The following is a 109,259-nucleotide window of genomic DNA, read 5'->3' as shown; positions in this document are numbered from 1 at the left end:
ATAACACTTAATAAATGTGTGCTGGCATGACCATCCAGCTGCATCACATATATCACCCATGGAAACTCCTGACATCAAAGCTTTTGATGCTGCCATACCCCTAGTCGAATGGGCGCAAACATTCAAAGGAGAAGGCTGTCCGGCCGCTTCATAGGCAAGTGAGATGGCCTCGACCACCCACTTGCTCATTCTCTGCTTCGATACTGAGCCCCCTTTTTTTAGGGGACCCATAACAGACAAACAATTGATCTGACTTACGCCACAGGGCAGCTCTGTGGACATAAGCATCCAAAGCCCTTACTGGGCACAGCAGATTCAATTTTTCCTGATCCGCAGATTAAAATGGAGGAGTATAGAAGGCCTGAAGCACAATGGGGCCTGGGACATTGGTAGGGACCTTTGGGACATAACCCGGTCTAGGATACAGGAAAGCTTTCACCATTCCTGGAGCAAATTCAAGAAAAGAAGGAGCAACAGAAAGTGCTTGTAAGTCTCCTATCCGCTTCAGAGAAGTGATAGCCAATAAAAGAATCGTTTTAAGAGTGAGGAACCTCTCAGGAACCTCTTCTAGTGGTTCAAAGGGAGCCTCAGCTAACCCCTGTAAGACCACGGCCAAGTCCCAGGCCGGAACCCTTGTGCGCACTGGAGGCCTCAACCTCAGTGTGCCACGGAGGAAGCATGTGACGAGGGGGTCTCGACCTACCGAGATATTCCCCTCAAGAGGAGCATGATATGCTGAAATTGCTGCAACGTAAACCTTCAAGGTTGAGTGAGATAGGCCCTCCGAGAGTTTTTCCTGGAGGAATTTTAGCACACAGCTAATAGAAGAAAGGACAGGGTCCGTATTATTGTGTCTACACCAGGTAGAAAACAAATTCCATTTGTAGGCATACAACTTCCTCGTGGTGGCAGCATGGGTCCCTGGGACAGGAACCAAGGCTTTTTCCACATGACCCGAGCACGAAGGCATCGCCGCGTGACTTCGATCATGCGAAAAGGATTTCCCCTCAGGGAAAACCCCTTGGTCCTGTGCCACCACTGTAAGGGTCTCATGTGCAGAAGGCCAATAGTAATCACGTTGGACGCAGCTGCCATCAGACCCAACAGTCTCTGAAACTGTTTTACAGTGAGAGTGGTTCGAAGGGAGCCTCAGCTAACCCTTGTAATACCACAGCCAGTTCCCAGGCCGGCCTCAACCTCAGTGTGCCACGGAGGAAGCAAGTAACGAGGGTGTCTTGACCCACCGAGAAGCCACCCTCAAGAGAAGCATGAAAGGCTGAGATAGCCGCGACATAAACCTTCAAGGTTGAAGGCGATAGGCCCTCCGAGAATTTTTCTTTGGAGAAATCTTAGCACAAAGCTGATAGGAGGGTGGGCAGGGTCCATATTATTCTGTCTGCACCAAGCAGAAAATAAATTCCATTTATAGGAATAAAGCTTCCTCATGGCGGGAGCTCTGGAGTTAAGGATGGTCTCCACAACCTCAGTTGGAAGACCAGCATCTATGAGCCTGGCCCCCTCAGAGGCCAGGCCCATAGCTTCCACAGTTCTGGGCGAGGATGTATTATCGAGCCGCCCGCTTGCGACAGGAGGTCCTGTCTTAGGGGAAGCTCCATTGGGGAGCCGTCTAGTAAGGACACTAGGTCCGAGAACCATATTCTGGTTGGCCAGAAGGGGGCTACCAGTATTAGGCTGACCCCTTCCCGGCGTACTTTCTCCAGAACTCCCGGGAGCAAGGCGATCGGGGGAAATGCGTACAGACGTAGCCTCGGCCACGTCTGTACCATGGCATCCAGTCCCAGAGGTGCTGGATGTGTTAGGGAGTACCAGAGTGGTCACTGGGTTGACTCTCCCGAAGCAAATAGGTCGACTTCCGCTCGACCGAAATTTTCCATAGGAGATCCACCACTTCTGGGTGGAGTCTCCACTCCCCGGGCCTCGGCCCCTGCCTCGACAGGGCGTCTGCTCCCTTTATACCCCAGGATATAAGCTGCCTTCAGAGAGAGCAGCTTCCCTAGGGACCATAGGAGGATCCGACGGGCCAAGTAGTAAACCCCCCTGATGGTTTATATATGAGACCACCGCCATGTTGTCTGTGCGGACCAACACGTGATGGCCTCTCAGGTCTGGGAGAAAGTGTTTTAATGCTAGAAACACCACCATCATCTCCAGCCGATTTATGTGCCAGGAGAGTTGATGGACCTCCCATAGACCCTGAGCTGAGCGACCACTCATGATCGCCCCCCAGCCCATGAGGGAGGTATCTGTCGTAAGCATTACACGACGACCAGAAGTCCCCAGCACGGGTCCCTGGGACAGGAACCAGGGATCTTTCCATATGGCCAGAGCACGAAGGCATTGCCGCGTGACTTTGATCATGCGAAAAGGATTTCCCCTCGGAGAAAATCCCCTGGTCCTGAGCCACCACTGTAAGGGTCTCATGTGCAGAAGGCCAAAAGGTATGACGTTGGACGCAGCTGCCATCAGACCCAACAGTTTCTGGAACTGTTTTACAGTGAGTGACTGGCCTAACTTCACCCCTTTCACGGCTGCGAGAATGGAACTCACACGAGCAGGAGACAAATGTGCCTGCATCGTGGTGGAGTCCCAAACTACACCTAGATAAGTGGTAGTCTGAGCCGGAACTAGCACACTCTTTTTGGCATTGAGCCTCAGCCAAAGCCTTTTCATGTGGGACAGAACAGCATATCGATGCTGAACTGCTAGTTGCTCTGATTGAGCTAGAATCACTTTCTATGTAATTCAGTACGCGGATGCCCTGGAGTCTCAGTGGAGCCAGCACTGCATCCACGCACTTCGTGAATGTGTGGGGTGATAATAACAGGCCGAAAGGAAGAACCCTGTATTGGTAAGCTTTGCCCCCGAAAGCAAACCTGAGGAACTTCCTATGGGAAGGATGGATGGACACCTGAAAGTACGCCTCTCTCAGCCTCTCAAACCAGTCCTCGGACCTGATCTGTGGGATAATCTGTTTAAGTGTAAGCATCTTGAATTTGAGCTTTCATATTGAGCGATGTAAATCTATGATAGGACACATCCTTCTTTGGAACAATGAAGTAGCGGCTGTAGAAGCCTGACAGCTTGCTGGGAGGAGGAACCCTTTCTATAGCTCCTTTTCGCAAGAGTGTCATAACCTCTTGTTCCATAACCAGAGACTGCTCGGGGGTCACCACTATGGAAAGACCCCATTGAATCTGGGCGGGCGAGACCCTGTAACCCTTTTCTATGATGAGCAGCACCCATTTTGATATATTCGGTAGAAGTTTCCATTCTGCCATAAAAATCTACTAAGGGAACCAGTCTCTCGAGACTGGCCTCTGGTGTTTCTGAGCACTTGATTTGACGTTCTGGAGCGGCGCACCGGCAGAAAACAGACAAATCAAGTCATGACCAGCTCTCCTCGGAGGGTCGGTGGAGGCCGCTGCGCCCTGATGCACACTGGGTGGCAGGGTTAGCATAACGGCCCCTGAGGGCGCCAAAGGGGGACGGGTGTCAGATATTCTAACACAGGACCCCCTCCGGAGGGGCTGCCCTCATGGATCCTGGCCCACAGATGTCAGGACCTCTTGGAAGCCTTCTTGGTAATAATAACAGTCCGCAGATCTGTCTTACTTCACAAAGACTTCAGCTGTGTCACCTGTCCCGGTCCCCAAGCTTTCTGCGGGGGAGCAAGGGTGGTGACACCCTTTTCCTTTAAATTCCTCAGAATTTAATGTATTCAATATTTCATTTAATCCTTAAATTAAATGCAGCCCAAAACAGTCAAAAATGACAGACTGAATATATTAGAATACAAAGAGAATTATAGCTCGTAATAGTTTGCAAGGTATTATAGGGAAAGAGAGAAAGGGAAACTCCCGTCTGCTCAGTTCCCTCCAGATATATATAAACACATTATATACAATATATACTACGTGCACGCAATCTATGCGCAGCCTCGGCAAACGCAAGATCCGAGCGAGCCGTATATTTTTTGTTGCACACTTAATCTACGTGCTGCCTCGGCAAACACGAGATTCGAGCTATATATTCCTTATTGCAGGCTTAATCCACGCGCTGCCTCGGCAAACGCGAGATCTTAGTATTCCCTCGAGAATAAAGCCAACAGGAGTGGAGATAAAAACTCCCGCTAGTGCATTTATTTCTTTACACTCCGGGACATTTTTATGAATGAACCGTCAGCTGCTTTGTTTTTGAACTGACATGCATGCTCCACTCCCTAACACGATGTGTGTGAGGTGGCGAGTCCTCAGATTGATATCACAATATCCACCTCCTCAGAGCTGGACATCAAATCAAGTGCTCAGAAACACCAGAGGCCAGTCTCGAGAGACTGGTTCCCTTAGTAGATTTGGATTGGTGTGGATTGGTGTGAAATACCGGTGCCTCAACCCGGGGAAGAGCTGCAGAGCGTGCTTCCACCTGGGAGACGGCACTGAACCTGGCAGGTAAGGGCAGAGAAAGGGCAGCGCCCGTCTCTAACCCCTCTGTCAGATCCATTTGTGAACCCCACGAATGGCTTCTTTTTCGCGATCCGTGGGGAACACTGGAACACAGTATTCTGAGAGCGAGTTTCTTTTTTTCTTCTCCCTCGAGAGCTGCCCAGGCTGACTCAACTCCCATTCAACTGCTGTTTCTCGCCATAATACGTGTCTTATATATATATATATATATATATATATATATATATATATATATATATATATATATATGGATTGGTGTGAGATACTCTTGTCCTCAGACAAAGATATCGTGACTTGTTTATATGAAATAAGACAAACAACACCAAATAAAACACACGATAACATAGAGTGCTTGCTGAAGACACAGAAGCTAGCATGCTCTGCATCCGGGTGTGCTTTATAGTTTCCTGGTCCATGACGTCACCCGTCTCTGACGTCTCGCTACGCGATTGGTTAGATACATGAGTGCTTCAGTGACGACATCACGCAGAAGGTTCCCAATGCGTTACCACGCAGCGTCGATAGTTCCCATGAAAGGGAAACATGGTTGCGCAATTGAATTATCATCATTCAATCACACTTTTAACTAACCTGATTAAAATAACACATAATCTCCTTATTTTTTGCATTATCATTATTATTCTGTAACTCTGACTGCATGTGTTGAAAAAAAATAATATATATATATAAATAAATAGAAATAATATTTCATAAAAATGTTTAAAAATGCCAGAGAAGTAAGGTAACACCAGTGACAAAAAATTGGTACATGCAGTCTTTAAATAAATGCAAATAATAATAATAATAATAATTAAGCTGTCATTTATGTGTATTCATAAAGTCAAAGTGTAATATAATAATGTGGTCTAAGTTTAAATGTTAGAAAAAAATACATTTTAAGACATTTTGTCATACCAAAAGTGGACGTTTCTGTAGAATGACCCATTTACAGTCGTGCTTATGAGAAAACATGTTTAGTTATTTTATCAACACAGTTATGAACAAAAAATTTTATAGGCTATGTTATTTGCCTATGTAACATGTAAAGTAAAAAGCAGTCTTACCAGTTTCTGACGCGCCTCAAATGAAAGTGAAAGTAACACAAAAGCCTTTGTAGTTAGAGCTGCAAATAACACGTGACACCACCGTGTCAACAGTCAAACATAAGTGTTTATTCCAAACATAGATCAATAGACACATTTTAATATGCACTTTCAAAGTCTGCAATCATATTTTACAGAAGAATTGTCTTGCCTGCAGAAACGACATGCGCAAAAATAAAGCCATAAGACATGGAAAAAAAAAAAAACACTTCAGTCAACAAAGCAGTATAAATAACACACTAAAAGAGTAGCTGGCAAGATCAGCAGATTTCACTATAATATATTATTTGCAACATTTTGCTTATTTGTGCAGTGATTGTTACTGTGCAGACAGTTGTGAATATCAGGTTGTAAAACGGGCAAATATTGTTTCATAAAAGCAAAGAAAAGTAAGCAACATGTTATATAATAAAAACAATAAAATTAGCAAATGAATATAGTGAAATGACACTACTGAATTTTGTCACAGCATTGCACACAATTAATAATAATAATAATAATAATAATAAAAAGATGAACTCTGATCGGTTGAGATATGATTGATGATATGCTGGCTAAACTTATCAATTTTCTAGCAATAAATTCATTACTGCAAAGAGCATTTTGATTACATGGTAACCTTTTTCATTAAGTTACTTGTGCAAAGAGCATGACAATTTTTTGCAAACATTTGTACCCAAGTTTTTGAATACATGAGTAACCTTTTCGTTACTTCTTTGTTCTATAAACAAGTAATGGAATGTAAAAGCTTATTAAATGAAGGAAACTTATATTAGAATCAGGATTAAATTAATTCACCATCCAGTGTCAATCTGCAACCAAAACAACAACAACAAAAATAGACATTGTTAGGCTGCACATGTATCTTAATCTGATTGAAGTTCTCAATCAAACTCAGGAATAGAACCAAGAGACTCAACTCCAGAGCTCCTTTTTGAACATGTAATGCCTATCTTCAGATCCTTCTTGTGATCTCTGGGACACACATGCTGAACTGATCCCTGAGGAAGGACTGCATCCTTCAGCAACTGCAAGGAAAGTAAGTAATACATCAGAAAAATGTTTTTATATTGCATAATATGCAAAAAATAAAGAACAACTTACGATTTAGTGGATCATCCATGCTCTGTGCTCTTTTAATGGGAATGGCCACTATTCTTTGAACCCTCTTTAAAGTTTCTTCATCTAGTTTATAAAGACATCCTCTGTTTCCTGCCACCATCTCCTCGATCTTCTCCAACAGTTCTGTGACCTGAGATCCATCACCCCAGTTCTTATTGTTGAGAACATGATATCTGCCTGCACATTTCTCAATGAGCCACTGCAGAGCATCTCCTTCACTTGCTATGAATAACTCTATGGGAATGTCTCCTAGTTCATCTCCAACAGCGAACACAACCAGTGTATGATTCCAGACATTTTCACCGAGAGGCTCCATGATTTTCTCTAGTCCACTCTTCTCTTCCTCCACAAAGGAAGACTCAACACTCCGGACTAAAATGAAAGCATGTGTTCCATAGGTCCATTCTGTTACACTTCTTAAGATGTTGAGTTTAGCATCCTCAAGTCTTTTTCCAAATAGGTAATCTTTCTCAAAACCTGGAGTATAAACCACGGTGAGATTCCTTCCTGCCACTTCCCCATTTTCTTTTAAATTTTCTTCTGATTCTCTTCTTGTATCAAATGCTTTTCTGCCCAAAATTGTGTTCCCTGTTGAACTATTGCCAGAACAATGTGGCCCAAGCAACACCAACCTCATTTCAGAAAGTTCAGCATCTCCTTAAAAAAATAAATAAAAATAAAGAATAAACATTACTTGACTACTTTTTTAATGTGCAACCTCTACAGTGAATTTGTTTCACTTATTACTCATTTAATCAATGCTTACTTCCTCTTAAAAATGGCTGAAATTAAAAGCAAATTGACTCATGTTTACCTGCATACCTATGGTATGTCACAGTAAAGCAAATAACGTGAAAAGAGATAAATTATTGCTTATTCTACAAAGATAATCTAAAATGGCTTTGGCTGCATTTCTCAAAAGCTTCGTCAGGCTAAGATCAAAGAGTCATTGAAATTAATGGTCTTTATACGATAGACTTGGCTCACAATGCTTTTGAGGAATGCAGTCCTGGACAGATTTGTTGGTACCACTAGAAAAGATGATAAATACCTGGATCATAGTGGTATTTCAAGTATTTCAAATAAACTGCTTTCTTTAATTAATTTCACACGACTTCAATCTTGTAATCAGTTATTCAGCCTATTTAAATGGAGAAAAGTATTGTGTGCATCGCTGAACTTGGACCAGAGAAAGGAAAGGGGAGCATTGTCTGAGATCAGAAACAAAAATACAGAAAAGTATTGAAGGTAATGACTATATGACGATCTCCAACAGTTTGTCTCAGTAAAAGAAAACCAGGAGGATGCCACTGTTGAAAGAAAAACATAAAAAAGCCAGGAAGAGTGGGCCGAACCACCTGTTTACAGGTGCAGAAGTTTCACTGAAAGCTACAGAAATTGCATGTTTGCAGTGATTTTGATTACATATAGAATAAACAATGATGAATGTTTATTATTTTTGTTAGTTTCAAGTTATTTTAGAGAAAATTGTGGGTTATTTTTCCGTATAAGCGTACCAACTAATTTGTCCATGTCAGTACGCCTTTACTAACAGTTACAGAGTTAAAGGGTTAGTTCACCCAAAAATTAAAATTCTGTCATTAATTACTCACCCTCATGTTGTTTCACATACACATATAATTATGTAGAGTAAAGTAATGTGTATTTGGCGTGCTGTCCAGGGAGGGCTCCGTGCTCGGAAATTTGGCCCGAACCCAGAGTACTCCTTCCGGATGTGGTAATAATAGATAGAACTAGAAGTGAGGAGATGAAGGGATGGGATGAAAGGATGCTAATAAACTGTCAACGAACAGAAGTAAGTCTGCAGTATATACAGGTGCTGGTCATATAATTAGAATATTGTGAAAAAGTTCATTTTTTTATTGTAAATTGTTTTTAAAAATGAAACTTTCATATATTCTAGATTCCCGACATGTAAAGTAAAACATTTCAAACGTTTTTTTTTTTTTTAATTTTGATGATTAGAGCGTACAGCTCATGAAAGTCCAAAATCCAGTATCTCCAAATATTAGAATATTTCCTAAGATCAATCAAAAAATGGATTTTCAAAACAGAAAAGTTCAAGTTCTTTAAAGTATGTTCATTTGTGCACTCAATACTTGGTCGGCAGCACATATTACAGCAAATGACTTACTCTAGCACAAATTACAGCATCAGTGAAGTGTGGCATGGAAGTGATCAGCCTGTGGCACTGCTGAGGCACTATTGAGCCTTCAGATCATCTGTATATTGTTGGATCGACTGTTTCTCATCTTTCTCTTGAAAATATCCATAGATTCAGGGGTCAGGTATGTTGGCTGGCCAATAAAGCACAGTAATATCATGGTCAGCAAACCACTTGGAAGTGGTTTTTGCACTGTGGGCAGGTGCTAAAGTCCTGCTGGAAAAGGAAATCAGCATCTCCATAAAGCTTGTCAGCAGATGGAAGCATAAAGTGCTCCAAAATCTCCTGGAAGATGGCTGCATTGACTTTGCACTTGATAAAACACAATGGACCAACACCAGCAGACGTCACGGCCCCACAAATCATTACTAACTTCAGAAACTTCCCACTAGACTTCAAGCAGCTTGGATTCTGTGCCTCTCCAGTCTTCCTTCAGACTCTGGGACCATGATTTCAACATGAAATGCAAAATTTACTTTTATCTGAAAAGAAGACTTTCGACCACTGTTCACTGTCCAGTTCTTTTTCTCCTTAGCCCAGGTAAGATGCTTCTGACATTGTTTCTGTTTCAGAAGTGGCTTGGTAGTCCTTTTCCTGAAGATGTCCGAGTGTGGTGACTCTTGATGCGCTGACTCCGGCTTCATTTGACTCATTGTGAATCTCTCCCAAGTGTTTGAATCAGCTTTACTTGACAGTATTCTCAAGCTTGTGGTCATCCCTGTTGCTTGTGCACCTTTGCCTACCCAATTTCTTCCTTCTAGTCAACTTTGCATTTAATATGCTTTGATACATCACTCTGTAAACAGCCACCACATTCAGTAATGACCATCTGTGACTTACTCTCTTTGTGGAGGGTGTCAATGATTGTCTCCTGGACCATTGCCAAGTCAGCAGTCTTCCCCATTAGTGTGGTTTCAAAGAACAAGAGATACCCGGAATTTATACTGTAGGGATGGTCATTTAATGAAACTCAAATGTAAATATTCTAATATTTTGAGATACTGGACTTTTGGACTTTCATTAGCTGTACGCTCTAATCAACCAATTTAAAAAAAAAAAAAAAAACTTTTGAAATGTTTTACTTTACATGTAGGGAATCTAGTATAAATGAAAGTTTCATTTTTTAAAAATAATTTACAATAAAAAAGAAACTTTTTCACGATATTCTAATTATATGACCAGCACCTGTATACACCTCTTGTTGTTGGCTGATTAGCTGAATGCTTTCCACTGAATGCTAATTAGGTTAATAATCTGCACCTGCTCCTCCTGAATTTTGTTCATAAAACATTTCACACCTGTAAGACCTTTGTTCATCTTCGAAACAGAAATTAAGATATTTTTCATAAAATCTGATGGCTCAAGTGAGGCCTGCATTGCCAGCAAGACAATTAACACTTTCAAGAGGAAAACAAGAATACTTTTTGTGCGCCAAAAAAACTAAATATGACAATATCTAGTAATGGGCGATTTCAAAACACTGCTTCATGAATCTTCGAAACTTTATGAATCTTTTGTTTCGAATCAGTGGTTCGGAGCGCATATCAAACTGCCAAAGTCACGCCCCCTAGTGGTGAACCATTGAAATTTCAAAACACTTATCACTTAATGAATCCTCGTTTACTGAAATCACTTGACTTTGGCGCTCCAATTTTTGGGTGAACTAACCCTTTAACTTGTTCGGTAGCTCACCTGGTACAGCATTGTACTTGCAATGCAGAGCACTCAGGTACGAGTCATATGAAGTACAATTTACAGTAAAAGAGCTCAAAGACTTCTAGAAACAAGCTACAATTAAAATTAAAATAACATAATTTTGAACATGCTTTTGACGTCACTCACTTAACATTTCACTTTGAAAGCACTGAGAAACGTGCAAGAATCTACGTAATCATTTAGCAAAAAACATATTTCCAGTGAACCAGGGTTGTTTACTGTATGTATGTAAGCAACATTAAACCATGTTTTTACTGTTTACTCACCTGATGTTGAATGTCTCAATTCATTTCTTTCTTGCACTTCATCTCGCATCTGTTTTGCTCTTTCCTCTACTTTCATCCTTCTGTTTTTCACCTCTTGTAAATTCTGATTGTTTCTCTCAAAGCAGCTTCCTTTGTTTCCTGCGACCATCTCTTCTATCTTTTCCAACAGCTCAGTCACTTGATTATTATCATCTTTGTTCTTGTTATTGAAGACATGATATCTGTTCCCACATTTGTCTATTATCGACTGAAGAGCTTCTCCTTCACTCTCAATGAACAGCTCAATGCTTGTGTCTCTCAACCAGTCACCAAAGGTAAAGAGAACAATGATATGATCCCAGACATCTGCACCAATAAAGGCAACATGTTCCTCCACTGCCCTTCTGTACACTTCAGTGAAAGAAACATCCGTTCGTATGACCAGGAGAAAGACGTGAGGTCCTGGAGGACAGTGAGATGGACTCAACACAACCTCATCTTTATAGAGTCTAGGGGTGTATTTTGTGTGGTAATTTCTTCTTCGGCCTGGAGTGTCAACCACAGTGATGTGTCTTCCTGAAACATCTCCTTCTCGAATCAGAGATGTAAGTGAGCTTTTGCAATCAAAAGCAGATTTGCCCAGGATGGTGTTTCCTGCTGAACTCTTCCCAGATCCATTATAACCCAGCAGCACCATCCTCAGCTCTGAGAGTGGATGTTCATCTCCTGCTGGTCACATGCAGACAGAAACGTTTAGAATTCTAAGTCAGCATTCTGTTACTGTTTGTGCTCAGTTTTAAAAACAATACAATACTTTTTTTTTTTTTTTTTAGCACAAATTCATGCTAAAAACTACTTTTGAATCAAAAGCATTCTAGAGTAAAGGGTGGGACTGACATTGTCAAAGCCACCATTTTGAATGTTATACAATTTCTCTCATTATTTTAATATAAGGGGTCTCCCTCCTTACAGAATAACAACAAATAAAGCTCACCAGTTGTTCTTGTCTTTTCTTTCAGTTGCTGATTTTTCATTCTTCTTTCCTCTGCTCTCTTTTCATGTTCTCTTCTCTTCTCCTTCACACACTGTAAAGTCTCTCTGTTCATTTCATAATAACCACCTCTGTTTCCTTCCAGCACCTCCTGTATTTTCTTAAGCAGATCTGTGACCTGAGATCCATCACCCCAGTTTTTAGTATTGAGAACATGATACCTGTTCCCACATTTCTCAATGAGCCACTGGAGGGTTTCATTCCCAAACAGTTGAGTTGTTATTCCTCCGGGCTGATCTTCACTGGTGAACAATACTATTGTGTGCTTCCTCACCCAAGCATCTAATATTATCACACAGAATGTCTTTTTCATTTCGTTTAAACGGTGTGTCCACATTTAAAATCAGAAGCAGGACATGAGGTCCTGGAGGACATTTAGTCACACTCAGGACAATTTCCTGTTTGTACAGTTCAGGATTTTCCTCAAAGGGTAAATTTCCCCACCAGCCTGGAGTATCAACCACAGTGATCTTCATGCCAGATATTTCACTGTGTATCTTCTTACAGCGCAAAGTCTTCAAATCAAACTCCTTTTTTCCCAGGATAGTGTTTCCTGCTGAACTTTTCTCTGCATTTTTTGGACCCAAAAGTAGAATCCGCAGCTCTGTTAGAAAGAATTGTGAATATGTACTAGATGCAACAGATAAACAAATCTGAATATTTTCCCTTTAATAATATGTTTATGTTAATAGAAAATAAAAAAATAAAAAATAATAAAAATAAATTATATATATATATATATATAAATAATAATTAGCTCTGATTAGCACTAAATGACTGACTGTCCACACTATGTTTAACACCTATTCAGATTCAATTTATGTGCCCTGTGGCACACTTTCCTTCTCCAGAATATTTGCATTGGTTTCTATGGCACTGATGTTGCGTTGCATTTGTACTAGTCTCGCGTAGCCAGACAAAGTCTGAGGGAGAACACAGGATATATATGCATGAGACAAACAAAGGACCTTTACAAGATAATTAACAAAACACAGGTGAGGAAAATGATTACTAATTACACAGGCTACTGGGGAAAACTAGGTCACAGGGAAACTAACCAAAAACACAATGAAACATAGGAAAATAAAAACAAACGCAAACCGTGACATAATAAAGAAATAATAAACAGCCAATTAATCACGAGCAGCTAGGCTACCAACATTTTGTTCACCATAAACTTTCAGTTGTGAGAGGTTTGATTTCATAAAGCCAGAGCAGCACAACCGTTATCTGTGACCCCACAATCATTCAACCCGTTTATATAACACATTTTAATAGTAGGCTACTTGCCAAGTGTCAAGGAAATAGCATATGTCAACAAAACCTACTAATGACTTTTAAAACTCTAAAGGGGGTAAATCAGATACTCAGTAAAAACAGAAGATGAAAAAAAACAAACATTTTGTGACATACACTGCCTTTCACTATGAGGTGTAGGCTATGTCAAATGACAGGGGTATTTCATACTCTTAATTTTAAGAGAACAACCAAATAGATCATACTTAAGATTTTCTAGCTTACAATGATAACTCTGTAGTGCATTACAAACCATATTGGTATATTGGTTTGTGAATCTCGTTGATCAGCGTGAATATTGAACTAGGGCGTGCAGAAGCACGTTGAGACATAGCACGTCCATGACGTGACGTACTTAATATTCATGAGCCCAACATCTCGCCCGCAGGCCGCAACTTCACCTCAGAACCCCTGCTTTGATTCAGTTTCTCAGTTTCAGTTTTATTTCAGCCAGATCATCCGATTCTTCCTGAAGTAAGAAAGTCATTTTCATCTTATTTACTGAGTCGATCGCTGAGGATTTATAAAAACAGTAAGACGTGTTTCCTGTTCACTTTCACTTTCTAAGGAAGCAAAGGAGTTAGTGGAAATGATTTCATCGCTTTCAGTGTGACGTTCTGAAACGCTTAATGTAGCTGACGTTACTAAGACAGTGATTTTAAAAGACCAAATTCAGTAAACATTATAATAAAGCATACTAAGTGCAGATGAGCGCAGAAGAATATGAACACGTTTATTTACAGGTTAAGCATTTTCTTTGTAACGGTTTTATTTGGGAAACGCTTGTAATTAAATTGCGTTAATATTCTGCGCTCATCTGCTTATCTGCACATACTATTCCTTATTAATAAGTTGTGTATTAGTTTTTCTCAGTGGAATTAGAACATTTCTAAGATCACAATTCTCAAAACTACTTGTTGAACCTCCACATCACCATCATCTAGTCACTTTTGCACATCATAAAAGAAATGTATCATTCTTTTGAACAATTTGTAAATGCTTTGGTACATACATGCTATTGATTATGTACTTGCTCAAAATGTATTATACTGGTTCCCTGTTAGTTGTACCCTTCAAAAAATGTAAGCATTAGTTAATCACATAAGCTGTTAAATGCAAAATGGTTGAACTAGTTATTGTAAACTGTCAAGTACATTACAGTTTTTTTTTTAATGCTAACAAGCATTGGTCAATAGACCCCTTAAAAGTTTGTAAACATTGCAACGTTTCCTGGTGGGCGGGGCTTAGCTGGAGGCAAAAAGAGACGCTGGACTCAATGTTGACAAGCGTAAGCTAGCATGTTTTAGGAGGGATTTATTAAACATAGATGCAGAAGAAGGTTCAGAACTGTCCGAATACGTACAGTCACTGGTTCTGCGGGACCGTGACAGCTATTTTTGTAAATTAACTTAAGTTTTGGATATTTCCTAGACAACATATGAATTACTTTCGGGTGGTTCGGGGAATTTTGTCAAAGCTTATTGTCTAATGTAACCTAACGCTGGGCTAACTATGATTATGGCTAGCAATGTGGATTATTTTAAGAGACCATTCAAAGGATGGCACACACATCTATCGCTGTATGTTTGTTTAACATTTAAGCTATCTAGTGCGATGAGTTGGCGACTTTTCACCTATAAAACAGAAACCTGCTGATTTATACTAGATAAAACCAACACACCATTACATATGCATCGATTATTTTACCTGATATGAAGTGTGCACTGCAAACACGAGTATTATTTATGATCGTCTCCGTCCAGTCTGTACGCTGTATTGCATTCAACCACAGTTGTCTTCTTGATTTCTGTGAAGGAATGTCTGCCGGGATCTGGTAAAACTTTAGTTTTGATCCAAAAGTACTGTTCCTTCTATTCTGGCAGCCAAAAACACAAGAAGACGACATTTTAAAGTCAAAACCTCAAACTTTTAGCGCGCCTGCTATGAGTTCTTATTTATGTTTTGCCTCCAGCTAGAGCGGTGACGTCACAGTGACGTAGGCGATTAAGGGGTCTATACTGAAGCCACATTTTCAAAACTCTTCACACATTCAGTAAAACTAATATCTAAACTGCATAATTTTTCATTGCTTTTGTAACAACCCCAGCAATAATAGTAGGATTGCACAGGTTTTCTACAAAGACTTTAGTGATGGAAGTTACTGAAGAGGCCACCCAATGTTTTCGAAACACAGTTCCTTACAGGTACAACTGTATTACGATGATTTCGAGACCTGCAATCCCCTGGGGTCAAAACATGGGATTCACAAGATTGGCTGTCTTAATTTTATTCTGAGAAATCTTCCACCGAAGTTCATCTCTGCTGTACTGAACATCCACTTAGTTTCTCTCTGAAGATGTTAAAAAGTATGGATTTGATGCCATTTTAGCTCCTTTGATAAATAATGTTAAAATTCTTGAGAATGAGGGGATTTATTTGCCCATTTCTTCTGAAAAGGTTTATGGTTCAATTTGTCAGTTTGTAGGAGATAACTTGGCAATGCATGCTCTTCTTGGTTTTACTGAGTCTTTTAACAGTAATCAATTTTGTCACTTGTGTCTAACTGAAAAATCTGATGCCCAGAATGTTTATAGTGAGGATGACCTAAGGGTAGTTGTCCGTGAAAAAGCCAGCTTTGAGATGCACTGCAGGGACATTCAGTCAGATACACAGTTGAACTCTGTATATGGGGTTAAAGGAGGCTCTTCGTTGAACACTTTACTGTATGTTTCATGTTTGTTCCAATTATTCCTTTGATATAATGCATGATATACTAGAGGGTGTCACTCAGTATGAGCTGAAACTTTTATTTGGATACATGACTGAAAATTTCATATAAAAAATTGATCTCCTTTTAAGGATTTATTCTTTTGACTTTGGTTACACAGAGTGCAGAAACCTCCCGGCAAATATCAACTTGGAACATTGTGGAAATTCCATTGGATTGAATTCTATACAGACACTCTGTTTGGTGCAAAACACACCCTTACTTTTTGGTGACATTGTGTCTCCAGGAAATCCAAACTGGAACTTGTTGCTCATGTTACTGCACATTACTAATATTGTCTTTTCGCCTGTTGTTACTTATAGCATGACTGTTTTTTTGAAACACTTGATCAGTGAGCACCATCAGCTTTTCAAATTGGTGTACCCTCAGAAAAGGTTAATACCGAAGTATCATTTTATGGATCCATTATCCTTTGTGCATAAGGAAAATAGGACCTCTTTTGCACTTTTGGAGCATGCAATATGAGGCCAAAAACAAATTTTTCAAAAACATGCTAAAAAGTTTTAAGAACATCACAAAGTCGCTTGTGAAAAAACATCAAATGGCAATAGGAAGTCACTGGGAAGCGCTCAGTTTACAGCGGAAAGAATTTGGACCAATGAACTATTTCTCTCTAAGTGACTATGAAAATGGTGAAGACTTGGCAAATGCTTTGCGAACACAGTACAGACATACATTTACTCAGTTGGACTAAACTTGATGGCACTGAATATAGACCTGGTCTTGCTATATGCACAGAGATAAAAGATGAGCTGCCAGTATTCTGTAAAATCACCAACATTCTTGTTTTGGGTGAAAATGTTTATTTTGTGGTTGAAAAACTTGTTACAAAGCTCTTCATTGAGCATTGTTATGCATTCAGAGGTGTTGATGGAAATGAGTTTGATGCTGTTGTGAAAGCTTATGATCTTAAGCATTATAAACCCTATAACATTCAAAATGCAAAATGCACACAGTACTATCCATCCATCCATCCATCCATCCATAAGTGCTCGTTCTGTAGGGTCATAGGGAGGCTGGAGCCTTTCTTGGATCATATAGGCAGGAAAACACCCTGACAGATGGCTGGTCCATCACAGGGACTACACACACACATGCACATATTCACACTCACACCTACAGGCAAACTTACAATCCCCAATTCACCTGTCCTAAATGTCTTTGGACTGTGGGGGAAACCCAGAGGAACACGATGACAACATATAAACTCCACACAGAAAGGCCTCCTGACTTAGCTGCGACTCCAGTAATGCTAGACATGGTTTTGATGTCTTTTTTTTATTTATTTATTTTTTGGTTGGTTGGTTGTTGTTGTTTTTTGTAATCATTATTGCTTCCGGATTGTTTTGTTGTTTCAACTTTTTATTTTTTTGAATGTAAAAAAAAAATTGCTGCATTTTTCATTTGTTATTTATACTGTACAGGCAGTAAAATTTAAAAAATGTTATTCTTATCCTATAATGAAATGGTGAAAAAGCATTCAGACTTTAAAGATCAAAGTTGATTATTTATGTAATGATCTCTGCTGTTAGTATTTTTTAGGTCATTGTGTCATGAATGACATGTATGCTTACTGAATGAGAATTGTTGCCAGAGTTGTGGTAGAACATGCTTATTTTGAGATATCTGAGTGAGTTTTAGAGTTGAGATTAACTGTTTGGCCAAGATTAGTGTTGGTAATGCAGATTGTATGAATAGTTTTGAAAATGTGGCTTCAATGTTGAACAATGCTTGTTAGCAACCAAAAAACAAAAACAAACAAACAAACAAAAACATAACTATACATTCTGAGTAAGTTATAGGCTTCTACAGGTAATCCAATGTTTGTTTCAAGAAATGCACTTACTGGTTTGCAAATGTTCAGGATGATTCAAGACCAAAGCGACTGAGAAAAACTGTAAGCTACACTAAACGTTTTTAAAATGTTACCTTTGAATTATTTTTTATTTCCCATTAGCACCTTTAAAATTGCAATGCCTTACTATTATTCTTCTAAGCATGTATGTTTACTGTATTTACGATCAGTGTTAGGGAAAGTTACTTTTAAAAGTAATGCATTACAATATTGTGTTACTCCCTAAAAAAGTAACTAATTGCGTTACTTAATTACTTTTTATGGAAAGTAATGCATTACATTACTTTTGCATTACTTTTTCTCACCTGGGCTGGGCTTGCTTGTTTGTTTTTTAATAACAAAAAAAAAAAAAAGTGAAACTAAAAGTGAAAAGAATAAGTCACAGGCTGAAGGAAATGCATATTTATGCCTGTACAGTAGAGGGCGCAGCTCATACAAACCTTTCAGCTGTGCTGCCATTCTGGATTAAAGAAGAAGAGGATACAGGAAAAGGAAGTTCAACACTCTTATTTCCTAAATCTAATCTAATAAAGCAATAAGCCCCAATAAGCTGTGGTTTACAGTGAATTTATAACAGCTAAGGGGCGTTGTTAGGCATGACCCATAGTTGTTATAAATTCAAGGTAAACCATGGCTTCTTGGGGCTTATTGCTTTTATAATAACGGTTACCACACAACACAAATATTAAAGCCAAAAAATATGTATCAATGCAACTTTCATGAAGTAAAATCATTAAAAGCCTTCCTTCCACTGGAAAAAAATAGTCCCTGACCGGGAACAGCAACAGAAGTTACATTTATTACGCCATTAGATGGCGGCAAAGATTGTCTTTATGAGCGAGTCACTCAGTCGCAAAGACTTTTATATTGAAACTTGTTGTGAACATGAAATAAGACGAGAATGTCTTTGACTAGCGCTGTCAGCAGGGCATGGGAAAACCCATTAAATGTTAAAAGGACAAAATCGCAGCAGATATTCAAACGGATTTTTTATTATGAACATAGGACTGAATTCAGGTAATACACTCGGTCTCTCTATCTCCCTCACAATACTCTTCTACATAATGCAGTAAGCTTCAATAAACAAAATCAGTTGAGTACAAACATATGTTTACGTTGCTAAGAGTGGTTACTAAGACAGACGCAGCAACATACACACTCAGTGGTGCATCGATACTCATGTCAGCTGTATGTTTTCGGGAATTTTACAACGGCTTTGAACGCGGCTCAACCAATCAGAAATCGGGTCGGAACTATCCGTTTTATATTTTATATCCGTTTTAAGTCATTTTTGCTTATTAGTATGGTTGAATTAGATCACTGAAGGTCAGCAGCAAAGACATTGGTTAATAAAGTGCGATTAAATACATGAAGTATATTTGTGTAATTTAATATAGTTAATTATTACAGGTTTGTGTAAAATTCTGAGATTGACATTTAGTCTAGAACTACAATAACCATTCATGTTTACACAGTGCACACAACACCTCTGCACTTTCTCTCAAAACATTTTGTTGTAAACTGAAAAAGTAATGCATTACTTTACTAGTTACTTGAAAAGTAATCTGGTTATGTAACTCAAGTTACTTGTAATGCGTTGCTGTTTATGATATTACTGTACTGATACACAATTTTATACAGCAGCTCTTTATCTCGCAGCAAATTATATGGAATGTAATTGAGGTTATGTGCAAACAGACACACGTTACATGAAATATAATGTGCAGTAAATGCTGATTTGTTCTCACAGAGCATCAGTATGAGGAGGTGCTGTGGTCTTGTGTCTCACATAAATGTGCCAGGTATAAGTTCTCTACTCCCTCCTGTTAATTACAGCTTTAATTGTTTATATTCGCTATGATGTTTAATTCTTAATTACAGCAGTAGGTGCAGATCTTCTAATGTATGTGTTTCTCTCAGTTCCTCTGAAGAGCATCTCAGTGCAGCTGCAGGTTCTGGATCATGTGGCCTCTGTCAGCTCCAGTCTGCAGTATGTCAATGAGGAGGAGCATCCGCTGGAGGCCGTGTTCATCTTCCCGCTGCCCAGGGATGCCGCCGTCTGCCACTTCAGTGCCAAGATCGGAGAGCAGGAGATTGTGGCGGAGGTGCAAGACAAACAGAGCGTGAGTCTAAACACCGGCGGTAATGTGTTTTATCTGTGAGAGGTGGTTGATTCCTGCTCACTCTGACCTTAATCAAACACACCTGTGTGCATCCGTAAACTGAGAAATGCTGCCTCCGCAGGCAGGATATATGATATCCCACAATCCTGTGCGTTTCATTCCATGACACAAAACACAGTAGTTGTGATTAATTAAAAATGTGGAATGTTCAGATCAGAAAGAAACGAGCAGGGATTTTCTTCCTTGTGCCCATATCTTTTTCTTATTATAAATTCTGTGTCAGCTGGAATAAAAGTGGCTATGGGTGTATTTGTCTCTTCCAGGCGCTGGATCAGTATGATGATGCTGTGAGTTCGGGCTCAGCAGGCGTTTCTGTTGGAAGGGAGCGATGAGAGTTCGGGTGTCTTCAAACTCAGTGTCGGCTGTTTGTCTCCGGGTCAGAATGCCTCCATCACCATCATCTATGTGATCGAGCTCAGCGTTCAGGCCAACCATGCGCTGCACTTCTGTCTGCCAGCTGTACTCAACCCCAGATACACACCCGCAGGTGCTGTTTACCTGATTTCACAAAAGACCTCAAGATCATCATCATATACAAACGTATTCCATTGTGTCTTTCTACATAATCAGTTACATCTGATTTAAAGCAGCTTGTAAGGTTTGAAAGGTTTGAAAACCAACCAAAACAAATGAACAAGAAATCTTTTTATGAAACTTTTCTTCTCAGATATAGTTAAACCTCTTACAGTCACTTACGGCACTAGCCAAAAGTTTGGAATAATCAAAATTTTTTAAAGGTTTTTGAGTATCTTCTGCTTAGCAAAGCTGCATTTACTACATTTTATATGTGAATATATAGTAAAATGTAATTTATTCCTGTGATCAAAGCTGAGTATTACGGAAGAGGATTAGGGCCAAGCAATAATAAAAAAATAAAACCATCTCGAGATTAAAGTTTTAAATTTCGAGAAAAAAGTCGAGATAAAATGTTGAGAATAAACTTGTTAAATTATGAGAAAAAAGTCGTTAAATTACGAGAACAAATTCGTTAAATTATGAGAAAAATGTCGTTAAATTTTGAGAAAAAAGGCGTGATAAAATGTTCAGAATAAAATCATTAAATTATGAGAAAAAAGTCGTTAAATTACGAGAACAAATTCGTTAAATTACGAATTTGTTCTCATAATTTAACAACTTTTTTCTCGTAATTTAATTACTTTATTCTCATAATTTAATGAGTTTATTCTCAACATTTTATCTAGACTTTTTTCTCTAAATTTAACGAGTTTTTTTCTCGTAATTTAACAAGTTTATTCTCAACATTTTATCTCGACTTTTTTCTAGAAATTTAACGAGTTTTTTCTCGTAATTTAATGACTTTATTCTCAACATTTTATCTCGACTTTTTTCTCGAAATTTAACGAGTTTTTTTCTCATAATTTAACGAGTTTATTCTCAACATTTTTTCAACTTTTTTCTCAAAATTTAACAAGTTTTTTTTCGTAATTTAACGAGTTTATTCTCAAATTTTTTAACTTTTTTCTTGAAATTTAACGAGTTTTTTCTCGTAATTTAACGAGTTTATTCTCAACGTTTTATCTCGTCTTTTTTCTCGAAATTTAACGAGTTTTTTCTCGTAATTTAATGAGTTTATTCTCAACGTTTTATCTCGTCTTTTTTCTCGAAATTTAACGAGTTTTTTCTCGTAATTAAACGAGTTTATTCTAAACATTTTATCTAGACTTTTTTCTCGAAATTTAACGACTTTTAATCTCGAGATGGTTTTATTTTTTTATTATTGCTTGGCCCTAATCCTCTTCCGTAGAGTATTCAGCATCATTACTCCAGTCTTCAGTGTCACATGATCCTTCAGAAATCATTCTAATATTGCTGCTTAAGAAACATTTCTGATTATTATCAATCTTGAAAATAGTTTATATTTTTGTGGAAACCATGATACACTACAATTTAAATCAAGGACAAATTAAATGAATCAAAAGTGACAGTCAAATCTTTCAATTCATCAAAAAATCCTGAAAAATAAAATGTATGACAGTTTCCACAGAAATCTGAAGCAGCACAACAGTTTTCAACATTGATAGTAATCAGAAATGGGTAGTACAGTGCTTTGTTGTTCAGAAGTCGAATCGGCTTTGTCCTAAACCAACCAGGGGAACAGGTCGGTTCTGGTTATGTGGTTTGGCTCTATATTGACTGGTGTTATACAGTATCTCTGTTTGTCCATGTGACTGTCTCAGCTTCAGCTGCTGGTGTTCCAGAAATTTCCTCAGCATGTGTTATTCCGTACACACTGTCTCTGACTGTCGATGTGAGATCGTCAGACCGCATCTCCAGACTGGAGTCCAGCTGCCCTCTGGATCCTCTGGTGTTCCTCAACTCTGACCACACTCACGCCACGGTACTGTGCATCTCTGTGTCAGTTTTTATGCACTTAACCCCACAGTTTCAAGAAGCCTGTAATGGTGTGTGTAGGTGAATCTGAGTGCTGGTCACCAGTTCGATAAAGATGTTGAGCTGCTTCTGTACTATGAGAATACCCATCAGCCCACTGCTGTCGTGGAGGCTGGAGCAGCCACAGCTCAGCCAGTTATATGGTTTTGCTTGTGCACAAATTCAGTACTTTAATATGTGAGTTATAGCCAGTACAGACTGTATGGATTTTACTGTCCTTTACAATTGTTGCTTATACAATGTGATACCAGTGAGATCATGGCACACTGCGACTATTTATTTCTCTGTCAGACTGCAGGATACACATCCAGTGGTGTGCGGTGGTGTTTTTATCCTCAAATTTTTTATATAATGTATATCAAATGCGAATGTATGTACGTTATTCTTAATTTTCCTGGTTAAATAAACATTACATAAAAAAGAGAGACCAAATACAGTTCTATTTTGTATTTTTTTGCAATAACTATGTAATGTTCTATTTATAAAACCAAGTATAAATTTCATCAAGTTAGTTTTTTACATTTATTCCAAAATAATAACTAAAGGCAGTAACAGTTTAAAGCTGCAGTCTGTAACGTTTGCCGCTCTAGCGTTAATAAATAATAAGTTAATAAACAGAACTGCATGCGTCTTGCGGAAGAACACAGTACAGGCACTGTGCTGCTCTGCAGTGAACCGGTTTAAAATAGTCCAAAATTACTTATTATAGCACCAGGATAAGACAAACCGGTTTGGAAAATGGGTTTAATTTTGTAATTTTTGTAGAACAAAAAAAACTTACGGACAGCAGCTTTAAACAATATATTATTTGTGAAAATGCTTTTCATTTTAAACACTTATTATGTCCTCAAGATTCTGGTCACAGACACAGATACGAACATTTACCTTTAATTTCCCCAAGCTGATTGCGCACTAAAAACCTCCACAGTCATCATGTTTTCAGGCCATTTTAAGTTTGGTTTTGACGTGATATAAAGCGGTGAAATGGCTGAGTTGTTTACTTACTTTTTAATTAGTCTTCCCATTAACGCCGTCTTTAGGCCAATGAGAATGCACACGAAAAGAGGTGGGATTTATCACATAAGCTAGTCATATCCAATCATAACCGTTCATATCCATTCAAAGCACGATGCAACTTTCCCCCTTTCATTTTCAATTACCCCCCACTAAACCCACTGTACACTTTAGGGTGTCTGTTTTAACTCAATGGGGACTGAGTAGGCAAGCCTCCCACTGTAACTTTACCTGATGTGTCGCTGTTGGACACTGTTACTTTATAAAAGTGATAATGTCACATTTTGTAATATTTGCATTTTATCTTTTGTAATATCGATTCTTTTCTCATCCAGTTTTTTGAGGAGATACTGTCTCCCTTGCCTCCTCTGAGGAAATGTCCCTGTACACATTATAGGCAAGATGGCTGTTCCACTGATGCTGAGGGGAGCTTCACACTCATGACTGCAATAGGGCTGGGTCAATAAACCAATGCGTCGCAATTCTCCAAATGATTGAGATTTTCAGTATGCATACTGTGGTTAAAAACTAGCCTAGAGCACCATTAAAAACTGAGCCCAGAATTGATTGGAGAGAGAAAGCATCAGAATTGATCCAGAATCAATTGGAGAATCGCGATGTATCAGTTTCACGAGATAGTAAAGTAGTATGCATATATCGCATACTGTCCGAGGGGAGGGCTCTGAGCTTGGTATTTTGGCCTAAAGCCAGAGTACTCCCCCCATATTTGTGGTTAGGAAAGTAACCAGGCGAGTGTGAGGAGACAGGGTGATGGAGGGATGCTGAAAACTGTCCAGAAACATAGGTGAGTCGACTGCATATGTAGACCTCCACTCATGCTGATTGGGTAGACATTTTGATTGCTGATTACCGACAGCTGGTTGGAATGACGTGATGATTGGATAAATCTTTGCTAATAAAACATAATTTATTGTCCCAGCCCTAGACTGCAATGTAAAATATCAGACATTGCCAGAATTTCCTCATGAAGACATTTATCTGACCATTGGTGTTCATGTCTCACTAAGCAATTAAAGTGATTTTGCCTTACAATCAGTGCTTGAAGTGGAAAAATAAAAGTGCCGGTACTCCCGATGCTCAGTTCATAACGCATTCCTGAAGAAGGGAGGGCTTGGCGGGCTTCCGTACATGCAACATTTCAGAAGGGCTGGTACACAACTGGCGGTACGCTAATGGTAAAAATAATGGCATACCGGCCCATTTCAAGCACTGCCTACAATGAAAAATCATTCATGATCTTTTGCATAGTTTTCCTTTAAAGGTCCCGTTTTTCCGTGGTTTTTTGAAGCTTTGATTGTGTTTATAGTGTGCAATATAACATGTGTTCATGTTTCGCGTGTAAAAAAAACACAGTATTTTTCACATAATTTACTTATCTGTATACCGCTGTTTCCACTGTCATAAAAACGGGCTGATGACTTCCTTGTTCTATGAAGTCCCTCCTTCAGAAATACGTAACGAGTTCTGATTGTGCCAGCGGTTCCTGTGTTGTGATTCGACAGCAGCTTAGCGAACCTTGCCCGGAAAGGTCACGCCTCTTACCATAACGTGGAGATGCATGCGCTCAGTGTTATTGTAAACATGTCTTTAATTTTACCCTATCAATTTGAGCCGGAATCAGACCCGGTGATTGGACTGCGGGATGAAAATAACAGCGTTTCGACGACATGGCGACAAACACACTCTACAAACGCAACTCTTGTGTATTCCTGTGGGCGGAGGTTAGTCAAAAAACTGTTTTAGTGATGTCATTAAAGAAGGAAGTAGAGGGATGTAGTCCAAACTGGCCGTTTGATGTAGGCGACTTCTGTTAAATAAAATATCTCGCTTGGCATTGAACTTTGAGCTTTAAAATTTTACAGATTTTATTTATACTCTAACAACAACATTACACACTAACTAAAGTTTGAAACATGGGATCACGAAGAACGGGACCTTTAAACCTAAATAAACATATCTGCCTGTGATTTGCAAGTAATCCTCAAAGCTTTACTATGTCCCAGTTTTCCTACTTGTGCCCTAAAAGTATATACTATGGAAAATGTGCATGCAAAGTAAGTGCATGAAAGTGTGTAGCAGACAAGAATGATAGTTTTGGGTCAAACTAGGCCATGATTAAAGCATATTCAAAGGCATTGTCTGGAGTCTGTCTGGTTACTGCTGTGCAGCAGGTTAGTGGAACACTAGAGACCTTATTACCAAGTGATAGTGTTCATAGATACAGATTGTTGTACAGCATAACACAGTGCTGAATTCAGACCATTTACACCGTATTACCCCGTTTACACTGTCTCTGTTTCAGGCTCTCTGATGGGCGACCCGGTGCTCATGATCAGTTTGTACCCAGAGTTCCCTGCAGACCTGATGGCATCATTGGAATCTCAAGGTGAGTTTGTTTTTGTAGTGGACAGATCACGCAGTATGCGCTGCAAAATGCATCGTTGGAAAGGCGCACGGATGCGCATCAAAAGTGCAAGAGTAAGATTTATGATTTATAATATGTCACATTTATTGAGATTTCACGAGTTCACACATGCATATGATTAAGTAGAGTAGAGGTTATGCGTATTTGGCATGCTGTCTGGGGGCAGGGCTCTGAGCTCGAATTGAGCTGGTTGTGATAAGAATAATTAGGACTAGAAGTGAGGAGTGAGGAGAACTCAATTGTTAATTAAGTTGATTAACTGCTTGCGTGTTAATTAGGTTAATTATCTGAACGTGCTCCTCCCGAACTTTGTTAACATCATTTATTCAGTCTCATCTGTGCATGTTTCTCTCTAGGACACGCTGCTGCTGCTGCTGAAGAGTCTGCCCATCGGATGCTACTTCAACATCTATGGATTCGGCTCTCACTTTGAGTCCTTCTTCCCGTTAGTAACCAGATGTTAGTTGTTCTTCAGGAATGACCTCATGTTGTTTAGCGGTGGTTTTGTGAGAGACTGTGGTGTGTGTCATTGCAGTCAGAGTGTTGTGTACAGTGAGGACACAATGGAGGAGGCTCTAAAGAGAGTGAAGAACATGAAGGCAGACATGGGCGGCACAGAGATCCTACAACCTCTGAAACACATCTATAGTCAGCCCTGTTACCCTGATCACCCCCGACAGGTACAGCCAAACGTATTAATCATTGAACACTCTTTCTGAATATTGGTGAGGTGTTTTTTCTCAGCCTGACACTGATTCTCTCTCAGCTGTTCATCTTCACTGATGGAAAGGTGCATAACACTAAAGAGGTACTGGATCTGGTGAAAAGTCACGCCTACTCTCACAGGTGGGCGCACTCGTCTCACTCCTCCTCTTTTACTGATATCGCAGCATTCAGCTCATGTCGGGTGATTAGTGTTTTTGTGTCTTCAGGTGTTTCTCCTTCGGGATTAGCAAGAGTGCGAGTGCAGCTCTCATCAAAGGAATGGCCAGAAAAAGTTCTGGTCATGCTCAGTTCATCAGAGGCACTAAACGCATGCAGCCCAAAGTAAGATATGCTGTAGAAACAGACTGGACAGTCAGTTCAAGTATTTACTGCTTTTTCTTCTGGTCTCCTCCTCAGGTGATGCAGTCACTCAGGTTTGCTCTTCAGCCGGCTGTGGATAGTATCTCTGTGGACTGGACCATTCCTGAAGGCGTTACGGTGGACATGCTGTCCCCACCCATCAGTTCCCTGTTTCAGGGTCAGAGGGCGCTCATCTATGCTCAGCTGAAAGGACAGGTCAAACACTCAATGGTTTAATTGTAAAGGATTTTTTAAGACTATTAGCCCGCTCTCAGAGGGCCTCACAGCCTGTCCTAACTTAGATGTGTTACAACACTGGCCCTGAAGAAAGTAGTCGAAGAGTGTAAAATCATCAAATGCTTATGTTACGTTCTGTTTCTCCCTTGTTATAGAGTTCAGGAAAGACAGAAGGGGCAGTAACTCTGAAATACAGGCTGAAAGATCAACCAGTGACTAACCAGCTCCAGTTTACTCTTAAACCAACAGAAGACACAGGGTAATACACACACACACACACACACTGTAGATGCGTTTCAGAGGCTGTATGATTTATAAGCCTGTATCCTCATGTATCCTCATGAGGACCTCAATTTAGGTCCTCACGGTGACATGAGTCCCCATGAGACTATGTGTATTCAGGTCCACACCGGAATAGAAAAACATGTAGACATGTACACACACACACACACACACACACACACACACACACACACACACACACACACACACACACACACTCAAGTGTCATTAAGTCAGTTTTCCACATGTTGAACCTGTTCACACCAGTGCAGGATGAAGTAAAGTACAGAAACCCTAATAAATGTTCACTCCAGTTTTCATTTTCAGTTTTACTTGTAAAAGTACAAACATTCTTGATTTTTTTATGTATTCAAGTATTAAAAGTAAAAAATACTGATTGATGAACAATGTTTATTATTATTATTATTTTATTATTATTATTATTATTATTGCCAGCACTAGTTAGACTTATCATTAGTCAGCATTAAAAGCTTCTATAAAAACAAGGTAATGACGTGTGAAAGCAGCAGAATCACTATCATTCCCCAGCTTGTTCTTCACTTTCCCCAAAACGTTTGCAATGAATCAGTAAAATGTGGCATTGGCCATCAGTGCAGTTCTCACAAACTGAAGCTGTGTGTGATGAGATCCGCTTCTTCTTAGACGCTGGAACACACTGTCCCACCAACACTGGAACTGGATCCCTCTAGATCCGTTTTACCACAATGATGATTGTAGAGGAGAGTGAGACAAACTTTCGCTTGGCTCCGAAGCGAAAGCTTAATGTCAGTATTCTGTAGGATCAAAATCAGCTCAAATTAAATAATTTATAGGGAATTATAAAGAGTCATTTAGTTTACAACCAAGCAACTGAATCTTCCAGCGTTCATCTGCTCGGACCGTAATAAGCTCTTGTAGCGGATATGAATATCCAACTATTGTGAAAACACTAATTAATAGCTCAGTAACAGGATCAACAGTTTAAGACATTCAATTTTACAAGCACATAATACAAGACACTTTCTTTTAAAATTTACAGGAGACTTTATTAATTATTCTAACACAAACTAATCTAACACAAACACGCACACACACACAAACATTCATACATGTTGCAGAAAGAAAGGAAATGATAGAGAAAGAGTTTTAACAGAGAATGAAATGATGAGCATGATTTCTAGCAAAATAACAATGGTTAACCTTTGCGGAAAAACTTAGAACATGAGACTCTTAATGGGAAGGAAAAATAAGTAAAAGAAACGAAAAGTGAGTAAAAGTTGGATTGCTTGAATGAGCTGCTTGTCTATCCTTTGTCAGCTTAGTCTTTTCTTTTTCTTCAATTTTTTTTTCTTCTGTCTTTGTTCTTTGTCCCACCTCTTTGAGGAGTTCTGGCCAATCAGGTATCGTCTTGTTTCAAAGGTGGCTTTACTCTGACCCAATCATAAAATAAGCGTTATCTCCAGTCTCTGGAATTGCCAGCTTTGGCAGAGAGTACCATTTAGACATGATTTCTATTTAAATGGAATATGATACATTTTACACAGATTTCATTCAAGCCATGATTTAAAGGAGAAGAAGAGATTAAAATGCATATCAAATAAGAAATACTTTCATTCAACCATTCAATAGTTACATGAGTTGCAGGTGTTCTAAAATATAACTGGTTACATGTAGCATGTGTGGACATGATATAAAATTTATGCAGTTGAAAGATGTTTGATAAGTCCGTTTCAAATTGTTTGGAACAATTTGATGCAGTTTTAGTTGTAGAAACAGTCTCTGTGGGTTTTTCTGTAAAACAGGCCTGCATTGTCTCTCTGTCTCTTTTGATCTGGAGATCAAAGACTTCTGGTGGCTTAAATTGTGTTGTCTTTTTGACCATTTGGTTGCTACAAATGGCTTAAAGGTTTGCCACATTTCCTTCAGTCAGGAAGCATGGGTGCCATAAAACTACCTAGCAGGTGTTCTGTAGATGGACTGGAGCTGAAAATTAGATTCTCTGAGCTTGGGTTTCTGGAATTATGTTTTGAAAGAATCATCTGAACGATTCATTTGTCTGGTTCGTCCACGGTTCTTACAATTCGCATGCTGCCCTTATATACCCTGAAGCAGGAGTGCAATTTGTGATGCAAATCTCACTAGCCAACATACATTGACTCGTTCTTTTACCACTTGAAGGTGATTGTTTGCACATGACGTCACAGCAGCAGCGCGAATGAATCTGGAGGGCAGGGAGGGAATTTTCTATAGGAATCCTAACAAAAGCTCAAAATTTGTATGTTTTGCGTTGTTTATGGTTGCTCAAATCGTTAAAATCGAGAACCCAAAAGGTGTTTATATCGTTTCCATAACTTATAGCCTACCGTTTTTTATAGCCTAACTTATTTAATTTTTTAAACTTTAAAAGTTGTCGCCTTTTATAGCGTTTTGCATCTGCTGATACTGAAATGAATATGGATACTGCTTACCTTTTGATTTTGACTTGGTTAAATATTCACATTCTTCATGCTATCGTTTGCAGGGAGGAGAAGATATTTTATCCTATTTAATTATAATTTGGTATTTTCACTTCAGTTTTGTAGTATTCAGTTCACAATGTTGATCTGGTTACCATGAGAACAGTGTCACGCGCTGCTGCTTCAGCCGTCTTATGGTAGAAAATGTCCAAATAAAATAAATGTGCTCAACAAGCTGACATAAGTCGATGCATTTCTTTGTTGGAAGCGTGTAAATGTAACTAGTTTTAATGTTGCCTTTGTAAATATTCACTTTCCCATATGACCACGAAGGAGAATCGGAGGGTCACATTCAGGGGACAGACACCGACATGCTGTATTTTTTGTATTTATTTCAACAAATGACAACCAAAATCAAACCCATAGAAGCTCGTGAACAGTTTTGAAGTGGCTGTGTGCAAGTTATAATCATTCACAGCAAGTGAGTCATACTCGCAAACAATGTTAATTAATTATTACACAAAAAACAAATACAAAATTCAGATAAGTTTGTGATTATTTTGAGTGAAAGGCAGTGGGTTTATTTAGTGACATTATTATTTGCTAGTCGTCCTCCCTCACCAAATCGAAAATTGTATTACACACCGTGTCCAGTCTTTTTCCCTGAATGATTGTGAGTTCCGATTACAATTCTCGATTCAGCATAAATGACCAACAATGGCGACATTTTTCACAATCATGACAGAAAATTAAAATACTGGCTTTATAACATCACTAGTAGAAAGGCAGCGCGATATAAACAAAAATGAACATGGCGAGACGGCAGCTTCACATCCTCTAAATCTACCTTCTCGATGGCAATCAAGTCTTTCAATTCAGTGGAAAAGTCGCTTCTCTTCATAACATAAGGATCACGTCCAACATATGTTGTGATTTTCTGTTTATACCTTTCTAAACCAGCACAGTACGGACTTTTCCCTATCTGTTCCATTCTAATTTTCACTGCTTGCCCTCCACCGGAATTTCGCGCGTCACCAGAACCACGTGATTGCAAACAACCTATTCATCACTGATCAAACTGCAAAGTATAACTTTGATTATATTACTTTTGAATGTTCTCTGAACAATCTGAAATAAGTAGTTTCATTAAACGACATCCAAATTAAACATTTAAGGTTTTTTTTGTTTTGTTTTGTTTTTGGGTTCTGTTTACTATTATTATAATGAATGATTATTATTATTATGTTTGTGAGTCAAACTAAACTTAGCTGGTTTTAATACAATTCACCAAAAATCATATTATGAAAATTGTAAATAGTAAACATAGCAAAGAGATCAAAACAGTATTATGGTATAATGTAATTATTATTATGTAACAATAAACGTAAGAACATATAACTGTATTAGAACATTAAACTGTATTTAACAAATATTTTAAATGATAATAATTTTCAAAAACTGTGATACAACTAGTGCATCCCAAAGTGCTGTACAAAACAATTACAATGGCCAAATATGACAAAAATGAATCAAAATTAAAATAAAAACCAGGATTTTGTCCTCTCCTGGGTCAGTCTCAAAAGCCAGGGTATAAATATGTTCATGCATTATTAATGTAAATACTCAAATGTGTGAAACAGCCTTAACTTGAACTGAATTACTAACACTCTGGTTAATCACATGATGCTTATGATGATAAAACATGCTCTACTCAAGTGTACTTGTAATATGTCAGCCAAGTGTTTGTGTTCTTGACCTTGCATAAAGTTTGTTTCAAATATTTTCATATTTTCTTTTCTTTCTTCTTTTTAGTCATAAGCAAAGAAAGACACATCATCCCCTCCTGTGAGCAGCAAAGCCGACGATCACAATCAAGAGATAAATGATTTTTAATTTAGTGAGAGTGTGTGTGTGTGTGAGTACTTGTTTATCTATCTAACGGGACCACGGTGCCATTACACATTTATACCAACAAAGCCAAGTTTTATGGGTTAAATCAAGCAGAAATATCTCTTTAAGGTAATGTCAAGAGAAATGGAGTGTTCTCTTCCAAACAATTTGATAAAGATTTACATGATAAGAAAAGGGAAAATGTGCTTCAAAAGTGAATATAAAAATTGGGCTCTTAGAGCTCTTGAGTGTGTGTAGAAGATCTGTTGAATATAGAAAGAGTTTACAAGCAAGCAGCAAGCAGAAGCCAGCTCCAGACCACAACCCTCAGAACATCAAAGAACACACATGATTTTTTACAGAAGAACATATATTGAGTAGAGAAGATGGTAAGCTTTAAAATATAATTGTTTATTCTGGCCCATGGAACTTCCAGCTTAGCTGCTATAGAGTGGTGTATCTAGCTTTTGCCTTTGCAAGAAATAATAAAATGAGAATGAGGACTGCCCTCAAACACTGATAGTATTGTCTACGTCTCTTTATTGTTGTAGAGTGAGAATCTTTTTGGAGTATAAGAAGTTGACTGTCTAAAAAAAGATAGATTTTGATAAAGATATCCCGACGGTCTTTACAAAGTCAAGGTTGCCAACCAGTCACAACAGAGTGGGCCGTGGGAGTGCAATAGCAGGCATAGCTGTCCTCTGAGGGCGAACTGTGGTGCACTGAATGGAAGGCTAACCCAGGTAGGCGTGGTTGATATCTGAACCGTAGGCCTAAGAGGTACGGTAGTGATCAGAGTAGATCAGAAACACCACTTTAAACAGTGAAGAGTGATTTTATTAAAATTACTTTGGTTCATTGTTAGATGGTAAAGTGCGAAACCTGTTTGGTTTCTTTGCCATTTCTTGCCATCACAAACATACTGTAAGGAATTTGTAGGTCAGATCTCAAAATTTATGTTGACAATTGAAATATGTGAAGTAGGGAGGTTCATTTTGCATTTTTTTTTTCCTGACTGACAGCCGATGCTTTTTACCCAATCATTATCTGTTAACTGACAAGATTAGAAGGTTAAATTAGAATTAAATTAAATTAATTTTTTCTCCTAACCAACTTTCAGCTTGGCACAGTTAATTTCACTTTCAAAATGTACTAAAACTACCAAAACACTTAATTCATGTCTCAAATCAACTCATTCTTCCAGAACACTAGCAGAGGTTTCACCCAACAAACACACTTTGTCACTCATAAAACAAAAACACAAACCACAGGCAGCATTATACAATATTTTCTGCTCTTTTCTACTGTTTAGAATTCACTGCAGAATTCAATCCGTTTACATTACTGTACAAACTTATTTTTGTATAAATTAAAGTGAAACTGAAAGACTAACCTGAAAAATTAAAACTGTATTAAATAATGTTATGAGATTCTCATAAATATTTTTGAATATACAAATAAGAAATGTTGGGAAAATTATACTTTTAAACATGAAACTGAACCACCAGGAGGTGGCGGCAAGTGACTGTAGTCAGTAGGCTTGTTCGAGATGCATCAGTGCTAAGCAGACTGATCAGCGTATGACATCAAAGTACCACGAGAGGAGGCATAAGGAGTCGTATGATCTCCAAACACACTTGCGGTACTTTGATGTCATACGCCGATCGGTCTGTGCAGCGCAGATGCATCTCGGACAAGCCTATTTGTTTAAATGGCTGATTCATTCAAAAATGAGGCAGGTGTTTTCGAATGGGCCATTGAATCATTGACTCAACCAATTTGTTCAAAAATGTGAGAGTTATGTGGATGAAGAAGTCTCGAACTCCAGTCTGTTATTCACTACAGAAACTGAAAGTAAAAACTGACTGAGCTTTTGGTATCTGACGCTGCAATTACGGCACATATTCTCTTTGAGACAATTTGCCCATTTTTTTGTAATGAAGGCAGGATATTTAACAATTTATCAATAAACTTTATTATCCATAATAAGCCTGGCATCAGTTCACTGAAAAGTAAACTTCACTTATTACAAATAACTTTACAACACAAATAGAACAATATATATAACTTGAATTAAGAAAATAAACAAGGTAACTGTGTAGGGCAAGCAAGCTATTGCCAATCCAACAGGGGCAGGTTTATGCAGTCAATGGCTTCTTTTCTGGTAATCAAATGAACATGCAGAATATGAGGATCATATTTAAATGGTATTTTTGCAGTTTAATATTCACAGACACTAGTCTACATCACGATTAGATAAGTGTTCTGACCTGTTTTTTATTTATTCATCAAAAATATTAGCCTGGGTGCCAGCCCGAACCCCGCCCACAACATTTTTTGGACGGGAAGTTCGGTCTGGACTCGATCCATTGTGGAGTAAAGCTGCGTTCACGTCACCTCGTATTTACCGGAATCTTGAAATGACAACACGTGACGTTATATTCGGAGCTGTTCACGTCCTTTTGGTCCTTGAACTGGGAATTATGCGTTTCCATGGCAGCACTGTCGACGCCTAAATGAATCTACAGCTGTCAGGTGGTACAGCGCGGCCACGTGGTATATCTGGGAGCTTTCAGAAAACTCCCAGCTTACAAGCTGTAATTACGAGCTCTACGAGGACGTGAACGCTTTTTACAAGCTAGAATCTCGTAACTACAGGAATTACGAGGCCACGTGAACGCACCTTAATTATGCTCGGCTCCCAGAAGGCCGAGCCAATCAAATTGCCAGGGCGGGCTTTAATCGATGATGGACAGGCTATCTGCGGTTACGTAACCACCCACGTCATCAAAGAGCGCTTGGGGAGTTTGATTGACAAGCGATCTAACCAATAAGAACGCCGCATCCGCCATTTTGTCCAACAAAGCAGTCAGGAGTTAGAAGATTAACATCGGTGGAGTTAAACTTGAAAAATTGTGCATATTGACGTCTTTCCGCGTTTGAAACAACATTCATTCTCATGTTCATTCATGTTTATTTGATGCTATAAATGGACTAGTAGGAAGAGATGATCGGTAGCCTCTTGAGCTGAGGCGCTACAGCAATCTGTCACGATCATGGTCACAACACATTAAAGAGCCACAAAAACGGTTTTTATTGTTTGAATTTTTTTAATAACTACACAGTTTGAAAGCTGGGACTTTGTTTAATATCATAAGTAACCTGCTCTGTCTCGTCTGTCGATGTGTTGTCAGTTTCCTTGCTCCGCGATGTATTTTCCACTCTGTGTGGCGTGACAGCGCCACGGCTTGTCGGACAAAGCAACAGTAACTAAGGGGGACGAGTCTTTGCGAAAGGTCAATTAGTTTGCAACAATGATGGCTGTTGAAGAACTGAGATGTGTAGATTCCGCCATCGCGTCCGTTATAGAAGATATCGACAGCGCATTAATTTTAAAAGATGAACAGAGGACCGCGATCAAGGCATTTGTCGATGGGAAAGATGTCTTTGCCGTCCTTCCTACAGGATTCGGCAAAAGTTTGATTTATCAGCTGGCCCCGATGGTCGCTAAGAAGAGTTCTGTTGACAACTATGCGTCGCTCAACATACGTCACTTACTCTGTAGCTCTGATTGGTTGTAGGTCTATCCAATTGAGGTCTTTCCTGGATCGGTTGAAATACGCCCCCATAATCAAAGCCCAATGGAGCAGTATCAGACTCATATTCTGACTAGAATTGAGTATGACCACGTCAGGCTACAAAAATATGGCAAATTCCGTGTTATACAGTAAAATCCATTTTATGACTGGATTCCGTGATTTCCTCCACGTTTTCTGCATCGCAGAAATCCTACTAATGTAGCAAATGAGTATAAGCTCGTTGTATGAGAAAAAGATGGGGACATGTTTATTTTCTTCGCTAAAGATAGGCGCCTCGCCTATTTTTGACGGATGCCGCGTCCAAGACGCGCAGTTCAAATACAAAATAAAGTCAAAATAATCACCCTGTGTAAACTCCTGCTCATATTTCACATCAGTAGGAGGCCAGAAACTGACGAACAAAGATTCGAAGTTGAAAAACTTGAAATTTCTTTGTTTTTGTTGTCCATAACTGGAATTTTATGTGTATTAACTTCATCTGTATGGCTACAGCAAAATAAAGTAGCCTATGGCATAGCAATAAACACAATAAAACCGGATAAAATATAACAATTTAGCCATTAAAAACATGAAAAAAATCAGACAGGCAAATCTCGTTGGTCTCGCGAATCCAGCCGCTTCGCTTCTGAAATGCTTCTGATGTGAGTTGACACCGCGCAGAGGACGGAACAAAACCTTGCCAGAGCCGTAACGCGCCGCACACGCGTGCAGTGTAAACAAGGCTTGAGCAGCAGTGAAGCGGGGTTTCGGCGCCGAGTCTATTTTTGCTGCGCTGCTGACGCTCAATTAAAGTGAAAGCACACTTTTGATGGACAAAATAAATATAATTTCACACACAAACTGTTCAAATTCACAGAATACGCACGTCTAATGTGTTTTAACAAGAATTTGAGTATGACAGAAAAGAAAATTAAGACCAAAAATAATTAGAAGACTTATGGTTCTAAAAATGTGAATTTTTGTTCATCACGATTCCAAAATAAAAGTTTAAACCCTTACACTGAGTTTGCATGTTTTGATGTCCACATATTCTTGTTCAAGAAATTACAGTGGCTGTAGCATTTCTACTATAAAGAAGTGGCCAAATATTAAAGATTAAAAAACATTTGATCTGCTGTAAAGTGTGACAAAAGGTATTTGTTATAATACTGTAACGAACGGAGGAAAAGATGAAACTCACTTAACAGCTTAGTCTTCTTTTATTCAGGTGAGCACCTGTTTGGCCGATGCTCTTGCCTCACAGACATCGAAACAACTTCCGAACATTTTCCCCCAGAACCCCGCCCACACAACACCACGCAGGCTCTACTTTCAAGAGAATCTCCCACCCCTTAAAGCCCCACACAAGCTGAACCATAACATAAGAAAAGAACATACATCACTTAGATTTATCTGAACAGAACATAAAACACTCTTTGGACTTGCTACAATACATTTAGATTGGTGATTATAGGTTGATGGATTGTTTGGTGTAAAATGTAAAAATTTGGTTGGTTTTTAAAATGAATGTATATTTGTTATCTTGCTATGAATATATAATATATATCAAAATATATCGAGCGCAGCGTTAGTTGTTTCGGATCTCTAAGGCTTTCAAGTCCCGGCTGGCATGGACCTCACTGCCGAGAGACACTCATCCTCATAACCAAGCTACAGTATAGACGTCCAACTGCCATATAGATATATGTAGATCTACATGATACCATGTTCGCTTTAAATACATTACTAAGTGTCTTAATTGTCTATGTATTTCCAAGCTGATGGTTCCGGGCCCGGGGGTTAATGTTAATGCTCTTGTATGTTCAATTAATTTTGGAGCAAGAACCCCCATAAGGAACCATACCGCCAAAGATAATTATGTTCAATAAACTCAAGTAACTTGCCAAAGTGGTCCTGTCTGAAATAGCTATAATATATACTGTAACTATTTAGAGTTGTGAAAGGGGTGGGAAAAAATAACAAGCTTTTGCTTCATCCCGCTCCTTTTTGGACAATTATTGATTATTACACTTAGATATTGTTTTTTCCTTCTGTATGTTGTAAGATGTAACACACTTATTATATTTTTATATTTTATTGTGTTTAGTTTTTTGTTCAAAATAAAATAAAGAAAGAAAGAATACATAATGTATATCCATATAACCATATGATTAAGGCTACTTGTTTCTTGATACTTTATTTGAACCAAATATTATTGCCTCATTTTAAAGGCTTTGGTCTTTACTTAGGTCTATTTTTATCCATAAAAAAAAAAAAAAAAATCTGTTTACACGATTAATCATCAAATTAACTTTATCCAATTACCAAAATAATCGTTAGTGATAGCCCTATTTTTGATAATGAGTTCACGGAAAAAAAAAAAAAATATTTATTGTAAAGTCTGAAGTTCTTATGCTTTGATGCTCAACTTGTTTTAGAGAAAGAAAAGTTACTGGAAATAGGCCCGTTTTTCACAAAGCATTTATTAATTCTTTGATTAGTCAGATATGTCCAAACATATGTGGAGAAATGACATGAAGAACACAATGAGAAGGTGATTCTTTAATTCAATTCAAATCAAAATTTATTTTTTGGTAAGTTGCTGTGTAATAAGCGGGATAATAGCCTATGTTATCCCTATTACAAAACTGTTGTACGACACAGTTCATCATAGTATGGTGATCAATTATTTTGATCTTCTCGCTGTCCTTGTGGTTATCCTCTTACATCTGAAAGAAAAAACAAACCCAGCTTAGCAGCACCTCCAACAAAGAAAGAAATAGTGTAATATGTGAAGCTGCTCTGCAGTTTGAGTGTTTTTGTTATGTTTTTTTTTTTGCGATCACATCACCTTATTCACAGCATTCCATTTGCACGTCATTGAGAGCGGTGTCATCTTTCCATCCCTGTGGCACTTCTACCCGTGTCACGATACTACAGATTCCTCTTCCCTCACACATGTAACTCCAGTCACCCCAACTGCCCCAGGATGTACCGTCACCCTCCAGATAAGAACCGTCACTACATTTGAATCTGGAGAAAATTCAGATAGGACAATATTATAATTAGGGCTGTCACTAACGATTATTTTGGTAATCGAGTAATTGGTTAATTACTTTGACAATTAATCCAAACTGCAACCTTTTTTTGGCTGGGCAGTGTATATATGACAATTGTCTGAATTGTTTGAATTTTTCAAAAAAAACTACAACATTGCTATAACATCTACAAAACTGTTCTGTGTAAAATTTTAATAGTAGGTCAATATGCAAATTCACTCTTTGCCCGTGTGTGGCACTTGTGAAAGAGCAGAATTATATATAATTTATAGTTGAAGCCAAAATGAGTCCACACTTCAGTTCTGTATACCGCACCTTCCAGTTGAGTTTACGTTCTGAGATAACACTGCCATCTAGCTGGTTGGGTTTTATACAGTCTGTGGTTTAAATCAAACATAAAGACATGAATCTTGGATGCAAATAAATAAATATCGATAGTGTTTTTGAGAATCGATACAATATCGCCAAACATAATATTGCGATATTCACGTGTATCAATATTTTCTTATACCTCTACCCTCTTTTGCACCTCACTTTTAAATCACTAATTAGAAAGCAAAAGTAAAATGCCATGGCCGCACGGACATTCATAACAGTGCAGAGCAGAGCAAGCATTTTCAGTTAATGAAGTGAAAACTCTCGATGCAAGTAGACTATGAATGCGCGTGCAGATTTGACTTTCGCTTTCAAATTAGTGCCAATTCGGGGGAGAGGAAATTGCTTGAATGCTGTGTTATTGTTCTTAAAGAAAAACACAACAACATGAAAAACAATTATCCTTTGCAGGTTCCTTATTAGCACTTTGTTTGAAAAATCGTCGCAATCATCTTGTCAGTTAGCTCCTCACTCTCGTGATAAATTAAATCTGTTTTGCATAACGTGCCACGCTTGCTGTGTTCCCGCATTTACACACTATTGTGCCACGCCCTTCCGCTCTGCTGTTTTGCACGTGTTAGAAGTAATGATTACGAGAAAGTTTCTAATTTTTACGAGAAATTAAGTCATTATTATGAGAAGGTTTCTCATTGTTAGGACTTGTAGAATCATATTTTTTCCCGCTTTGATCAGACAGGTCATTGGCCTGTTTGGGTTGAAAGAGAGGGGCGATGCAAATACCTGGGCTGTTCAGGCATTGTAAAAGTTCAGTGCTCAAAATGTGCTAGCTACCTTTGTTTTTCTGGAATTGCAGTTATAAGCAGGAAAAACATCACAAGTAATGTCTTCCTCTTTGATATCATATTGCGTACTATAGAGGGTTAAACAGCAAAAAAACAATACGAATTTAGTACCACCCACTTACCTGATGTTGTTTGCGGCTGTATCGTCATCAACTCCTTGGGAAGGTTCTACTCTCAGCCGGAACGCTTTTAAAAATCCAGAAGGACACCATTTGATGTTTGTCCACCGACCCCAGCTGTGGAAAAACACAGTTTTATTGATCAAATCTATTATTTTTAAGAAAATAATTTGCAATGCATAGCTTATGATCTGTGCCCATTACCTTCCTACATCTGACTGAACGGAGTAGTAGTGCTCATGTGGGTTCAATGAGCTTGATTCATTGGAGACACAGTGAAGACGAATCCCATTGAGTGCTGTGTTATCCTTCCACATACCACTCGATAAATATTCCACCTTAAAAAATGGTAAAAAAACAACAACAAAAATCTTCTATTTGAAAGAAAACCACAAGCAACCTTTTAGAGTTAACTCTAGGCCAACTTGTAACATTCATCTTCATGTTCTTTAGTATTAAGCTGAATCTTAACCAGGTGTAGTTCCCTGATATTAAATGACTAATGGCATCTCCACAGTTTATTCTCTCTGGGGTTTGAACCTTCAACACTCAGTCAGCAGTTCACATGTTTAACCACTAAGAAACCCCCATATTACTGCAACTTACCTTCAGACTAAACCCTGCGGCGTACGTTCTAGATGGACACTTTTCCGTAAACCCCCAGTACCCCAATCCATTCCATTAGACACAGTCATGCAGTTTGGAAAGCATGGCAGCAGGGTTGATCTGGGATATCTATTGATGCTCCGCTCAAAACGTCTTCCGGGGGACTGAACACTCACATGCATCCCAATAATGGCTAGCAGTGAAAACGCAATGGAAATGAAGTGATGCATTATCACAGCACTGACCTGGTGGATTAAAAAACAAACTTACTAGTTCTGAAATTTGTTCTGATGGTTTCTACAACAAAAACCGAGCAGTTATTGAGCCATTCAAAACAAAATATTTATATGGTTTATCAATATTCCAGGCCAGCCAATCAGCAGCCAGGGATACTGAGCACACGTCAATGACCTGTGAATACACAGAAATACAAACATCTCTATGTTTAACCATTAGATTCTTATCAAATGTTTTTTGTGGAAAATGCATATTAAAGGAGATTTAGAATCTGTTGATATTTTTGATATACTGTGTCTTAATTTGGTGACCTGGATATTGATCTTTTGTTATTTATTTTTCTTTAAACAGTATAGATGATTACTTTGTGGTAATGCACCTGTTTCACATATTCCTGTTTATGAATATGAAATCCACAAAAACTTTGCATGAGCTCATTGTCCTCATGCCACCCTATAAATAATTTTCTAGATCCGCCCTTGCATAAACACACTTTTGACAAACAGCTCATACTCTTTGATCCCTATCACTGTCATTATAAAGCGCTGATGCGTCAGGATATTTATTAATATTTCTTTGATTATGTTCATCAGGAACAAGAAAGTCATATACACCTAGGATGACTTGAGGGTGAGAAAAGCTTGGGCTAATTTTCATTTGAAAGTGAACTAATCCTTTAAGGCTTTGAGTAAGAACATCATTTTAAAATGCTTATAATTTAGGTCAGACTCGACCTACTTTACCTAACCTGAGAATATAAATAATAAGGTCAAAAGTGTTATGATCAAAGAGCACACCGCAAAACAAAGATTAAAAAAATATATATACATAAACTATCAAGCAAAGGGCACATGCTTTTACTGGAAATCTGCTCAGTGTTTGTCAAAAGTGTGTTTATGCAAGGGCGGATTTAGAAAATTATTTATAGGGTGGCATGAGGACAATGTGCTCATGCAAATTTTTTGTGAATTTATGGCCTGACATACATATTCATGTGTAAAAAAAAATATCCATATTTAAACAAGTTATGAAGTCAAGTATCGAGCTTCCGTACCGTGTTCTGTATTCAATGTACGCAGAAAGTGTAAACCTCTTTCCTTTCACAAAGCTTACGCTACGTCATGCGCCTTCCCCATTAAACTTACAGAAAAAGTGTAACTGACGCGATGCATATTTACACTTTCACGGTCTGGCGGAAGCTTGATATTGGACATCATGACTTGTTTTAATATGGATATTTTTTTCCACAAATGCATCGCTTTGTTTCAGAAGGCCTTTATTAACCCCCCAGGAACCATGTGGAGCTCAGATTCATGATGGATGAAAGCTTTTTCGTCAGCTCATACTCTTTGATCCCTATCACTGTCATTATAAAGCTTGGATGCGTCAGGATATTTATTAATATTTCTTTGATTATGTTCATCAGGAACAAGAAAGTCATATACACCTAGGATGACTTGAGGGTGAGAAAAGCTTGGGCTAATTTTCATTTGAAAGTGAACTAATCCTTTAAGGCTTTGAGTAAGAACATCATTTTAAAATGCTTATAATTTAGGTCAGACTCGACCTACTTTACCTAACCTGAGAATATAAATAATAAGGTCAAAAGTGTTATGATCAAAGAGCACACCGCAAAACAAAGATTAAAAAAATATATATACATAAACTATCAAGCAAAGGGCACATGCTTTTACTGGAAATCTGCTCAGTGTTTGTCAAAAGTGTGTTTATGCAAGGGCGGATTTAGAAAATTATTTATAGGGTGGCATGAGGACAATGAGCTCATGCAAAGTTTTTGTGAATTTATGGCCTGACATACATATTCATGTGTAAAAAAAATATCCATATTTAAACAAGTTATGAAGTCAAGTATCGAGCTTCCGTACCGTGTTCTGTATTCAATGTACGCAGAAAGTGTAAACCTCTTTCCTTTCACAAAGCTTACGCTACGTCATGTGCCTTCCCCATTAAACTTACAGAAAAAGTGTAACTGACGCGATGCATATTTACACTTTCACGGTCTGGCGGAAGCTTGATATTGGACATCATGACTTGTTTTAATATGGATATTTTTTTCCACAAATGCATAGCTTTGCTTCAGAAGGCCTTTATTAACCCCCCAGGAACCATGTGGAGCTCAGATTCATGATGGATGCACTGTAAAAAATGAATGTGATTTTAACGGTAAAATATTGTAAAAAACGCTACGGGAAAAAATTGTAAATAGGTTAACAGTAAGTTCCCATATTATATACAGGGAAAAACTTTAAAAGCTCTTACCAGACATTTATGCAATTTTCACAGTAAAATGCTGTAAATTTTACAGTTTTTATAAGTAAAAAATACAAAATCAATGTATAATTTACAGTCAAAATCTGTAAACTGATATTCCCACAATTCCCTGTTTGACACTCCACATTTGAAAGTATTTTGTTTAAATATGTTTCTTAATAGTTTTTGTTATCAGTTATGTACATTAGGGTTTTATGTTACATCTTCTGTTGTTTAATGAATGTTTATTGCATTATATAAGTGTTGTGTGTTTTGCGTTTGTGTGAATGACTCTTGTACACCTCTTTATATAAGTATATACTTCAGCTCGTGGAAAAGCTACTTGTGATGAGCTCTGATTCTTCATGTGACTTTCTCTTTTACCACCTACATAAGGTGGTTGTATATGTTAAAGGTACAAAACAGATTGTAGTAGTAGTGTGCATTGTTGAATTTATTGGTTTACATTCAAATTTTGTTTGTGTTTACAAAATACAACCACAGCTGCCAAAATTATTTTGTAAAAACTACAGAATTTTTTTTACAGTGTATTTGTGGAAGAAAGTTTTTTCGTCAGCTCATACTCATTGATCCCTATCACTGTCATTATAAAGCTCTGATGCGTCAGGATATGTATTAATATTTCTTCGATCATGTTCATCAGGAACAAGAAAGTCATATACACCTAGTATGACTTTGAGGGTGAGAAAAGCTTGGGCTAATTTTCATTTGAAAGTGAACTAATCTTTTAAAACACTAAATATCTCAAAGCCTTGGTTGGCAGTTTTTGTAATCAATTAAAATTCTTTTTATTGGTTACTTTTCTTTTTATAATAAACAAAAATGTAAAGGCAAATAAAACTTTATTAAAGTATAAAATACAATAATCTCGCTTTGAATTAGCACTGGCCGGGTTTGGTGCTCAATGTCATGTTCTAGTGTCGTGGTGAGACAAATCATTGACTGGCGGTCAAACCGATATTCTCTCAATAACTGTATATCATTCATCGTCGCCAAGGGATTATTGCGATCATTAAAAACACGCCTTGGTATTTCCTCCTCTTCAATTAACACTAAATCAGCCATCGTATTTTGAGTGTCAGTTCATTTAAGGGAGCTGTTTTGGTCCCTTAAATTTATTAAGGTGAAATGGTCGCTAAGGACTTTGTAGCAACGCTTAAGGAAACGCTTAGATAATTAAGGGGAAAAAATTAATAACAGCCTTAAGTTCCTTAAGAAAACCCTTAGGGTTTTTTTCTTGCAACCCACGTTTCACTAAGGCTACCCTTAACCTTATATTTAAGGGATTTCTTAGCTTAAGGAGTTTCATGCAACTGGGCACTGGTGTCTCCAGAATGTGTCTGTGAAGTTTCAGCTCAAAATCCCCCACAGATCATTTATTATAGCTTGTCAAATTTGCCCCTATTTGGGTGTGAGCAAAAACACACAGTTTTTGTGTGTGTCCCTTTAAATGCAAATGAGCTGCAGGAAATATGTTAGTGGCATTTTTAACGTTGGTTTAATATTCTCTAAATTATTAATATTACTCGATTAATCGTCAAAATAACTTTACTCGATTACCAAAATAATCGTTAGTGACAGCTCTATGGCAGCTCTATTTTTTATGTTTAATGAGTTCACAGAAATAAATTAAATATTTATTGTAAAGTCTCTTCTTATGGTTTGATGCTCTACTTGTTTTAGACAAATGAAAGTTGCTATAATTGGCCTATTTTTCACAAAGCATTTATTCATTCTTTGATTAGTCAGTTATGTCCAAACATATGTGGAGAAGTGACATGACGAACAAATGAATGAGAAGCAAATGTGCATTTAAATGTTAAGGATTTCAATCAGGTTAGTGAGGAAAGGAAAAATCTAATATAAGAACATATTTCTGTCCTTCAAAGATGCTGCTGTAAGGCCCGCCCAAATGGCCCAACAATGGTTTCCAATAGGGCGGATGAAGGTCTCCTGCACATTCTGTCTTTTCAGCGTGGCAAAGTAGTTTAATTCCAATTAGAACCTGACCGATATTAGGAAGTAAAAAAAGTCTGATATTGATATATCGGTCGATATTTTTTTATGTATATTATAGTTTAGTACCAGTCAAAAGTCAAAGACACACTTCCCATTTGTACTGTATATTGAATACCATACATAAACAGAATATGTATATACATAAACATTTTTTGTAATGATCACTCAAATGTGGTGATCAAACACTTATACTGACGTGATAAAGATATGTAATGAAGGCAGGGTATTTAACAATTTAACAATAAACTTTATTATCCATAATAAGCCTGGCATCAGTGCACTGAACAGTAAACTTCACTTATTATAAATAACTTTACAACACAAATAGTAGGGATGAATAGTAGTGTTTTCTCAGAATGATTGACCGATTTCGATTTTTAAAAACTTTACTACAATATGATTTAAGTAACATTCTCTTTATTAACAATCTGGTTTAAAAAAGTTCCATTCCAAGTGCACCACACATGAAGTGATCAACATGGTTGCAGAAATATGCCTGAAATATGAAGGCAAATGTTGTACAAACTTATCTTAAACACATCCTATATACTCAGAAATAATATAAAATAAGAAAATGCTAAATATTTCTTAGCCAAAAAGTAATAGCAATAAGTAACACCAGTAATAGGCTATTATTAACAGCACATGCTTAGTAAAAACGGAAAACAATGGCAGCTTTCAGCCTGTCACCATCATGCAAACACTACTACTAATGTAGCAAACATAAAAATCCTACTAATGTAGCAAACGAGTATGATAAGCTCGTTGTAAGAGTAAAAGATGGGAACATGTTTATTTATTTTACAGGTGCTGGTCATATAATTAGAATATCATCAAAAAGTTGATTTATTTCACTAATTCCATTCAAAAAGTGAAACTTGTATATTATATTCATTCATTACACACAGACTGATATATTTCAAATGTTTATTTCTTTTAATTTTGATGATTATAACTGACAACTAAGGAATATTGTGAAAAGGTTCAATATTGAAGACACCTGGTGCCACACTCTAATCAGCTAATTAACTCAAAACACCTTCAAAGGCCTTTAAATGGTCTCTCAGTCTAGTTCTGTAGGCTACACAATCATGGGGAAGACTGCTGACTTGACAGTTGTCCAAAAGACGACCATTGACACCTTGCACAAGGAGGGCAAGACACAAAAGGTCGTTGCAAAAGAGGCTGGCTGTTCACAGAGCTCTGTGTCCAAGCACATTAATAGAGAGGCGAAGGGAAGGAAAAGATGTGGTAGAAAAAAGTGTACAAGCAATAGGGATAACCGCACCCTGGAGAGGATTGTGAAACAAAACCCATTCAAAAATGTGGGGGAGATTCACAAAGAGTGGACTGCAGCTGGAGTCAGTGCTTCAAGAACCACTACGCACAGATTTACGCAAGACATGGGTTTCAGCTGTCGCATTCCTTGTGTCAAGCCACTCTTGCACAACAGACAGCGTCAGAAGCGTCTCACATGGGCTAAAGACAAAAAGGACTGGACTGCTGCTGAGTGGTCCAAAGTTATGTTCTCTGATGAAAGTAAATTTTGCATTTCCTTCGGAAATCAGGGTCCCAGAGTCTGGAGGAAGAGAGGAGAGGCACACAGTCCACGTTGCTTGAGGTCCAGTGTAAAGTTTCCACAGTCAGTGATGGTTTGGGGTGCCATGTCATCTGCTGGTGTTGGTCCACTGTGTTTTCTGAGGTCCAAGGTCAACGCAGCCGTATACCAGGAAGTTTTAGAGCACTTCATGCTTCCTGCTGCTGACTAACTTTATGGAGATGCAGATTTCATTTTCCAACAGGACTTGGCACCTGCACACAGTGCCAAAGCTACCAGTACCTGGTTTAAGGACCATGGTATCCCTGTTCTTAATTGGCCAGCAAACTCGCCTGACCTTAACCCCATAGAAAATCTATGGGGTATAGTGAAGAGGAAGATGCGATATGCCAGACCCAACAATGCAGAAGAGCTGAAGGCCACTATCAGAGCAACCTGGGCTCTCATAACACCTGAGCAGTGCCACAGACTGATCGACTCCATGCCACGCCGCATTGCTGCAGTAATTCAGGCAAAAGGAGCCCCAACTAAGTATTGAGTGCTGTACATGCTCATACTTTTCATGTTCATACTTTTCAGTAGGCCAAGATTTCTAAAAATCCTTTCTTTGTATTGGTCTTAAGTAATATTCTCATTTTCTGAGATACTGAATTTGGGATTTTCCTTAGTTGTCAGTTATAATCATTAAAATTAAAACAAATAAACATTTGAAATATATCAGTCTGTGTGTAATGAATGAATATAATATACAAGTTTCACTTTTTGAATGGAATTAATGAAATAAATCAACTTTTTGATGATATTCTAATTATATGACCAGCACCTGTATAGCAGCGCGTTTCAACAGACTCAAGCCACCACCACACCACGGTCTATTGGACTGCAGAAAGATACTAACTTTTCAATCTGCTACGTTAACTAATTGTACTGACAAACTATGCTAATTTAGGATATGTGATGTGAACGATGTGATATGCACGAGTGGCATGGCTGTTTTAAGGGACGGGGCTAATGTTATTTGGGATATTAAAAAAGGAAAGTTATGGGGGGGTCATTGTTTATTAACTTTACAGTAAGTTACAGTACCGTTAAGACAATGCTTTGACTCCCATGAAGACACCAATTGACTGCTTGCTGCTGCCCGAACAAGAGACCTCTTTACTGAAATGAAAGGGTTGGCTGGTGCCAGTAGCGAACAATGGAGTGCGCTCTGCTGGACAAACTACGTAATCACACCATTTACAACCATTTTATTTGCCTTATATGTTCTGTAAAAATAAATGTTCATGTCGGTGCATATCGGCGCCATATACACTGATGCAGATGTATCGCAACAGGCTCATATCGGCTGATAAAATCGGCAAAACGATATATCGGTCGGGCTCTAATTCCAATTAAACTGTTATCTGACTCTATTTTGTTATGACTTCGAGTTTAGGTTAAAATGCCAATTCATTATTGATAATTTATATGATCATTTAGACATGATTATTATATTTTACTCTTAGTGTTCTCATTCATTCAGTTCTCAGAGTCGCGCAGTGTCCTCAAAACGGCCGTTCATTTATTATGCGGGCCCATAATCACAAACTCGCCAGTTTTGGTCATAGACGGAGGTAATTGACTATAATGTTTAGAGGGTTGCTCCTATATGCTCACTCACTCTACGAGTATTTTATTTAGTCCCTATAGATCCGTGTACACTTGAATTAAAGCAACATTATCTCTGGTCAGAGGTCATGACCACTACTCCAAGATATAAGCTGACCAATACTTTCTCTAATAGTAGTTTTGGTTTGGTCATGCTATGGATTCCCATGTACACTTAGCTAGAGTAACATTACATTAAATAGAAGTAAGACTGTTTAAGTTGGCATGCCCCAATACTGGACTTTAGTCCGTTACTAACCTGACGCAGATTTGTGGTAACAATGAATGCAACGAAATCTACTAGAGTCAATTTCAGAGTAAGTCAGAATAAAATCAAATATAACAGTTTATTATTGTCAGGTAAATGTATCATGCCAATTACATAATCAATTTGAAGATAATAGATACAAAACATCAAATAAAAGATGCATACCTGATATTAGAAAGATAATGCTGTGTGTCTGAAGGACAGGATGAAAAGAAGCTTTCCCACAACTTCACTCTGTGGGGTGTGAAGACAAATGGCTGTATGTGTTTGTACTGTCCATATCTCAGGAGATCAAAGTATCTGAGGTTCTGTTTATCTTACAATGCTCATTTCTAGACACTGGTGTCCTGCTCAACCATATATTTAAATTTTTACATCCACATTCTGTCATTATTAACATTTTTGTAAGATTATAAGGTAAGGTAACAGGGTTGGCAGTTGTACAGTTTAATGTAGTATTCCTGTATACCTGTAGCTCAAACAGTAGAGTATGCATTTCATGGATTTGACCCCCAGGAAGTGCATTAACTGATAAGATGATTACTTTGAATGCAATGTAAGTCACTTGTATAAAAGCATCTACCAAATGCACCAACATAATGAAACATTTAATGTAAAGTGTTGTGCTAAAGAACATGAAATGACAAGGTGCTTCTTTAATGCTGGGAACAGGCGCCAGATCAGGAGTCTCCATCTAAAGCAGGAAAATGAAAACATCACTAATCTACAAGACAAGTAGCTTTGTAATAAGTGGAATGATGTGCATATTATCCCAATTACAAAACTGTTGTACGACATTTAGCTCATCATAGTATGATAATTAATTATTTTGATCCATTTGATCTTCTTGCTGTTCTTGTGGTCATCCTCTTACACCTAAAAGAAAAACAAACTCAGCTCAACTGCACCTCCAACGACCAAAACAGTGTTTTATGTGAAGCTGCGATCACTTCACCTTAATCACAGCAGTACATTTGCACGTCATTGAGAGCAGTGTCATCTCCTATTCCCTGTGGCTCTTCTACCCGTGTCTTGATACCGCAGATTCCTCTTCCCTCACACACTTCGACTCCAGTCTCCCAAACGTGCCCCAGAATGTACCGCCACCCTCCAGAAGAGAACCTTCACTGCATTTGAATCTGGAGAAATTTCAGATAGGACAATATTATAATTAGGGCTGTCACTAACGATTATTTTGGTAATAGAGTAATCGGACGATTATTTTGATGATTAATCAGGAAATCAGATTTTTTTTTTTGTGAGGTATTAAAAAAAGCCCTAAGCAAACAATACCCTTTAAAATGATGTATAATAACACTGAGGCAATAATATTTGGTTCAAATAAAGTTCCAAAAGCAAGTAATCATATGGTTTTATAGAACAACACTGTTAAAATACATAATATAATATAGACAATCCACTTATGTACATTATGTATTATAACTAATGCCTGCAGTGAGCGCCAGCAGCCTGGTGATTGTTACACTTTACAGCAGATCAAATCCTTGTTTAATATTGGTCCGAATGATATTTAATTTAAATGTGCACTTAATCTTTAACATTTGGCCACTTCTTTATGATAGACATGTTACAGCCATGTAATTTCGTGAACAAGAACACGTGGACATCAAAAAATGCAAACTCAGAGCAAGGGTTTAAAACTTTTATTTTGAAAGAGCGATGAACAACAATTTGCATATTTAGAAATATATTGATGTATTCTCCTGTGTTGGTGTAGGTTTATAAATGATATACCTTACAAATGTAATGAATGGTGCACATTATGTTCCAAGATGAACGCAACTCAAACTTAGCTACAGCCTAGAGCAGTGGTTCTCAACCTTTTTTGGACCAGCGCCCCCTATCAATTATCCAGGTCCTTTACCGCCCCCCAAACACACACACAAACACAAAAAGGATAAATGTCTTTATTGAAAGTATGCTGATAATTATTCTGTATTAATAATAATAATAATAATAATAATAATAATGTGTATAATTCACATCTGTGTTTTCTTCTTATTATTATTATTATTAGTAATATTAAATCCGTAACTTTTTTGTATTTAAAATGCTACCAAATTTATATAATCGGTGAGTAGCCAACATCATGAATCCATTTTCCAAACTGTGTTTTTGTCTTATCCTGAATCACTACTACACACCTAATAAGAGTTTATTTTGGGACTATTAGACTGGTTCGAGTCGGCACCGCTGCGGAGTACAGTACCTGCAGTACCAAGACGCCTGCAGTTTATTTTATTTACCGCTAGAGCTCCAAAAGTTACGGACTGCAGCTTTCATAATTAAAAAGCATGTCATTGAAAGCCAAATAACAGATTTGATTTGACCGAACAGTGGCAGGCAGACCTTAAGTTGTGCCGGGACAAGCCGAAACCTCCGAAATCTGATCCGGCACCTCATTTGGGGGATCCCCCTCTCATAAGACCAAAAGTGGTCCATGCCGTGTTTTGTGTTTTCCGACACATACGCAACATATAAAGCAGTGGCTGTCAATTTTTTTTTAAAGAACGACATTTTTTAATTGACGCGACCAAACCAAGTCAAACCAAGCATAAGAATACTAAAATATATAATATACATAAAATATATAATATACTTATACAGAACAAGAATAAAAACTTATAAGTAGCTATAAACAAGCCCAAACGAATTAATTTGAGGCGAAACTGAAAGTAAAAACCGGTGTTCTCAAGCAGCCTCTCTTGTTCGGCACGAATTCAAATGTTTCCATATTAGCAATGTATGTGGATGCTGAACTTGTATTTATTGTGTCAAATAGTATTTGTACTTCACTCCCGTTTCAATATCAACGAAAAAAATCATCCTCTTCACATGAGCAAAAATGTGTTTGGCAGGACCAGTTTCAGCGGTGGTCACGCTCAACGGCACAGATAGGATACTATGGAGTAGGCTATGTAAAATGAGCAGTGTAATTTTTATATGTTTTTGGCTGACGGTATTTTATTTTGATAATGAACAGTCTGCGATGTTAAGTTTGCAATGAATAAGTTGAGTGCGCACGCGAGGCGCCGGTGCGATTACTTCAACTGTTTCCTTACCAGCAGAAACAACTTAAATAGGCTTACTCCGTAATTTACAGATATGAGTAAGACATTATTCGATACTGCGAAGTTTACTTTTATACACTCACACTAAAAACAGAACATTGTGCTTTTGCAAAATAAAGAAAACAGCATGCGCTTTTTGCCATCTCAGTTTCCTTTCCTTGAACTTGTTTGTGGAGCGCCGCGCCTCGCAAAAATGAATCAAACTCAGTAGTAGGCTACTATTGGGCACAGTTTTTTCTTTCGCTTTGTTAATCAATTAAGTCAAATATATTTTGTTTATTTATTTTTTTAAGTCTCGTGACATAGGGTTTGAAAACCTGTGATATAAAGAATACATATAAATTATATAATTACATAAATTATAGACATATAAACTTCAATGACGATGTTTTCTGAAACTTAAGCGTGCACGTCGCATGCTTTGCATTATGAAGGGAATTTGTGACTAAAGAGAGAGCTATTTGTGTTGCTGGATATCGTTTTATTAAAATGCTGTGAGGAGACGCAGAAGAACTGATGAAATACTGGTTAAACGCGTATATGCCCATACACTGGCAGTCTCCACATGAACGCGCTCGCGCACAAAATACGAGTTTAAACATCTGATTTCTATGTCGAGGGCTGTTTGTCAGACTTTGTTGGACCTAATGCATAATACCATGGTGTTTTATGCACAAATGGTCACTACACACCATCAGTATCCCAGCAAGCAATAGCCGTCATTTCACCGTCTCGGTTAACTATAGACCCGATATAGTCCGGCTATGTGTAACCCACTTTTAGCCAAAACAATCTTTAATTTGGTTACATGTCGTTTTTGCCAAAATAACTTGCGAGTTGTATGTTATTGCATCATGTAAGTGAAGTCAACAGTGATTACAAGGTGTTTGGTTTCACATCTATGACATGTTATATTGTGTAGGCTGTGCGTAGCCACGATTTAGCTCATAGTCAGACCGGCTATTTGTAGCCCACCTATAGTCAATCCTGATTTATTGTAGTTTTTGGACAGGAAGTGCTTGAGATGGTTGATATCTCATCATGTTCGCAATGTCAATGATTTCTACAAGATTTAAGTGGCATTTCATGACATGGTCTATATGTAGTCACGATTTAGCTCTGAATTGGATAGGCTATGTGTAGTCTGCTTTTAGTCAACCCAGCGAAATCGAGGCAATTTATAGTCTAGTTTTTACGGCTTGGCTATAGCCCTGATTCAGACCAGCAATGAGTGTAACCAAAATAGTGTTAAGTCATTTTCGACCACAAAGCTTGTGGGATTCTTGATATACTTGCATTTATACATTTATATGCAAGTATAATATACATTTATATGCAAGTATATATTTGAAACAGCATATTTTTGCTGTCACACAATCCTACATTCTACGATATCATATATATATATATATATATATCAGGGTATAGCCAAGCCATATATTAATTATAATTATATACCACACACATATATGACTGTATTTAATTTTAAGTTAAATAAAAATTTACAATTCTCAACCGCTAGATGGCAACTGTGGCTCTACTGAGACATGACCACATAACGCGAGACTTGAACGTTGACTCTCGATCACTGTTGCCAGATCTCGCGATAAACATTTCCGCATTTTACAACTGTTGGAGACGGAGAGCAAGCAACAGCAAATGTTAAAGCAAATTCTTTCCTGCATTTGGTCTTGTAAGTATCTGTGTTTTTCATTTTGACATGTGTTTATTATTTATGTACATTATGTGTAGGAACCGTGACATTTTAGCGGGTAACAGTGCAGACTCAGAGTAAAACGTAGTTAGATTAACATACATGCACATGTACTGTAGTGTTTCCTTGTGCCCTAAAACTCTGTAATTATCTAAATACAAGGGGGTAAACATGAAACCTGTGCGCCCTACTATTATTTGTTATGGAAGCCTTGTATATCTTTTAATCTTTTGATCATTATGAAATAAAAATATGAGTTTTTGATTTGGCAAGGCAAGTTTATTTTGTATAGCACATTTCAACAACAATGTTCAAGGTAATTCAGAGTGCTTTTCATAAAACATGGAATTTATGGAACTGAAAATTAATCAGGTTGTTTTATAAACCAAAAAAATATTGTTAACATTTTTTATTTAACTTTTTTTTTTGTCAATGTTATTTTTTTTTTTGTCAATATATTTTTATTGTTACACGTTGTAATTTTCTTTTAATGTTTATTTGTATTGTATTTGTAAAATTTTTTTTTTTTTTATCATTGTGCATTATCTTGAGTTCTTTTTCTAAATAAAACCTTTTATATTTAATTTGTTTGGACGGATTGTCATTTATGAGAACCTGTTATATTTAAGTGAAAAGAATCCTTTAGCCATTATTTAGTTGTCTATTGCATGTATAGATGTAATCATTCATTAGTAGTGTAATTGATGACTAGTCTATTTTTAGGTTATAGATAGACGTCTATTAGATTTTCACTGACAGCCCCAATTTTGCCTTATTTTAACCTAGACCCGTATTAACCGTCTTTTAAACATAAATATGTAGTTGTCTAATAGTCGTCTAATTGATGACTAGTCTACTCTTGGGTTATGGTTAGACGTCTATTAGATTTTCACTGACAGCCCAAATTCAGCCTTATTTTAGCCTAGATCCATATTCACCGTCTATTAGACATATATATGTAGTCGTCTAATAGTCGTCTAATTGATGACTAGTCTATTTTTGGGTTATGGTTAGACGTCTATTAGATTTTCACTGACAGCCCAAATTTTGCCTGGTTTTAGCCTAGACGGCCGGGCTATGTTTTGACGGCTATTAGACGTCTAATAGACATAAAATTGCTTGCTGGGATGCCAATAAATGGTTTCCATCACCCTAACGCGCATATTATGAATGGAAGAATAGGAATGCAAGATTGTGACACCTTTTAAACCGAAAGAATAAGGAAATCAGTTTAATTAAAACATAAAAATGTAAATTAATAAAAGATTTAAAAAAGGACAAATGAGTAGACATTTAAAATGGTTGTGCAATAGCCTACTTGTTTTATGTTAAATGTTTGATTATTCATGTCAAATGTAAAAATGCTAAATAAAATAGAACAATAAATTAATAAATATAGTAGGCCTATATTAAAAATAAATAGACATATGAGACTGTTTATTGACATCTTTAAAACATAGTTTAATAAAGCCAGCATTTAAAAACAATTTGACAGGTTTTTTTTATCCATTTGAAAATATAGTTAAAATATGCCATTATAAACTCGTAGGGGCAACAAATCAACTTCCGACTCTCTTCCATGCCACTCAGAGTATGGGCTGTACGGTCATTTCAGCGCTAATGTGTGCACTTTTTTTACAGTCTATGGTGTGCACTTAGGTTTTATTACGCATTTAGGAGAGTATTGCAAGAAGCTGCTTACATTAATCTTACTTTCGAAAAAAATAAATAAATACAATCATGATTTTTCATGAAAAAATATGATATAATTATAGGCTTAAATATCTTGGTATCAGCTTGTTATCATCAATGGTATAATTAATTCAATTCAAATTTATTTGGTTTGTCATGATTAATGTGTCTCCATAATCAGTAAAATAAAAAAAATAAAAAAATTCTAACAAGAATAAACACATATGAACAATTAGATTAAATTATTATTGTATTATTAATTATTTTTAACTAAATTATCCAAGCAGCGTTTTGCGCTCAGATGTGACGGCGAAATTAGCCTACAGAATATATTTAAATTAATTATCCATCAAATTGTCATTTCTCCTTACAGTCTTGCGAGTTAACAATAATGCCCAGTAAATTACTTTGTGAACAAAGAAAACATTTTGGCATTAGGCATTAAAAATGTAAAAGTTTTACCATTATAAATAGAATTTAGTTTCATTCATTTTAAAATTCGTCACTGGAGTGAATGGGAACAGGATTTATTGAAAATATTTGAAAATATAAGTGGTTCTTAAGTCAATACTTTTTTAATGGCTTGTCAACTTTCCATTCCTCCGCTGCGTGGTTCAGCGCTGGATTCAAGCCACCACCGGATTGTTGTCAGCGCGAAACACATTTTTGTGCACGTGAATTCTTGCCAGCGCTTGAGCGCTGGTCTATGACTGGAAAAAATAATCGTTGCAAAAGATAAGATACATAGCCTAGCTTACATGTTGCGTTAAACTGGCAGATTTTAGAATGTTGTAGGCAATTCTTTTGCAAGTAATTACAAGTTTAATCTTGTCTTGCCTGGATCTTTGGTGTAAACTCGTGAACGCCCCCCAAGAACACCTGAACGCCCCCCTTTTAAAAATCTTGCTTCCAACGCCCCCCGTTGTTCTCTCAACGCCCCCGTTGAGAAACACTAGCCTAGAGATCTCCAAAATGGGATGGGAGCTCCAAAAAAGGAGCGTGGCTTCCTCCCATTGACAGACAGGAACATACTGTAACACACATGCGTGATTTTCCCCCCAATTCAGTTCAGCGCAAACTCCACCTCACAGCTATTTCTAAAGATTTCATTGGTCATGTCAATCACAGTGCTAATTGACTACAATGCTATGCTGCAACAACTTTTAACCACTAACCTACACCCTAACCTTAACCAGTGAAATTTGCACTGAATAGCGTGTTAAAGACTAGAAACAATTTTAAATTTATGAACATTTATTTTGAAATGTAAGACAATGACAAATGGATGAAGCCAGAACCAATAGCGAAAGTCTTTGCACATGGAGACCCCACCCCCTTTTAGAGGTTCTGCCCACTTTTGGAGTTCACGCCCTATTTTGGAGATTTCCGGTCTGTAGTTCCCTTTCAGCCAGCCACATTCGACATTACTGTTCTGACCATTTAAGTAGTCATTTAATTTTGGATTTATTTCATTGGCTAAGATATATCATGTGACTTAGGTTAGAGGTCACGGCAGCGTCGACCGTTACGGCTGCGTTCACGTCCACTGAGAGGCAAAAGACTGAGCGGCAGCATTGGTTTTCAGCGTGAATGTAGCGAAAAACACACAAAACACATCCAAAACAGGAAAGAGCTTTGTGATTGACTGTACAAATTGACACAAAACCTGAGGCATATATTTAAAAAAAAAATAAATAAAAAAAGCAGAAAGCAACAGAAAAAGCAAATGGATCACTGCAATTCACAGAAACATCTGGGGCCGTATTCACAAAACATTTTATCTTACCACTAAGAGTTCTCCTAAATAGCAGTAAAAGTTCTTAGCTAAGAGTTTTCTCTTAAAGGTCCCGTTCTTCGTGTTTTTTTGACTTTGATTGTGTTTATAGTGTGCTATAACATGTGTTCACGCGTGTAAACCTATTTTTCACATAATTTACTTATCTGCTGTTTCCAGATAAAAACCAACTTTTATGAAGTCTCCTTCAAAATACGGAGTTCTGATTGTGCCAGCGGTTCCTGTGTTGTGACGACAGCAGCTGCGCTCCTTGCCCGGAAGTCACGCCTTAAACGGGGAGATACGCGCTCAGAGTAAGTCTTTTACAGGATGTGTCACAATGGGCTGACAGTAGGTAACTTACATAGTTGCTATGGTGGCTGCAGTAAACCAGCATGTGGTTACATACAGTATAATCAACAAATAATTTAAACTGATTAACAAACACCAACAATCGGCTGATTACTACACTTTTTAAAAGGGGATAAGTTTCAATTGCCATCTAGTTAACAAAGCTAAACAGCGTTGCCCTTTGTGTGATAAGTTAAAATAAACGCACCAACGTTATAGAACCGGTTGTGGTCCAAAACAACGCCTTCTCCAGACAAAGAGGGAACTGTCATCTTTCAAAAATAATCTTTGTGCGAATCCGGCATACATATTAAAGCTGTCCTCATAAAAATGGTGCACATTTAAATGTGGATTATAATTTTCACAGTTAATAAATTGTAACCACTGTCATACAGCGTCCCTGGGAAGGCAAACAAAGGTATTGGACTGCGGGATAAAATAACAGCGTTTCGGCGACAAACACACTAAAACGCAACTCTTGCTCTTCTCAGTGGAGCGCAAAAGACCACGCCCCCTTTTTGTTATTCCTGCGGAGGTTAGTCAAAACACAGTAGTCGTCAAAAGAAGGAAGTAAATGTATCCAAACAGTTATTGTACATTTCTGTTAAATAAAATATCTCGTTGCATTGAACATAAAATTTTACAGATTTTATTTATACTCTAACAACAACATTACACACTAACTAAAGTTGGAAACATGGGATACGAAGATGGGACCTTTAAAACCTATTCACAAACCTGCTGAGACCAACTTTTACTAGGAATAGACTGAAGTCTTAAACTAAGAGTAAGGGCGGGCTACCTTGTTGCTATGGAGTATACATACAGTGATTGGCTGATGGGGGAGGAGTCAGCGATTAAAATATTATAGAATTTTGTGTCATGTTTACATATTAAATAAAGGTTTTAAAACCAAATGTTGTCTTTCAAATAAATATTTTTAATAAAAATGTTGCCATGTCAAAATAAAATGTTAACATATTGTTGCCATAAAGGTTTTAAAATGTAGGCAAGTGTCACTAATTAAACTATACAGTTAATTGTCCACCTCTTGGAGTCTTCATCTCAAGCGAATACAGAATTCAAGCGACAAATTATGTTTTATAAACAAAGTTTGGGAGAAACACATTCAAACGGTCTTTCTAATCAGCTCGAGAGGAGGAATATATATACACAGACGAGAGCCGACTCGCCTATAGTTACTTCGTTTTCTGCATCCCTCCGCCTATATATATATATATATATATATATATATATATATATATATATATATATATATATATATATATATATATTTTTTTTTTTTTTTTTTTTTTTTACTCTATTCAATCATTTGTAAGTGTGAACTCATGAAAGCCATTGCCACAGGTAATCAGACAATATTTATTTATTTGTTAAAGTTTTTTTTTTTTTTTTTTGCAGTCTCGTCGTAGATTCAAATCTATAAATCAAAATGTATTACATTTTGATGAAGAAAAGGTTCAGAACCCAAGGCTCTATCGTCTCAATGGGGTGGATTAGGACTGTTTGTGATTTGGTCTTAGTGATTTAGGAGTCCTCTTGACTACTCCTAACGTTTCACAGAATTAGGAGCTAGTTTTAGTGCTAAAACGCTTTGTGAAATACTCTTAGAGCAAAAATTTAGGACTCCTAAAATTAGGACTGACACGCCCATTATTTTTAAAAGTTTCTCCTAAATCGGCAAGTTAGGAGCTACTTTTAGCCTTAAGATGTTTTGTGAATACGGCCCCTGAACTCCAGGCAGAGAAACATGGATTTGCAGTTATCATTTTGAGTCAAAATGTTGGATTTTGAGGTAAAATCATACCGTATATATTGTATTGTTATATATTATATTGACAACTCATCAATTAAATATTTTCGATCTTATATTCTGCATAATTGTGTGTTTTTAAATAAACAAACACTGACAAAAACTATACTATAAAACTATATATATGTTTTAGGGCTGGACAATATGACGATATAACATTGATATAAGTGATTACGCGGATTTAAACCTACTATATAGTATTAAACATACTATATACTTTAAACCTAAACTATATTGTAGTTATATAAAATATTCACATGCAGATTTGCTTTATGTATTTCCCCACCGTCGAAATCAGGCACATATAAATGTCAGGAAACACGACTCCTGGCTGCATGTCGATATCCATGGTTTAGTTTTATTTGGCAAGTTGTAAGGAACACATTAAATTCCAACCTTTAGTGTAATTCGTTAGTTTTACTCGCATTTTCGCAGTTTCCTCTACTAAATCCAGTCACGCAGCAGGTTCTTTTGCCACAGTCCAGCTGAGGGAGCGCGTTTTCGACGGGACGTCGACGAATACCCTCTATAGCAGTGATGCAGCAGCAGCTGTCTCTCTGATAAATGCAATATTCTTGTCATTTCATGCCAAAGAGGCCATCGTCTGTAAGTTTAATTGTTCATTGATTTTTATTTATGTTAAAAAAGAAGTATTTCATGGCATTTAAAATAATTTGTTGAACATTCATCAAAGAAGATTGCTAATATCTCACTTTCATATATTAGCGCTAAATTCTGTATCTCTCTTAAAAGTTAGATTTATTCTTACTTGATACTTAATATATGCTTTATGTTTGTATTTTAGTTTCACAAAATACGATGTTGGCAACTGAAGATTTCAAGTAAAACACTGAAAGAGAACTCTTTTGGTTTCGACTTTTTCTTCATCCCTCATCCTGTTTAACTATCTGTCGAGGTGCAACTTACTTGCAGCAGGGACAGAATAGTTACATTCATGTTACATTTGCGTACATTCATGTCTCAATTATCCCTCGATTATCTCTGAGCTTTGCGTTCGAGGGCCGGGCATATCAGTACAAAGTCTTCCCCTTCGGGCTGTCTCTGTTGCCTCGCGTTTTCACAAAGTTCGTGACAATCACCCTGACCTGTCACCAAACCGTCAGCCCGTGGTTGGCAGACAGAAACAAGGAATTTAAGACATGGCAGAGATAAACACCAGGAACAAAGAGAATGCTCGGATACGAAAGATACAAAGCCAAAAGGCACACAAATAGACAGAGGTAAAGACATGATTAAACCATAAACTGCTGTATCCAGTTAACTAATAATAAGCAGAGAGTTCTGGGAAATGGAGTCTGGGAATAACAGAGTCAATGGTGACAGTAAGGGATGAGGCTGACATCTGGTGGTACATAATGTCATTAGCAGCTGACAGGTGTACCATAGAGGATTAAACAGCAAAAAAAACAAAAAAACAATACAACTTATAGCAGCACATTCTCACCTGATGTTGTTTGCAGCCGTATCATCTTCAATTCCTTTGGAAGATTCAACTCTCAGCTGGAAAGTTGTCAAGAATCCAGCAGGACACCACTTGATATCTGTCCACTCACCCCAGCTGTGGAAAAACACAGTTTTATTGATCAAATCTATTATTTTTAGGAAAATCATTTGTCTAGCTTATGGAGAAGCTGCTCCTAACCCTTAAAGGATTAGTTCACTTCAGAATTAAAATTTCCTGATAATTTACTCACCGCCATGTCATCCAAGATGTTTATGTCTTTTTTTTTTTTTACTTAACTTTGTAGACACTTGCTCGGTGCTTCTGTCTACATCACACATGATCTTTCCAACATGATTACGTAATGCGTGGCACATCGCAGAGCAGTGCAAGAGGAGCATTTGTGATTAAAAAGTATATCATTTTTTTTTTTTTTTTTTTAGAAAATGGCCAATGGTTTCTCTAGATAAGACTCTTATTCCTCGTCTGGGATCATGTAGAGCTCTTTGAAGCTGCACTGAAACTGTAATTTTGACCTTCAACCTGTTGAACCCCAGTGAAGTCCACTATTACCTCTTTTCCACCAAGGCAGTTTGAGTGCTGGTTCTGAGCCAGAGCCTAGTTTCAAATCAGTTATTTGTCTTTCGACACCCAAAGTACCAGCTCCAAACCAGGAAAAGTGGTTTGTAAGTAGCACCAAAACTTTGCTGGGCTAGATGTAAGAACCGTTTGCGTCAGGGGCTGGGGGCAGGGTTACCGTGACCAACAAGAAACTTGAAACCGCCAGTTTTTAAATAGCAGCTAATCGAGCTAGCAGCTCGATCGTAATCTCCGTCTATATACAAATTACGGTGAGCCATGTTTGGATGCTGATGTAGGTTCACAAAGCCATGAGCATCAACAGTAGTGAAACATCCGCGATTGTTGATGAAAGGCTTGTTCGAGATGCATCGGAGCAGCGCGGACCGATTCGGTGGGTGACATCAGGTGCCGCGGGTCCATAGGAGCGTTTGTAGAGCATACAACTCCTTGTACTTTTGGATCGTTCTCGCGGTGCTTTGATATCATGCGCCGATCGCTCTGTGGGAAGCCGAGGCATCTCAAACAAGCCTGGTTTGTTTGTGTTTGGCATTGCAGCACTAGCTTTGCTGTGAAATATGAGACGTATACAGTGACGTAAGACCTGGCTCTGTGGTGGCTCTCTAGCCCCTGGAAAGGCAAACCGGTTCTTAGAAGGCTCGTCAGTTGAACCAACTCCGAACTGGCACTAGCACTAGCTCTGAACTAGCTGGTGGAAAGGGGGTATATATGTAGAAAAATCCTGGAATGTTTTCCTCAAAAAAACAACAACAACTTTCTTTTCGACTGAAGAAAGAAAGACATAAACATCTTGGATGACACAGGGGTGAGTAAATTATCAGTAAATTTTAGTTCTGATGTGAACTAATCCTTTAATGTGAGAATTCCTAATAACCCCAAACCGGCTATAATTAGTTTTACTACCCATTACCTTCCTACAGATGACTGAACAGTGGTGTAGCTGTGAGGCGGGCGCAATGAGCTTGATATATGGACACAGTGAAGACGTATCCCATTGAGTGCTGTGTTATCATCCCAAATACCATCCAAATATGGTTCCACCTTAAAAAATTACAAAAAGCAAAAAGACAATCTTCTGTTTGAAAGAAAGCCACAAGCAACCTCTTAAAGTTAACTCTAGGCCAACTCATAGTTATTCCTCTTTATGTTCTTTAGTATTAAGCAGGTGTAGTTCCCTGATATTAAATGACTAATGGCAACTCCACTGTTTATTGTTTATGGAGTTTGAACCTTCAACTCTGAGTCACCAGTTCACATGTTTAACTACCAACATATTACTGCAACTTACCTTCAGACTAAACCCTGCAGCATACATTCCAGATGAACACATTTCCTTAATCCCCCACGACCCCCACTCCATTCCATTCGGCACAGTCAGCAGTGAATTGTAATTTCGTTTGATGCTCCTCTCAGTACGTCTTTCTGTGGACTGAACTCTCACATGCAGCCCAAAAATGGCTAGCAGTGAAAACGCAATTGAAAAGAAGTGATGCATTTCTACAGCACTGGCTTGATGGATAAAAAAAATACTGATTAAATTAATTCTGTTTAGTTTGTACAAAAACTGACCCCAGGTTTCTGAGCTGTCTGTCACTGAGCTGTTATTGAGCCAATCAAAACATTTGCATGGTTTATCAACATTTCAGGCCAGCCAATCTGCAGCCAGGAGCACTAAGTCCATGTCAATGACCTTTAAATGAACACACAGAAATAAAAACATCTGTATTTTTAACCATTAGTGTCATTGGAAAGTGTTTTACATAGTAAAATTCTTATAAAATGCTTGATTTGGTCATTTTAAAGAGAAACCCTGGTGTTAAGACTTGTATTGCTTAATATAACTTAAATTATGTCTCTTACTGAAGTATGTGTCACAAACACAGGGCTTAAATACACAGTGAACAGAAGAATTAACGAGACTAATTAATAAGACACAGCTGAACTGATCAAATGAGTAACCTAGGAAACAAACAAGTGGCGGGAAACTGAACAAAGGGAGACGTGACAAAGGAAAATGCAAACAGAAAGCCCAAACACGTGACATTATGCAGTAAAAAAAAAAAAAACATGAAAGCTTTATTTTAAAAAATTCACATCATTTTATACATATTGTGGACAAAGGCCGGTGCCATTTTGTTTAGGTGCGCAGTTATATTAAGCCATACAAGTCTTAACACCAGGGGTTCCCTTTTAAAGAGTTTATTAAGCATGTACCACAACAAAGAGAATATTAGAATGCCACTAACATCTTTCCTGAAGTAAATATCAATACTTGCAATTAACAATTGTTGAAGGAAAAGATCAGCTAAAAATGATCATGCCATCATCATTCACTCACCCTCATGTCGTTCCAAAGCCAGTCAATATTCCATTCTAATATAGTTTCTCCCAAGGAATTTAAGTGTCATAAATAGGATTTTCACACAACTTGACTTCTGAAGTCATAGGATAATTTGCATGAAGAAGTAGAGATTAGAAGAATAAGTATAACATTCTCAGGTAGCAAAAGCCTCATTGTTTGTCTGTAGTCAGAAATTGACTGTGAAATCAGTGCATGCTGGACTGTGAATCAACAGCAGAATGATAACTTACCACTTTTGTTTTACTATGAATTCACATAAATTGTTTTTAATTTTGATGCCACTGTAAAAAGTTATATTCTTCACCACTGTAATTGTTTGAGGTCACCATAATGGGGATCGTTGTTCCATTTGATTGGGATTTTGGACTTTAGAGTCATATTCAAATTTCTGATCCAGCCACAAGTGCAATGTGTGACAAATAAAAACATTTGTTCGAACAATGACAAGTTAGAATATAAAGTAACCTAATTGGCTAATTTTAAGTTAGTCAAACTATATGACGATTTCATTTTGACATTATTATAGCTTGAAGATTTACTGATTTCTTATTTCAAATTCATACCTGTATCTTTCACAATAGTGAAGCAACGGCTGAGAATCTGCAACACAAGACTTTTTTTCTTACAAGCATCATCACCTATTGATGAACAGATATCAATAAATCAACACTACAAAACACACCAATGGTGACACTCAACAAATAATAATAATAAAAACTGAACATTACAAAATAAACCAACAACACAAACTGCTAAAAGTGAACCATAAATATGTTCAACAGCACAGATAAAACCAACAAGCACCAAAAAAAATAAATAAATAAATAAATAAATAATTACAGCATAACCTATTATTTTGTGGTAATGCACCTGTTTCACATACTTATAAACATGAATGTGTATGTCAGGCCATAAATCCACAAAAACGTTTCATTAGCGCATGCATAAACACACTTTGACAAACACTGAGAAGATTTCTAGTAAAGCATGTGCCCTTTGAAACAGCTTTGATTGATTGTTTATTTAATTTTTTTATCCATGTTTTGCAGTGGGTACTTTGATCTTAACACCTTTAACCTCATTATTTTTATTCTCAGGTTAGGTAAAATAGGTCGAGTCTGACCTAAATTATAAGAATTTTAAAATACTTACAATTTGCTCAGAAGACTTCTCTGTGGTGCAGTATGTTCATGCAAAAGCCTTAATAATAATAATAATAATAATAATAATAATAATAATAATAATAATAATAATGTTTAATTTATATAGCGCTTTTCCAGAGCTCAAAGCGCTATACAAACAAAACATAGACACAAAAAAACACAGTATACAATACAAAGAAACAATACAGTGTACATATCAAACATCACAGTTAATCATGGTATTGAAATAAAATGCATAATCCGGATAGAGACAGATAAAATTAAATGGCTAGATTGTCTGTGCAACAGAAACTGTAGAGTAAAAATGCAGCAAACAGTCCCTCGTGCAAGCAAACCGTGTCAAACTGCACCTCGAAGTTTGAACACAACATCGTCCAAAAGTGCAAACTCCAGGACCACAAGCGACAAACGGGAACACTCTCTATATGATAACTTGATGTTCACCACAGAGCCCGATCGAGTGCACAGCAGACCACAAACAGCAAGCGGGAAAGCTCGACATAGAGACGCAGATATTCCGTCCACAGCATCCACACCGCAAACAACGCCAGGCAGGCAGGCCGGCGGGTTCAGGTAGGCCAGATGAAACACAGCAGCAAGCGGCATAATGGGGCACACCACCTCTGCGCACCAGCGGGAATCATAAAATGAATTGTCCAGTTAAAGTCCAGGTGAAGTGTGTAAGACATACACATTTTAACAGGACAAAACAGACAAACAGCCCGATGTGAAGCGGCAGCCAAACGCGCACAGCGTACTCACACCGGAAAAAAAGCACCCGTGACCCACCCCCCTTAAAGGTCCCGTTCTTCGTGATCCCATGTTTCAAACTTTAGTTAGTGTGTAATGTTGTTGTTAGAGTATAAATAAAATTTTAAAGCTCAAAGTTCAATGCCAAGCGAGATATTGTATTTAACAGAAGTCGCCTACATCGAACGGCCAGTTTGGACTACATCCCTCTACTTCCTTCTTTAATGACGTCACTAAAACAGTTTTTCACTAACCTCCGCCCGCAGGAATACACAAAAAAGGGGGCGTGGTCTTGTTGCGCTCCCACGGAGAAGAGCAAGAGTTGCGTTTGTAGAGTGTGTTTGTCGCCATGTCGTCGAAACGCTGTTATTTTCATCCCGCAGTCCAATCACTTTTGTTTGGCCTTCCCAGGGACGCTGTACTTAGAGATCAATGGTTACAATTTATGTTTAACTCGGTTCCCGAAAATTATAATCCACATGTAAAACTATGTGCAGCACTTTCCGGGCAAGGCGCGCTAAGCTGCTGTCGAATCACAACACAGGAACCGCTGGCACAATCAGAACTCGTTATGTATTTCTGAAGGAGGGACTTCATAGAACAAGGAAGTCATCAGCCCGTTTTTATGACAGTGGAAACAGTGGTATACAGATAAGTAAATTATGTGAAAAATACTGTGTTTTTTTACACGGGACACATGAACACATGTTCTATTGCACACTATAAACACAATCAAAGCTTCAAAAAACTACGAAAAACGGGACCTTTAAAACACTAAATATCTTAAAGCCTCCGTAGGCAGTTTTTGTAATCAATTAATTTATTTTTCTTGGTTACTTTTCTTTTTATAATAAACAAAAATGTAAAGGCAAATTGTAGCCTGACGTGGTCATACTCAATTCTAGTCAGAATATGAGTCTGATACTGCTCCATTGGGCTTTGATTATGGGGGCGTATTTCAACCGATCCAGGAAAGACCTCAATTGGATAGACCTACAACCAATCAGAGCTACAGAGTAAGTGACGTATGTTGAGCGACGCATAGTTGTCAACAGAACTCTTCTTAGCGACCATCGGGGCCAGCTGATAAATTAAACTTTTGCCGAATCCTGTAGGAAGGACGGCAAAGACATCTTTCCCATCGACAAATGCCTTGATCGCGGTCCTCTGTTCATCTTTTAAAATTAATGCGCTGTCGATATCTTCTATAACGGACGCGATGGCGGAATCTACACATCTCAGTTCTTCAACAGCCATCATTGTTGCAAACTAATTGACCTTTCGCAAAGACTCGTCCCCCTTAGTTACTGTTGCTTTGTCCGACAAGCCGTGGCGCTGTCACGCCACACAGAGTGGAAAATACATCGCGGAGCAAGGAAACTGACAACACATCGACAGACGAGACAGAGCAGGTTACTTATGATATTAAACAAAGTCCCAGCTTTCAAACTGTGTAGTTATTAAAAAAATTCAAACAATAAAAACCGTTTTTGTGGCTCTTTAATGTGTTGTGACCATGATCGTGACAGATTGCTGTAGCGCCTCAGCTCAAGAGGCTACCGATCATCTCTTCCTACTAGTCCATTTATAGCATCAAATAAACATGAATGAACATGAGAATGAATGTTGTTTCAAACGCGGAAAGACGTCAATATGCACAATTTTTCAAGTTTAACTCCACCGATGTTAATCTTCTAACTCCTGACTGCTTTGTTGGACAAAATGGCGGATGCGGCGTTCTTATTGGTTAGATCGCTTGTCAATCAAACTCCCCAAGCGCTCTTTGATGACGTGGGTGGTTACGTAACCGCAGATAGCCTGTCCATCATCGATTAAAGCCCGCCCTGGCAATTTGATTGGCTCGGCCTTCTGGGAGCCGAGCATAATTACTCCACAATGGATCGAGTCCAGACCGAACTTCCCGTCCAAAAAATGTTGTGGGCGGGGTTCGGGCTGGCACCCAGGCTAGGCAAATTGTTACGTGGCTGTGTAGTTTTTATTTTTAAAGACCCATAGGTGGCGATGAAGTTTTGGATTGTTGGAAGCACGATGATGTCACTGAGTTTCCGGCATAAATAGCGTGGATGGCGTCAATGGAGTCTTTCTCTCTCGCTGGGTTGGTTTCGCCGGTGTCTCTCTCTGCGATTCCCTCGCTGCGGTCCCTTTTGAACATCTATCGTCCGCTCTCATGGGGCGCGCCGCGCTTAGTCTGTGTTTTGTTGTAGTTTAGTTTGTATTCTTGATCTTTCATTGTTTTGTTCGATATGTTTTCTTTATATGGTTAATGTTTAATTTTAACAGTAACGGGTAGTGGATTTGCTTAAACAGGTCACTGTTTATTAATGTAGTAAGTATAGTGAAGGAAGCAGAGGCCCGGAAGACTCACTCTTTTGCTTTATCGGAAGCTAAGAACTATTGGTGAGAATAGCCAGGCAGGCGTTCTTTGTTTCTTTGGCTGTTTTTCCCTACCTGTTAACTGTTAATTTCTTTGTCAATATTTTGTCTAATTTTGTTTGCAACATTATTTATGAATTGTTTAGTCCTTTTTTTTCTATTATAATTAAACAAGGGCGATCTATTGTCCTGAAAATTAACTACCGGTGTCTGTGGGTCTTGCATGTGTGCGGTTCATGTCCTAATTGGTGTTTATTATTTTAAACGAGCTGTTAACTCGGACATGGGCCGTAACACAAATAAAACTTCATTAAAGTATAAAATACAATAATTCCACTTTGAATTAGCACTGGGCTTCTAGGCGTTGGGGGTTTAATGATCAGTATCCAAAGAGGAAATCAACTCTTCTGGCTTTTATACTCCTGTTGTTTGCTGCCAAAGTTATATTCTAATCTACTATGAGGATTGATTACCTCAAAATGTAAATCTGTATGCAGATACATGGTACTTTATCTGAATAAAATACACCTCTCTCCCTTTTGCTCATGTTCCAGCAATAGGTGGCTGACCCCTGCTGTAGAGTATGCTGGTCATTCCCAGGGAATGCATGAACGGATAAGAATGCATTATAAGTCGCTTTAGATATAACCATCTGCCACATGCACTAATCTAATAAATGATGTGAAGTGTTGTGCAAAAGAATGTGAAACTACAAGGTTCTGTTTAGAAAGTCTTTAATGCTGATATTTGGCACCCATTTTGACTGACAGCAGAAGTTCGGGAGTCTTTCGAAGAATAGAAGAAATTTACTAGAAGGAATAAAATAATATCAACTCCAATAATAGGTGAGATGATGTCCAGTCAGCCTCAGATTCTTTTAGACTTTGTTTTGTGATAATGACCGACTGACTGTGCATTATCCCTTACAAAACTGTTGTATGACATGGTTCATGTTAGCTTATCATAGTATGATGATCAATTATGACAATCCATTGGTCTTCTTGCTGTTCTTGTTGTCATCCTCCTACACCTGAAAGAACAAACAGATTGAGTTGATCTGCAGTATGTGTCAGTCTGAGGTTTAGATTGTGATCACATCACCTCATTCACAGCAGTATATGCGCGCGTCATTGAGAGCGGTGTCATCTCCATTTCCCTGTGGATTTTCTACCCGCGTCTTGATGCCGCAGATTCCTCTTCCACCACACGCTGAGCTCCAGTCGCCCCAATCACCCCAGCCTGTGCCGTCACCCGTCAGCACAACACCATCACTGCAGCTGAACCTGGAGAAAATTCAGATGTGACAATATTATGATAAAATATGTAATTGTGCTGCTGGATTGAATGTCAGTCACATGATGCATAACCTGATTTTGCTGAGTTCAACATGTTCCTGGGTTTGTTGATCCTGGAACAACATTCAAATCAACCAATCAGATTTGAGGGACAAGTTTACAGATTGTCAAGTTTAGGCTTAAAATCATGAATTGGTGCTTCTACATCAGTGTTATTCATCTATCATTTCCCTCTGATTTTTGGGACAACTTATGGGTAGGGTTAGGTTTAGGGGTAGGAATAGGGTTAAGACTAAATTTTCAGATTAGAATGTTGTTCCAGGATCAACAAAATATGCTGACCCAGGAACGCATCTAACTCAGCAATATCAGGACGTGCGTCACATGATCACCTGCAGCCTATGGCATAATCACAACCACGATCAGCAGCACGACTGAGTGGGATATTTATTGAACTGCTTGATGAGGGAATACAGAGTCTTTAAATAGCAAAATAAATCCAGCATGACTTACAGCAGCACATTCTCACCTGATGTTGTTTGCGGCTGTATCATCACCATTTCCTTGGGCAGATTCGACTCTCAGCTGGAAAGCTTTTAAGAATCCAGAAGGACACCACTTGATATCTGTCCACTGACCCCAGCTGAAGAAAAGACAAAGAGGTTTCTTGATCAAATTGATTATTATTTTCAAGAAAATCCTCAATTCACTTATCTAGCTTAAACACTTGAATGTAAGAATTGTTAATAATCAGACTCCCTTACTGTCCTGCGTTGGACACAACATATCTGCCTGATGATACTCTGGATTTATATACACATTTATATACACAGTGAAGACGAATCCCATTGAGCGCTGTATCATCAAAGTGACGATCAGGGTTATGTCTTTCCACCTTAAGGGGGACACTACAGGCAAAAACACTGTTTTTTCAGGCACCTGTCAATTTTGAGATTTTGCACTTTTTGGCTTTTTATAAAGTGTTTTTTCAGACTGGTGGAAAGAAAACATCCAAAATACACTTTTAAGTGTATATTTTATAGCACTTTATCTATTTGCATCTATAGATTTCAATTACAGTAAATATCTTTAAAGGCTGTTTTCTCAAAATGAGTTTTTTCTTCTGCTCTGAGTCAGAAATCTCAACTTCTGCAGAACTTACATACACCAAGCTTTACAGTTTTATTCCTATCTGTATTCTGAAGGTTTTTACAGAAGGATTTGTTGATATATAATTTGCCTGATTTTATACAACATTTTATTCCTAAACAAATGGCGAAAATATTTTTTTTTTTCTGGCTGTTGATAGTATTTTCTGATTTATGGAGTGATAAAAAGAGATATCCAAAATTCCCTCTGTAAAAGCCTTTGAATTTAATATGTTCAAAAAATTAAACAATTTGAACCTGATGTCATCCAATATTCAGATTTTTGTTCTAGAAATGTATGCAAATTAGCGCATATTTAATTAGATAACAGCTAATTTGCATATTTAAACATTACATTTTAGAACATTTGTAATACAAAAAATGTTTGCAATTTTTAATGTAATCAATCAGCTGGGGTAGTATGGTGATATCTATTAGTTAATTTTTTTTACCCTATTCACCTGGGGTGTCTCGCCTTAAAACAACAACAACATTGAGACAACTGAAACTAACCCAACCATTGTAACATTTAAATTCTCATAGTAACATTTATCTTTATGTTCTTTAGTACAGACCCTTAAAAATCTTAAGCAGGTGCAGCAGGGTCCAGTTGTTCAAAAGTAATCTGATTTCAGCTATCAGATTGGATCAAATGGGTTGTTCAAAAGGGGGAAAAAAAAGGATTCTGAAATCAGATTAGATCACAAAATCCAATCTTGGTTTTAATCTGAATAAAATCATCAGTTTGTGTTGTTCAAAACTTTTTAGTAAGATTAGCATATCTTTGATCCAAAAAAAATCTGGATAAACTCTAGAAACTCAAACTCAGAAGTCAAATCAATGGCCAATTGTTGATTGGACAGTGCTGTGGGGTCCTCACAATCCATGAGCTCGTCCCGGTCCATGGCAGCAGCCTTAAAAACGGTCCAGTCAGTGCACTCAAAGCAGGCTTGTAAATCCCACTCTGCTTCATTAGTCCTGAGTACAACCTGCACAGCAAACCAGGAGCACAGGAGACATTTTCAAATGGGGGGACCAAACTGTGTTCCGGGGGGAGGATGTTGACCACGGACGGTGCACGTGTGTATGCGTCAAACGCATCTTTAAATGCTCATGGGCAAAGGAATGCTAATGTCATTTATAGTCGACATAAAAATTCTGTCATGTGAAGAAAAAAAAGACAGGATTTGATTTTACACTTTGGGAATTAATTGGTTCATGAAAAATCTTGTTTTCCCTCTGAATTAAGTTTATATTTTTTAACTCCATTGGCAGATACTTTTTCTTGCTTCTCCAGTAAATGTATCTTGACTTAAGAATGTTTGGATATTTGTACTGGAAAACAACAAAAATGCAGGGTTAGAAAATCAAAACAACACAAAAATACGTTTGTTTAACCAATGGTGTCCTTGGAATGTGTTTAACTCAGTAAAATGCCAATAAAATGCTGAGCTGATTTTGTAATTTTAAAAAGTTTAAAAATAGTAAGCAAATAGTAAAACCGACCTTAAAAAACATTCTGTCATCATTTACTCACTCACACTCATGTTGTTCTAAATCTGTATTACTTTATTTCAAGAAGAATTTAAAAGTATTTTCACACAACTTGACTTCTGAAGTCTTATGATAATTTGCATGAAGAAATGAATACAAACAGATCATACTCTGTTAGCAAAAGAATCAGCGTTTATTATAATGCAGAACTAAATGATTGTGAAAGTCACGTAAACACACTTTAGACAAACACTGAGATCGTTGAATTGCCAGTAAAATCATGTGCAATACAAGTCTCTTTAGATCGGTCACATGACAGATAATGTAATAAATGATCTGATGTGAAGTGTGTAAAAGAATGCGACACTACAAGGTTCTGTTTAGAAAGTCTTTAATGCTGATATTTGACATCCATTTTGACTGACAGCAGAAGTTTCAGAGTCTATAGAAGAATAGAAGAAACATTCTAGAAGGAATAAAATAATATGAACTCCAATATTAGGGTGGGATGATGTCCAGTCAGATTCTTTGTTTTGTGCAAATGTGAATTATCCCTTACAAAACTGTTTTATGACATGGTTCATGTTAGATTATCATAGTATGATGATCAGTTATGACAATCTATTTGGTCTTCTTGCTGTTCTTGTTGTCATCCTCCTACACCTGAAAGAACAAACAGATTTAGTTGATCTGCAGTATTTGTCAGTCTGAGGTTTAGATTATGATCACATCACCTTAATCACAGCAGTACATTTCCACGTCATTGAGAGCGGTGTCATCTCCGTTCCCCTGTGGATTTTCTACCCGCGTCTTGATGCCGCAGATTCCTCTTCCATCACATGCTGGGCTCCAGTTGCCCCAATCACCCCAGCCTGTGCCATCACCCATCAGCACAACACCATCACTGCAGCTGAACCTGGAGAACATTTAAATGTGACAATATTATGATAAAATATGTAATTGAATGTCAGTCACATGATCACCTGCAGCCTATGGCATAATCACAACCACGATCAGCAGCACGACTGAGTGTGATATTAATTGAACTGCTTGATGAAGGAAAACAGAGTCCTTAAATAGCAAAATAAATCCAGACATTCTCACCTGATGTTGTTTGCGGCCGTATCATCACCCTTTCCTTGGGCAGATTCGACTCTCAGCTGGAAAGCCTTTAAGAATCCAGAAGGACACCACTTGATATTTGTCCACTCACCCCAGCTGAAGAAAAGACAGAGGTTTCTTGATCAAATTGATTATTATTTTCATGAAAATCCTCAATTCACTTATCTAGCTTAAACACTTGAATGCAAGAATTGATAATAATCAGACTCCCTTACTGTCCTGCGTTGGACACAACATTTGCGGCCGATACTCTGGACGAATATACACAGTGAAGACGAATCCCATTGAGTGCTGTATCATCAAAATCACCAGAGACATGACTTTCCACCTTAAAAACGACAACAACAACAACAACATTAAGACAATTGAAAGAGCTGAAACTAGCCCAACCATTGTAACATTTAAATTCTCATAGTAACATTTATCTTCATGTTCTTTACAGACTCTTAAAAAATCTTAAACAGGTGCAGCAGGAGCCAGTTGTTCAAAAGAAATCAGATTAGATCAAATCTTAAAAATGGGTTGTTCAAAAGGAGAAAAAAGGATTCTGAAATCAGATTAGATCACGAAATACAATCTTAGTTTTAATCTAAATAAAATCATCAGTTTGTGTTGTTCAAACTTTTTAGTAAGATTGGGATACTTTTGATCTAAAAAAATTTGAATGACTGATCCCATCAAAAGGGTGGATTTCAGGAACAAAAATGTATTAAAACTTTAAAACTGCTCAAAAATACAACATTTTTATCATGTAATACACACATATATTTTTATTATTTTGCTCTTGATTAGCTTAAGTGTTAAAGTAATAAATTAGCAGTAGTCATATTTAGCATTTCGGTAACCTAATGTACTGTAAAGTAAAAGAGATTTTGGTGCCATAAAATAATCCCAAAAATATTATATTTAATTCAAATCCCCCCCATCTCATATTCTTTCTATTTACATGTCCCTTTAGGGGCTCTGTAGGGCACTAGTAATCCGGATTTCGTCATTTGAAAAATCAGGATGAATCAAGGTGATTCAGTCCCATTATGCTTTGAAAAACCAGCACAAAAGTAAGATGGATTACCTGATCCTGGACAGCAAAATATGGGATGTCCAAATCCAGATCATTTTGATCCAGATTAAACTTTTTGAACAACTAGCCCCTGGAGATTAAGTGACTAACTGCAACTCCACAGTTTTTAACTTCTGAAGCACTTATAGCCACCAGTGTATTAGCAAAATAGTCAATGCCCAACTTACCCTCAGACTGAATCCTGCAGCATACATTCCAGTTGGACACATGTCCTGATGACCCCACGACCCCCAGGACATTCCGTTAGACACGGTCAACACTGATTTGTAATTTCTTCCTGTGGCCTGAACGTTCACATGCTGCCCAATAATGGCTAGCAGTAAAAACATGGAAAGGAGGTGATGCATTGCTACAGCACTGACCTGATCAATAAAAAAAATATTAGATTAATATTCTGCAGCCTCAGAGCTATCAATCATCAGCTGATCAAGCAGACACAGAGACGGTGTACCATAACATTCTCAGGTTAAGGAAGAAGCCTCATATTTAGCAAAATCATCCACAATGTCCAGGCATTACTAATAACTAGTAAGAGAGGGCAGATGTTCAAATGCATTCATGTTGTAGGAATCAACCCAAATAGTTAATCAAAATTGTAATTAAATTAAATTTAATAAGAACCGGATTAACCGTAAATGATTCAGAATAGGGCTGGGCGATATATCGCATGCGATTGTCACGCGCATTTCAAATGGAGCGGCATTTAATAACCAGAGCCGTAGTTCACTGACAAGCTACGCAATATCGCGTTCATTATCGAAGGCGATTCATCTGCGATATGAACGCGATATTGCGTGGCTTGTCAGTGATGGTGAAGGCAGCAATTTGGTTAGCACAGCGCAAGACACTGTATGCGTGAAAAATCAACACAAGAATTTGTTGAACTAAACTACTAACACACAAACTAATTTAACGGGGGAAAAAAACACGCACACACAAACACACATTCATTCAGTTTCAGAAAAATGGAGAGGTTATTGTTTGAAGGTAAATGGATTCCAAAGTTTCTTTGACCGCAACCTGAGAGAATTAATACACTAGCAATTCAACAATAGTTTCATTTGCTAAATATAATTGCACCAACTCAGCAAAATTAGGAGACTTGTGTTTACTTGTGTTGGCTGCTCCTGTAAACGCAGTTTTCCCTTCGTGACGGAGTTGAAGGAAGCGGCGTGGCTCAGTCAAGACTTCTGAAGGACGACGTCCGTCTCAAGAAGGTGCTGGAACAAAAGACTTTTGTCTGTGAATTTCAACGAAGGTTCTTGCAGGCTTTGAGTGAATTCTTGAAGAAGTTGATCGTGCAATCAGGATGATGGTCGGTCCGTCGACTCAGCGAAGGCCAAGACGAAAAGGCGCACTTGAAAGTGAAAGCAAAAATCCAATGCGCGGCATCGTATTTTAAACAGTTTGTTGGTTCCGCCTTTCCAGATGTTTTAGCCAATCCGATATGGTTTTGGGCGGGTCCTACGCCCTGTGCTCCTGTTCTTGCATGTAATTAGCATAGTGTCCGTATGGCCCTTTTGTTCTCAAGTTTTTAGGAATTTTAATCAGAACTCTAAAAATTTAACTTTACTAGTTCAAAAGCTGTACATTTTACAAAAATCATTTTTTCACCAAAATACTGACAAACATTCATCCATCACAACCATACCAAATAGTACACACTTTCTGTAATTGAGGTAGATTTTCTTTCAATTTACCTGTAATCAACATTTAAAAACACACAGAAAGAATTACATAGGTGTCATAAACAAAATAGAAGCATACTTGATACATATGAAATGCTAGAGGCTGTTTTTGGTGATAAGTTCATGTCTTTTTGGCAGTATTTCCTAAATTGTCTTTGTACCCAAAGAATAGCCAGCAATCTTAATTATTTATGTACTGGACTATAATGTACTGAACTGTGCCTACAACACAACTGAATACAGTTAATTTGTAGCCTACTTAATTTTAACTGAGATAGTGAATTAGATCATGGAATGATGAGTGAATTTTCATTCCTCACTTGCAGGCATATTAATAAAGGGGCTCACCCTATAGCTGAATTGTTCAGTCAGTTCTGGTTCTCAAAACCCCCAATAGCTTGTTCTCCATTGTTGCATCTCCATGGATGAGACATGCAGATAACTACACACTGTAGATTATTCCTTCATTGAATTTTATGTATATAATCAATGAACTTCAACAATTCTGAGTTTGTCTGTTTCAAAAACTAACCAAAAAAGTAAACATTAAATGTTTAACTTTCTATATTGTCAAAATAAATAATTGCAACAGTTCTATCATACCTAAATTAAACATTATGTACAAAGAGAAAAAAAAGTGTTCTCGTTTGAATTCCCATTTGCTGATGTGGAAGCAGAAGTCAAAAGCACATATATGCCAGAATGTAAAATTGAATGCATTTAAATGTGATACATTTTTGTTTGTACTTTATAAATTCATGCAAAATTAGCATATTCTAGTACAAATGCACAGCTCTCACATTTATTTATGCATTAAAAAAATTACATATTACATTGCCTTATATTGTGATCTCACATAGCAGAATATTTTAGTCCAGAGACGTGTGAGGCATATATATATATATATATATATATATATGGTTATTTCATGACTTAATAGACGACAGAACTACAACGTTGCATGCTCGTAGTTTCTTTTGTGTTTTATTTATAGCGATTAATGTACAGCGCGCCGTATTTGCGCGTGATTGAAAAGTGTGCGGTCTTGCAACCCACCAGTTGAGAAACATTTGCGTAAGCTATATATAATGTTCGCCGTTCACTGTTGTTCTGCTGAAGCTCATGTGGCACCTGTATCATTTCCGCGCGCGTCTGACTTGCGCCTGGCGCTGAGGCGAAGTTGGAGTGCGCGTCTGAAAAGTCTCCCGTTTTTTTTTTTTTTTTTTTTTGTCTTAAAGAGACGATTCTGCGTTTAAATAATCGCAGTTCTTGTCAACAAAAAAGTAGACAGAGACAGCAGTTGCGAGTGGGGGTGGCGGCCCCACGGCCACTGTCTGCCAGGACACTTTGGAATGTCTTATGAAATGCAAAGCTGGGTAGAAATTCACAGCATGATGGCCTGCTGTGATTTTCACCTCGAGATGGGTCACAAGTCCGAGTTTCCTGATAACGAGGGGAATTTACACCTTGTACCTTGGGGGTTTGTTGATCCATTTGTTTCTTAAGGTCAACAAAGAGAGAGAATCCTTTTGATCGGTGCCTACAGTCAATGATCCCCAAATGGCAGAGATTGGAGAACATGATCTTTCAGTGATTAAATGATTCATTCAGGTCTTGGTGGGGGAATGAAAAAAATATTAACAATTAAAGTCACTTTAAATGAATTCTGTTTGGTTTCTAAACTAAAACCAACCCCAGGGTCAGTAAAACTGCTCTAAGGATTCTTTTTTCTGGTCATTTTTTGAGCCGATCAGAACATCTTCAGACTACATTTACGGTTTATCAGTATTGTGATGTCCTGGTTCTACCCAATGAGCAGCCAGGAGCACTGAGCGCACATCAATGACCCGTATGTGAACACACAAAAATACAAACACTGATCCAATAAATTATACGTTTAACCGTCAGTGTCCTTGTTTTTCTTGGTAAAATGCCTTAAAAATGTTTTGTAACCCCATCATCTCGCAAGAGATGAGGAGAACTCAAGAGAGCAACCACCACAGTGTGTTTATTGCAAATGTACAACAAAGTTTATTAGAAAACATTCAAAAGTAGCACAACGGGTAATCAGAAATGGCAAAGAAACAAAACAATCAAAATCTAACAATTGTAAAGCTAATGCAATAGCAATTGCTCTACACTCAATCACAAATAAAACAATTCAATTCACAATTATTTGTATAGTACTTTTCACAATAGATATCGTTTCAATGCATTCTTCTTACAGAGAATGAATGTCAACATTACAATTTACAGTAATCTGTTATTGGAGGTGACTGTCCAATGTATGTGGTTTCAGAAATGTACATATATAATCATGCAGTTGGCTAACAATATAATAATTTAGGCAATTTAATTTACAATCACTGTTAGCAGATTAATGATTAAATGTTAACAATAATTAGGATATAGAAATTTGGGAATGCGCATGTTGATCCAGATGTTCCTTCATCTGAAGTCCTCGCAGGAGTCTCTTCACATGTGTTGGTCATCTGAAGTGTTCATAAGAGGCTGGATCCAAACTGAAGCTGATACTCTCTAGTCACCTCAGCACAGGAGTCCTGAGGTAAAACAGAAAAGCAAATGGAGAATAATTAGCGTAGCTGCTGTTCATAATATTAACCTTGTAAAACCCAAATATAGAAAAAAAAAGAGCAAATTTTTTTGACTTCTCAGATATTGTTTTAGGAGGCCTCTGATGCAGAAATTAAAGATTTTTCAATTTTTTTTTACTTTTTAGTAAGTCTTTAGGGAAATGTTGTAATATTGCAACATTGGGCCTATAGGTAGGAGCAGAATTTCTGTATTTGTACTCTCTTTGTCTGAACAGATATACAGAGCATTTAAGCATTAATTTGCAGGGTTGATTGCTTACATAGCCCCTTAACAGTATATATCATGAGTAATAATCACACAACAATCATGTTTTTTTATGAATAAGCATTTATTAATAAAAACATTGAAAAAAAATTTATTCATAAAACTTTTTCTTCTATCACTTTCAATGTGGTTTGAATGAAGTCTTTGTTTTGCAGTGATAGTGCCTAAGTTCTTTTTATCTGAGAAGCACAGACAAACATTGCTACACTTGCTACAGTGTATTTGTGTATCCATTATTGCAGCATCTGCAGTGTCCTCTCTCTTCGTCTTTACTGAGAAATGTGCAATCATGTCTTTGCGTACATCCAGTGGGGTGGTCCGATGAGATCTTGGGATTCTGAAATGGAAAAAGTAAAAAAAATAATAAGTGAATAATACAAATGGGTCTTATATTGTAGTAGATAAACTGAAAGAATAGACAGGGTGGTAGATCATGTGTCGAGGGTAGAGATCTAAGTATTATCCATCAAAGTATTATAATTTCAATGCAAATGCTAATCAAAATTCCACTACTACATTCAAACAATACTGTCTGGCTGGCCTATTATGCTCTCTACTTATCATATTAAAGGAACACATGCATCCCCCCAGAGCATTTACAGGTTCATATTGGTTGTTTGCAATCACGTAGTTCTGGTGACGCGCAAAATTCCGGTGGAGAGCAAGCAGTGAAAATTAGAATGGAAGAGATGCGGAAAAGTACTTCCTTTGCTGGTTTAGAAAGGTATAAACAGAACATCACAACATATATGTTGGACGCGATCCTTATGTTATGAAGAGAAGCGACTTTTCCGCTGAATTAAAAGACTTTCCTGCCATCGAGGAGGCAGATATAGAGGGTGTGAAGTTGCCGTCCCGCCGTGTTCAGTTCTAGTCTGGGTTTGTTTATATCGCGCTGCCACTAGTGAAGTTAGAGCAGTATTTTGATTTTCTGTCGTGATTGTGAAAAATGTCGCCATTGGGGGGGATGGCCTTCTCAACCAATTTTCGCCTTGGTTGAGAAGGTGAGGGAAGACGACTAGCAAATGTAATAATGTCACTAAATAAACCCACTGCCTTTCACTCAAAATAATCACATACTTAGCTGAGTTTTGTATTTGGTTTTTGTGTAATAATTAACATTATGTTTAGAGTATGATCACTCGGCTTGTGAATGATTATAACTTGCGCACAGCCACTTCAAAACTGTTCACGAGCTTCTGTGGGTTTGATTTTGATTTTGGTTGTCATTTGTTGATTTGTTTCATTGCATCAAGAGTTCTCCGGCTGCTATAAATGAGTGTTTATAAAGCGCCTTTGGTATGGCATAAACGTCAAGAGACTGTGTGATCCGGTGCTGATGGTTAACGTTAGATGTTGATGATGATGATGCGAGTCATCATTTAACAGAAGTGTAAAGACCAGGGGTCAGAAAGTAAAAGTCCTGCCATATTTTTTATTCCACCCACTGAAGCAGTGATAAAGTTAATGAGATAAATAAGTGATTAATTGAGTGATGATTGACCATTATTGAAGATACCTGATGATAACAAGCAGAATCACCAAAGGAGAAAATCACAATTTTTAAGCCACCATCGTGGAGATGAGGGTTTGCTTTAGTCGGGCTCTTGACCCTTGACTGTTTAATGTTAGATTTTGTTTGGGCTGTTGTAACAGCTAGTCAAGCAAAGAGGAAAGATAACCAGGTGGTGTTGGTCATGTTTTCACATAATCATTATTTGACCTGAATCACTGAACTCATTTAGAGCTCAATCTCTGAGTTAGATTTACATTATTGATTACAGCAGCACTGTGATTGGACAGCAGAAGATCAAAAACGGACATTTTCTGGCACCCCTGCTGCCAGAAAATTACAGTTTTTTTATGGGATTTTTTTTTTACAGTGCAGTTACTTCTGGGATTTTTCCATCAGGGGTTAATGGCACCCCACCCATTTTAGAAATCCACGAATAAGCACAAACAGCTAAAAATGTGAATTTTTCTGGTTCTTCCTTTGTTTGTAGCCAGTCAAGTTGTTGTTTAACTTTCCAATCAGAATCAAAACCCTGACTAACCATTTTCTTAATAATCTCTGTCTTTTTGAAGTGAGGGCTTCAGAGCAGAGCTGCTTACAGCGTTTACTCTCTTCTACCTCATTATCTGTATCGGGACTGATCAAGTTACTGATCAAGTTACTCAATTTGTCAGCCATATCTTAGTCAAAGTTAATACTCACCTGAAATAGATGAAGGCGGCGATCTTTAAACAACACAGCTTTGGCTTCTGCTTGATGAAACTGCAAAGTATACTCCAAAATCACAGTTACATACAGGTGCTGGTCATATAATTAGAATATCATCAAAAAGTTGATTTATTTCACTAATTCCATTCAAAAAGTGAAACTTGTATATTATATTCATTCATTACACACAGACTGATATATTTCAAATGTTTATTTCTTTTAATTTTGATGATTATAACTGACAACTAAGGAAAATCCCAAATTCAGTATCTCAGAAAATTTGAATATTGTGAAAAGGTTAAATATCGAAGACACCTGGTGCCACACTCTAATCAGCTAATTAACTCAAAACACCTGCAAAGGCTTTTAAATGGTCTCTCAGTCTAGTTCTGTATGATACACAATCATGGGGAAGACTGCTGACTTGACAGTTTTCCAAAAGACGACCATTGATACCTTGCACAAGGAGGGTAAGACACAAAAGGTCATTGCAAAAGAGGCTGGTTGTTCACAGAGCTCTGTGTCCAAGCACATTAATAGAGAGGCGAAGGGAAGGAAAAGATGTGGTAGAAAAAAGTGTACAAGCAATAGGGATAACCGCACACTGGAGAGGATTGTGAAACAAAACCCATTCAAAAATGTGGGGGAGATTCACAAAGAGTGGACTGCAGCTGGAGTCAGAGCTTCAAGAACCACTACGCACAGATTTACGCAAGACATGGGTTTCAGCTGTCGCATTCCTTGTGTCAAGCCACTCTTGAACAACAGACAGCGTTAGAAGCGTCTCGCCTGGGCTAAAGACAAAAAGGACTGGACTGCTGCTGAGTGGTCCAAAGTTATATTCTCTGATGAAAGTAAATTTTGCATTTCCTTTGGAAATCAGGGTCCCAGAGTCTGGAAGAAGAGAGGAGACACACAATCCACGTTGCTTGAGGTCCAGTGTAAAGTTTCCACAGTCAGTGATGGTTTGGGGTGCCATGTCATCTGCTGGTGTTGGTCCACTGTGTTTTCTGAGGTCCAAGGTCAACGCAGCCGTATACCAGGAAGTTTTAGAGCACTTCATGCTTCCTGCTGCTGACCAGCTTTATGGAGATGCAGATTTCATTTTCCAACAGGACTTGGCACCTGCACACAGTGCCAAAGCTACCAGTACCTGGTTTAAGGACCATGGTATCCCTGTTCTTAATTGGCCAGCAAACTTGCCTGACCTTAACCCCATAGAAAATCTATGGGGTATAGTGAAGAGGAAGATGCGATATGCCAGACTCAACAATGCAGAAGAGCTGAAGGCCACTATCAGAGCAACCTGGGCTCTCATAACACCTGAGCAGTGCCACAGACTGATCGACTCCATGCCACGCCGCATTGCTGCAGTAATTCAGGCAAAAGGAGCCCCAACTAAGTATTGAGTGCTGTACATGCTCATACTTTTCATGTTCATACTTTTCAGTTGGCCAAGATTTCTAAAAATCCTTTCTTTGTATTGGTCTTAAGTAATATTCTAATTTTCTGAGATACTGAATTTGGGATTTTCCTTAGTTGTCAGTTATAATCGTCAAAATAAAAATAAATAAACATTTGAAATATATCAGTCTGTGTGTAATGAATGAATATAATATACAAGTTTCACTTTTTGAATGGAATTAGTGAAATAAATCAAGTTTTTGATGATATTCTAATTATATGACCAGCACCTGTATACTGGTCCAATCCAGTTAGGGTCACAACTTTATTTTCGTTGGGATCGTTCCTGATGCATCCATGACCAATCAACCCTATTTCTATTTTGTCTTATTTAACTAAAAGCTACAATTCTTATTTCTGACTAACTGAATCTCTAAGCTCGGGGCGCCCCTGTCTGGAATGGGAGTCAGAGAGCTTTGGTTTGTGAGACACACTAGTACACTGTAAAAAAAAAAAAAAAAAAAAAATCCCGTAAAAAAACGGTAATTTTCTGGCAGCAGGGGCGCCAGAAAATGTCCGTTTAAAAACAGAAAAATACTGTCAGAAAAAAAAACCATAGATAAACTATCAAAAAATCCTGTAAAAAGACGGTATTTTTCTGGCGTAAAATAAAGTAAAATAACCGTTATTTTATGACATTTAATAAGACATTTATTTTCCGTTATTTTTCTGGCGCCCCTGCTGCCAGAAAATTACCGTTTTTTACGGGATTTTTTTTTATTTAAAAGAACTCATGCTGAAGTACAGGGTTTATAATGTAAATGCATCAATATCACAACACAATTGTTAGATTCACATGACATCAGTCCATTTCATAATGCCCACAAAACAATCAACAGACATCCACCATCAGGTGTCATTTTGCTTTAGCTTCTTTATTACTGCAAATGTGTTTAACAAACACACTGTCACAGCAGCCAGAAAAAACAAATGTATAATAAGAGTTAAAAGCCCAACTAATGGAACAACTATTCACCATGGTGACTTCAAAGGAAACACAGAGTTAAACCTCTGTTAATTCTCGATAACAACCTTTGTTGATGTCTAACATAAATAAAGTCAATCTGGTTAGTAATAAGTGAAGCTGGGGATGCTGTTGTGGAGTTGTTTAATCATCCTCTGTTGAGAAATTTACCCCTGCTGCCAGAAAATGACAGATTTTCTTATTGAATTTTTAATAAAATACAGTATATAACCATAATTTTACATTAAAAAGCTAACGAATATAGAAGATTTTATGTAAAATTATGTTTATAAACTGTATTTTATTAAAAATTAAATAAACAAAATCCCGTAAAAAAAACGGAAATTTTCTGGCAGCAGAGGCGCCAGAAAAAATACCTTAAATTAACGGAAAATAAATGTCTTAAAATAACGGCTATTCTCCGTTATTTTATGGTATTTTTCTGGCGCCCCTGCTGCCAGAAAATTACCGTTATTTTTACAAGATTTAATTTTTAATAAAATACAGTTTTTTTCACATTAAAAGGCTAAAGAAAATACAAAAGATTTTATGTAAAATTATGGTTATAAACTGTATTTTATTAAAAATTAGATAGTTTATAACCATAATTTTACATTAAAAAGCTAAAGAAAATACAGAAGATTTTACATAAAATCTTCTGTATTTTCTTTAGCTTTTTACTGTTTAATGAAGGACATTTACTTAACACAATAAAAACAATAAAATTCCCTATAAATAAGGTTAAATGCTGCTTTAAACAAATAACCAGTCTTAACTGCAAAATAATGTTTGTTATTAGTTTTTTTATAAAAAGCCAAAAACAGTTTTAAAACTAGTAATGGTTTCAATTACAGCAGTATATTAAATATACAGATACAACAAAGAAAAAAAAGTTACAGTGGAATAATAATTAAACAGTCTGCCTTCAAAACCTGACCACTGGTCAACAGATGAATTACAAGGAGTCATTAAAAAACAAACAATTAAACAAAGCAGGAAAGAGTGAGTGTTCTTAAAGTCTGTGTGACACTGATGAAAATTTCTGTGCAAGTGAATGGAGGGAGATTGGACTCCCTTCTGAAGAATGTTCTCCATGTATGCCTTCTAGTCATAGTCTGCAGTTCAGAGTGTAACCTTTTGAATAAGGGTGTCAAACTCAGAGATGGAGCTAAACTCTGCAGGACAGTGGCCCTACAGAAACTAATTAAACACACCTGAACCAGCTAATCAATGTCTTTAGGACTGCTAGAAACTTCCAAGGCCGGTGTTCTGGAGCGGGTTGGAACACTTTGCAGGACAGTGGTCCCCCAGGAGCGGAGTTTGACACATGCTGTGGACTGAACGTCATCTGCTTTCTTGAAGTTTCTTCTCAGCTTTTGATCCCTTGGGGTTTATCTTGAAAAGGCATCTGTCAAACAAACAACATGAGTAATGAAACAGACTCTACTATAGAACTCTTTTAATAAATTAACAGTAAAAATATCAGAATAGTGGAAAAGGACACAAAGCGTGTTTGTGGAAAATGCTACACTTACACTAAACATGAGGACGCACGCAGCCTCAGAAATGAGACGCAGCTATGGTCTCATCATGTTTCCGCCAGCACAGCACTATATCTATGCATGTGTTTGTTTTACCATCATCAGCTTCTCATGGTTTATTTTAATTAATGGATGTCCAAAGTATTAAAAGGAGGAGAAGCCTAAAACAGGCCCGAGGCCCGGCCCACCTCTGAGCTATGACGTGACCGAAGCCCGGCCCGTGGGCCGTAAATAAGTCGGGGCCCGTCGGGCTCGGGCAGAAATGCAGGGCTCTACTGCTTGTTATCATCAGGTGTCTTCAATAATGGTCAATCACCACTCAATTAATCACTTCATTATCTCATTAACTTTATCACCGCTTAAGTGGGTGGAATAAAAAATATGGCAGGACTTTTACTTTCTGACCCCTGGTCTTTACACCTCTGTTAAACGATGACTCGCATCATCAACATCTAACCATAAATAACCACACGTTCTCTTGACATTTATTGACAAAGTCGCTTTATAAACACTCATTTATAGCAGCCGGAGAACTCTTGACGCAATGAAACCAAGAACCCAATTAAAGCCAACACTGACCTCAAAGATGGTAACGTCAAATGAATAACTACCCGTCTAAGGGTGGGGAGCCAGTAACAAAATAAGAAAATAAATAAGAATAAAAAAAAAGTCTTGGAGAGAGAACCAGGGCAATCCAACCTCCCGTCCCAGAATCAACACAAACGCCAGTACATTAGTTCTTTTTTTAATTGAAAGAATCCAAAATGTTACAGAAGAATTGGGAACAAAACTCAGGGAGGGCTGGCCAACATAATAATTCTGGACAAAGATAACGCACAAATAAAGTACTAAACCTTCCCTCTCTCCCTCCCTGGCCATAACCAAGAGAAAAAGATAGCAGTATAAACAAAAATGGCACCCTCCCCCTACATTCCCTTAAAGAAAACAGAACATAAAACGTTAGCAAACATAAGCAACGTAAAACAAACAAAATCAAAGAATATTAAACAACATCAATTCTCTCTCTGGCAAAGAGCACACCTAAGTTGTAATACTGAGTGCACTCACTCATACACTATACAAGAACTAAACCACAAATGAGTCTGGGCACGGAGGAATGGTTGCCCCGATGAAAAGAAGTCTCTCTCTCTTCTCCAGTATTCCACCACGTCTTATATCCTCACTCCTTCTCGTCAACATCCAATCACCCAGGACCGGACTGAACCCAACTGATTGGAACACCTGTTTCATAACGAGAGAGAAAAAGAACAGGAGAGAGAAAAAGCAAACAACCAATTCCAACACACACCCATTACAACACAATGAATACGTCCTTAGACGTAACAAAATGAATGTCAATAATTCATCAACATCTAGGCCTACACCTCTGTAATAATTCTGTAAACTCTGTAATGTTTTGTAGAGTAGTTTGTTTATGTAAAAACTATGTAATCCAAAATGATGGAAAATTTTGTAATTAATTTTTTTTTTTTTTTTTTTTTGAGTGAACAGACTTTTTGAGAAGTTTAGAAAATGTGTGTTTTACCTGCTTATTTTCGCTTCACGTCCACGAACAGCAGCAATCCTAACGGTCCAGTGATTCCAGTCAGCTCCGCTGCTCCACCGTGTGCTTTGAAGAGACTGCATCCTTGCGCCGGGCGGGAATTCCTTCATTTCGATATTTAAACTCTACATTGTTGAAATGTCCGCGTATTTCAACAAAGAATGTATGATTATATTATATTACGAGATGATATTATGAAAAGAAATTCGTTACGAAACGAAACATTGAACGCAGCAGAACTACTTTGACAAGCGGAACAGTCAGAGTAGTGATTAAGTCCAATAAAAAAAACGTAAATTTTATGTTATTTCACAGTTACATGGTTTTCCACATTATTTTACAGCGGATATGTAAATTTACATTATATTTCTGTGATTTTACAGAATATTCAAAATACAGAAAAAATCTGTAAAATATTAATCAACATTTTATGTAAAATTACACATTATTCTGTAAAAATACAGAACATTTCTTTTAAAAAACAGAAATTTAATGTAATACTAAAATACATGCAATTCCCTGTAAATTTTATAGTGGAAAATAAATTACAGCAAATATCAGTAAAACAACAGGCATTTCAATGTATAATGACAAAACGGGAAAAATCTGTAAAAAAAAAAAAAAATACAGACCATTACCTGCAAATTTACATTTATTTTTAACAGTGTGGCATAGAGTGGTGTATTTAGCTTTTGCCTTTGCAAGAAATAACAAAATGAGAATGAGGACTGCCCTCAGACTCTGATAGTATTGTCTCAAGTGTATTGTCTCTTGTTGTAGAGTGAGAATCTATTTGGGGTATCAGAAGTTGACTGTCTGAAAAAGTGGGAATGCTGGGAAAATTATACTTTTAAACATGAAACTGAACCACCAGGAGGTGGCGGCAAGTGACTGTAGTCAGAAGGCTTGTTCGAGATGCATCAGTGCTGCGCAGACTGATCAGCGTATGACATCAAAGTACCACGAGAAATAAATTAATTATTTATTGTAAAGTCTCTTCTTATATGCTTTGATGCTCAACTTGTTTTAGACAAATGAAAGTTACTGGAAATAGGCATATTTTTCACAAAGCATTTATTCATTTTTTGATTATGTACAAACATATGTGATAAAGACATGTAATAAAGGCAGGGTATTTAACAAACTTTATTATCCATAATAAGCCAGGCATCAGTGCACTGAACAGTAAACTTCACTCATTATAATAACTTAACACAAATAGAACAATAGAGAATGAATGTCAACATTACACAGTGAAGACGAATCCCATTGAGTGCTGTATCATCAAAATCACCAGAGATATGACTTTCCACCTTAAAACGACAACAACAACATTAAGACAATTGAAAGAGCTGAAACTAGCCCAACCATTGTAACATTTAAATTCTCATAGTAACATTTATCTTCATGTTCTTTACAGACCCTTAAAAAATCTTAAGCAGGTGCAGCAGGAGCCAGTTGTTCAAAAGTAATCAGATTAGATCACATCTTAAAAATGGGTTGTTCAAAAGGAGAAAAGTCCAATTATGCTTTGAAAAAACAGCACAAAAGTAAGATGGATTACCTGATCCTGGACAGCAAAATATGGGATTTTCAAATCCAGATCATTTTGATGAAACCTTTTGAACAACTGGCCCCTGGAGTTAAATTGACTAACTGCAACTCCACAGTTTTGAACTTCTGAAGCACTTATAGCCACCAGTGTATTAGCAAAATAGTCAATGCCCAACTTACCCTCAGACTGAATCCTGCAGCATACATTCCAGTTGGACACATGTCCTGATGACCCCACGACCCCCAGGACATTCCGTTAGACACGGTCAACACTGATTTGTAATGTCTTCCTGGGAACTGAACGCTCACATGCTGCCCAATAATGGCTAGCAGTAAAAACATGGAAAGGAGGTGATGCATTGCTACAGCACTGACCTGATCAATAAAAAAAAAATACTGATTGTTAGATTAATATTCTGCAGCCTCAAAGATATCAATCATCAGCTGATCAAGCAGACACAGAGACGGTGTACCATAACATTCTCAGGTTAAGGAAGAAGCCTCATATTTATACACAAGATTGAGCAAAATATATCAGTAAAACAACAGGCATTTCAATGTATAATGACAAAACGGGAAAAATCTGTAAAAAAAAAAAAAAAAAAAAAAAAAAAAAAAAAAAATACAGACCATTACCTGCAAATTTACATTTATTTTTAACAGTGTGGCATAGAGTGGTGTATTTAGCTTTTGCCTTTGCAAGAAATAACAAAATGAGAATGAGGACTGCCCTCAGACTCTGATAGTATTGTCTCAAGTGTATTGTCTCTTGTTGTAGAGTGAGAATCTATTTGGGGTATCAGAAGTTGACTGTCTGAAAAAGTGGGGAATGCTGGGAAAATTATACTTTTAAACATGAAACTGAACCACCAGGAGGTGGCGGCAAGTGACTGTAGTCAGAAGGCTTGTTCGAGATGCATCAGTGCTGCGCAGACTGATCAGCGTATGACATCAAAGTACCACGAGAAATAAATTAATTATTTATTGTAAAGTCTCTTCTTATATGCTTTGATGCTCAACTTGTTTTAGACAAATGAAAGTTACTGGAAATAGGCATATTTTTCACAAAGCATTTATTCATTTTTTGATTATGTACAAACATATGTGATAAAGACATGTAATAAAGGCAGGGTATTTAACAAACTTTATTATCCATAATAAGCCAGGCATCAGTGCACTGAACAGTAAACTTCACTCATTATAATAACTTAACACAAATAGAACAATAGAGAATGAATGTCAACATTACAATTTACAGTAATCTGTTATTGGAGGTGACTGTTCAATGTATGTGGTTTCAGAAATGTACATATATAATCATGCAGTTGGCTAACAATATAATAATTTAGGCAATTTAATTTACAATCACTGTTAGCAGATTAATGATTAAATGTTAACAATAATTAGGATATAGAAATTTGGGAATGTGCATGTTGATCCAGATGTTGCTTCATCTGAAGTCCTCACAGGAGTCTCTTCACATGTGTTGGTCATCTGAAGTGTTCATAAGAGGCTGAAGCTGATACTCTCTAGTCACCTCAGCACAGGAGTCCTGAGGTAAAACAGAAAAGCAAATGGAGAATAATTAGCGTAGCTGCTGTTCATAATATTAACCCTGTAAAACCCAAATTTAGAAAAAAAAAAAGAGCAAAAATTGTTTTGACCTCTCAGATATTGTTTTAGGAGGCCTCTGATGCATAAATTAAAGATTTTTCAATTTTTTTACTTTTTAGTAAGTTTTTAGGGAAATGTTGTAATATTGCAACATTGGGCCTAGGTAGGAGCAGAATTTCTGTATTTGTACTCTCTTTGTCTGAACAGATATACAGAGCATTTAAACATTAATTTGCAGGGTTGATTGCTTACATAGCCCCTTAACAGTATATATCATGAGTAATAATCACACAACAATCATATTTTTTTATGAATAAGCATTTATTATCACTTTCAATGTGGTTTGAATGAAGTCTGTGTTTTGCAGTGATAGTGCCTAAGTTCTTTTTATCTGAGAAGCACAGACAAACATTGCTACACTTGCTACAGTGTATTTGTGTATCCATTATTGCAGCATCTGCAGTGCCCTGTCTTCGTCTTTACTGAGAAATGTGCAATCATGTCTTTGCGTACATCCAGTGGGGTGGTCCGATGACATCTTGGCAGATTCTTTGTTTTGTGCAAATGTGAATTATCCCTTACAAAACTGTTTTATGACATGGTTCATGTTAGATTATCATAGTATGATGATCAGTTATGACAATCCATTTGGTCTTCTTGCTGTTCTTGTTGTCATCCTCCTACACCTGAAAGAACAAACAGATTTAGTTGATCTGCAGCATGTGTCAGTCTGAGGTTTAGATTGCGATCACTTCACCTTAATCACAGCAGTACATTTGCACGTCATTGAGAGCGGTGTCATCTCCATTCCCCTGTGGATTTTCTACCCGCGTCTTGATGCCGCAGATTCCTCTTCCATCACACACTGGGCTCCAGTTGCCCCAATTACCCCAGCCTGTGCCGTCACCCGTCAGCACAACACCATCACTGCAGCTGAACCTGGAGAGCATTCAGATATGACAATATTATGATAAAATATGTAATTGTGCTGCTGGATTGAATGTCAGTCACATGATCACCTGCAGCCTATGGCCTAATCACAACCACAATCAGCAGCACGACTGAGTGTGATATTAATTGAACTGCTTGATGAAGGAAAACAGAGTCCTTAAATAGCAAAATAAATCCAGACATTCTCACATGATGTTGTTTGCGGCCGTATCATCACCCTTTCCTTGGGAAGGTTCGACTCTCAGCTGGAAAGCCTTTAAGAATCCAGAAGGACACCACTTGATATTTGTCCACTCACCCCAGCTGAAGAAAAGACAGAGGTTTCTTGATCAAATTGATTATTATTTTCATGAAAATCCTCAATTTACTTATCTAGCTTAAACACTTGAATGCAAGAATTGATAATAATCAGACTCCCTTACTGTCCTGCGTTGGACACAGCATATGCTTCTGATACTCTGGACCAATATACACAGTGAAGACGAATCCCATTGAGTGCTGTATCATCAAAATCACCAGAGACATGACTTTCCACCTTAAAACGACAACAACAACAACAACATTAAGACAATTGAAAGAGCTGAAACTAGCCCAACCATTGTAACATTTAAATTCTCATAGTAACATTTATCTTCATGTTCTTTACAGACCCTTAAAAAATCTTAAGCAGGTGCAGCAGGAGCCAGTTGTTCAAAAGTAATCAGATTAGATCAAATCTTAAAAATGGGTTGTTCAAAAGGAGAAATGTCCAATTATGCTTTGAAAAAACAGCACAAAAGTAAGATGGATTACCTGATCCTGGACAGCAAAATATGGGATTTTCAAATCCAGATCATTTTGATGAAACCTTTTGAACAACTGGCCCCTGGAGATAAATTGACTAACTGCAACTCCACAGTTTTGAACTTCTGAAGCACTTATAGCCACCAGTGTATTAGCAAAATAGTCAATGCCCAACTTACCCTCAGACTGAATCCTGCAGCATACATTCCAGTTGGACACATGTCCTGATGACCCCACGACCCCCAGGACATTCCGTTAGACACGGTCAACACTGATTTGTAATGTCTTCCTGGGAACTGAACGCTCACATGCTGCCCAATAATGGCTAGCAGTAAAAACATGGAAAGGAGGTGATGCATTGCTACAGCACTGACCTGATCAATAAAAAAAAAAATACTGATTGTTAGATTAATATTCTGCAGCCTCAAAGATATCAATCATCAGCTGATCAAGCAGACACAGAGACGGTGTACCATAACATTCTCAGGTTAAGGAAGAAGCCTCATATTTATACACAAGATTGAGCAAAATCATCCACAATGTCCAGGCATTACTAATAACTAGTAAGAGAGGGCAGATGTTCAAATGCATTCATGTTGTAGGAATCAACCCAAATAATTAATCAAAATTGTAATTAAATTACATTTAATAAGAACCGGATTAACCGTAAATGATTCAGAATCAATATTTTAATTCTTTATCAATTATTCGTCCACCGAGAAATTGAGCTTAAAATTATTTTACCAATTCTGGACAAAATATTATCCCGTGGCCACTGAAATAATAATATTTTGTTATGATTATTAATTATGATTATGAGCAAGGTAGCACAATCTTTGTTGAAGGCAGCAATTTGGTAAGCACAGCACAAGACACTGTATGCGTGAAAAATCAACACAAGAATTTATTGAACTAAACTACTAACACACAAACTAATCTAACGAAAAAAAAAAAAAAAAAACACGCACACACACACATTCATTCAGTTTCAGAAAAATATTGAGAGGTTATTGTTTGAAGGTAAATGGATTCCCCAATTATTTAGTTTTAACAAGTTTCTTTGACCGCAACCTGAGAGAATTAATACACTAGCAATTCAACAATAGTTTAATTTGCTGAATATAATTGCACCAGCTCAGCAAAATTAGGAGACTTGTGTTTACTTGTGTTGGCTGCTCCTGTAAACGCAGTTTTCCCTTCGTGACGGAGTTGAAGGAAGCGGCGTGGCTCAGTCAAGACTTCTGAAGGACGACGTCCGTCTCAAGAAGGTGCTGGAACAAAAGACTTTTGTCTGTGAATTTCAACGAAGGTTCTTGCAGGCTTTGAGTGAATTCTTGAAGAAGTTGATCGTGCAATCAGGATGATGGTCGGTCCGTCGACTCAGCGAAGGCCAAGACGAAAAGGCGCACTTGAAAGTGAAAGCAAAAATCCAATGCGCGGCATCGTATTTTAAACAGTTTGTTGGTTCCGCCTTTCCAGATGTTTTAGCCAATCCGATATGGTTTTGGGCGGGTCCTACGCCCTGTGCTCCTGTTCTTGCATGTAATTAGCATAGTGTCCGTATGGCCCTTTTGTTCTCAAGTTTTTAGGAATTTTAATCAGAACTCTAAAAATTTAACTTTACTAGTTCAAAAGCTGTACATTTTACAAAAATCAATTTTTCACCAAAATACTGACAAACATTCATCCATCACAACCATACCAAACAGTAGACACTTTCTGTAATTGAGGTAGATTTTCTTTCATTTTACCTGTAATCAACATTTAAAAACACACAGAAAGAATTACATAGGTGTCATAAACAAAATAGAAGCATACTTGATACATATGAAATGCTAGAGGCTGTTTTTGGTGATAAGTTCATGTCTTTTTGGCAGTATTTCCTAAATTGTCTTTGTACCCAAAGAGTAGCTTTACAGTGGCGGAGCCAGGATTTTTTCATAGGGGTGGCCAGGCTGGGGCCAGCAATCTTAATTATTTATGTACTGGACTATAATGTACTGGACTGTGCCTACAACACAACTGAATACCATTTGTAGCCTACTTAATTTTAACTGAGATAGTGAATTAGATCATGGAATGATGAGTGAATTTGACGTTTTTTTTTTTTCATTCCTCACTTGCAGGCATATTAATAAGGGGCTCACCCTATAGCTGAATTGTTCAGTCAGTTCTGGTTCTCAAAACCCCCAATAGCTTGTTCTCCATTGTTGCATCTCCATGGATGAGACATGCAGATAACTACATACTGTAGATTATTCCTTCATTGAATTGTATGTGTATAATCAATGAACTTCAACAATTCTGAGTTTGTCTGTTTCAAAAACTAACCAAAAAAGTAAACATTAAATGTTTAACTTTCTATATTGTCAAAATAAATAATTGCAACAGTTCTATCATACCTAAATTAAATATTATGTACAAAGAGAAAAAAAAGGTGTTCTCGTTTGAATTCTCCATTTGCTGATGTGGAAGCAGAAGTCAACAGCACATATATGCCAGCATGTAAAATTGAATGCATTTAAATGTGATACATTTTTGTTTGTACTTTAAAATTAATGCAAAATTAGTATCTTCTATTACAAATGCACAGTTCTCACATTTATTTATGCATTTAAAAAATTACATATCAGCTTGTGCCTTATATTGTGATCTCACATAGCAGAATATTTTAGTCCAGAGACATGTGAGGCATATATATGGTTATTTCATGACTTAATAGACGACAGAACTACAACGTTGCATGCTCGTAGTTTCTTTTGTGTTTTATTTATAGCGATTAATGTACAGCGCGCCGTATTTGCGCGTGATTGAAAAGTGTGCGGTCTTGCAACCCACCAGTTGAGAAACATTTGCGTAAGCTATATATAATGTTCGCCGTTCACTGTTGTTCTGCTGAAGCTCATTTGGCACCTGTATCATTTCCGCGCGCGTCTGACTTGCGCCTGGCGCTGAGGCGAAGTTGTCTTAAAGAGACGATTCTGCGTTTAAATAATCGTAATTCTTGTCAACAAAAAAGTAGACAGAGACAGCAGTTGCGAGTGGGGTGGCCAAAGGGGTGGCCACGGCCACTGTCTGCCAGGACACTTTGGAATGTCTTTTGAAATGCAAAGAGAAAAAAAAATATTGAAAAAAATTGTATTCATAAAACTTTTTCTTCTATCACTTTCAATGTGGTTTGAATGAAGTCTGTGTTTTGCAGTGATAGTGCCTAAGTTCTTTTTATCTGAGAAGCACAGACAAACATTGCTACACTTGCTACAGTGTATTTGTGTATCCATTATTGCAGCATCTGCAGTGTCCTCTCTATTCGTCTTTACTGAGAAATGTGCAATCATGTCTTTGCGTACATCCAGTGGGGTGGTCCGATGACATCTTGGAATTCTGAAATGGAAAAAGTAAAAAAATTAATAAGTGAATAATACAAATGGGTCTTATATTGTAGTAGATAAACTGAAAGAATAGACAGGGTGGTAGATCATGTGTCGAGGGTAGAGATCTAAGTATTATCCATCAAAGTATTATAATTTCAATGCAAATGCTAATCAAAATTCCACTACTACATTCAAACAATACTGTCTGGCTGGCCTATTATGCTCTCTACTTATCATACTAAAGGAACACATACATCCCCCCAGAGCACTTACAGGTTCATATTCAAGACCATTCACACCTGTCCTCGAACAATGCAACAGGCATCCCCCCCAAAAACATTCAGAGCTCCTAATGCTGTAAACTGCTACTTGGGCAACACTCAAAGAAAATCTCAAAGAAGGATCATTTAGAAGTGAAGGGGTGGATTCTGGAATCCACTGCCGCTTCAATATATATCTTTTAAGTTATTAATCAACATTTATATTTATGTTAAATTATTTGAATGACTTCTTCAATATACACTGTTAAAAATAAATGTAAATTTACAGGTAATGGTCTGTATTTTTTTTTTTTTTTTTACAGATTTTTCCCGTTTTGTCATTATACACTGAAATGTCTGTTGTTTTACTGATATTTGCTGTAATTTATTTTCCACTATAAAATTGACAGGGAATTGCATGTATTTTAGTATTACATTAATGTAGCGGATCTCGCCCAGCACCACAAATGAACCACCGACACCAAACTCTTTGGGGGACCTCGTCTGCAGTTTATTAAAGACAGGACAGGAATTAAGCATCAACACACTCTCAGTTCTGTGGTCTCTGTGAGGAGTGTGAGAAGATAGAAAAGTGAACCCCTGCCCCCATTAACACTACAACTGCATCTGCCATCAAATATTTCAAGTACACACGTGACTACAAATGCACAATTTTAGACAGATAGAGACAATATACTTTAAGTTAACTGCACGATATCTTATGAGCGTAATCCACCCTTTTTAATTATATTTAAGAACCATATTACTATAGAAACCCGCTGTTCAAAATGGCGTGCGGGCGGCAACTTGAACCAGCACATTAAGAGCTCATTAACACGAAACCCAGAATATGCACAAAAATAACAGTATTCAAACACACTAAGTGACTCAGTTCAGCATTAAAACATGTCATTCACCGATATTGATCAAAATATTGACTTAATCTCTTATATTTAAACCCTTTACTTCAGAGCTCATTTACAACATACCTGTCTCGCTCAAATCCGAAGCTGTTCTAAGCTTTGGGCGAGACACGATTGGACAACTCAGCAAATGGAAATGACGTCACTCAAACATATAACTCAATATATTATTTTAAAATGAAAAATGACATTTTTCCTATAGTCTATATAGGATATGAACGGTAATATGTGCGCAGAAACACAAAAATAATATAGAAATAGATTTAATTTATTTCTGGCAGGGAGGACAAAGTTTGCTGGAATGATCGCAAAACTCAAAACACTACATTAAATTTCTGTTTTTTAAAAGAATTGTTCTGTATTTTTACAGAATAATGTGTAATTTTACATAAAATGTTGATTAATATTTTACAGATTTTTTCTGTATTTTGAATATTCTGTAAAATCACAGAAATATTATGTAAATTTACATATCCGCTATAAAATAATGTGGAAAACCATGTAACTGTGAAATAACATAAAATTTACGTTTTTTTTTTTTTGGACTTAATCACTACTCTGACTGTTCCGCTTGTCAAAGTAGTTCTGCTGCGTTCAATGTTTCGTTTCGTAACGAATTTTTTTTCATAATATCATCTCGTAATATAATATAATCATACATTCCTTGTTGAAATACGCGGACATTTCAACAATGTAGAGTTTAAATATTGAAATGAAGGAATTCCCGCCCGGCGCAAGGATACAGTCTCTTCAAAGCACACGGTGGAGCAGCGGAGCTGGAATCACTCGACCGTTAGGATTGCTGCTGTTCGTGGACGTGAAGCGAAAATAAGTAGGTAAAATACACATTTTCTAAACTTCTCTCTATTATTATATGTTCACTCAAAAAAAATTGAATTACATTCAAATTTTCCATCCATTTGGATTAAATAGTTTTTACATAAACAAACTACTACAAAACATTACAGAGTTTACAGAATTAACAGAGGTGTTATAGGCAACTAGCCATCATATCTTCCACTCCATGAAACACGTTAATGCTCAGTAGTACACATATATGGTGCTTTAATGTATTTGCATTGTACTAAAATGCGTTCATTTTCAATGGGCATATAGGCATCCCGAATTTTTCAACATTAACATTTTAATATAATATTATAGTCTTTATAGCCTTTAGAAAAATGTTTTTTTTTTAGGAGGTGGAGAACACAATAGGCCCCTGTGGCGCGGCCTATAAGCTTTTGTCCTTAATGGCATTTTTTCCCCTACATTACTTTTACTTTTATACTTTAAGTAGTTTTGAAACGAGTACTTTTACACTTTTACTTGAGTAAAAAGCTTGAGTTGATATTCAACTTCTACAGAAGTATTTTTAAACCCTAGCATCTATACTTCTACTTGAGTATTGAATGTGAATACTTTTGACACCAGTGGCTGAGAGAGCGCGTTCCGGCGGAAAAGTGACGTCGATGCATACCCTCTATAGAGAGCTGGACTGAGTGGTAAAAGAACCTGCTGCATGACTGGATTTAAAAGTGGAAACTGTGAAAACGTGAGTAAAACAAACAAAAGGTTTGGCTCGAAAGTGTTTCTTACAACTTGTCAAAACAACCTAATCCATGGATAATTGACATGCAGCCAGGAGTCGTGTTTCCTGACATTTAAATGTGCCTGATTTCGACGCCGGGGAAATACATAAAGCAAATCTGCCTGTGAATATTTTATATAACTTCAATATAGGTAGGTTTAAATCCGAGTAATCACTTATATCAGTGTTAGGCTATATATATTGTCATACTGTCCAGCCCTTGTATAGTTTTTGTCAGTGTTTATTAAAAAACACCCAATTATGCAGAATAAATATTTAATTGATGATTTGTCAACACAATATAATACAGTATGATTTGACCACAAACTCCTATTGTGACCTTATTGGAATATAAAGTGGATTGGAATATCCAACTTATTCCTACACCCCATGACACTTTGCACGAATTATGGGTGTAACTTCCGGCTCGCTCTAATGCAATAATGTGTTTTTAAAAAACCTGGGTTGAATGAGACGACATTACTCACCCTTCAACCAACGAACTTTAAAAGAACATTTTAAAGTGTAAAAGCATCAACAAGGTATATTCAACAAGCCATAAAAAGCACAATTCTTGCAATAACGGACGGGTATAGGCCTAACTATAATGATATCTGTATTATGTAATATATGTTGCCTTAATAAAAAATGTTCATGAACTTCAACATTGCATGATACTATTTCAAAGTGATTTCCATAATTTTTACAGATAATTTTATTTAGAGATGAGAAAAACAAGAGATGCTTTGTGCATTTTAGTGAATTTTAATGGGATATATCGTAAATTATATCGGAAGAACTGACCACAAATGTGCAGTATATGTTGTCTTTTTACTATTACAGCAATAGGCAAAGAGACAAAAGAATATAATCACGAGGATAGAAAGCAGCGTCTGAAAAGAGCTCTTGCCATAGATATTCTTGTTATTACATATTATGTTAAAGTACCAACGTTACATTAATCTCGTGAATTCTATATAATAAAACATGAAAGAAACATTGACAGCTCATTCAGTCAAACTGATTTCAAATATGAAATTTAATCGAAAGGTTGGCAAACAGCTTTAGAGAATTTGATGTTTCCCCATTCAAAGAGATAGGAGCTGCACTTGGATGCCCAAGAGGCGTTTCAAAGATGGCCGCAGAGTGAAATAACTTGAACTTTGTCCAAGATGATGGGGCAGTAGTCTGGGGTGGAGTGCCCTCTGGTGGTAATCATGGGCACTCTAGCTGGTGACTGACAGGTTTAAAGGAGAATAAAGTCAAAAGCGCCTTTAACCCTGTTGTATATAAGCATTCTTATGCTTGGCTTGACTTGATTGTATGTAAATGGTTGTATATATGGGTTGTGTCAAAGAAAAAACTTCTGTCATGTAAAGAAAAAAAAAATTGACATGACTTGATTTTGCACTCAGGGAATTGATTGGATCATGAAAAATCTTGTTTTATATTTTCTAACCCCATTGGCAGATACTTTATCTTGTTTAAAGCTGAAACTCACTTCTGTTTGATAATTTGATAAGTCATTTTGCTTCTTCAGTAGGCATGTGACGGTATCAAATGTTCATGTTGCGATTAATTGCTGAAGCTTTTATCACAGTATACGGTATTATCACGACATTGAAATAAGTAGTGTTGTCATAGTATAAAAGGTTTAAGAACTCTTAAACTCTTAACTTTGTTAAGAACAAATAGAACTCTGAATGTTTAAATACAATAATACAATATACAAAAAAATATATTAAAGTAAAATTTTAAAACAGATTTAAGTACAAAAGAATTGGACTATAAAGTACAACAGGTAACACTTTACAATAAAGTCTCATTATTTAATGCATTAACTAAGATTGAGCAATAGCTACATTTGTTACAGAAAGTATTATTATTATTATCATTATTTTGTTAATGTTAGTTAAGAAATACAACTGATCATTGTTAATTTTATCTCAGGTCCATTAAATAAGTTCTTTTGATTTTAGTAATGTTATTAAACAGTAACTAATAATTAACATAGACTAAGAATAATTAATGCTTTATAAGTATTTTTCATTGTCAGTTTGGTAATAATGAATTAACATGTTAACTAATGAAGCCGTATGTCTTTAAGTTTTACTGAACAATAACAAATAATCAGAACATTTCTAATCATTAGGGCATGTTGTAGTCCAGATTAAAAAATAAATAGCCTATTAAGTCTTTGAGTATTAAGTATTTGGTGCTGTGATGAACAATATTGAGATTACAAAAAAAAATAAAAAAAAATAAAAATAATAATGGCTGTTTTTTGAGGCATTTTAAAAACTTCACCAGCGCAGTTGCTTTGTTAACGGGGTTTCCGGGGTAACCGCTGCATTCGGCTGTTCCATCAGCGCCCTCTGCTGTCAGAGAGTGAACGTGCACTTTCATTCAGCGCATCTCCTTCACTCGTTCTGCCATGTGCTTCTCATGCACGTTGGGCTTGTTTACATCTGAGCGCGTGTCCCTTTGACGCAGAATACAGCGGTGTTGTACATTTTATAGAGTTGATGGGGAAAGTATTCTTAAATGCATTATAAAAATGTATAAGTGGTAATAAATTATTATTTACGGCATTTTGAAGTGCCCACAATAACAATATCGTGCAAATTCATTATCGTGATATATCGGCACATGTCTACTCTCCAGTAAATGTATCTTGACTTAAGAATGTTTGGATATTTGTACTGGAAAATAACAAAAATATGGAGTTAGAAAATCAAAACCTCTTCCATGAGCCAGTGTTCAATGTACCTTCAAACTAATTCTGAACCTTCTGTCATCATTAATCTACTCTACCTTCATGTCGTTCCAAACCTGTATGATATTCTTTCTTCCAAACTGCACAAGAAGAATTTAAGTATCATCAAAGTATTTTTATACAACTTGACTTCTGAAGTAACGTCAAATGAATGTCAATAATTCATCAACATCTAGGCCTACACCTCTGTAATAATTCTGTAAACTCTGTAATGTTTTGTAGAGTAGTTTGTTTATGTAAAAACTATGTAATCCAAAATGATGGAAAATTTGAATGTAATTAAATTTTTTTTTTTTTTTTTTTTTGAGTGAACAGACTTTTTGAGAAGTTTAGAAAATGTGTGTTTTACCTGCTTATTTTCGCTTCACGTCCACGAACAGCAGCAATCCTAACGGTCCAGTGATTCCAGTCAGCTCCGCTGCTCCACCGTGTGCTTTGAAGAGACTGCATCCTTGCGCCGGGCGGGAATCCCTTCATTTCGATATTTAAACTCTACATTGTTGAAATGTCCGCGTATTTCAACAAAGAATGTATGATTATATTATATTACGAGATGATATTATGAAAAGAAATTCGTTACGAAACGAAACATTGAACGCAGCAGAACTACTTTGACAAGCGGAACAGTCAGAGTAGTGATTAAGTCCAATAAAAAAAACGTAAATTTTATGTTATTTCACAGTTACATGGTTTTCCACATTATTTTACAGCGGATATGTAAATTTACATTATATTTCTGTGATTTTACAGAATATTCAAAATACAGAAAAAATATGTAAAATATTAATCAACATTTTACACATTATTCTGTAAAAATACAGAACATTTCTTTTAAAAAACAGAAATTTAATGTAATACTAAAATACATGCAATTCCCTGTAAATTTTATAGTGGAAAATAAATTACAGCAAATATCAGTAAAACAACAGGCATTTCAGTGTATAATGACAAAACGGGAAAAATCTGTAAAAAAAAAAAAAAAAAAAAAAAAAATACAGACCATTACCTGCAAATTTACATTTATTTTTAACAGTGTGGCATAGAGTGGTGTATTTAGCTTTTGCCTTTGCAAGAAATAACAAAATGAGAATGAGGACTGCCCTCAGACTCTGATAGTATTGTCTCAAGTGTATTGTCTCTTGTTGTAGAGTGAGAATCCATTTGGGGTATCAGAAGTTGACTGTCTGAAAAAGTGGGGAATGCTGGGAAAATTATACTTTTAAACATGAAACTGAACCACCAGGAGGTGGCGGCAAGTGACTGTAGTCAGAAGGCTTGTTCGAGATGCATCAGTGCTGCGCAGACTGATCAGCGTATGACATCAAAGTACCATGAGAAATAAATTAATTCACGAGTTCGTTTCCTCATAAAATCTTTAAGCTAATAAGGTTAAGCGTATTTGGCTTGCTGTCCGCTGTGGAGGGGCTCGAGGAAGCAGCTTCAACTCGAGCTTGGATATACCCCCAGGGACTACTATTGCATGAAAGAGGAGTACGATAGATGAGATGCTTAATTTATGTGGTGAAGTTGGGGAGGTGGAGGGATATCGAAACAACTGATGCCAGAGCAGGGTGAGTAGCTGCTTATATGCTCTGGATGTAATTGAAAGATTAGGGTTCCCTCCTCTTGAGATTATGTTTGAGTTTCACTAATTTAAAGATTAGATGGGTTCACTCCTCCCGAAATTACGTTGTGAACTTCACTTATTTATTGTAAAGTCTCTTCTTATATGCTTTGATGCTCAACTTGTTTTAGACAAATGAAAGTTACTGGAAATAGGCATATTTTTCACAAAGCATTTATTCATTTTTTGATTATGTACAAACATATGTGATAAAGACATGTAATAAAGGCAGGGTATTTAACAAACTTTATTATCCATAATAAGCCAGGCATCAGTGCACTGAACAGTAAACTTCACTCATTATAATAACTTAACACAAATAGAACAATAGAGAATGAATGTCAACATTACAATTTACAGTAATCTGTTATTGGAGGTGACTGTCCAGTGTATGTGATTTCAGAAATGTACATATATAATCATGCAGTTGGCTAACAATATAATAATTTAGGCAATTTAATTTACAATCACTGTTAGCAGATTAATGATTAAATGTTAACAATAATTAGGATATAGAAATTTGGGAATGTGCATGTTGATCCAGATGTTGCTTCATCTGAAGTCCTCACAGGAGTCTCTTCACATGTGTTGGTCATCTGAAGTGTTCATAAGAGGCTGGATCCAAACTGAAGCTGATACTCTCTAGTCACCTCAGCACAGGAGTCCTGAGGTAAAAAGCAAATGGAGAATAATTAGCGTAGCTGCTGTTCATAATATTAACCCTGTAAAACCCAAATATAGAAAAAAAAAGAGCAAAAATTGTTTTGACCTCTCAGATATTGTTTTAGGAGGCCTCTGATGCATAAATTAAAGATTTTTCAATTTTTTTACTTTTTAGTAAGTTTTTAGGGAAATGTTGTAATATTGCAACATTGGGCCTAGGTAGGAGCAGAATTTCTGTATTTGTACTCTCTTTGTCTGAACAGATATACAGAGCATTTAAACATTAATTTGCAGGGTTGATTGCTTACATAGCCCCTTAACAGTATATATCATGAGTAATAATCACACAACAATCATATTTTTTTATGAATAAGCATTTATTATCACTTTCAATGTGGTTTGAATGAAGTCTGTGTTTTGCAGTGATAGTGCCTAAGTTCTTTTTATCTGAGAAGCACAGACAAACATTGCTACACTTGCTACAGTGTATTTGTGTATCCATTATTGCAGCATCTGCAGTGCCCTGTCTTCGTCTTTACTGAGAAATGTGCAATCATGTCTTTGCGTACATCCAGTGGGGTGGTCCGATGACATCTTGGCAGATTCTTTGTTTTGTGCAAATGTGAATTATCCCTTACAAAACTGTTTTATGACATGGTTCATGTTAGATTATCATAGTATGATGATCAGTTATGACAATCCATTTGGTCTTCTTGCTGTTCTTGTTGTCATCCTCCTACACCTGAAAGAACAAACAGATTTAGTTGATCTGCAGCATGTGTCAGTCTGAGGTTTAGATTGCGATCACTTCACCTTAATCACAGCAGTACATTTGCACGTCATTGAGAGCGGTGTCATCTCCATTCCCCTGTGGATTTTCTACCCGCGTCTTGATGCCGCAGATTCCTCTTCCATCACACACTGGGCTCCAGTTGCCCCAATTACCCCAGCCTGTGCCGTCACCCGTCAGCACAACACCATCACTGCAGCTGAACCTGGAGAGCATTCAGATATGACAATATTATGATAAAATATGTAATTGTGCTGCTGGATTGAATGTCAGTCACATGATCACCTGCAGCCTATGGCCTAATCACAACCACAATCAGCAGCACGACTGAGTGTGATATTAATTGAACTGCTTGATGAAGGAAAACAGAGTCCTTAAATAGCAAAATAAATCCAGACATTCTCACATGATGTTGTTTGCGGCCGTATCATCACCCTTTCCTTGGGAAGGTTCGACTCTCAGCTGGAAAGCCTTTAAGAATCCAGAAGGACACCACTTGATATTTGTCCACTCACCCCAGCTGAAGAAAAGACAGAGGTTTCTTGATCAAATTGATTATTATTTTCATGAAAATCCTCAATTTACTTATCTAGCTTAAACACTTGAATGCAAGAATTGATAATAATCAGACTCCCTTACTGTCCTGCGTTGGACACAGCATATGCTTCTGATACTCTGGACCAATATACACAGTGAAGACGAATCCCATTGAGTGCTGTATCATCAAAATCACCAGAGACATGACTTTCCACCTTAAAACGACAACAACAACAACAACATTAAGACAATTGAAAGAGCTGAAACTAGCCCAACCATTGTAACATTTAAATTCTCATAGTAACATTTATCTTCATGTTCTTTACAGACCCTTAAAAAATCTTAAGCAGGTGCAGCAGGAGCCAGTTGTTCAAAAGTAATCAGATTAGATCAAATCTTAAAAATGGGTTGTTCAAAAGGAGAAATGTCCAATTATGCTTTGAAAAAACAGCACAAAAGTAAGATGGATTACCTGATCCTGGACAGCAAAATATGGGATTTTCAAATCCAGATCATTTTGATGAAACCTTTTGAACAACTGGCCCCTGGAGATAAATTGACTAACTGCAACTCCACAGTTTTGAACTTCTGAAGCACTTATAGCCACCAGTGTATTAGCAAAATAGTCAATGCCCAACTTACCCTCAGACTGAATCCTGCAGCATACATTCCAGTTGGACACATGTCCTGATGACCCCACGACCCCCAGGACATTCCGTTAGACACGGTCAACACTGATTTGTAATGTCTTCCTGGGAACTGAACGCTCACATGCTGCCCAATAATGGCTAGCAGTAAAAACATGGAAAGGAGGTGATGCATTGCTACAGCACTGACCTGATCAATAAAAAAAAAAATACTGATTGTTAGATTAATATTCTGCAGCCTCAAAGATATCAATCATCAGCTGATCAAGCAGACACAGAGACGGTGTACCATAACATTCTCAGGTTAAGGAAGAAGCCTCATATTTATACACAAGATTGAGCAAAATCATCCACAATGTCCAGGCATTACTAATAACTAGTAAGAGAGGGCAGATGTTCAAATGCATTCATGTTGTAGGAATCAACCCAAATAATTAATCAAAATTGTAATTAAATTACATTTAATAAGAACCGGATTAACCGTAAATGATTCAGAATCAATATTTTAATTCTTTATCAATTATTCGTACACCGAGAAATTGAGCTTAAAATTATTTTACCAATTCTGGACAAAATATTATCCCGTGGCCACTGAAATAATAATATTTTGTTATGATTATTAATTATGATTATGAGCAAGGTAGCACAATCTTTGTTGAAGGCAGCAATTTGGTAAGCACAGCACAAGACACTGTATGCGTGAAAAATCAACACAAGAATTTATTGAACTAAACTACTAACACACAAACTAATCTAACGAAAAAAAAAAAAAAAAAACACGCACACACACACATTCATTCAGTTTCAGAAAAATATTGAGAGGTTATTGTTTGAAGGTAAATGGATTCCCCAATTATTTAGTTTTAACAAGTTTCTTTGACCGCAACCTGAGAGAATTAATACACTAGCAATTCAACAATAGTTTAATTTGCTGAATATAATTGCACCAGCTCAGCAAAATTAGGAGACTTGTGTTTACTTGTGTTGGCTGCTCCTGTAAACGCAGTTTTCCCTTCGTGACGGAGTTGAAGGAAGCGGCGTGGCTCAGTCAAGACTTCTGAAGGACGACGTCCGTCTCAAGAAGGTGCTGGAACAAAAGACTTTTGTCTGTGAATTTCAACGAAGGTTCTTGCAGGCTTTGAGTGAATTCTTGAAGAAGTTGATCGTGCAATCAGGATGATGGTCGGTCCGTCGACTCAGCGAAGGCCAAGACGAAAAGGCGCACTTGAAAGTGAAAGCAAAAATCCAATGCGCGGCATCGTATTTTAAACAGTTTGTTGGTTCCGCCTTTCCAGATGTTTTAGCCAATCCGATATGGTTTTGGGCGGGTCCTACGCCCTGTGCTCCTGTTTTGCATGTAATTAGCATAGTGTCCGTATGGCCCTTTTGTTCTCAAGTTTTTAGGAATTTTAATCAGAACTCTAAAAATTTAACTTTACTAGTTCAAAAGCTGTACATTTTACAAAAATCAATTTTTCACCAAAATACTGACAAACATTCATCCATCACAACCATACCAAACAGTAGACACTTTCTGTAATTGAGGTAGATTTTCTTTCATTTTACCTGTAATCAACATTTAAAAACACACAGAAAGAATTACATAGGTGTCATAAACAAAATAGAAGCATACTTGATACATATGAAATGCTAGAGGCTGTTTTTGGTGATAAGTTCATGTCTTTTTGGCAGTATTTCCTAAATTGTCTTTGTACCCAAAGAGTAGCTTTACAGTGGCGGAGCCAGGATTTTTTCATAGGGGTGGCCAGGCTGGGGCCAGCAATCTTAATTATTTATGTACTGGACTATAATGTACTGGACTGTGCCTACAACACAACTGAATACCATTTGTAGCCTACTTAATTTTAACTGAGATAGTGAATTAGATCATGGAATGATGAGTGAATTTGACGGGTTTTTTTTTCATTCCTCACTTGCAGGCATATTAATAAAGGGGCTCACCCTATAGCTGAATTGTTCAGTCAGTTCTGGTTCTCAAAACCCCCAATAGCTTGTTCTCCATTGTTGCATCTCCATGGATGAGACATGCAGATAACTACATACTGTAGATTATTCCTTCATTGAATTGTATGTGTATAATCAATGAACTTCAACAATTCTGAGTTTGTCTGTTTCAAAAACTAACCAAAAAAGTAAACATTAAATGTTTAACTTTCTATATTGTCAAAATAAATAATTGCAACAGTTCTATCATACCTAAATTAAACATTATGTACAAAGAGAAAAAAAAGGTGTTCTCGTTTGAATTCTCATTTGCTGATGTGGAAGCAGAAGTCAACAGCACATATATGCCAGCATGTAAAATTGAATGCATTTAAATGTGATACATTTTTGTTTGTACTTTATAAATTAATGCAAAATTAGTATCTTCTATTACAAATGCACAGTTCTCACATTTATTTATGCATTTAAAAAATTACATATCAGCTTGTGCCTTATATTGTGATCTCACATAGCAGAATATTTTAGTCCAGAGACATGTGAGGCATATATATGGTTATTTCATGACTTAATAGACGACAGAACTACAACGTTGCATGCTCGTAGTTTCTTTTGTGTTTTATTTATAGCGATTAATGTACAGCGCGCCGTATTTGCGCGTGATTGAAAAGTGTGCGGTCTTGCAACCCACCAGTTGAGAAACATTTGCGTAAGCTATATATAATGTTCGCCGTTCACTGTTGTTCTGCTGAAGCTCATTTGGCACCTGTATCATTTCCGCGCGCGTCTGACTTGCGCCTGGCGCTGAGGCGAAGTTGTCTTAAAGAGACGATTCTGCGTTTAAATAATCGTAATTCTTGTCAACAAAAAAGTAGACAGAGACAGCAGTTGCGAGTGGGGTGGCCAAAGGGGTGGCCACGGCCACTGTCTGCCAGGACACTTTGGAATGTCTTTTGAAATGCAAAGAGAAAAAAAAATATTGAAAAAAATTGTATTCATAAAACTTTTTCTTCTATCACTTTCAATGTGGTTTGAATGAAGTCTGTGTTTTGCAGTGATAGTGCCTAAGTTCTTTTTATCTGAGAAGCACAGACAAACATTGCTACACTTGCTACAGTGTATTTGTGTATCCATTATTGCAGCATCTGCAGTGTCCTCTCTATTCGTCTTTACTGAGAAATGTGCAATCATGTCTTTGCGTACATCCAGTGGGGTGGTCCGATGACATCTTGGAATTCTGAAATGGAAAAAGTAAAAAAATTAATAAGTGAATAATACAAATGGGTCTTATATTGTAGTAGATAAACTGAAAGAATAGACAGGGTGGTAGATCATGTGTCGAGGGTAGAGATCTAAGTATTATCCATCAAAGTATTATAATTTCAATGCAAATGCTAATCAAAATTCCACTACTACATTCAAACAATACTGTCTGGCTGGCCTATTATGCTCTCTACTTATCATATTAAAGGAACACATACATCCCCCCAGAGCACTTACAGGTTCATATTCAAGACCATTCACACCTGTCCTCGAACAATGCAACAGGCATCCCCCCCAAAAACATTCAGAGCTCCTAATGCTGTAAACTGCTACTTGGGCAACACTCAAAGAAAATCTCAAAGAAGGATCATTTAGAAGTGAAGGGGTGGATTCTGGAATCCACTGCCGCTTCAATATATATCTTTTAAGTTATTAATCAACATTTATATTTATGTTAAATTATTTGAATGACTTCTTCAATATACACTGTTAAAAATAAATGTAAATTTACAGGTAATGGTCTGTATTTTTTTTTTTTTTTTACAGATTTTTCCCGTTTTGTCATTATACACTGAAATGCCTGTTGTTTTACTGATATTTGCTGTAATTTATTTTCCACTATAAAATTTACAGGGAATTGCATGTATTTTAGTATTACATTAAATTTCTGTTTTTTAAAAGAAATGTTCTGTATTTTTACAGAATAATGTGTAATTTTACATAAAATGTTGATTAATATTTTACAGATTTTTTTCTGTATTTTGAATATTCTGTAAAATCACAGAAATATAATGTAAATTTACATATCCGCTATAAAATAATGTGGAAAACCATGTAACTGTGAAATAACATAAAATTTCCGTTTTTTTTTTTTTTTTTTATTGGACTTAATCACTACTCTGACTGTTCCGCTTGTCAAAGTAGTTCTGCTGCGTTCAATGTTTCGTTTCGTAACGAATTTCTTTTCATAATATAATCTCGTAATATAATATAATCATACATTCCTTGTTGAAATACGCGGACATTTCAACAATGTAGAGTTTAAATATTGAAATGAAGGAATTACCGCCCGGCGCAAGGATGCAGTCTCTTCAAAGCACACGGTGGAGCAGCGGAGCTGACTGGAATCACTCGACCGTTAGGATTGCTGCTGTTCGTGGACGTGAAGCGAAAATAAGTAGATAAAATACACATTTTCTAAACTTCTCTCTATTATTATATGTTCACTCAAAAAAAAAATTGAATTACATTCAAATTTTCCATCCATTTGGATTAAATAATTTTTACATAAACAAACTACTCTACAAAACATTACAGAGTTTACAGAATTAACAGAGGTGTAGGCATGGGCGTAGGTTTGGTCTCAGCTTTTCTTACTTTTGTTGTAAGATACCAGTGATTTAATGGTGATTTCCTTTTTTATTTCAGACTGTTGGCAATACAGAATATCACAATACAGAAGTGAATCTACTTCATCTAATTTATTGTATCCTGAGTCAGGATTCCTGACCCCAATATACCATCCTGTATACTGTCCCTAAAGAGCTAGTATAACTGTATAATCTCAAAAATGCACTCTCAAAAAATAAAAATAAAAACCTGAGACTGTGTAATGCTGCACAACCAAACGTTTTATTAACAGAAATTATTATGTACATTAGTATTTACACTAACAAAAAATTCTCTACCACAAGGAAACAAATCTAAATAAATAAATATAATAACCTTTTTCTATTATAAACACTATTTACCCTCCAGTACACTCACTTTAATACCTGGGAATGTGAAATGCTGAACAACCATACGGTTTATTAACAAACAAACATAATTTACTATGTACCTTAGTAGCCTATTTATACTTACAAAAAAAAAAAAAAAAACACTGTTGCAAGAGGTAGCCTTTGAG

The 109,259-nt window shown here is 37.1% G+C and overlaps 4 protein-coding genes, 2 long non-coding RNA genes and 2 pseudogenes across 9 annotated transcripts; 2 read left to right on the top strand and 6 right to left on the bottom strand.

Annotated features, from left to right (window-relative positions):
* Positions 1–5,604: 5,604 nt before the first annotated feature.
* On the bottom strand, positions 5,605–17,250 carry LOC125252321 (annotated as a pseudogene).
* Positions 13,207–27,535, top strand: LOC125253137 (von Willebrand factor A domain-containing protein 5A-like). The gene is given in 14 exon segments (XM_048166936.1): positions 13,207–13,734; positions 19,596–19,647; positions 19,766–19,968; positions 20,292–20,327; positions 20,329–20,515; positions 22,227–22,387; positions 22,462–22,576; positions 25,778–25,953; positions 26,257–26,345; positions 26,436–26,580; positions 26,667–26,746; positions 26,833–26,947; positions 27,023–27,181; positions 27,358–27,535. Coding segments are annotated over 13 exon segments (1,617 nt in total). The 5' UTR covers positions 13,207–13,734; positions 19,596–19,604; the 3' UTR covers positions 27,466–27,535.
* A 436-nt stretch (positions 27,536–27,971) lies between these two features.
* On the top strand, positions 27,972–32,350 carry LOC125253352. Of its 2 annotated transcripts, XR_007181416.1 has the most exons (3): positions 27,972–27,991; positions 28,148–28,269; positions 31,753–32,350. It is a non-coding gene; the product is annotated as an uncharacterized LOC125253352 (long non-coding RNA). The 2 variants fall into 2 exon arrangements; XR_007181415.1 differs by lacking the exon at positions 27,972–27,991 and having other exon boundaries at positions 27,998–28,269.
* Positions 32,351–37,974: 5,624 nt separating this feature from the next.
* On the bottom strand, positions 37,975–62,529 carry LOC125252320 (annotated as a pseudogene).
* Positions 62,530–67,870: 5,341 nt separating this feature from the next.
* On the bottom strand, positions 67,871–75,566 carry LOC125252848 (vitelline membrane outer layer protein 1-like). 3 transcript variants are annotated; one of them, XM_048166464.1, is made up of 6 exons: positions 74,835–75,566; positions 73,890–74,084; positions 72,857–72,969; positions 72,624–72,737; positions 72,254–72,435; positions 71,894–72,182 (listed from the first exon to the last, which is right to left on the bottom strand). In XM_048166464.1, the coding sequence occupies exons 2-5, from the start codon at positions 74,067–74,069 to the stop codon at positions 72,255–72,257; spliced, it is 588 nt and encodes a 195-aa protein (XP_048022421.1). In that variant the 5' UTR covers positions 74,070–74,084; positions 74,835–75,566; the 3' UTR covers positions 71,894–72,182; position 72,254. The 3 variants fall into 3 exon arrangements, with proteins under 3 accessions (XP_048022423.1, XP_048022422.1, XP_048022421.1); XM_048166466.1 differs by lacking the exons at positions 71,894–72,182; positions 72,254–72,435 and adding an exon at positions 67,871–68,865; XM_048166465.1 differs by lacking the exons at positions 71,894–72,182; positions 72,254–72,435; positions 72,624–72,737 and adding exons at positions 67,871–68,865; positions 69,407–69,520.
* A 14,023-nt stretch (positions 75,567–89,589) lies between these two features.
* LOC125252850 (vitelline membrane outer layer protein 1-like) lies at positions 89,590–93,331 on the bottom strand. Its single transcript, XM_048166467.1, has 6 exons — positions 92,110–93,331; positions 91,126–91,320; positions 90,586–90,698; positions 90,353–90,466; positions 89,970–90,151; positions 89,590–89,898 (listed from the first exon to the last, which is right to left on the bottom strand). The coding sequence occupies exons 2-5, from the start codon at positions 91,303–91,305 to the stop codon at positions 89,971–89,973; spliced, it is 588 nt and encodes a 195-aa protein (XP_048022424.1). The 5' UTR covers positions 91,306–91,320; positions 92,110–93,331; the 3' UTR covers positions 89,590–89,898; position 89,970.
* A 577-nt stretch (positions 93,332–93,908) lies between these two features.
* Positions 93,909–95,778, bottom strand: LOC125252854. Its single transcript, XR_007181293.1, has 2 exons — positions 95,570–95,778; positions 93,909–95,145 (listed from the first exon to the last, which is right to left on the bottom strand). It is a non-coding gene; the product is annotated as an uncharacterized LOC125252854 (long non-coding RNA).
* A 6,809-nt stretch (positions 95,779–102,587) lies between these two features.
* LOC125252851 (vitelline membrane outer layer protein 1-like) lies at positions 102,588–105,475 on the bottom strand. Its single transcript, XM_048166468.1, has 6 exons — positions 105,108–105,475; positions 104,124–104,318; positions 103,584–103,696; positions 103,351–103,464; positions 102,968–103,149; positions 102,588–102,896 (listed from the first exon to the last, which is right to left on the bottom strand). Exons 2-5 carry the CDS (start codon positions 104,301–104,303, stop codon positions 102,969–102,971), a joined length of 588 nt encoding a protein of 195 aa, XP_048022425.1. The 5' UTR covers positions 104,304–104,318; positions 105,108–105,475; the 3' UTR covers positions 102,588–102,896; position 102,968.
* Positions 105,476–109,259: the final 3,784 nt, after the last annotated feature.

Source organism: Megalobrama amblycephala, linkage group LG18, assembly GCF_018812025.1.
Source record: "Megalobrama amblycephala isolate DHTTF-2021 linkage group LG18, ASM1881202v1, whole genome shotgun sequence".
Taxonomy (NCBI): domain Eukaryota; kingdom Metazoa; phylum Chordata; class Actinopteri; order Cypriniformes; family Xenocyprididae; genus Megalobrama; species Megalobrama amblycephala.
The sequence above is the reverse complement of the archived record's forward strand: the minus strand, read 5'-3'. Positions and strand labels throughout refer to the sequence as shown.

Excerpts from the sequence above, each read along its gene's own strand:
- LOC125252848 (XM_048166466.1), bottom strand. The coding sequence starts at position 74,069 with ATGCATCACCTCCTTTCCATGTTTTTACTGCTAGCCATTATTGGGCAG. Across the intron at positions 72,738-72,856 it reads GTTGTGTCCAACGCAGGACA|CTGGGGTGAGTGGACAAATA; the intron begins GTAAGGGAGTCT and ends TCTTTTCTTCAG. Across the intron at positions 68,866-72,623 it reads ACGGCCGCAAACAACATCAG|GTTCAGCTGCAGTGATGGTG; the intron begins GTGAGAATGTCT and ends AATTTTCTCCAG.
- LOC125252850 (XM_048166467.1), bottom strand. The coding sequence starts at position 91,305 with ATGCATCACCTCCTTTCCATGTTTTTACTGCTAGCCATTATTGGGCAG. Across the intron at positions 90,467-90,585 it reads GCTGTGTCCAACGCAGGACA|CTGGGGTGAGTGGACAAATA; the intron begins GTAAGGGAGTCT and ends TCTTTTCTTCAG. Across the intron at positions 90,152-90,352 it reads ACGGCCGCAAACAACATCAT|GTTCAGCTGCAGTGATGGTG; the intron begins GTGAGAATGTCT and ends AATGCTCTCCAG.
- LOC125252851 (XM_048166468.1), bottom strand. The coding sequence starts at position 104,303 with ATGCATCACCTCCTTTCCATGTTTTTACTGCTAGCCATTATTGGGCAG. Across the intron at positions 103,697-104,123 it reads CTGCAGGATTCAGTCTGAGG|GTGGAAAGTCATGTCTCTGG; the intron begins GTAAGTTGGGCA and ends TGTCGTTTTAAG. Across the intron at positions 103,150-103,350 it reads ACGGCCGCAAACAACATCAT|GTTCAGCTGCAGTGATGGTG; the intron begins GTGAGAATGTCT and ends AATGCTCTCCAG.